This window comes from Lycium barbarum, chromosome 1, assembly GCF_019175385.1.
Source record: "Lycium barbarum isolate Lr01 chromosome 1, ASM1917538v2, whole genome shotgun sequence".
NCBI classification, from domain to species: domain Eukaryota; kingdom Viridiplantae; phylum Streptophyta; class Magnoliopsida; order Solanales; family Solanaceae; genus Lycium; species Lycium barbarum.
The window spans coordinates 167,733,579-167,875,887 of record NC_083337.1 but is presented as its reverse complement, the minus strand read 5'-3'; the positions used below and the strand labels follow the sequence as shown (position 1 = coordinate 167,875,887).

At 35.1% G+C, this 142,309-nt stretch overlaps 12 protein-coding genes, 2 long non-coding RNA genes and 2 other non-coding genes across 24 annotated transcripts in view; 3 read left to right on the top strand and 13 right to left on the bottom strand.

The window, feature by feature from the left end:
* Positions 1–6,165: 6,165 nt before the first annotated feature.
* Positions 6,166–10,114, bottom strand: LOC132626476 (basic leucine zipper 61-like). The gene is made up of 5 exons (XM_060341378.1): positions 10,023–10,114; positions 9,721–9,915; positions 9,009–9,099; positions 8,207–8,333; positions 6,166–6,541 (listed from the first exon to the last, which is right to left on the bottom strand). Exons 2-5 carry the CDS (start codon positions 9,885–9,887, stop codon positions 6,324–6,326), a joined length of 603 nt encoding a protein of 200 aa, XP_060197361.1. The 5' UTR covers positions 9,888–9,915; positions 10,023–10,114; the 3' UTR covers positions 6,166–6,323.
* A 3,511-nt stretch (positions 10,115–13,625) lies between these two features.
* LOC132606381 (SAGA-associated factor 11) lies at positions 13,626–16,278 on the top strand. Of its 2 annotated transcripts, none has more exons than XM_060319838.1 (4): positions 13,626–13,784; positions 14,544–14,649; positions 14,923–15,234; positions 15,676–16,278. In XM_060319838.1, exons 2-4 carry the CDS (start codon positions 14,611–14,613, stop codon positions 15,853–15,855), a joined length of 531 nt encoding a protein of 176 aa, XP_060175821.1. In that variant the 5' UTR covers positions 13,626–13,784; positions 14,544–14,610; the 3' UTR covers positions 15,856–16,278. The 2 variants fall into 2 exon arrangements, with proteins under 2 accessions (XP_060175821.1, XP_060175822.1); XM_060319839.1 differs by having other exon boundaries at positions 13,639–13,821.
* Positions 16,279–17,344: 1,066 nt separating this feature from the next.
* LOC132618463 (U5 spliceosomal RNA) lies at positions 17,345–17,460 on the bottom strand. Its single transcript, XR_009574110.1, has one exon. It is a non-coding gene; the product is annotated as a U5 spliceosomal RNA (small nuclear RNA).
* A 1,405-nt stretch (positions 17,461–18,865) lies between these two features.
* On the bottom strand, positions 18,866–21,163 carry LOC132626470 (uncharacterized). The gene is made up of 3 exons (XR_009577324.1): positions 20,783–21,163; positions 20,178–20,223; positions 18,866–19,248 (listed from the first exon to the last, which is right to left on the bottom strand). It is a non-coding gene; the product is annotated as an uncharacterized LOC132626470 (long non-coding RNA).
* Positions 21,164–36,045: 14,882 nt separating this feature from the next.
* Positions 36,046–38,834, bottom strand: LOC132626469 (basic leucine zipper 34-like). Its single transcript, XM_060341358.1, has 4 exons — positions 38,527–38,834; positions 37,821–37,911; positions 37,049–37,175; positions 36,046–36,337 (listed from the first exon to the last, which is right to left on the bottom strand). The coding sequence occupies exons 1-4, from the start codon at positions 38,688–38,690 to the stop codon at positions 36,120–36,122; spliced, it is 600 nt and encodes a 199-aa protein (XP_060197341.1). The 5' UTR covers positions 38,691–38,834; the 3' UTR covers positions 36,046–36,119.
* Positions 38,835–46,914: 8,080 nt separating this feature from the next.
* LOC132606366 (SAGA-associated factor 11-like) lies at positions 46,915–50,507 on the top strand. Of its 2 annotated transcripts, XM_060319828.1 has the most exons (5): positions 46,915–47,067; positions 48,525–48,637; positions 48,790–48,849; positions 49,076–49,387; positions 49,845–50,507. In XM_060319828.1, the coding sequence occupies exons 2-5, from the start codon at positions 48,599–48,601 to the stop codon at positions 50,022–50,024; spliced, it is 591 nt and encodes a 196-aa protein (XP_060175811.1). In that variant the 5' UTR covers positions 46,915–47,067; positions 48,525–48,598; the 3' UTR covers positions 50,025–50,507. The 2 variants fall into 2 exon arrangements, with proteins under 2 accessions (XP_060175811.1, XP_060175818.1); XM_060319835.1 differs by lacking the exon at positions 48,790–48,849.
* Positions 50,508–50,925: 418 nt separating this feature from the next.
* LOC132618434 (U5 spliceosomal RNA) lies at positions 50,926–51,042 on the bottom strand. The gene has a single exon (XR_009574099.1). It is a non-coding gene; the product is annotated as a U5 spliceosomal RNA (small nuclear RNA).
* A 13,331-nt stretch (positions 51,043–64,373) lies between these two features.
* On the bottom strand, positions 64,374–80,961 carry LOC132606356 (6-phosphofructo-2-kinase/fructose-2,6-bisphosphatase). 2 transcript variants are annotated; one of them, XM_060319817.1, is made up of 24 exons: positions 80,656–80,961; positions 80,299–80,488; positions 80,146–80,209; positions 79,114–79,409; positions 78,352–78,555; positions 77,615–77,815; positions 77,418–77,513; positions 77,157–77,255; positions 77,046–77,075; positions 76,730–76,783; positions 74,700–74,753; positions 74,547–74,624; positions 73,709–73,800; positions 73,573–73,630; positions 73,398–73,472; positions 72,242–72,289; positions 70,286–70,383; positions 68,533–68,608; positions 67,044–67,106; positions 66,862–66,953; positions 66,151–66,219; positions 65,979–66,042; positions 65,823–65,888; positions 64,374–64,913 (listed from the first exon to the last, which is right to left on the bottom strand). In XM_060319817.1, exons 1-24 carry the CDS (start codon positions 80,691–80,693, stop codon positions 64,839–64,841), a joined length of 2,280 nt encoding a protein of 759 aa, XP_060175800.1. In that variant the 5' UTR covers positions 80,694–80,961; the 3' UTR covers positions 64,374–64,838. The 2 variants fall into 2 exon arrangements, with proteins under 2 accessions (XP_060175800.1, XP_060175793.1); XM_060319810.1 differs by having other exon boundaries at positions 77,615–77,818; positions 80,656–80,960.
* An 800-nt stretch (positions 80,962–81,761) lies between these two features.
* On the top strand, positions 81,762–83,096 carry LOC132606349 (uncharacterized). Its single transcript, XR_009569699.1, has 2 exons — positions 81,762–82,431; positions 82,847–83,096. It is a non-coding gene; the product is annotated as an uncharacterized LOC132606349 (long non-coding RNA).
* A 1,216-nt stretch (positions 83,097–84,312) lies between these two features.
* On the bottom strand, positions 84,313–88,328 carry LOC132626460 (pyruvate decarboxylase 2). 2 transcript variants are annotated; one of them, XM_060341343.1, is made up of 6 exons: positions 87,496–88,324; positions 86,740–86,903; positions 85,462–86,112; positions 85,266–85,383; positions 84,966–85,154; positions 84,315–84,881 (listed from the first exon to the last, which is right to left on the bottom strand). In XM_060341343.1, the coding sequence occupies exons 1-6, from the start codon at positions 88,189–88,191 to the stop codon at positions 84,711–84,713; spliced, it is 1,989 nt and encodes a 662-aa protein (XP_060197326.1). In that variant the 5' UTR covers positions 88,192–88,324; the 3' UTR covers positions 84,315–84,710. The 2 variants fall into 2 exon arrangements, with proteins under 2 accessions (XP_060197320.1, XP_060197326.1); XM_060341337.1 differs by having other exon boundaries at positions 84,313–84,881; positions 85,266–86,112; positions 87,496–88,328.
* A 1,221-nt stretch (positions 88,329–89,549) lies between these two features.
* On the bottom strand, positions 89,550–94,487 carry LOC132606336 (ran-binding protein 1 homolog a-like). The gene is made up of 4 exons (XM_060319796.1): positions 94,244–94,487; positions 93,324–93,475; positions 92,940–93,065; positions 89,550–90,158 (listed from the first exon to the last, which is right to left on the bottom strand). The coding sequence occupies exons 1-4, from the start codon at positions 94,399–94,401 to the stop codon at positions 89,926–89,928; spliced, it is 669 nt and encodes a 222-aa protein (XP_060175779.1). The 5' UTR covers positions 94,402–94,487; the 3' UTR covers positions 89,550–89,925.
* Positions 94,488–97,273: 2,786 nt separating this feature from the next.
* Positions 97,274–105,969, bottom strand: LOC132606320 (DExH-box ATP-dependent RNA helicase DExH12-like). Its single transcript, XM_060319763.1, has 4 exons — positions 105,734–105,969; positions 102,133–105,110; positions 100,756–101,145; positions 97,274–100,644 (listed from the first exon to the last, which is right to left on the bottom strand). Exons 2-4 carry the CDS (start codon positions 105,085–105,087, stop codon positions 97,456–97,458), a joined length of 6,534 nt encoding a protein of 2,177 aa, XP_060175746.1. The 5' UTR covers positions 105,088–105,110; positions 105,734–105,969; the 3' UTR covers positions 97,274–97,455.
* Positions 105,970–106,981: 1,012 nt separating this feature from the next.
* LOC132606324 (ERBB-3 BINDING PROTEIN 1) lies at positions 106,982–111,233 on the bottom strand. Of its 2 annotated transcripts, none has more exons than XM_060319778.1 (10): positions 111,083–111,233; positions 110,873–111,002; positions 110,263–110,347; positions 110,008–110,157; positions 109,671–109,824; positions 108,201–108,416; positions 107,955–108,091; positions 107,738–107,829; positions 107,413–107,595; positions 106,982–107,304 (listed from the first exon to the last, which is right to left on the bottom strand). In XM_060319778.1, exons 2-10 carry the CDS (start codon positions 110,961–110,963, stop codon positions 107,249–107,251), a joined length of 1,164 nt encoding a protein of 387 aa, XP_060175761.1. In that variant the 5' UTR covers positions 110,964–111,002; positions 111,083–111,233; the 3' UTR covers positions 106,982–107,248. The 2 variants fall into 2 exon arrangements, with proteins under 2 accessions (XP_060175761.1, XP_060175770.1); XM_060319787.1 differs by having other exon boundaries at positions 110,873–110,999; positions 111,083–111,222.
* A 5,588-nt stretch (positions 111,234–116,821) lies between these two features.
* LOC132606309 (probable protein phosphatase 2C 25) lies at positions 116,822–119,386 on the bottom strand. The gene is made up of 3 exons (XM_060319753.1): positions 118,907–119,386; positions 117,703–118,044; positions 116,822–117,417 (listed from the first exon to the last, which is right to left on the bottom strand). Exons 1-3 carry the CDS (start codon positions 119,297–119,299, stop codon positions 117,076–117,078), a joined length of 1,077 nt encoding a protein of 358 aa, XP_060175736.1. The 5' UTR covers positions 119,300–119,386; the 3' UTR covers positions 116,822–117,075.
* A 5,781-nt stretch (positions 119,387–125,167) lies between these two features.
* Positions 125,168–129,124, bottom strand: LOC132606299 (protein PMR5-like). The gene is made up of 5 exons (XM_060319744.1): positions 128,690–129,124; positions 128,190–128,361; positions 127,292–127,470; positions 126,590–126,748; positions 125,168–125,712 (listed from the first exon to the last, which is right to left on the bottom strand). The coding sequence occupies exons 1-5, from the start codon at positions 129,013–129,015 to the stop codon at positions 125,379–125,381; spliced, it is 1,170 nt and encodes a 389-aa protein (XP_060175727.1). The 5' UTR covers positions 129,016–129,124; the 3' UTR covers positions 125,168–125,378.
* A 9,019-nt stretch (positions 129,125–138,143) lies between these two features.
* Positions 138,144–142,309, bottom strand: part of LOC132606277 (uncharacterized) — an 8,513-nt gene continuing 4,347 nt past the window's right edge. Inside the window, exons 2-10 of one of the 4 annotated variants that reach the window (XM_060319702.1) lie at positions 141,629–142,309; positions 141,413–141,542; positions 141,167–141,255; positions 140,742–140,986; positions 140,542–140,628; positions 140,310–140,409; positions 139,550–139,763; positions 139,377–139,482; positions 138,144–138,570 (exon numbers count right to left, since the gene is read on the bottom strand). The exon at positions 141,629–142,309 is cut by the window's right edge and continues 2,001 nt beyond it. In XM_060319702.1, the coding sequence (XP_060175685.1) occupies positions 138,564–138,570; positions 139,377–139,482; positions 139,550–139,763; positions 140,310–140,409; positions 140,542–140,628; positions 140,742–140,986; positions 141,167–141,255; positions 141,413–141,542; positions 141,629–142,309 (1,659 nt within the window). In that variant the 3' untranslated portion in view covers positions 138,144–138,563. The remainder of the gene's footprint in view (positions 138,571–139,376; positions 139,483–139,549; positions 139,764–140,309; positions 140,410–140,541; positions 140,629–140,741; positions 140,987–141,166; positions 141,256–141,412; positions 141,543–141,628) is intronic. The other 3 variants (XM_060319713.1, XM_060319718.1, XM_060319723.1) reach the window with 3 other exon arrangements.

The following is a 142,309-nucleotide window of genomic DNA, read 5'->3' as shown; positions in this document are numbered from 1 at the left end:
AAAAAATAATTATATATAACCTTCTGAGCTTCTTCAAATCCACGTTGGGGTCAACATTTCCATGCTTCAATTCAAAATCAACTGCTTCATCAAGGGTTAGAACCTTATTGCTTGGTTCCTCTTGATCTGCTGGACTTTTAAGGGACAAATCCAAATCACGCACCAATCGTTTTCCTTTTTCATCCATTTTCTTGAATCACCTAAGAAACAAATCAAAACCCACGAGGAAAGGAAAATAATTGGCAGAAAAAGAAAGAAGATTGATAAAGAAAATGAATTAAATATGAATTGCGTGAACTAATAATAATACCTCTAATTAAAGTGATGTTTCTTTAGATTGTGTCTGAGGTTACAAAGATATAGAGCAGTCTTTATATAGAGAATTTTCACTTGGGCAACCTGTCATGCGGTAAAATTAGATTTCATATAAATTGTAGGCTTAAGTCATCTGCGGCCCCTTAAAGTTGTCCAGAGACTCCACTTAGACACCTCAACTCAGACGTGTATCTATTGAACACCTCTACTACTCCGAATTTGAATCATTTAGACACTTTTTGTTGACATGTCTAAGTGGGTATTTTCAACTCTTCTTGAACTCATCCAGTAACTCAAAAATGGTTAATCCATATTCTTTTTTCCTTTCTCTTTCTCTTTCTCTTTCTCTTTCTCTTTTTTCATTTTTATTTCCTCTTCTTTTGCTTGATAATAATATTTACTCGAAAATTAGTTTAGAAAAGTTTCAAAAAAAAAAAAAAATTGATTGGAGAAGTGCATGCCCTGTGGTATTATAAAAAAAAAAAAGAAATTTCTTTTTACCTATGTATTCCAAACATATATTTGGGGTAATTTTCAGGAATGATTCGTCAATTTTTTTTTGTTATGTCAAAAGTTACTAAATTATTTGTAACGAGAAGTCAATCCACATTGTCTAAGTATCACATAAAGTGGCCTAAGTAACATAGCAATTATATTATGTCCACTATCAACATGTCTTTTTTTATGTGATACTTAGATAAAATTTAGTGATTTTTTAAATTAAGTTTTTTTTCATGACGCATAAAATTACAAAAAGAAGAAGAGCAGAGGGGGAGGCTAGTCCCCAACCTCTCCCACACAAAGTGTGACAACATTCAGTTACCTACTAACGTTCTACCCTAATATTCAACCTTCATATTTTTCTATCAAGGTCATGTCCTTAGACAACTGAAGTTGCGTCATATCGTTTCTAATCACTTGCCCCTAGTTTTTTTTTGTCTAGCCCCACCTCTCTTAGTTCCTGCCACAACCAACATGTCACACCTCCTCAGTGATGCTTCTAACATGTTACGTTTTGCAATAATGTTACTCACAAAGTCACAAGGATTTCAATTTCTACTACGTCTTATAAATGATTTAAATCATTGATCGCAAGTACTAATTCTAGTTACTTTTACTAGGGAAAATAAGACTCTTTATTACAAAATATATAGATAGTTTTCCTTATTTACAAAACATTACGATATTTTACGAAACATGACGAATTATCATATATTTTTTTTCTTCAGAAAATATATTTTTTTTAAAAATATTTTAAACTTTTTAAAAATATTTATTTTTTAAAAAAAATAATTATTTTTTGCTCAAAAGCTTAAAAAATTAATTATTTTTTGCTCAAAAGCTTAAAAAATTACCTCAAATTTTTGTGTATGAAAGCCGTATGAAAAATGTATGAAATGTGTATATGTGAGCCAAATTTTTAATATAGTTTTCATACACAAAATTGTGAGCTGAAACTTTAAGCCTTGAATATTGTATGAAAGTTGTTACAATGTTGTTATAGTTGTATTAATTTTCTAGAAACCTAATATGAACTTTATATACGAAAATTGTGAATGAAATTCCAAGTCTTGAGCGAGCTTTAAACATTTCATACGTTTTTCATACACAAAATTTGAGCGAACTTTTTAAGCCTTGAGCAAGATATACACATTTCATACACAAAACTTTGAGCAATTATTTTAAGTCTTGAATGTTGTATCAAAGTTGTATACAATGTTGTTGTTGTTGTATTAATTTTATAGAAATCTAACATGAACTTTATACACGAAAATGTGAGCTAAATTCTAAGCCTTGACAAAGATACAAATTTCATACTATTTTCATACACACAATTTTGAGCGGATTTTTTAAGCTTTGAACGAGATATACACATTTCATACATTTTGCATACCGTTTTTATACACTAAATTTTGACCGAACTTTTTATGCCTTGAGCAAGATATACATATTTCATACATAAATTTTTGAGCGGAAAAAATATTTTTTAAAAAAATAAAAAAAGTAATTTTTTTATAAAATAAAAAATAATTTTAAAAAATAAATCTTTTTAATAAATAAAATATAATTTTTAATTTTTTTTTTTAAAGAAATAATTCTTTTTAAAAAATAATGTTTTGAAAAAAAAATGTTTTGTATAGGGTTTGTAATGTTATGTTTTGTAAATAGAAAACTATCGTCACGATTCGTAAATATTTCTCCTTAATATGTATATATACGTACTTTTCACTTTTACTTATGAAGCTAAAGCGCTTAAGGTCTCTTTGGGACCCAATTAGGCAAGCTGGATCACCTTCATGTGGACTGGTCTTTAATTTTTGTCTCTCAAATTGATGGTCTTTAATTTTTATCCATATTTCTCATTTAATGAAAATTTGTGGGTCAAAGTACCCGTATACGCTGGTCTATCAAACTAGAGATTCTGGGTTCGAACACTAGCAGAGTTAAAAAAAAAAAAAAATCGCAAGACCAAATTTTCATAGAAATTATGCCTATCGGGGTAACGTTATGCCTTAAGGCATAGTTTTATAGTATCCTATAGAATTATGCCGGACAAGAGATATTTCTATGTAGTTACATAGAAATTATGCCTTAAGGCATAGTTCTGTAGAAATTAAGTTTGTATACGGGCAAAACCGAGGACAAGATATCCTCGGTTTCCCGACAAGAAAATTAAGATCATGATGATCATTGCTGGATCGGACGAATCCCAATCGGGGTCAAGGTCAAGCGTTGGATCGTAGCAAGACCGAGCATATCTGGTCCCGGGTCGTTGAGTTCGGTTGGAACTGAATACCGAGATAGGACGAGAAGGCGGCTAACCATGATAAATGAGGGTCCGAAATATCCGCCATCAGTCAGATATGGCGGCGCCGATCTCGCTCATCAGTTACTGAAGATTTTGTATCTTATTTAGACTTGTACTAGGGTTAGGACTCCTCTACTATATAAAGAGGAGGACCCCCTTTTACTTTTGGCCAGTTCTTTCATACGCACAAAACATATTAAGCAATATAATCTGATTCCAAGTGTTTATCAATCTCTCTAAGAATTCTGTAATTGTTCATTCATTGACCATTGTAACGCGAGCTCGGTTCCGAGGACTCGAGCCAGCCGATCGGTTGTTCCCTAGGACCAATCATTGTTTTATCGTGGTTTGATTGTTCCAACTCCCTTTTGCACTTATTTATTGCTCTATAATCTTTCGTATTAAATTAAACCGCATATCCTTTGAACTGCGTATAAATTTAATTGTTATCCATTTTAAGAGGTAAACAAAGTTATCCTACAGAACTATGGCGGATAAGACATAGTTTATATGTAGTTACATAGAAACTATGGCGATAAGGAATAGTTTCTATGTAGTTACATAGAAACTATTCCTTGTTTGGCATAGTTCTATAGGATAACTTAGTTTCTACAGAATTATGCCGGACAAAGCGTACTTTACATAGAAACCACAAGGCATAGTTCTGTAGGATAACTTAATTTCTACATAATTATGCCGGACAAGACATACTTTCTATGTAGCTTTGCTCGGATAGATATAGTTTGCTATGAAATCTTATCTTGCGATTTTTTTTTTACTCTACTGGGTTCGAACCCAGAATTTCAAGGGTATTTTCGGTCACTATTTTATTACTTAAAGTGCCGAAGGGCAAAAATTTAAGACCGCCCCAAGATAGGGGCAATCGTGCAAATTGCCCAAAAATATATTTACTGGTTAGTGGTGCGCATTCAAGGGTATGACTTAGCGCTCAATGAAACGGGTGGTGAACTATTCCCTTTGTTTCAATTTGCGTGTTTGGTTTTGACTTAACGCGAAATTTAAGAAAGTAAAGAAGACTTTTGAATCTTGAGATTATGTTTTTTAATCTTATGGTCTTAAACAAGTTATGTGAAAAAATAGAATTAAAAAGTTGCCAAAAAAAGAAAGGGGCATTATTTCTTAAACGTGTTAAAAAGGAAAGTATGAGATTTTAGGTTTATTTTTCAGCACAAGAAGGTACTGAGTGATTTCTTCCCAAGATGTTCAAGCCATGATGGACAGAGAGTAACTTGATACCTACATTATATTGATTAGAGATATTTTGAGAAATTAATCGAGGTGCATATAAAAATTCAGACAAAACGATTATTAAAAAAAAAAAAAAGTGATCGGTGGTGCACGTCGGATTTGAAGAAAAGAAAAGCAAAAACAATAAAAAAAAAATGCTCTCATCATGGTCATGTGCCTGACCAAACTTCAGCTTTTGTTTTGTTTCACTATGGTATCTATGTTTTTTTAATTCTGAAAATTCGATGGTCCAAAAGGAACTCCTAATGCCTATAGTCATAATCAGAATCAATATTCATTTTTCTTATCCTATCAACAAGTTGACGAATCAGTTGAAGGGAGCAGAACCTGAAATAGCAGCTGTTACAAGTAGAATTAAATATTCCAACATATATGAAACTATTTATGTGCCACATTTCTAAAAAGTAGATCAGAAACAAGGATTGCCAATTGTCTTATTGCATTCAATTCTTACGTACCAACAGATTTCTTCTCCATTTAATTTCTCCTTCAAGATAAAATACGCAATACTGAATTAAGATTTAATTGGTATGTACAAATTGTGTGCTACCATGAGAAATGAATATCGCGCGCCTAGTTTTCTTCTTGGTTACTATGTGTCTATGTGGAGGTTCCATCAACAAGCTATTCCTATAATGGCGCCGACTCGGTTATTTCGAATGGCTCATGTTCGCTGATAATTGTTGCAGTCGTGCTACTTTTTATGTTAAGTACCACAGCTCTGAGGGAAATCTTGCATTGTGTTTTATGACACAACACGAGATTTCCCTTCGAGTCCGCATAAGCTGCGGCCTCGCGTTTGGCTTCGAAAGGACTGGACAAAGATGAGTTGAGGAATATTCGAGTTATGGTTTATGAACCAGGAGAATTGAAGATGGTTAGCGTCATTAATGAGTGTCTAACATGCCTCAGAGAATTTCAACAAGGAGAAAAATTGAGGATTTTGCCAAAATGTAGTGTTGGTTTTCATGTTAAGTGTATCGACGAATGGTTTTTTATCACATTCATCTTGTCCAACTTGCAGGAAGACGTTGCTTCTACAGCCTACAACGTAACCACAAAGCTCTCCAATGAGAGAAAGGCGCTTTTTTACTTATCAAAAACAGATTCAGAATTTAAAGACACAATGTATAATAGATCGATGTGATTTATTGTAAGTAATGGATACAGATTTATTATAAGTAATGAATACAGCATTTAATTACTTGTTGGTTCCGCTCTAAATGCGTCTCTTACTGATCAGGTTGCCTTACTCGTCTTCTTTTGTTTTATCTAGAAACAGTCTTGAATACCAATACCTAGCTTTTCAAATGCATTTTTCTATATATAAACAGTTATATAAATAATGCTTAAATACTTTGAAAATTAATTTTCTGAAAAATAAAAAATATAAACAAATCTCAAGCTGTTAACATCGGAGCTCTCGATCACCTTTAGGTTATTGGATCATGCAGGATGCCCCTTACTATAATTCTGCTGTAAAAAAGCATATTAATATACTGCTAACTATCAGAGATAGTCTCAAAAGATATTAAGTTAATACAGTAAATTGATAGTCTATAAAGAATTTATGTACTTGTTATTAAATTAATTTAATCAATTATAGTAAGTTATTATTTAATTTTATAAGTTATTATTTAATTTTATTGATACCTTCTCAGGTTTACTATGAAAATTATATCAGGAATTATATAGTAAGTCATTTTCAAAAATATATCAGGAATTAAAAGATCCAAAAACATCAAGTAGATAACATTTTCAAACACTAGGAATGAAAATTTGACCCTTCTAAATTGCACGACGAAAATACATAACTTCAACACGCCCCCACCCAAACAAACAAACAACAACAACCCATCACATAAAAGAAAAAGAAAAGGAACACTCCCAGAAAGCACATAATATTATTTGTTCATAAATGGTTCACATCTCAATCGTAATTGGGCGGGTAAAAGTTCATGGCATCCAAGTTGAGATACTGGTCTATGCCTTGCTCCAGGTCTATCACTCCACCTGATTCTGACTCATAAGAATTGGAAACTTGTCCCTCAATATCCAACAAATGAATAGCACTATGCTTTTCTTTCCGAGCCTTTTCATGAAGTTCCTTGAGCCTGCTCAATTCAAGTTTCATCGCTTCCGTATACGCTGCAATCAAAAAGTGATTAGAGACGAAATCAGGATTCAAAGTTTATGAGTTTCGAATTTTACTCTTCTTAAGTTATTGGGTATAAATTTATCTTCTGTCTATATTATAATGACACTACAAGAAAAAAAAAAATTGGCAACAAAAAAATATATTTTGTTGCATGAACTTTTCCCAACGGCTGTTATTGCAACAACGTGCAACAACTTTTTTTTTTTTATGCCAAAAGTACTTTTTGCAACAACAATCAATACTATGGCAACAAAATTAAGAGCCCGTTTGGATTGGCTTATAAGTTGCTTATAAGCTGTTTTCAGTTTTTTTGAGTGTTTGGCTGGCCAGCTTAAAGTCATTTTGTGCTTAAAATAAGCTCACAAAAATAATTGGGCCCATTTGACTTAGCTTATCTAAAGTAGCTTATAAGCTGAAAACAACTTATAAGCCAAAAAAAAATAAGTTAGAGCCCGTTTGGATTGGCTTACAGCTTAAAGCTGTTTGCAGCTTATAAGCTGAAAAAAATAAGTTGGGGTAGTCCAACTTATTTTTTTTGGCTTATAAGCTGTTTTCAGCTTATAAGCTGCTTTAGATAAACTAAGTCAAATGGGTTCAATTATTTTTTTGAGCTTATTTTAAGCATAAAATGACTTTAAGCTGGCCAGCCAAACACTCAAAAAAGCTGAAAACAGCTTATAAGCCAACTTATAAGCCAATCCAAACGGGCTCTTAGACTACCCTAACTTTTTTTTTTTAGCTTATAAGCTGCAAACAACTTATAGGCATAAGCCCATCCAAACAGGCTCTAAATTCTTTGGCAACAAAAAAATCATTTGCCAACAATAAAACTAAGTTGTTGCCAAATATAAAAATTTTTGTTGCGATTTCTATACTTTCTTGTAGTGTGGATTTTTAATTAAAACAAATACAGAATTTGGACCAAAACTACTAGGGTCGGCTCAACTCGTAACAAACATGCTAGCTTTGCCCCGACAAGAACCCTTCTTGTCATTTTGTGTGCATAGGTCGTTCGGTTGATTATATAAATATAATTAATCCCAACATAGAATTCCACATAAATAATGCAATATTTAATTAGCACATAAAAATAGAATTTAAGATTTATATACTATTAATATAACTAATTTTTTATATCATTGGGTTGCTCAAATGATATTTATAAAGACTACAAGAAAAGCTTCTTCTAATGTTAGATTAGATTGTTTGAAAATAAGATATATTATTTGTTACAACAGATAAAGATGACCTAATGATATAAAAATTATTTATTCTTATGCTATATATAACTCTAAAAAAATTAAAGATGATCATTACATAATTAATTCAATACTATTTGATATGTAAGCCATAAAAGAACAAAATAATTTCAACATAATTAATGCAACAACTCGTTTACGATACGAAGATTTTTCTGTATTAAGGTTATGTGGGAATTTGTAGATTTTCTATGGGATAGCTAGAAAGTAAAAAAAGCTTTTATAGTAAGTAATCTCTGCTTAACAATCTCAACATTATTAATTACATCGCATATAATTTTTTTCATTTTTAATTACTGTACATTCTATTATTATTATTATTATTATTTAATTACCATGTGAATAATTTATCTATCATAATTTCTGCATAAATAGGAGATATATATATTTATATACCAGTGCGTAATTTGGATCTTTCATTGGCTATCTCCAACTGTTCTCGCAACATTTTTCCCTCCAACATCAACATGTTATTTTTGTCTCTCTCATTTTCAATTTTTGGTGGCATGATTGCTAACTTATCCTGCATCAATACATATAGGGGAAACAAATTAGCGCTATCTTTGTCAATTTCTTTATTTATTTGTGACACGTAAGAAAGAAAAAAGGATTATAGATTACAATTAGGTACGCTTAATCTGGAAGTTAATTTAAATTTAACTCCAAGCAAAATCACATGTTCGAAATTTGTGCACTGAATTTCTCATTTAACAAATGAGCTCTGAAACGACATCGTTTAAATACTCTTTCTTTTTAAATAATTATAATCCTAGAATTGTGAATTTGAACACATAACCTCGAACTAACCATTAAATCTATGTGATAACTTACACTAAAAGGTGTATGTAATTAACTTGTATGATCATTAATGATTTTATTTATCCCCATAGTAATATTAGCATACCAGATTAGAAAATTTGGTTTAAAAAAAAAAAATCATCAAGAACAATTATATATTGATGTATTTGAGTAGCAAATTATATGATTCTTCGATCTGTTATTGTGATTTATTTATTTATCTACTTCATTAAATTTTAGAAACGTCTAAAAAAATTGGGCACATCGATGAGTTCTAACATGCCTCATAAACTTTTATTCCGGTAGTTAAAATTTGAATTTTAATTGTTTTCAAACCAATCAAGAAAAAAAGAAAAGAAATGAAAAATCATTCGAATAAAAATAATCATCTAGGTATTACCTCGAGATCTTTCACCATCTTTTCCAATTCAGCTATGTATTCAGTCCTCTTATTCCTGGCTCTTTGTGCAGACAATCGATTTGATATAGTTCTAATAAAAGTCACATTAACAAAAAATTAGTCTCAACACATAGTACAACCTTATAAAGAAACAAATGAGGATATTATTTACCACACAACTAGAAAAAAAAACAGTAATTTTTGATGGAATATAATTTTCCGGCGTAATCCGTTGTAAATTGGCTTGTTGAAAACTTTTCCGATCCGATGAAATGTCAGGCAGAAATTCATATTTTTCTTAAGTAGTGTCAATGAAAAAAGAATTATCTAGTCTTAACATATATACAACCTGATAAAAACAAAGGAAAATACAACTAGAAAAAATACGAATGTCTGATGGAATCCGTTGAAAATTGGCTTTTTGAAGACATTTTTGACGGACTTGTCATAGGAAATTCCAAACATTAGTCAAAAGTTCAAATTTTTCTTAAGTAGTGTCAATGAAAAAAGAAGTATATCTAGTCATAACATATATACAACCTTATAAAAACAAAGGAAAATACAACTAGAAAAAACATGAATTTCTAATGGAATATGTTGAAAATTGGGTTGTTGAAAACATTTTTGACAGACTCATCATCAGAAATTCCAAATGTCAGTAAGAAATTCGCATTTTTTAAGTAGCGACAATGAAAAAAGAATTATATATAACCTTCTAAGCTTCTTCAAATCCACACTGGGGTCAACATTACCCTGCTTCAGTTCAAAATCAATTGCTTCATCAAGGGTTAGAACCTTATTATTTGGTTCCTCTTGATCAACTGAACTTTTAAGGGACAAATTCAAATCAGGCTCAGGTCTTTTTCTTTTTTCATCCATTTTCCTTACATAAATTTTCTTGAATCACCTAAGTAAAAATGAACAAAAACCCCAAAAAAGGAAAAAATAATTAGCAGAAAAAGAAAGAAAAATGATTAAGAAAGTGAATTATGAAGTGCATGAACTAGTATATACCTCTCTAATTAAAAAAATGTATCTTTAGATTTTGTGTGAGGTTACAAAGCTATAGAGCTGTCTTTATATAGAGAAATTTTCATTTGACAGCCTGTCATGCAGTAAAATTAAATTTCTTATAAATTGCATCTTTTGAATAGAAAGGTAAACAAATTAATTTTTCTTCTATTTTTTACTCTTTATAATTATCTAAAAAATTAAGTGAGGACATGATCTTAAGTTCAAAAACTAACTATTGGATGGGGTTATAAAATAAGTTGATTTTTATAGAAATATAGTTCATCAAATCATTTGAGAGAAGTACTTTAAAAAAAAAAATTAATAAGGTGAATGGCAATATATATTTACTCTAAAAATTTTGAAAAGTTTCAAAAAGATATTTCAATGGAGAAGTAGTGCATGCCTCGTAGGACTTTAAAAAAAATCAAATTTCTTTTTACCTAAGTATTCCAAACATATATTTGGGGTAATTTTATAGATGGTCGCTCAACTTTTATTTTGCAAAAGTCACTAAATTTTTTGTATTGAGAAGTCGATCGATATTGTCTAAATATAACAGAAAGTTGTCTAAATAACATATAAATTATATTATGTCCACTATCAACATGCCTCTTTTATGTTATATTTAGAAAAAGGCGAGTGATTTTTTAGTTAAAATACTCAGATAATAACTTTGGTGTAATAAAATAAAATTTGAGTGATTATCCACAATGTAGTTGCACACGTTTCTCCTAGTAACAACATTTTGCCTTTCAATCACACCTTAACCTCGTTAAAAAGCGGTGCTGACTCGTTAAAAAGGCGGCGCTGACTCGTAAAAAAGCAGTGCTGACTATTTATCGACATATCTTTTATATCATTCGCCATGTCATCCACATCATTTCAATGCATCACATTTGGCAGGGCTGAATCCACTTTCACGAGCGATCGCCTTTCGCTCGCAGATAGGATGTCAACGCTGATCGACAATAGTAAGTTAATGAAATTAATATTCCCTCTGTTCACCTTTATTTTTTCATAATGGACTTTGCACACCTTTTAATTAAGAAATAATAAATGAAGTATATATTTAATCATAATATACATATAAATTGATGTAATAAGTCTCGGGAAATAATTTTGGGAAAAAGTAATTAATGTTAAGAGTAAAACATGAAGAAAAAATGGTTCTGTTAAAGTAGACAAGTAAAAGTAAAATATATTTTTAATATCAGGGACAAATAAAAGTAAACGAAGGGAGTAATAAAGATTACATGGATGGATTACTTATGCCCGTAAATAGATTTGCTCAGATTACATACATTTTTGTTGACTAAAAGTAATTTGAGAAGTTTATTAGTATCATTTTGAATATTATTCTCACTTGTTTGGAAAATTAATTAAAGAACAAGCAAAGACCACGAGTGCCAACGGTATTGATCCAAAGAGCTTATCTCGAAAGAAGTAAAAACAACATTTTATTGGAATTTAGTGCACTTCCTCGCACAAAAAAACAGTAAAACGCAAATTAAAGCTGTCACAAACGAGAAACACACAGGTCAATCTACAAAAAGAGCATTTAAAGCAAGTAATTAAGGAAGCCTAATCATGATGAGTCAGTCAAATGACGTAGTGAATTGTAGTGAACTCCATAGATTTAGATCAAATCTATAGACGCCCCCGTTAAAGCTAGACAATATTTTTTATTTTAATATTTATGTAATGTATGTATCTATTGAACACTCTAATTTATCGGACACACGATTATCACAATGTATGACTCGTTAATAAGTTTTCACTACCTATAGCAGAAGAGTACCGCATGATCGTCTTCAATTTACATTAAGACATTAAACATTATCTTACATCAAAGTAAAAATTATCTCATGCCAAAATCAGTTCAATTGGATCGAGAGAATCTGGATCAATCAATGCTCATTTTATCAAATGTTTAAAAAATTTTAACACCTATATAGGTCTTCTGTGTGTCATTAATAGCTCATCGAGTTGGACAAAACGTGGTAAAAATGATGCGAGCTTACCACTTATGTCCATTATTTAATTTTTGCCAGCGTTTGTAATATCGTTGAATAATAGCAAGTTTTAAATTAATAAGACCTTTTTGCTTTTATCTTCTTCATTTGAAAGTGACAAAAACCAATTTCAAACATCAATATTTTGTTCTAAAGATTGAATTGTCACAGTTCAAACTCCGTAATTCTTTGATGGAGTTTTGAATTTACACGGTTCAAACTCCAAAAAAAAAAAAAAAAAAAAAAAAAAACTGGTTCTACGAACAAATAATTTTGCTCATTTCAAGATAAGACACATTTAGCTATATGATTTGCATAAAGTCAGTACATGTGAATTGTAAGTTAATGACGAAAGAGCTATAAATTAAATAAAAAAAGAAGATACTTAATGAAAATAACATCGATATCATATTTATATTACGATAATCTCCACAAAATTAAACATATTTTTTTATACATTGAACTACTATAGATTAGATGAATTGATTTTTGTCATTGCCGTACTAAGCGATATTAGTTCGAATAGAATGAACTTCTCGCCCTTTTATCATGAAGCTATATATTCTCCAACAGAGTGTGGTGTAGTTTCACTGGTAGTAATTTGAATACTAAGATAGTAGCATGGACGTCAAATTTATAAGAGTAAATATTTAGGTATTTTGAAACTCGAACTTATAAAAATACAGGACAACAGGTAAATGCTGCATGATTTACTCAAACTTAAAAAAGTTTTCAAATGCTCAACTGATAAAGGCTCAAACTCTAGGATTTTCACATGTGTTGAGTTTTCAAACTCTAGGACAGTGTCCATTTTTTAGCTTGTTCTTTAGCTTCGAACTAAAGGCTCAAACTCTAGGAGTTTCACAAGTATTGAGTTTTCAAACTCTAGGACAGTGTCCCTTTTTAGTTATTTTTTTGACCTCGAACGCCAGGATAAAGGCTCACACTCTGGGAATTTCACATGTATTGAGTTTTCGAACTCTAGGACTGTGTTCCTTTTTAGTTATTTTTTTGGCCTTGAACTGCAGGATAAAGGCTTACACTCTAGGAATTTCACTTGTATTGAGTTTTCAAACTCTAGGACGGCCCTTTTTAGTATGTTCTTTAGCTTCAAACTCTAGACAAGTAGTTTTGGCCACAAATCCCAGCAATCTATATGGATTATTATGATCAAGTTCTGGCGATCCGACATGACTTGACTAAAAACAATGAATGGTTATAAGGAAGGTTTTACCCATCAATTTAAAATTGTAACGATCATCTGAATGTCATTACCCAATATCAATCGTGAATTTATTCTTACAAAACTTTTTCAAACGAGGTAAAAAAATAAACATTGCACTAAAAAAAATCTCATTTGTACAAATCTCCCACTCAATATTTCTAGTAAGTAGTATTCCTTCGGTCCCAATATATGTAACACTATTTTCTTTAATAAGTCTTAAAAAGATTGATGTCTTTCTATACACAGCAATAAGTTAACTTTAAACTTTCATTTTATCCTTAATGAGATAATTTATAATCATTTAACTATTAATAGCCCGCGTTGAACATCAAATTTCAAAACTTTTTTTTTTTTTCTTAAATTCCGTGCTCAATCACATAAATTGAGACGGAGGGGCTTGATGGACAAAATTGGCAATATCATGGCCAAACGTGGCATTTCACTGAGGGGACACAGTAACCGCCCGTAGAGCTCGATACACCAGATCTTCGAAACCCATCTTCCAAACCATTTTTCTTTTGATCTGTAAGTTTACGAAACACAGTAATTCTTTCTCTTATCTGTAAGTCCTTTTTTTTTTTTTTAATCGTTTTGATGGGTGTTCATTATCCTCTGTCTAATCAGTGATTAACCGCTAATTTGATGAAAAGATTTTAATCAGAATATTGGAATGAAAGGGTTAGTTGATTGATTGGTGCTTGATCATGGTTGAGATGCACTTTTAAGTATTAAATTGACCAAATGAAATTCAGCTTAGGGCGATTGTAATTTTCAAATAGCTAGAATTTCTTGTAGCTCTATAGAGCTGTCTGCCCTTTATATTTCTGATTGATACTTAGGATTGGTATCTTAAATTTCTTGAAGATTTTAGTTGAAATGTAACTTGTGTTGATGGATGAGTATAATTGATTTTGTTTGTACAGTCATAAAATAATGATGATGACCTCAGCATGTAACTTGAGAAAGTCACGAATCCATTTGTTCGTTAACATTGTATTTTCATTTCTCATATAGTATACAACAACAACATACCCAGTTTTACCTTTGTGAGGCTGTTTTTGATAGGCTCTCGGCTCAGATTAAAGCAATAACAAAGCAGGTCAAGTAGAACAGAATTTCTCATATAGTATGTATATAAAATCAAGAAGATGACATAGCCAACTCAATTTGGAAAAGTGTTTTCCCTTTAACATGTTAATCTACGTATTCTATTTCTTCGCTTTGTTATTTGTTTATATTTTTCTCTGCTCAATCATGTTCTGTTGTGGTCTATCTGGGTTGCAGATTTTGTTCCTCTGCTGAACTTTTTGGTGTGGGTTTTACTGCTCATTGGATTTCTGAGGCAAGACTTATGTCTGCTCCAAATGAGGATAACATCTCTCAACCGCAGGTAATCCACATTTAAAATGAAACCAGAAACTTATGTTCACTGATTATCTTGCTTAATTGCTATAGAGAATTGTATGCTTCAGTTGTTTGTGGAGGCAATTAGGAGAATCTTGCCTAATATATGGACGCTATTTTTTCTTCTTCGTGTGGGCAAGCATGATTGTGTACTTCTTGTCTTTTTCCCATTGGTACTCCTTATTTAAGATTATTTCTTGTATGCTGTCAGGATGTTGTTGATATGTAACTTTTAGTCTACTTTGTGATCTATGTGCAGTTGTCGTCACACGTTTTTGATGAGCTTCTTGATTCCATCATTATTGATGTTGCATCTGAGTGTCACCGCGTAGCGAAACTAGGCCTTGATCGTAATTTAGAAGAAGGGGAGGAAGAACTTCGGTTGTCTGCTCAAGCTCGGGCAAGTGTAGCCGATCCTAGCAATAGTAGTGAAACAAATGGCAAATACATTGTAGATATATTTGGGCAAACCCATCCTCCTGTTGCAAATGAAATATTTGAATGTATGAATTGTGGCCGATCTATCATGGCTGGGCGGTTTGCTCCTCACTTAGAGAAATGCATGGGAAAGGTATATTCTTTCCTATTTCAGTGCCTAGTCCCAGATTAGCCCATATCAGTATATCCAAATTATTGACTGTTAATACTGCTATGCACTCTGCTCTCTCTTCCCCTTACCAATATTATTATTATTATTATTATCAATATTCTAGCATTATCTTATTCTTCAAGTTTAACAATAGTATTACTATTGTTGTTTCTGTTACTTTGGCTCTCTTTACTATGTTTGTTGTCAGTACTTTTCTTTTCTTCGATACTTCCATCATAGATTTTTACTCGTGTATTTTACAAACCTGTTTTGGAAAACGCTTTTCTTGAGCCGAGGGTCTATCGGGAACAACCTCTCTACCAACGAAGGTAGGGGTAAGGTTTGCGTACACCTCACCCTCCTCGGACCTCACTTGTGGGATCACACTGGTGTTGCTTAATACTTTTGTGCACTTGACTGCAGGGGAGAAAGGCCCGTCTTAAGGCAACAAGAAGTAGCACTGCTCAGAATCGGTATCCACGAGCCAGTTCTGCTTCAACTAACTCCCCTTATTCAAATCCCACCAGCACGAGTCGACAGCCAAATGGAAGTTCCGGAGTTGCGGGTCATGAATACTCAAATGGCTCCTTAGATGAGTTGTGAGGCCTTGGAGGCAATCCAGGAAGCTGATTCATCTTCAGGTGAAGGATTGAACTGAGAAGACAACTTGGGACTTTACTCTGATGTTTCATCCACCCCTTAGTAGTCGTGCTGTAGCTGAGCTTGCGGAAGAGGCTATGCTGGTTCGTCGGATAAAGCAGATGTTGATCACAGTATGGTTTTGATAATAACTAATATGCAAACATGTCTTCCGATACAAATGGTTTAGTACGCATTGGCTTCACAAGCCAGAGTTTAGCACTGTAAAGGAGACTTCACTGTCTCAACATTCTAGTTCAAAGTAATAACTTGATTATCAGTTCTTTGGTCCTGTTCTTCCAAGGGATTATAAGCAAGTATAGAGTGAAAGAATATGTAAATTTTGCACTATTAACAATTGAACCGATTAAGACGGTATGTTTTCTAGATTGTCATATAGTCTTTGATATTGAGAGAGTTATATGTTGTTGTAGTTAAGGAAAAAGAGAACATAAATCTAGTAATACGCTTTGAGAGCTACCTCATTAAAAAACCTTATCAGAAAAAATTTAATGGGACAAAACTGTGGTTAAGGAAAAAACAGTACAACACGTATTTTACTCCTCTTGATGAAGATCAAAATTCAGATGTCGAAGTCTTCGCATTCCAATCTTGAATAACATCTTCTCAAAAGTTGAAGTTGGCAAAGGTTTGGTGAACAAATCTGCAGAATTGTCACTTAAACAAATTTGTTACACATCAAGATCACCATTTGTCTAGAGATCATGTGTGAAGCATAATTTTGGTGAAATGTGTTTCGTTCTATCTCCTTTTATGAAACCCTCCTTTTAATTAAGCTATGCATGCACGCACGCAAAATTTCTACTAAAGACTACTCGACCTCGTAAACCAAGTGACCTCTTTTACCCTTTTGCATCAATTATACTCTCTTTCCTCAAACTTTTTACAGGAAGGATATAACAAAAGAGCAAACCTAAGACTCTTATATTAAAAGAACACTTACACAAAATACGTAGTCAGGCGGTGAAAATACGTAAAGATTGTTCTGGTCATCAAATGACACAATATCATCTAGTCAGGCGGTAAAGAACACTCACATCAACTGTGTGTCACAAATTGTTTTGAGACTGACTATTGACTTTCATAAGGAATTAAACATAGATAGGCCCCAAAGAAATATTAATTTCCACATAGCTCAGGATTAGACCAGTTTAAGCACAACCTATCAATATTCTAGCATTCTTAAACTTCGGAGGAAAGAAAAAACTCTTTTAATCACCCAACTTTTCACAAATATTTTAAACTTTGATAAGGAATTAAATAGATAGGCACCAAAAGAAATATTAATTTCCACATAGCTCAGGATTAGACCAATCTAAGCAGACAACCAATCAATATTCTAGCATTCTTAAACCTCGGAGGAAAGAAAAAACTCTTTTAAACTTCCAGTGAACAATTCTTCACAAAAAATTTTAAGCTAGAATTGTAGGGGATCCTCAGTAAAGAGAACCCCTCCAAAAATTGGCGTATGCCACTATTTGCAACGCACACACGGTATTCTTTAGTAAAAGGCGAAAGAATAGTTCGCTATGTGTTCATTGCGTGGCTGCGTGAGTTGCTCTGTGTTGAACAAGCTCTTTATATAGTCCTTCAAGAAGCTCTCTTCTTCACTCAACTCGATGTGGGAATTTCTTCTAACCAGGTTTACCACTATGGGCCCTGTTGATATGGGCTCATATTGGGAAGATTGAGGACAATAATATTTGGGCCATGAACATGAGCTCATTGACTGAAACTTACTCACAGATCCAGATAGTTTCTTATTCTTTCATTAAACAATAGTATATTTTTTCTAGGCAAAAAACATATATGTACATAGTAAGTGGTATATTTACAAAACATGACGATACTTTTCAGTTTGCAAAATATATCAATAGATTTTTTATAAAATCTATACGAATCAGATAAATTAAAAAGAAGTAAATAAAACACATTAAATAAATTATTTTCCTTATTTTATCCACTTTTCTCTCTCCATTCAAAATTAAGAGATATTGTTCCCTGATTTTCTCCAACTATTACTCTTTTATTTCATCCACTTTACTCTCCTCATTCAAAATTAAGAGATATTGTTCCCTAATTTTCTCCAACTTTTACTCAAAAAGTCCATTCTAATAGGTAATTTTTATGTACAAAGTTCATACACCAGAAAACATATATGTATAATTTTTTTATGCAATATGTATAACTGTATAAATTTGTTATAATTTTATATATGAAACATGTATAAAAATCGTATGTGTATTTTGATTATGATAAAGTACATTTAAATTGTATAAAATATAATCAAAGTATGCATAAATTTTGAGAAAATATGTATAATAATGGCGATGCAGTACAATGATTCCATTGTACAAGAACAAGGGCGACATTCAAAGTTGCAACAACTATAGAGGGATCAAGCTGCTAAGCCACACTATGAAAGTGTGGGAAAGGGTGGTAGAGATGAGGGTGAGGAGAGGCGTGTCTATCTCAGAGAACCAGTTCGGATTCATGCCGGGGCGCTCAACTACAGAAGCTATTCATCTTGTACGGAGACTAGTGGAGCAGTATAGGGAGAGGAAGAGGGACTTGCACATGGTATTCATCGACCTAGAAAAGGCATACGACAAAGTGCCGAGAGAGGTTCTATGGAGATGCTTGGAGGCTAGAGGTGTACCTGTGGCGTACATTAGGGCGATCAAGGACATGTATGATAGGGCCAAGACCAGGGTAAGGAATATGAGAGGAGACTCAGAGCACTTCTGTCACGACCCAGCCCCGTAGGCCGTGACTGGCGCCCTACTTGGGCACCCTGACATACCTATCCATAACTGATCACATCCAAATAGCATATACGGCCATAAACACTATATGCCGTCTCAAACTATGTCAAACTGTATCGGACACATTTCAGCGCAAACATATACATATACTTATACTTATATCGAAAAGCCGGCAAGGCTATCAAATGTATCAAAAGCCGACAAGGATATCAAAAGTATCAAAAGCCGACAAGGCTAACAGATGTATCAAAAGCCGACAAGGCTAACAGATGGCGCAACGGCCCAAAACATATACAAAGTGCACGCCGACAAGGCTGCCATAACGAACAGGGTCATACAAACACATTTGTACAGAAGTAGGCACACACACCCACAAATACGTCTACAGACCTCTAAACAGACCAAACGGATCATATGGCGAAACAGGGCCCCGCCGTACCCCTGAACAAATATATACATATGCATCAAACAAGTATATATACCAAAATGTAGGCTCCGGAATAAGAGGAGCACTCCAAACAGCAGAAGAGGGTGTCCTAAACTGCTGGATCACCAAACTGTGCATCTGTACCTGCGGGCATGAAACGCAGCCCCCCGAAGAAAGGGGGGTCAGTACGAAATATGTACTGAGTATGCAAAGCAGAAAATACAGAAACAAATCTGAGACATAAACGAAATAGTAGTACAGAACATAAATATAAATCCAACATATCAAAATTTGTTTACTTTCAAAAATATGTAAGTCATGCGTAGGGTACAGAAGAATATGGTCGCCCGCCCGTCGATGGCGCCATAACACAGCATAACACCAGAATGTTTCAAATCTCCGTATCCCCGTCACATATCACATCACAACATAACGCCATACACAGCATAACACCAAATATATGTGGAACCCGACCCTCTTTTGCGAGTAGCTCGGTGAACCATAAACACAGCATAACTCCGGAGTATATCAAAGCGCGCACGATAACAGAACCGGCCCGGGAACCGGCGAAAGATGTAACAGAACGCACGAGCAGAGTCATGAGTAACCATATGCATAAAATCATTATCATAGACTCAAATATAAGTAAGTGACCATACTTGAAATGATAATCATACCAAATTCTTTCAAAAGTCATCAGAATTACATAAAGGAAAGTCGCGGGACCCACGGACGGGTATTGACCCGAGTCGGGCCCGCCTATGGAAATCATACTCATTATACATCATGCAAACTTCTATAAAAGTATTGGAACAATCCGAGCCTTCATGTGAAAGGTATGGCATTCAAAAATTACGAAGTTCTTTAAAGTGAAACCTTTTTGCGCAAAGTTCGGAAAGCGAATATTTCAAATACATAAAGGTTCATATTTCATCAAATCATACATAAGAGTGCCAAGGAACATATACGGATCATAACATGCTCGGATTTCGGATTTAGAATTCCCTTAAGGCTCTAATCTAGCCTATGTAAAACTAAGACATGCCAAAAAGAAAGGAGGTTGCTTTACATACCTGTTAGCGGCTATTCGTAACCCGTTCGTCTCGTCGCTCTTTTAGCCTATTTATATAAAAGTGACGTTATCGTTAGTAACTATATTTTCTAGTCCACAATTCTATAACCCATTTCTTATTGAACCTATATTTTAGTTTATATATCATCGTTTAGGGTTTTCTATTATCTAAAAATCTAGCGAAAATCCGGCAGCACTTCCCCTATACATTCGCCTATTCCAAATTTCCAATTGCTCTCCTGTTGACACAGACATACCAACAACAACATATGGATACAATCATATCTTCAATTCTTTCAATTCAACGAAAACAACAACATATTCATATCAACAAAATTTCAACTTTAACTTTCTAATCCTTTCGCCATATAATCCATGATAACAACAACCATACCACTAATTAAACTTAATTTACCATAGCTAGTTTAAATTGGCCTCATACGGCTCAAACTCCACTTCCATATCAACATACACAACTCTTGCAATCTCTTTCACATCCACTAATTCATACAAAGACTAATCATCTTCTAAAATATGTAGAAAAATATTAAACCTTACCTTAATAAATTTGACAAAAAAATATACCGAGGAGAGAATAGTTCTTACCTAATATGGCAAAAAAATAATCTTCTTCCACCTTACTTTGCTTTGAAGAAATTTCTGATTTGCTATTACCCGGAGAAAACCGACGCGGGGTAACCTTTATGTCGTTCTTCGCATTTTTGCTTCAGCGTAATTTTTTTTTCCTCAAACGTTACTGCCAATTTCCTTGTATGGAATTTCTCCAATTAGGATGATTACCAATACGTGTATGGCCTTCCCACAATTAAATAGTTGATGTAAAGTCTTCATCTAATAAATGCCTTAGAAAGAATATATATAGCCTCCATAAAGGGCTGCTATATAAATTATGGTATACTAAAATTATGGGGGATATTGCAAAACGTGAGTTATAGGGGATATTGCAAAACGTGAGTTGCTGCTCATGTTTCATCAAATGGATTGTCAAAGAAGTGACCAACAAATATATATTTGTACCTTGCCATTTTACACATGGCATTCACTTGGCCCATCTCTTTTGATACTTATCAGATTAGCTACCACATCATTTATGTATAACATATTTAAATAGCCTTCTTCCAAGTGTCCAGGACATGTGTCCATGTAATAATTATCCAAAAATCTTAATTTCTTATCATTTTCCACAATTCCCGATCTAACCAATTAAACACAAAATTAATTTCTTGATCTCAATTCATTTAAAAAGTAATCATTTTTAATACACTCCATATTCATTGTCATGATCATGTGACATAGCAGTAGTCCACAGTCCCTTTTTGTACACACAAAATATTATTTTCAATCACTGTCATTCACTTTCGAGTCTTAAATAATTTCGGGACTTCATTCCTTTTACACATTGATTTCTTGATTCCCATACTTGAATATGACTAAATCCTCCGTGCTTGGATAAATTTACTTACGTTGGACGGTCCAATTTTCCTAATACAAAAATGCGGGATGCTATGGAGTCAGATGGAAACTCATCAGAAAAAAAATTATTGCTGGCCAAATTTCTTAATTATAAAGAATGAATAGGTAATGATAATGTCTAATACATGTCCAAAATCCATGTGGTAACGTGGATAATATGCCACCCCTCCAATTATTTTAATATAAAAAGTAAAATCATAAGATATAATCTCATACACTAATATTTTAATATTTCTTTGAAATACATAAGCTTCCAAAACTTTTGTTATTGAAATATCATATCAACTTAAGACATACACGTATTTCACAAAAACTAATACATCTAGAAATCATGTTCATCAAATTATAATCTTTCCTCAACCTAACATCAAGAGTACAAATTATTGTACTATCAATTCTCATAATGGAAAAAGATAGCTTTTCATAAGAGAAAATAATTTATGTACCCATAACAAATAAAATCTCATTTTCTAAATGTCCTCATACCGCACACATAATTAAAAATGTATCCCAGAAGTAGTAACAATAATAACTATAGAAAATCATGCTTATCAAATATCTACTAAAAGGGGTTTACTTAAAAGAAAATACCATATCAAGACCATATATAACAGTTTCAAAATTCATCAAACTTATTCCGTTACTAATGTCATTGAACTCGTACGCTTTCCAACTTGTGAAAACGCGGGATGTAACAACTTCCCAGTGGTGATGGGGTTGCACCAAGGATCAGCTCTTAGCCCATTTTTATTCTCCTTGGTGATGGATGGATTGACACGGAAAATTCAAGGTGAGGTGCCATGGTGTATGTTATTTGCGGATGACATAGTCCTGATTGACGAGTCTCGCAGCGGGGTTAACGCTAAGCTGGAGGTTTGGAGACAAACTCTGGAGTCTAAAGGGTTCAAGTTGAGTAGGACCAAGACAGAGTACTTGGAGTGCAAGTTCAGTGATATAGTGCATGAGGCTGACGTGGAAGTAAAGCTTGGCACCCAGGTCATACAGAAGAAAGATAGTTTCAAGTATCTTGGGTCTATTATATAAGGAAATGGGGAGATTGATGATGACATCACACACCGTATTGGTGCAGGGTGGATGAAATGGAGGCTTGCCTCCGGAGTGTTGTGTGACAAGAAGGTGCCACCAAAACTTAAAGGCGAGTTCTACAAAGTGGTGGTTAGACCAACTATGTTGTATGGGGCGGAGTGTTGGCCAGTCAAGAAATCTCATGTTCAGAAGATGAAAGTGGCGGAAATGAGAATGCTGCGATGGATGTGTGGGCACACTAGGAGCGATAGGATTAGGAATGGAGTCATCCGAGACAAGGTTGGAGTAGCCTCAAGTGGAAGACAAGATGCGAGAAGCGAGGCTAAAATGGTTTGGGCATGTGATGCGGAGAGATGCAAATGCCCCAGTGCGGAGGTGCGAGAGGCTGGCTAGCGACAGTTTCAGAAGGGGTAGAGGTAGGCCGAAGAAGTATTGGGGGGAAGTGATTAGACAGGACATGGCGCATTTCCTGCTTACCGAGGACATGACCTTAGATAGGAGGGTATGGAGGACTCATATTAGGGTAAAAGGCTAGTAGGTAGTCGCGTTTATCCTTTCTTACGAGTAGTTATATTGCTATATAGTTTCTTGTCTCTTGATTTCTGCGAGTATCTGTTGGTTTATAATGGCTTATTTACTTTCATTGTTTTCATTTTCATAATTGCTTTGATTTATTTGCCCGAATCTGACCTTTCTTATGCTTTTTCTTGAGCCGAGGGTCTTCCGGAAACAACCTCCCTACCTAAGGTGGGGGTAAGGTCTGCGTACACTCTACCCTCCCCAGACTCCACGCTGTGGGATTCACTGGGTATGTTGTTGTTGTTATGTATAATAAATTTGTAATTGATACAAACCAGATTCCACACAAAGTTCATACACCAGAAAATAAATATGTATAAATTTTTGTATGCAATATGTATAACTGTATAAACTGTATAAATTCGTTATAATTTTTATGTATGAAATATGTGTAAAATTTGTATGTATATTTTGATTATGATAAAGTACATATAAATTGTATAAAATCTTATCAAAGTATGTATAGATTATGAGAAAAAAAAAATATATATATATATATATATATATATAATAAGTTTTCTGATTGATACAAACCAGATTCCATACACATTTCATACACTAATTCATATCGAATTTATTCGCATTTCATACACATTGTACCGCATATATCTAAATGATATATAGCAAATTTCATACTCATTTCATACATATATTAGTTTTCAACATTTTTGAAAACTACCGTTTATATAATAATAAAGATTTCAAACACACAATGATCACACATATCTCAAAACGATACAAACCAATTTTTATATACAATTAATACACAGGTTAGTAATAAAAAAATACTTTGTAATACTGGTTTGACAATTTATTCTAGGAGAGAAGATGAATTTTAGGTCTGGAAATGGTGTCTATCATAGTAGAAGGAGAATGAGAGGGAGAGAGAGAAATATTTTTAAAAAGTAAAAGAAGTTGATTGGTAACTATCCTAAAATTAAGCCCACATTTAAAATCAAATTATTTTCCTTAAAAAAAACGTAAAATCATGGATCCCATTAAACCAAAATTTAGTATACTTTGTAATTTTGTTGGTATGTTTTGTAAATAAGAAAAAGTATCCTTATATTTTGTAATGTAGAATCTTAAGTAGTATTATTAGGTCATTTTCTCTTTTTTTCTATTCAATTTATAAGACAGTAATTTTTTTGTTTAGAAAAAGCTCATTCTTGTGATGTTATGTACTTTTGGACACTTCTAACACGTTTTACAATAATGTTTTACAAGCATTCCAATTTTCGTTACTTTTGCTGAAGGTTGTCGATCATAAGAACCAACTCTGATTACTTTTACTAGGAAACTATTTGTTTCATTTTAAATTAACTTTCTTTTTCCATATTAACTTTTTTGACCATGCGTTTGAAGCTAGTCATTTTATGTTTTGAAAAATAAATCTAGTGATTCAAAATTAAGTGAACGTGAAATTTTACATTTGGAAAGATACATATTTTTCCCTAGTCTTTTTGGTATTCGATCGGTTCACTTCCAAGTAAAAGAAACTACAATCCATATCAATATTTATATAAAAGCTAGCAATAGTTAAGGTGATGTGGCACCGCCACCATTCCTATTTTTTTTTTTTTTTGACATTTGTTGGGGTTTCTCCTCATTCTTATGCAATTATTCAATTATTAAATGACTAATACTTTTAGTTGTTGAAAGAAGATGGCATATTAATCGAGGTATTCTGTTTCTTCCGTTTGTTATTTGTTTATATTTTTCTTCTATTTGCTGCTCGATCATGTTGTGTTATTGTCCATCTAGGTTGCATATTTTTTAGCACAAATTTTCACGGTCTGTCAATGGAAAAATCCTCTATCTCTAGCTAATAGTGCCTTTGGGTTATTAGATCATGCAGGATGCCCCTTACTATAATTATTCTGCAAGAAAGTATATTGATAAACTGCTTGAATGTCAAAGACATGCTCAAAAGATATTACATAATTTCTGCTTAACAATCTCATTATAATTAATGTTTAATTAAAAAAATACAGAATTTAGACTAAAGGTACTAGGTTCAGCTCAACCAGTAACAAACATGCTAGTTTTGCCCCGACAAGAACCCTTCTTGTCACTCTGTGCATAAAAAATGTGTTTTTGGGTCGTTCGGTTGATTATATAGATATAATTTATCCCAAACATAGAATTCCACATAAATAAAACAACATTTAATTAACACACAAAAAGGAATTTAAGATTTATACATCATTAATATAGCTAATTTTGTATATCATTTGACTGTTCAAATGATACTTATAAAACTACAAGAAAATCTTCTTAGAATGTGAGATTAGATTGTTTGAAAATAAGATATATTATTTGTTACAACAAGTAAAGATGACCTAATGATATAAAAATTATTTATACTTATGACATATATTACTTAAACTCTAAAAAAATTAAAGATGATCACTGCATAATTAATTCAATACTATTTGCTATGTAAGCCATAAAAGAATAATTTCAACATAACTAATGCACCAACCCGTTTACAATACGAAGCAATTTCTTCATTAAGGTTATGTGGGAATCTGCGTATTTTAAATGGAATAACTAGAAAGTAAAATGAGAATACATATGGTAACAATATGATAATAAACCAATTAAAGAAGAAGAAAAAAGCTTTTTTAAGTAAGTAACATTCGCATTATTATTAATTACATCGCATATAAGTTTTTTCATTTTTAATTAATGTATAATAATTCTATCATTATTATTATTTAATTACCATGTGAATTATTTCTCTATCATTATTTCAGTCTTTTCGCAGGAGAGGAGATATATGTTTATATACCAGTGAGTAATTTGGATCTGTCGTTGGCTATCTCCAACAGTTCTCGCAACATTTTTCCCTCCAACGTGTGTGTGTTTTTTTTTTCTCTCTAATTTTCAATTTTTGGTGGCATGATAGCTAACTTATCCTGCATCAACACATATAGGAACAGAAAATTAGCGCTAATTGAGAAAAATGCACCCAAGGGAAATGTGTCATTCGTCATCCCTTTGTCAATTTCTTTATCTATTTGTGAAACATATGAAAGAAAAAACATTATAGTATATAATTAGGTATGCTTAATCTAGCAGTTAATTTAATTTATGTGCAAGCAAGATCACATGTTCGAAACTTGTGCACTGAATTTCTCATTTAATAAATGAGTTTTGAAACAACATCATTTAAATAATTCTCTTTCTTTTTAAATAATTATAATCATAGAATTGTGAATTCGAACCCATAACCTCGAATTAGCCGTTAAATCTGTGTGATCACTTACACTAGAAGGTGTATGTAATTAACTTGTATGATCATAAATGATTTAATTTATGCCCAAAGTACTATTAGCTACCAGATTAGAAAATTTGGTTTGAAAAAATTCATCAAGAACAATTATATAGTGATGTATGTGAGTAACAACTTATATGATTGTGATTTATTTTTTGTCTACTTCATTAAATGTTAGAATCGTCTAAAAAAAATTGGGCACGCCATTGAGTTCTAACATGCCGCATAAACTTTCTATTTCAGCATTTAAAACTTGAATATTTACTGTTCCCAAACCAACCAAGAAAAAAAGAAGTGAATCGAAAAATCATTCGAATGAAAAAATCATCTAGGTATTACCTCGAGATCTTGCACCTTCTTTTCAAATTCGGTTGTGTATTCTGTCCTCTTATTCCTGGCTATGCGCAGACAATCGATTTGATATATTTCTAATGAATGTCACATTAAAGAAAATCTAACAATGATCCTCTAACTTCTGTTGAAATACTTATATTTGTGCTTACCCGTAATTTCGGACTATGGTGGTTGTGAAGGAAGTTATGCTAGTGACCACTAGAGCATTTATGGTATAAGAGAGAAATAAAAATTGAAGGCCCGGAAAATGGAGAATAGTCGTGTGGTATAGTGGAGGGAAAAAGGAATATGCAAGAGAAAGCCAGCGAAAAGAGTCCCTTCACCCTGTCGGGATATGTGTAAAAGATAAATCGTGTCATATCAACAATTGGTGTTCAATAAACACATATTAATTAAGGTTAAAGTGTCTAATAGGTACATACCTTAGTTGAAGTGTCTAAATGAAAAATAGTAACAATAAAATAATTACTTTTTTTTTGCTTTTGAAAAAAAAGCTGAATATATAATGTTTACAAACCAACTAAGAAAAAATATAAATGAATCGAAAAATCATTCGAACAAAAAGAATCATCTAGGTATTACCTTGAGATCTTTCACCTTCTTTACCAATTCAGCAATTTATTCAATTCTCTTAATACTAGCTCTTTGCGCAGATAATCAATTCGATATTGTCCTAATAAAAGTGACAACTCAAAAAAAGAAAAAACTAGCTTTAACACATACAACCTTATAAAAACAAAGGAAAATATTATTTATTACACAACTAAAAAAAATAGAAATTTTTGATGGAATTTTCTGGCGACTCTGTTGTAACTTTCATTGTTGAAAACGTTTTCGATCTGACAGAGTTCTCATTGGAAATTCCAAATGCCAAGCCAAAAATCTCATTTTTCTTTAGCAGTGTCAATGAAAAAATAATTATCTAGTCTTAACATATACAACCTTATAAAAACAAAATATTTCTTATCACGTAACTTAAAAAATAGGAATTTTGATGGAACCCGTTTAAAATTGGCTTGTTGAATACGTTTCCGATACGATAGATTTTTCATCGGGAATTCCAAACATCAGCTAGAAATTCACATTTTTTTTTTAATTAGTGTCACTGGAAAAAAAATTCTAGTCTTAACATATACAACCTTATAAAAACAAAATATTATTTTCCACACAATCAGAAAAAGCATGAATTTTGATGGAATCCGTTGAAAAGTGGCTTGTTGAAAACATTTTGGGTAGACTTTTAATCGGAGATATCAAGCGTCAGTCAAAAATGCACATTTATTTAAGTAGCGACAACGAAAAAGGAATTGTATATCTAATCTTAACATATAAAACTTTATAAAAACAAAGGAAGATAAGTATTATTTACCATACAACTAGAAAAAGATGAATTTCTGATCGAATCTGTTGAAAAATAGCTTGTTGAAAATGATTTCGACGAACTTTTTATTGAAAATTTCAACTGTCAATCAGAAATTCACATTTTTTAAAGTTGAATTAATGAAAAAAAATTATATATATAACCTTCTGAGCTTCTTCAGATCCATGTTGGGGTCAACATTACCATGCTTGAATTCAAAATCAATTGCTTCATCAAGGGTTAGAACCTTATTACTTGGTTCCTCTTGATCTGCCGGACTGTTAAGGGACAAATCCAGATCAGACTCCAATCTTTTTCCTTTTTCATCTATTTTCTTGAATCACCTAAGAAACAAATCAAAACCCACAAGGAAAGAAAAATAATTAGCAGAAAAAGAAAGAAGATTGATAAAGAAAGTGAATTACATATGAAGTGCGTGAACTAATAATAATACCTCTAATTAAAGAGATGTTTCTTTAGATTGTGTGTGAGGTTACAAAGATATAGAACTGTCTTTAGATAGAGAATATTCACTTGGACAGCCTGTCATGCGGTAAAATCAGATTTCATATAAATTGTAGGCTTAAGTAATCTGCGACCCCTTAAAGTTGTCCAAAGGCTATACTTAGACACCTCAACTCAGACGTGTACCTATTGAACAACTCTACTCAGAATTTGAACCATTTAGACACTATTTGCTGACATGGCTAAGTAACATAAAAATTATATTATGTCCACTATTAACATGTCTTTTTTATGTGATACTTGGATAAAATTTTGTGATTTTTTAAGTTAAAATTTTTTAGTGACTTTCATGACACATAAAATTACAAAAAGAAGAAGAGCAGAGGAAGAGGCTAGTCCACAATCTCTCCCACACAAAGTGTGACAACACTCAGTTACCTACTAAAGCTTTACCCTAACATTCAACCTCCGTAATTTTCTATCTAAGGTCATGTCCTCAACCAACTGAAGCTATGTCATGTCGTGTTTAATCACATGTCCCTAGTTCTTCTTCTGTCTAGCCCTACCTCTCTTAGTTCCTGCCACGGCCAACCTCTGACACCTCCTCACTGATACATCTAACATGTTAAGTTTCTTATAAATGTATTTAAATTATTTATAAGCTGAATGTTGCCGATCGCAAGTACTAATTCTAGTTATTTTTACTAGGAAACTTGAATACATTTTGCTTATGAAGCTAAAGCGCTTAAGGTCAGAATTGGGCAAGCTGGGTTGGGTTAAATAAATATCATTTTTTTGCGCGGATTGTCCATCATTTGGGGTGGCCTTTAATTGTTGGCCTTCGAATTGGTGGTCTTTTAAGTTTTGCCCTTCGCCTAATACTCTGAGGTTGTGGGTTCGAACCCCAGCTCAGTATAAAAAAATTAAAAAAAAATCGCTAGGCAGATGTTTGGATTCGCAAGGCAAAATTTTGCAAAATAATGGCCATGCAAATTCTACCTTAATTCAAAACTCTACCTTACGATTTTTTTATTTTTTTTATTTTTTTACTAAGCAGGGTTCGAACCTGAAACCAAGAGATTTTTAACGAAGGGCAAAAGTTAAAGACCACCAATTTGAGGAACAAAAATTAAAGACCACCCCAGGGAAGGCAATCCTGCAAATTGCCCAATAAATATAATGTCAGAATATTGATTGCGGGCCTGAACTAATTGTTAGCTGGCCCATTTCTCCTACCATTGCATCATTGACAATTTGAATTAGGTGATAGGTATGAAGTACTATATAAAGAACATTTATCTCTGGGCTGATTTAGTTCCAGACCCTTCGCTTAAAACTTAAAAGTGGAAAGAACGTATATACCCCTGAAAATAAAATAATTATCCGCCCATATTCCCTTACTTTAATGCCCCGAGAACTTATTAGCCGAAATGCCCCCAAAATTATGATACAAACTTGGTATCATCCTATCTCTTATATACCATGATGGTATCACAAAGGACTTCTTTCATTTGTTCAAGCGGGTAAATAATTGCATTTTAGGGGTATTTTGTGTTGTTTTTCCGAACTTTAATTCCAACTTCCTGCTTTGGGCTGGCCCGTAAGCCTACAAAAGGCCCATGATCCAGCAAGTTACTATTGGATTCTATATTGACTGCTACACCTCTACATGACTCCATCATACTGTTACCTTCTAAAGGCTGAGAAACGCCCATCTTTATCAGCAAATATATCTAATAGCCAAAATGTAAAAAGTCGACAAAAAAGGAAAATTTGAACTGCTATATTATACCTTTTTTTGGGTGCCTGGACTCCCAAAATCTAAGAACAAACGGGCCGGTACCAATTAGTTTAAATGCACAGGTAAAATTATACATTTTTTTGTGCGGATCGCCCTTCATATGGACTGGTCTTTAATTTTTTCCCCTCAAATAGCTGGTCTTTAATTTTACCCATTCTTCTCATTTAATGAAAATTTGTGGGCCAAAGTACCCTTATACGCTAGTCTATGAAATCAGAGATTCTGTGTTCGAACACCACCACCAACAACAACCCAGTGAAATCCCACAACGTGGGGTCTGGGGAGGGTAGAGTGTACGCAGACCTTACTCCTACCAAGGTAGGATGGCTGTTTCCGAGAGACCCTCGACTCAATAAAAACATAAAAAGAGGTCAGATACGGCTAAGAGATGTGTTCGAACACCAGCAAAGTTAAAAAAAAAAAAAAAAAAAATCTCGCAAGGCCAAGTTTTCATAGAAACTATGCCTATTCGGGGTAATGTTACGCCTTAAGGTATATACACTTCTATAGTATCGTACAGAATTATGCCGGACAAGGCATATTTCTATGTGTAGTTAGATAGAAACTATGGCGACAAGGAATAGTTTCTATGTAACTACATAGAAACTATACCTTTTCCGGCAGAATTTTGTAGGATAACTTAATTTCTACAGAATTATGCCGGACAAAGCATACTTTACTAGAAACTATGCCTTGTGGTATAGTTCTATAGGATAACTTAATTTCTACAGAATTATGCCGGACAAAACATACTTTACATAGAAACTATGCCTTGTGGCATAGTTCTGTAGGATAACTTAATTTCTACAGAACTATGTTGGACAAGACATACTTTCTATGTATGTAACTTTGCCCGAATAGACATAGTTTGCCATGAAATCTTGCGTTGCGATTTTTTTGACTTTGCTGGGATTCGAACCCATAATGTCAAGGGTATTTTCGGCCACTATTTTATTACTTAAAGTGCCGAAGGAAAAAAAATTAAATACTAACAATTTGAGGGATAAAAATTAAAGACCACCTCAATATACACCTCGTACCTTTAACCTAAGCTTTGACCATGATCCTAGACTTAGAAAATCAGATAAAGAATATGAGAATTGGAATTTCCTTGTTCAGTTGTAGATGGGGGTTTACGCCCATGAACAGTGGACGTATTTCAGTATACGGGTCGTATTTCAAAACGTAAACTGGTACCAAAGATTTCTGAGCATTCTGGAAATTGGACATTTGGATGTTACATTGTTAAATACGGATCGTATTTCAAAATATGGCCCGTATTTCAAACCATATTTGGAATTTGGGAAAACTTCCTTGATGAAAGTTGTAGAGATTTGAAATACCTTTTCAACGGTATATTATGGGGGTCAAACGGACATCTGTACAAAGAGTTATGACCATTTTACTGAAGAGACGCAGTGCAGTCCATACGGAATACGACCCGTATTTCAAAATACGACCAGTATTTAACTGAGTGTAAAATTTATTTTTTCAGAACAGTATATATTCGTCCATATCAGTTCAAATCATTATTTTTCATTCCTTCAAGCTCTAGAACGACCTCCTACCCTCCTCCATCATCAAGAACACCAAGGTAAGCCTACTCTAATTATTCCAAGTCAATTCTAATACATATTCTTGTAATCTAAACAAGAAATCATCATTCCTAAACTAGGGTTTTCAAGAAAACCCATCTCAAGGTTCAAGAATTCAAGATTTTGGAAATCCTCTTCAAAGTTAGAGTCTTTAATTCAAGTTTGGAGCATTACCAGGTATGTAGAGTTACTATCTACGTGTGGGAACATCATTGTTTCTTCCCCACGCCTCATAATCCATAAATTATGATTCTCTACGAAAACTAGGGTTTCTATACCATGCTCATGATAACCCTAGGTCCATGTCCATTATTATATTATGTATGAATTGTTATAATTCCATCATTGAGTTCTTAATATTTCTTTATGATTATTGAGAATCCGTCCGTAATCCATGAAAACCCATATCTTGTATTCCATGGGTTCTTGCATGCATGTTTTTAAATAAAAATGCTTATTTCATGAATATCCTACATGTCTACAAGTTTTCATGCAATTGTATTATATAACTATGTTCATGCCATGACTCAAGATACATACATGCTAAATACAAGTTATTTCATTAAACCATGTTTACAAGTTATTTCATGAAACCATATTTACAAGTTATTTCGTGAAATCATGATTACAAGACAAGTACAAGTTAATTCACGAAAATCATGAGCTTCTTAACCAATTACATCATGTTCATATTTTTGGGAGTTGCACGAATTACCGAGAAGGCTCAGATAGCCTGAAACTACGTAGCCACCGTAGGACAAGGATCGCTCCGCCCAGTTAGGAAGATTCCTTAATTTCACACTGAATGGATCCATCAGGCACGTTACCACCTTATACCCTGGCAAGGTATGGGGACTCTGCTGGTCCGGCGAGGTACCAGACTCCACGTATCTACGTGGTGATATCATGTTGTCGGTTTATGAAATGCTCTCCCTACTTATCATGTTTTACTTATGTTATATATATATGCTCATGCTCATGCTCATGCTCATGCTCATGTCCAGGTTTTCAGTTTCAGTTCTTATCATGTTATTCCATGTCCCGTGTTATTTCTTTCAATTGCTTTACATACCAGTACATTCAATGTGCTGACAACCCTTTTTATTGCTCGGGGGCCTGCATTTCACGATGCGGGTATGGATTTACAGGACGACGCCTCTGCTCATTAGGATCTGTACGTACCAGCTTATTGGTGAGCCCCATCTCATTCGGGGTTTAGACATTGTCTTTCTTTAATTAGTTTTGCATCTAAAGGTATGCTGGGGGCCTTGTCCCAGCAAGTATGTTACGTTTTCAGACTCATGTTAGAGGTTTCACAGACAAGACATGTGTCATGTTAGACTTCCAGAGTTGGTAAGCCGGTTTGGCTCATTTATGATATTGTCCGCATTCATGACTTAACCAAGTACTTATGTTTAATATTATGACTTACTATGTTTTATAAAAGCTCATCATGCACTTCACGTTATATTTCCGCTCATGTATGCCTCATGATGATTCAGCAAGCCATGTGGTTCGCTCGGTCACATGCAGTCAGGCACCGAGTATCGTGTTACGCCTAGGCCATGGTTCGGGGAGTGACAGGGGCAATCGTGTGAATTGCCCAAAATTATATTTACTGATTAGAGGTGCGCATTTAGGGGTAGGACTTAGTGGTCAATTAAATGGGTGGTGACCTATTCCCTCCGCTTCAATTTGTATGTTTGGTTTTGACTTAACACATAATTTAAGAAAGTAAAGAAGATTTTTGAATCTTGTGATTATCTCTTTTAATCTTATGGTCTTAAACATGTCATGTGAAAAATTAGAATTAAAGAGTTGCCAAAAAACGAAAGAGGCATTATTTCTTAAACGTGTTAAAAAGGAAAGTAAGACGAACACATTGAAACAGAGGGAGTATGAGGTTTTAGGTTTATTTTTTCAGCAGAGGTTTTAGGTTTATTTTTCAACACAAGAAGGTACTGAGTGATTTCTTCCCAAGATGTTCAAGCCATGATGGAGAGAGAGTAACTTGATACCTGCATTTATTAGATTTATCTCGAGGTGCTTATAAAAAATTCAGATAAAACTATTATAAAAAAGAAAAGGTGATATATATGTGGTGCACGGCAGATTTGAAGAAAACAAAAGCAAAAAAAAAAAAAAAAAACTCTCATCATGATCATGTGCCCGACCAAACTTCAGCTTTTGTTTTGTTTCACTATGGTATCTATGTTTTTTCAATTCTGAAAATTCAATGATCCAAAAGGAATATAATCAGAGTCAATATTCATTTAACTTTCTTATCCTATCAACAAGTTGACGAATTAGTTGAAGGGAGCAGAACCAGAAATAGTAGCTGTTACAAGTAGAATAAAATATTCCAACATATATCAAACTATTTATGTGCCACATATTCTAAAAAGTAGATCAGAAACAAGGATTGCCCATTGTCTTATTGCATTCAATTCTTACGTACCAACAGATTTCTGTTTCACACCATATTATTAATCTTCTCCATTTAATTTCTCCTTCAAGATGAAATAATACGCAATACTGAATTGAGATTTTATTGGCATGTACAAAATTTGTGCCACCATGAGAAATGAATATATCGCGCCTAGTTTTCTTCTTGGTTACTATGTGGAGGTTCCATCAACAAGCCAGTCCTATAACGGCGACGACTCGATTATTTCGAATAGTTCATGTTTGCTGATAATTGTTGCAGTCGTGCTACTTTTTATGTTATGTACCACAGCTCTGAGGGAAATCTTGTGTTGTGTTTTACGACACAATGCGTGATTTCCCTTCGTGTCCGTAGATGCTGCGGCCTCGCGTTTGGCTTCGAAAGGACCGGACAAAGATGAGTTGAGGAAAATTCGAGTTACGGTTTATGAACCAGGAGAATTGAAGTTGGTTAGCGTCATTAATGAGTGTCCAATATGCCTTGGAGAATTGCAACAAAGAGAAAAATTGAGGATTTTGCCAAAATGTAATAAATGTAATCATGGTTTTCATGTTAAGATGTATCGACGAATGGGTTTTATCATATTCGTCTTGTCCAACTTGCAGGAAGACGTTGCTTCTACAGCCTACAACGTAACCACAAAGCTCTCCAATGGGAAAAAGATGTTTTTTTACTTATCAAAGACAGATTCAGAATTTAAAGACATAATATATAATAGATCAATGTGATTTATTGTAAGTAATGGATACAGTATTTAATTACTCGCTGGTTCCGCTCTAAATCCATCTCTTACTGATCAGGTTTCCTCGCTTGTCTTCTTTTGTTTTATCTAGAAACAGTCTTGAATACCAATACCTAGCTTTTCAAATGCTTTTTCTATATATAAACAGTTATATAAATAATCCATAAATACTTTGAAAATTAATGTTCTGAAACAAAAAAAAATAAAATAGAAACACATATCAAGCTGTTAACATCGGAGCTCTCGGTCACCTTTAGGTTATTGGATCATGCAGGATGCCCCTTACTATAATTCTTCTGTAAGGAAGCATATTGATATACTGCTGACTATCAGAGATATTCTCAAAAGATATTAAGTTAATACAGTACATTGATAGTCTATAAAGAATTTTTGTACTTGTTAAATTAATTTAATCGACTATAGTAAGTTATTATTTAATTTTTATTGATACCTTCTCAGGTTTACTATGAAAAATTACAAGTTATTGTAAACTTAATCAGATGAGAAAAAAAAAATCTTGACATTGACAATATACATAACCTAAACTCATTTTCAAATACCAGGAATTAAAAGATCAAGAAACACCAAGTACATAACATTTTCAAACAATAGGAATGAAAATTTGACCCTTCTAAATTGCACGACGAATATACATAACTTCAACTCCCCCACAACCCCACCCCAAAACCCAAACAACAAACAACAACCCATCACATAAAAGAAAAAGAAGAGGACCACTCCCACAAAGCACATATTATTTGTTAATAAATGGTTCGCATCTTAATCATAATTGGGTGGGTAAAAATTCATGGCATCCAAGTTGAGATACTGGTCTATGTCTTGCTCCACGTCTATCACTCCACCTGATTCTGACTCATAAGAATTGGAACCTTGTCCCTCAATATCCAACAAATGAATAGCACTATGCTTTTCTTTCAGAGCCTTTTCATGAAGTTCCTTAAGCCTCCTCAATTCAAGTTTCATCTCTTCCGTATACGCTGCAACCAAGAAGTGATTAGAGACAAAATCAAGATTCGTCAAGATTCAAAGTTTATGAGTCTTGGATTCTACTCTCCTTAAAATAATATAAGATTATACGCCATTAATATAACTAATTTGTTATATCATTAGGTTGTTCAAATGATATTATAAAACTACAAGAAAATCTTTTTAGACAGTGAGATTAGATTGTTTTTGAAAATAAGATATATTATTTGGTATAACAAGTAAAGATGACCTAATGATATAAATATTATTTAATCTTATGATATCTATTCCTTAAACTTTAAAATAAATTAAAGATGATCATTGCATAATGATTTCAATACTGCTTGACATGTAAGCCATAAAAGAACAAAATAATTTCAACATAACTAATGCAGCAACTCGTTTACGATATAAAGAAATTTCTGTATTAAGGTTATGTGGGAATCTGTATATTTTATATGGCATAACTAGAAAGTAAAATGACAATACATATGGTAACAATATGATAATAAAAAAAGCTTTTAAAGTAAGTAATTAACAATCTAAATATTATTAATTACATCGCATATAATTTTTTTCATTTTAATTACTGTATATTCTATTATTATTATTTAATTGCCATGTGAATAATATATATATCATAATTTCCGCATAAGTAGAAAGTGAAAAGTGAAAAAGAAAAAAACTTAGTTTTGTAGGAGAGGAGATATATGTTTATATACCAGTGCGTAATTTGGATCTGTCATTGGCTATCTCCAACTGTTCTCGCAACATTTTTCCCTCCAACATCAACATGTTATTTTTGTCTCTCTCATTTTCAATTTCTGGTGGCATGATAGCTAACTTATCCTGTATCAACACATATAGGAACAAAAATTAGCGGTAATTGAGAAAAATGCACCCCAAGGGAAACGTGTCATTCGACATCGATTCGTCAATTTCTTTATTTATTTGTGAAACATAAGAAAGAAGATAGACTATAGTATATAATTAGGTACGCTTAATCTAGCAGTTAATTTACATTTATGTCCAAGCAAGATCACATGTTCGAAACTTGTGCACTGAATTTCTCATTTAACAATTGAGTTCTTAAATAATTATAATACTTGAATTGTGAATTCGAACCCATAACGTATGTGTGATCACTTACACTAAAAGGTGTATGTAATTAACTTGTGTTATCATAAATGATTTAATTTATGTCCAAAGTACTATTAGCATACCAGATTAGAAAATTTGATTTAAAAAAATCATCAAGAACAATTATATATTGATGTATTTGAGTAGCAATTTATATGATTCTTCGATCCGTTGTTGTGATTTATTTATTTGTCTACTTCATTAAATGTTAGAATCGTCTAAAAGAAATTGGGCACACCATTGAGTTCTAACATGCCTCATAAATTTTTTATTTCAGTATTTAAAACTTGAATATTTACTGTTTCCAAACCAATCAAGAAATCATTTGAATAAAAACAATCATCAAAGTATTACCTCGAGATCTTTCACCTTCTTTTCCAATTGAGTGGTGTATTCAGCCCTCTTATTCCTGGCTCTTTGCGCAGACAATCGATTTGATAAAGTTCTAATAAAAGTCACATTAAAAAAAAAAATTAGTCTCAACACATAGTACAACCTTATTTAAAAAACAAAGGAAAATATTATTTACCACACAACTAGAAAAAAACAGGAGTTTCTGGTGGAATTTTCCTGGAAATCCGTTGTAAATTGGCTTGTTGAAAACGTTCCGATCCGTTGAATTTTTTATCAGAAATTCTAAATGTCATACAGAAATACACATTTTTTTAAGTAGTGTCAATGAAAAAAGAATTATCTAGTCTTAACATATATACAACCTGATAAAAACAAAGGAAAATACAACTAGAAATAATATGAATGTCTCATAGTATCCATTCAAAATTGGCTCGTTGAAGACATTTTTAACGGACTTTTCATAGGAAATTCCAAACATTAGTCTAATGTTCAATTTTTTCTTAAGTAGTCTCAATGAAAAAAGAAGTATATCTAGTCTTAACATATATACAATCTTATAAAAACAAAGGAAAATACAACTAGAAAAAACACGAATTTCTGATGGAATCTGTTCAAAATTGACTTGTTGAAAACGTTTTCGACAGATTTTTTGTCAGAAATTTGCATTTTTTTAAGTAGTGACAATGAAAAATGAATTGTATAGAACCTTCTGAGCTTCTTCAAATCCACATTGGGGTCAACATTACCATGCTTCAGTTCAATATCAGTTGCTTCATCAAGGGTTAGAAACGTATTACTTGTTTCCTCTTGATCAAGTGAACTTTGGGACAAACTCAAATCAGGCCCGAATCTTTTTCTTTTTTCATCCATTTTCCCTTCAATAAATTTTATTGAATCACCTAAGTAACAATGAACAAAAACCCCCCAAAAAAGAAAAATAATTAGCAGAAAAAGAAAGAAGAATGATTAAGAAAGTCAATTATGAAGTGCATGAACTAGTATATACTTCTCTAATTAAAGAAATGCTTCTTTAGATTTTGTGAGTGGTTATAAGGCTATGGAGTTGTCTTTATATAGAGAAATTTTCACTTGACAGCCTGTCATGCAGTAAAATTAGATTTCTTATAAATTGCATATTTTGAATAGAAAGGTAAACAAATTATTTTTTCTTCTATTTTTTACTCTTTATAATTATGTAAAAATTTAAGTGAGGACATGATCTTGAGTTCAAAAACTAACTATTTGATGGGGTTATAAAAATAGTTGGTTTTTATAGATATATAGGTCATGAAATCATTGGACAGAAGTACTTTAAAAATTTAAATAAGGTGAATAGTAATATGTATTTACTCTAAAAGTTTTGAAAAGTTTCAAAAAGATATTCGAATGGAGAAGTAGTGCATGCCTCGTGGTACTTTAAAAAAAAAACAAATTTCTTTTTACCTAAATATTCCAAACATATATTTGGGGTAATTCTCTAGATGGTTGCTCAATTTTGATTTTGCAAATCACTAAACTATTTTGTAATGAGAAGTCGATCGATATTTGTCTAAATATCACAGAAAGTTGTCTAAGTAACATATAAATTATATTATGTTCACTATCAACATGCCTCTTTGAGTGAGTTTTTAGTTAAAACACTTAGAAAATAACTTTGTTGTAATAAAATAAAATTTGAGTGATTATCCACAATATAAATGCACACGTTTCTCCTAGTAACATCATTTTCTCTTTTACTCACGCTTACCCTCGTTAAAAAGTGGCGTTGACTCGTTAAAAAGCGGCGCTGACTATTTATCAACATTTCTTTTGTATCATCCACTACGTCATCCATATCGTTTCAATGCATCACATTTTTGGCGGGGCTAAATCCACTTTCACAAGCGATCGGCCTCCGCTCGCAGATATAATGCCAACGCTGATTGACATTGATAACTTAATGAAATTAATACTCCCTCCCTTCACATTTACTTTTCCACAATGGACTTTGCACCCCCTTTAGTTAAGAAATAATAAATGAAGTATATATTTTACCATAATACACATATTAATTGATGTATTAAGTCTCGGGAAATAATTTTGGGAATAAGTAATTAATGTTAAGAGTAAAACATGAAGAAAAATAAGTTTTGTTAAAGTAAACAAGTAAAATTAAAATATATTTTTAAAATGTGGACAAGTAAAAATAAACGGAGGGAGTAATAAAGATTACATGGATGGATTACCTATGCCCATAAATAGATTTTCTCAGATTACCTACATTTTTGTTGACTAAAAGTGATTTGAGAAGTTTGTTAGTATCATTTTGAAATATTATTCTCATTTGTTTGGAAAATTAATTAGACAACAGGCAAAGACCAGAGTGCCAATGGTATTGATCCTGAGTCCTAACAGCTTATCTCTAAAGAAGTAAAAACAGCATTTTATTGGAATTTAGCACACAAAAAACAGTAAAAAGCAAGTTAAAGCTGTCACAAACAAGAAACACGCAGGTCAATCTGCAAAAAGAGCATTTAAAGCGAGTAACTAAGAAAGCCTGATCATGATGAGTTAGTCAAATGATCCAGTGAATTGTAGTGAACTCCATTTAGATCAAATATATAGACTGCCCCGTAAAAGTTAGACATTAATTTTTATTTTAATATTTATGTAACGGATTACGTATGTATCTATTGAACACTCTAATTTATCGGACATACAATTAGAACAAACGATGATCCGTTAATTAGTTTTTACTAACTATAGTAGAAGAGTAGCAAGTGTGCGTCTTCAATTTATGTTAAGACATTAAACATTATGTTACATCGAAGTAAAAATTATCTTATGTCGAAATCAATTCAATTGGATCGAGAGAATCTGGATCAATCATGCTCATTATATGAAACGTCGAAAACTTTTAACACCTATATAGATCTTCTGCTTGTCATTAATATCTCATCGAGTTGGACAAAACGTGGTAAAAGTGACGCGAGGTGACACTTTTTGTCCATCATTTAACCTATTGTCTAGCGTTTGTAATATAGTTGAATAATAGCAAGTTTTCAATTGATAAGACCAAAAAGGTTTTATCTTCATTTGAAAGTGCCAAAACCCAGTTTCAAACATCAATATTCTTTTCTGAAAATCGAATTGTCACATTTCAAACTCCAAAAAAATTTCATGAAATTTTGAACAGACATAGTTCAAACTCCAAAAGTGTTTTCCTGTTTCTACAGACAAATAATTTTGCCAACTTCAAGATAAGACATAGTTAGCTATATGAATATCATCCGCATAAATTCAGCACCTGTAAATTATAAGTTAGTGATGAAAGAGCTATAAATTAAATAAAAAGTAAGATACTTAATGAAAATAGTGTCTGTTTACCCCGAATTTGGATAATCAATTAAATTTGTGAGTGGGTATAGGATATGTGGTTAAGTCTCAACCTACTTGATAAAAGAAAGATATAAATGTAGATACAACACAACGAGAGCAATGATAACCAAAGGTTTGCTATATACTTGTATGTTCGCTAATCGTGTGAGTGTTATTCGATTGAAGTAATGCAAGAAGTGAACATAATAAATGTGACCGAAATCAGGTGTTTGAGAGAGAGATTTTGTATATATATTGCTATTGCAAAGTGTTCTTGATGTAAGGAAGCCAACCCCCATAAAGGAGAGGGATGAGCTCTATTTATAGTGTTGCCTCCATGGGCTTCATACAATGCTAACCATTAAAAAATAAGGGAAAGGACAACTCTGAGTGGGTTAGGTTGGTCGTACCGTCTGACACACGCATGGTGGGTGGTTGACCATGGCAGGACGGTACCGACGCGTGGCTCACGCGCAACGGCTCTTCCGGACCAACGACCACGGATAATCGGACTAATGGCCTCGACCGTGTCACACCCCGACTTTGCTAGGGTGTGATGGGCACCCGACCCCATACTCGGAGCCGAGCGAACCCGCTGACTTTTATTACATACTTAACCTCTTTAGACTCTTACATCAATAAGGAGTGGAAAACATAGTAAAGCTTTCAAAATTTTTTTTCATCGTACTCAAATCAAATATAATCTGTTATCATATGGACTTTATAACATAACATAAAATGACATTCACAATACCGACATCCTATACCCACGACTCTGTCTGCAAAGTCTCTAACATTTATCAGACATCGTAGCACATGTACTCTGACTCGGTAGCACTCCAGGAACAAGTGGAGCTTGCCAACTCTGCTGGAATATCTTCTATATTAGCTTCAACTCATCTGGGTGTACCTGCGCGGCATGAAACGCAGCCCCCCGAAGAAAGAGGGGTCAGTACGAGCAATGTACTGAGTATGTAAGGCAGGAATAGTAACATAGTAAGAAATGAGCGTATGAACAATAACTGCATGGAAACATAGAACATGTCATAGGATAAAAGAGTAACCTGTACATATGAGTGCCCCTGGGGGCGAATGCCATGCATGCTTGTCTGGTCGTATCATATCATGTCATGTCGTATCATATCATGTCATATCATATCATGTCATGTCATGTCATATCATATCATGTCATGTCATATCATAGCGCCGAACAACGTCGGCTCGCCCACATAGCGCCGAAATACGTCGGCTCGCCCATATATCCCGCTTCCGGGCATCCCGCGTCCGGGATGATAACGCCAGCTGACCAGGTGGCAATGCAACATATGTCCCTTCCCCTTCCCCATATATTCCTTCCCCCACCCCATGTACATATACATATCTCATATACATATGTCATATAAGCATGCAGGAGAGCCCAAAGAAAATCATGTGTCCATCGGAGTGACGTGAGGTCGGTAACCTCCGATTATATTATGGAATATCCATGGACGTCGTGTCTCACCTTGAAGGGACAATTAATATAAGGCGAGACTATCAATGGAGAGTGTCATCATGAGAAAACATAGAACCGGGTCATAAGGCATCGTTTCACATACTTGGAACCTTTAAAATAGTCCTTATCCATAATAGAATTGAGAAATCAAGAAATAACTTAACATTTTCATATTGTCATATTCATGGTAGGAACATATCGTCAACATATCTATCATAGACATTTTCTCATATTTGACTTCATCGTTGTCATTATAAGATCATATTCATCATCTTAGTCATAAGAGCTTCCTATCTCTTAAAACTTGGTTTTCGAAAAAAATATGGGCATTTTGAAGAAAAACAATTATGAACTTTTAGGAAAAGACTTATACCTTGGAGTCATAGACTTATAGCTTTTGCAAGTAAAGAAGATATATAAAAAAGACATTTGAGACATTACGACTTGGGGATCATGCCTTTGAAAGAAAAGGGACGAGCCTTAACATACTTGTTCCACGTCCTATTAGCTACGCTTATGTGTCCGAGCTTGTAAGTCTACATTTAAGATAATTCACACTAATGTTAGCTTTTTCATCGTACACTTGTACCATAATTCAAATTATACTATTTTATATTTTGCCGAAAATCGGGCAGTATCTCCCCTGTTTATATGCCTAGCCCAAATTTTTAATTCAGCAGCCAACAACAACAACAACAATACCAACATCAATTATAATGTTTTCAACTCCAAAATATCTCATAAAACAGCCCACACGCTGTTTTCCAACTTTCATAACTAATTAACTCAGTATACAATTATTTAATCGCGTATTCTTCGTAAATAAACTAGTATTAGCACAAATAGAAAGAGATTCATACCTTTCTCCCTTTAATATTTCTTAATCTCCACTTTTTCATGCTAAATTTAGGCCACCACACGCCTGCCATATGATTCTGCAGTGAAAACTATACGCTATCCGGACTGGAATTGGGAAATTATACCTGGTTTGGGAAAAAATTTGGCTTGGGGAGTTGGGGAGAACTCTCCAGATTTTTGGAGAGTTTTTGGGGGTGTTTTTCGTGTTTACAACTGAAAATGAGGGGGGGTTTCCCCCTTTTGATAACGTTTAGAAGCTGCCAGAAACTACTGGAAAAATGCTCAGCGCGATCGCGCTGCCTTCTGGCGCGATCGCGTAGAGTTAAATAATTTCCTTCTGCGCGTTCGCGCCCTCTTTGGGCGCTTTCGCGCAGGGTTAAAATTTCTGACTGGATGTTCGTTCAGTAAAACGGTCATAACTCTTGATCCCGATATCGTATGAGGGCCCACGACCTATGGTTAGAAATCTCTTTCAATTATCTACAACTTTTATTTCTGGGGGTTTTCCCAAATTCCAAACTTATAATTCCCTTTTTGCCCTTTCAAATCAGATCATCCGAAAACGTTTCCTTAAATCGTCCTTTTGGAGGGCTTATGCCCATTTTTAGCTTATGGGTCCTTCTTAGGACTTACTCAACTTTTCATATATTACCCACATGTCCCTTCTCACGTCTTTCATAAAACTCCGACATGTGAGCCCCACTTAGCTTGCAGCAATGAGGCTTTTCGTCAAATAACATATAAACTAATTTACACCATATGGTCTCTAAATGTCATATATATGTTATTATTACCTTCTTATAACACAACCTTCATTCTGAAATTGATTTTCAGATTTTTGTTCAGCGCGTTCGCGCTGTATTGTCCCTTTGGCCCATTCTAAGCCGTCTACAGTTTTTGGTAACGCAAAAATTTTTCCGGGGTGTAACAGACCGACCCGGTGATGAAGAAACCGGACCAAATGGTGTCTCTGCTTAGCCCCGGTCATAGCGCTCCTCCGGTTCAGAACGGAAGTCTTCATGTATGCCCTTGTCCTCTTCTTCCTTCGGATCCTTGTCTCACCGGTTTACACTTATCCGGTTTTTACCGTATACAGTGTCAATATCATAGTTATATTACGATACTCTCCACGTAATTAAACATATTTTTCTAAAGTAAGATACTTAATGAAAATAGTGTCAATATCATAGTTATATTAAGATACTCTCCACGTAATTAAACCTATTTTTCTATATATTGAACTAAGATGGATTAGATGAATTGATTTTTTCCATTGCCATACTAAGCGAGACTAGTTAAAAAAGAATGAACTTCTCGCCCCTTTATCATGAAGCTTGACCAAAATATATATTCTTCAATAGAGTGTGTTGTAGGTTCACTTAGTAGTTTGAATTCTAAGATTGTAGCTAGAGGTGTACAAAGTAAACCAATAAATGACACCTAACTGATAAATCGAGTTAAACAGACAAAAAAAATCTGATTAGTGGTTTGGTTTGGTGTTGGAAAAAAAATAAAAAATAAAAGAACCATAGTTGGTTTGACTTGGTTTTAGCTAAAATAAGTTAAACTGAACCAAGCCAACCTGACATTACATGTATTTAATTTTTAAAATATTTTATACGTAAAAATATTTATTTGTAATGTAATTTATAAATTTTTCGCATTTATTTTTGTCTTTTATCATATTATTTCAAGCTTGAACTTAGAATTTTGAATGTCAATAAGTTTTATATCCCATGGATGTTAGTAATTCAAATAAAGTCCAAACCAAAACCAACTCAATACTAATGCTAACAAAAGAAATTCAATTCTACCAATAGGAATGACAATAATGTTGAATGTATATTCTTTAGTTTTGCATAATTCGTTTAGAGAGTGAAAATGCATAACTTATTTTTTTTCTTTGTCATGTAATTAATACTTATTAGCCGTACTTATTTTAGCATGACTGACAAGAGAGGGTTGCTCAGATGGTAAGCGCCCTCCACTTTCAACCCGAAGGTTGCAAGGAGGGAGCTCCTGGGGGGAGGGGTTAAAAAAAAAAAGCAAAAATAAAAAAAAAAATTAGCATGACTTAGTATTTTTAGACTATGGTCATTTTCTTTATGGCTTATTAATTAGCAATATTTATTTTAACCGATTTTTTTTTGTTGAATATTTTAATACAATGTCATCACTCATCTCACATTTTGTGTTATTTTCTTAAGAAACACCTTAATTAAATAGTTGTATCTTACTAGAACTAAAGAAATATTTGAAGTAAAAGTTATATGTTTTGTATGAAGACTTTTGCGGAAAAAAACCCGAGAAAACCTGAGATTGAAAAACCCGAATTTTATTGGTTGGTTTGGTGTATAAATTTAAAAACCCGATGCAATTGGTTTGGTTGGGTATTTAAAAAATCCGAACCAACCCGGTCCATGTACACCCCTAATAGTAGCATAGACGTCGAATTCATAAAAATAAATCTCTAGGATAATATTTTGAAATTTCAACTTATAACAATCCAGGACAGTATTTTGAGCTAGTAAATGCTGCATGATTTATTTACACTCAAAAAAGTTTTCGAATTGATAAACGCTCAAACTTTAGGAGTTTCACATGTATTGAGTTTCGAACTCTAGGACAGTGTCCCTTTTTAGTTTGTTCCTTAGCTTTGAACTTTAGGATAAAGGCTCAAACTCCAGGAGTTTCACATGTATTGAGGTTTCGATCTCCAGGATGATATCCCTTTTTAGTTTGTTCTTTAGCTTCAAACTCTAGGAGAGTAGCTTTGGCCACAAATCTTGGCTATATATAAGGATTTATGGCCAAATTTTGGCGATCCGACATGATTCGACTTCAAACAATGATAATCCGTACTAAGGTAATTTGTACCCATCAATTTAAAATCGTGACGATTCGTCTGAATTTCACTACCTATATTCAATTGTGAATTTATTTCACAAAACTTTGTCAAATGAGGTAAAAAAACATTGTACTAAAAAATCATGTTTGTACAAATTTCCCTCAAATATTACTAGTAAGTAGTATTCCTTACTTCCCTTGTTATGTAACACGCTTTCCTTCTAATCGGTTTAAAAAAGAATGATACTAATTTATATTTAATAACAATTTTATTTTAAATTTCCTTTTTATCCTTAATGAAATGATTTAGAGTCATACAAATATTATAACTTGTTCTAGAGAGCAAATTTCAAAACTTTTAGTCCCTCTGTTGCTATTTAATTGTCTTACTTTCCTTTTTGGTATGTAAGAGTGACTCTTTTTCTATTAAGTTCTTCAATTCCAAGGCAAGTTTTAGAACCACAAGATTTAAAAGATTACACACATCTTTTATTTAATACCATAAGTTTTATTTTTATTTTTTATTTCTTAAACTACGTTAAGTCAAATACTTGAGATAGGCCCATACATTATCATTGCCAAACGTGGCATTTCAGTGGGGGAACACAGTAGCCGCCGGTGGAGCTCCAAACACCAGATCTTTCCACGAACACATCGTTCCAAAGAGAAGAGAACATAGAAACAAATCAGGTACACGAAACCCTTTTTCTTTTGAAGGTTTTACGAAACACAGTAATTCTTTCTCCATCTCTAAGTTTTTTTTTAACCGTTTTAATGGGTGTTCATTTCTATTGCATATATAAATTCATTACCTGCTCTCTAATCAGTGATTAGTCGCTATTTTGATGAAACTTTTGAATCAAAAAGATTTTAATCAAGGATACTGGAATTAAATGGGCCTGAATGGAGCAGAATGAATGTGAAACACTCTGAATAAATTAGTTTGAAATTAAGGCGTAATTGATTGATGATTGATCATGGTTGCGATTCACTTTAAACTTTTAAATTGACCCAAATGGAGTTCAGCTGATGGATTAAGTTTGTATCTGTAGCCCTGCAGTTTCAGGACTCACCCCTGTGATCACGTTCGGGGCTTAGTTCCTATGAGGCTTACGCCCTAAACACGTCTAACGCCCAACATTTGGGGCTCATCTAGCCGTTCTTACCCAAATTATATGTTAAATTCCTTAATTAAAATCGTTGACCCTTATAATTCTTTAACAAATAAATGATACTTAATAGTTTTTCATCTATAGAAATAAGAAGATTGAGTGCAATTCAAATACCAAATCGTCGTATTGAATATTTACTATTTGAGAACATCGTGAGGGTGATTTTTAAAAATACATAGCCGAATTGTACATTTTCACTTGTCATTGGTCTTTTGTCCTATCTATCAAAATTATCATATTTTATTATTTCGCTATTTGCAAGTAATTTTATTTTTATTCGTGAAGGAGTTACGTTTTAATTATAATACTGATAAAGTTTATTGATTATTTGCTTATAGGGAGATAAAATGAATAGTATGATAGTAATATTATTTTAAGAATTTAAGATGTTAGAGTTGATTTGCATTTCATAATAGCTTTTATTTCATTGTATTGTTTATACTTGTTAAATTATGTTATATATACTTACAAGTTGTAAGTGGCGTATGGATTGCTTTGATTATGTTATATATACTTACAAGCTGATTGATCGATCGATGCTTGATCGTGGTTGACATCCGCTTTAAAGTTCTAAATTGACCCAAATGAAATTCGGCTTATTGAAATTCGGCCTATTTCTTGTAGCTTTTTGCTTGTAGCTTCACAGAGCTGGACGAAAAGGGTGTCTGCTCTTCTTTTATTATTTTGATTGATACTTGGATTGGTATCTTTAAATTTCTTGCAGATTTTAGTTGAAATGTAACTTGTGTTGTTTGGCGAGTGCAATTGATTTTGTTTGTACAGTCATATGATATTGAGAAAGTCACGAATCCATTTGTTCATTGAATTTCTCATATGGTATGTATATAAAATCAAGAAAATGACATAGCCAGCTCAATTTGGAAAAATGTTTTCCCTTTCACATATTAATCTGCGTACTCTATTTCTTCCATTTGTTATTTGTTTATATATATTTTTCTTCTATTCTTCATCTAGGTTGCAGGTTTTTTTTCCTCTGCCGAACCTTTTGGTGGATTTTTTACTGCACATTGGATTTGTGAGGCAAGATCATGTCTGCACCAAATGAGGATAACGTTTCTCAACCGCAGGTAATCCACATTTAAAATGAAACCAGAAACTTTTATTTACTGGTTATATTGCTTAATTGCTATAAAGAAGTGTGTGCTTCAGTTGTTTGTGAAGGCAATTAGGAGAATCTTGCTAATATTTTGACTCTATTGTTCTTCCTCGTGTGGGCAAGCACGATGAGGTCTGCATACATCCTACTTTCGCCAAACCCCCACTTGTGAGATTACACTGGGTATGTTGTTGGTTGTTGTGGGCAAGCACAATTTCTCGTCTTTCCCAAGCTTTTCCTATTGTTGTAAGCTGGGTGTGTGTGGTGTGGCACTCCTTATTTAAGCTAATTCCCATATGTTGTATGCTCACAATCAGGATACCTTGTATATGGGTGATTTTACTGTATTCGACTTCAGCCTTATCTTGTTGATACATAACTTTTAGTCTGCTTTGTCATCCGTGAGCAGTTGTCCTTGCACGTTTTTGACGAGCTTCTTGATTCCATCATTATTGATGTCGCATCTGAGTGTCACCGCGTGGCGAAACTAGGCCTTGATCGTAATTTAGAAGAAGAGGAGGAAGAACTTCGGTTGTCTGCACAAGCTCGGGCAAGTGTAGCCGATCCTAGCAATAGTAGTGAAACAAATGGCAAATACATTGTAGATATATTTGGGCAAACCCATCCTCCTGTTGCAACTGAAATATTTGAATGTATGAATTGTGGCCGATCTATCATGGCTGGGCGGTTTGCTCCTCACTTAGAGAAATGCATGGGAAAGGTTGTTCTTTCCTATTTCAGTGCCCAGTCCCAGATTACCCCATATCAGTATATCCAAATTATTGACTGTTAATACTGCTATGCACTCTGCTCCCTCTTCCCGTTACCAATATTATTATTATTATTATTATTATTATTATTATTATTAATACTCTAGCATTATCTTATTCTTCAAGTTTAACAATAGTATTACTATTGTTGTTTCTTTTACTTTGGCTCTCTTTACTATGTTTGTTGTCAATACTTTTCTTTTCTTCAATACTTCCATCATTGCTTTTTACTCGTGTATTTTTCAAACCTATTTTGGAAAACGCTTTTCTTGAGCCGAGGATCTATCGGGAACAACCTCTCTACCCACAAAGGTAGGGGTAAGGTCCGCGTACGCCCCACCCTCCCCAGACCCCACTTGTGGGATCACACTGGTATGTTGCTTAATACTTCTATGCACTTAACTGCAGGGGAGAAAGGCCCGTCTTAAGGCAACAAGAAGTAGCACTGCTCAGAATCGGTATACACGAGCCAGTTCTGCTTCAACTAACTCCCCTTATTCAAATCCCACCAGCACGAGTCGACAGCCAAATGGAAGTTCTGGAGTTGCTGGTCATGAATACTCAAATGGCTCCTTAGAAGAGTTGTGAGGCCTTGGAGGCAATCAAGGAAGCTGATTCATCTTAGAAGAGGTGAAGGATTGAACTGAGAAGACAACTTTGGACTTTACTATGATGTTTCATCCTCCCCCTTAGTGGTCGTGCTGTAGCTGAGCTGGCGGAAGCAGTTATGCTGGCTTGTCAGACAAAGCAGATATTGCTCACAGTATGGTTTTGATAATAACTAATATGCAAACATTGTTCCCATACAAATATTTTAGTGCGCATTGGCTTCACAAGCCAGAGTTTAGCATTGTAAAGGAGACTTCACTGTCTCAACATTCTAGTTCAAAGTCATAACTTGATTATCAGTTCTTTGGTCCTGTTCTTCCAAGGGATTATAAGCAATATAGAGTGAAAGAATATGTAAATTTTGCACTATTAACAATTGAACCGATCAAGACGGTATGTTTTCTAGATGGTCATATAGGCTTTGATATTGAGAGAGTTATACGTTGTTCTAGGTCAACTTAATTCTGTTTGTCAATTCAAAGAGCAAAATTACCACTAAAGACTACTCGACCTTGTAAACCAAGTGACCTCTTGGCATCAATTATAGTCTCTTTCCTCAAACTTTTTACATGGAGGATATAACAAAAGCAAATCTAAGAGACTCTTTCACATCAAAAGAACACTTAACCCAGAGTAAAAGGTGGTGAAAATGGATGAAGCAAATACATAAGATTGTTCTGGTCATCAAATGACACAATATTCTCTAGTCATGCGGTGAAGAACGATCATATTTAGACCAGTTTAAATAAAAAATGACAGCACAACCCTCTCAAACTTCTTGTAATTCTAGATCTATGGGAAAAGAAAATACTGTAGAAAACATTTACGTGAGCAATTCCTCACCTAACTTTTATCTCAAACTTTTTAACTAGAATTGTAGGGATCCTCAGTAAAGAGAACCCTCCAAAAATTGGCGTATGCCACTATTTGCAATGCACACACGGTATTCTTTAGTAAAAGGCGAAAGAATAGTTCGCTATGTGTTCATTGCGTGGCTGCGTGTGTTGCTCTGTGGTGAACGAGCTCTTTATATAGTCCTTCAATAAGCTCTCTTCTTCACGATGTGAGACTTTCTTCTAACCATGTTTACCACTTGGGCCCTGCTGATATGGCTCCATTGGGCCCATTTTGGAAAATTGAGGATAATAATATTTGGGCCATGAACATGAGCTCTCTGACTGAAACTTAATCACAGATCCAGATATAGTTTCTTATTCTTCATTAAACAATATACTCCTTCTGTTTCAATTTATGTAAACTTATTTCCTTATTAGCTTGTGCAACAAATAATGATACCTTTCTATATTTGGAAATAATTTATCTTTATGCAATGACTTACAACAAACAAAACTTTGTGACTCATTGAACACAACAAGTTTAAAAGTTTTTCTTCTTTCTTAAACTCCGTGCTCAGTCAACTAGGTTCACATAAATTGAATCCGAGGGAATAATATAATTTTTTTTTCTATTTGTTATGAATACACTGAACTAAAGTGTATGTCCATTTAATTCTTACACATCACATACATGAATTACTTGAATTCATATGTATCTATTTATTATGTAACTTCATTCTTGCCTCTAACGATGTACTTTGTAGCTACAAATAGAGCACTTCTGGCTCATGGATTAGATACTTGAAATAAGAAAGAAAGTCTTCTCCTCCTCTTTACTTCTTTGTCTATATTTCTTGTCTTATATTGCTCTAATTTTATAACACGTTATCAACACGAAGCTCTAATCAACTGAGAAGGTTTCGATATGATATTCATTTTTTTGGTGTTACAATCAAGCAAGGTATGTTTTACAAAAGATTGACTTTACTTTGGTTCTTGGAATACATAATTATCATTATTATTACATTCAAATATGTTAGCCTTGAACTTAATTATATCTTGAATTCTCAAGACATAAGCACGAAATAATGTTAACGACAGTGGTTGCTATAGAAGCTTAAATGAATTTGATATAGGTTAGTTGCCTTTAGTCTTATAATTACAACCACATGCCTATCATTTAATAATCTTACCTTGATCACTATTATGGATTTGAATATATGTGGTACGATATAAGGAAATTACCGCTCACATTTGGTGTTATTTTACTATTCATAAAATGTCAAAGTTATTTGTTACAAGTAAACTACGACAGTTTAAGATATGAGATTGCATATGTATTATTTTATTCGGTAGCTAAACAGCCCGTGAATTAGTTGCTTAATTAATGATCACATGAAATCTTTGTGTGAAAAATAGTTTTCTCTATGATAAAAGACTCTACACATGCATGACTAAAATTTTCATTAACATGTGAATGTAAATGTCGGCAATTAATTGCATCTTGTTCGTCATTCATATTAAGGGAGTGATGATCATTACATTTATTTGAATATCAATATCAGATGTATATTCATTAAATATCAAAAGCAATAATATGAAATACATGTCCGTTTCATTAGCAAATGTTACTTACAGAATTATAAGAAATATATGACTATTAGACCGATAATAAATATTCATTAAGTCTTATTAATTAGGACTAAGCATTTAACTTTATAACTATAAAATTAAGTGACAATAGTTCAAGGTATTATTAATTATGGTTGGTTCTTATGATCACTTAAAGTGAAAATATTTTCAAATGCTTGCTATGTTTTATTATTGATGAACTACTCTACTGTTCATAAAAATGTTGTAGTGATGCAGGTAAGTCTCTGTATTATTTGAAATTCATTTTGGAAGGCTTGTTATGGCTTATGATAAATATGGTCTCACAAGGAGTATATATGGCTATCACGAGTTTGCTACTAATTGTACAACTTGTTGGGTTCTTTTGATCCATGGGAACCTAATTAGTTCTGGATTATTTATGCCTTAAATTTGTTTCTGGAGAAAAATAAAGAGTCATTATGATGTTAATTTTATATCCCTTAATGGCTAAATGAGAGTTTGCAAGAAATATATGATCATCAGAAGTGACAATATTTCCTATGCATTGTTGTGGTTACAATTGAAGATGTGTTAGAGGAAAATTCTCTCCATCATATGTATGCCTCGATTTGCTCCTTAAGTAGCAATATCTTAAAAGAGGTTCTAAGCTATAACGATTTGATATGCTAAAGGCACGTTCAAATGAGTGTGTTCTATTCCTGAAGAATGAGAACTTTTGATAAAAGCTAAAAACATAGATCCATTCCCTGAAGTGAATGTGATAATATTTAGTAAAGCTTATAATTACGGACGTGCGTTTGGTTTTGAAGTTATCACGACTCATCTCCAGAAGAGGTAGAATAATTGAGAAGAAATATTCTGAATATTCTATCTTTACTCCCGAAGTAGTAAAACTTTGAAATTTACTCCCTGAGTAGTAGAACTTTGAAATATACTCTCGAAGTAGTAAAATATTACTTTACTCTCGAAATGGTAAGACTTTAAACTTTACTCCTAAAGTAGTAAAACTCAAAAACTTTACTCCTGAAGCAAAAAGAAAACAACAACAACAACAACAACAACATACCCAGTGAAATCCCACAATGTGGGGTTTGGGGAGGGTAAAGTGTACGCAGACCTTACCCCTATCTCGGAAGATAGGGAGGTTGTTTCCAAAAGACCCTCGGCTCAAGAGAAAACACAACGAGAAAGGTTAGATAAGCACAAGCAGGTCAAAGCAAAAAAGAAAATATTTGAGAAATATATTGAAGCAATGTTTCTTGTGTTTGAGAAAAATAATGAACTATAGATGAACGTTGCATGTCAAGCACATTCGAATAATCAGGTTTCATTTCCCGAAGAGAATGAAGTTATACCACAGGTTACCTCCTGGAAAGATAAAATAGCAAAGAAAATACATGTGGTATAAACATCATTGCAACACGTACCCGTCGTACGTAGGAACATCTCGAATAATTATATTAAAGTATCACCTTAAGACAAAAGAAAGCAAAATAGAATGTTTCTACTATAACCACATTGATACATTATGGTTAGTTTTTATTGGTTTCCTTGAAGGAAATAACAATTAATGTGATTATTATGTGGTTGACGCTTAGATACAAAATATTCGGATGTTAATGATGAATCTCCCTGAAGGAGATGTTTGAAATATTGAAGTTTAGAATTCAATGTTTATTTCGTGACACTAGTAGTGTCTAAATTTGCTTTCATGGTACCAGAAGTATTTAAGAAATATTTGGTAATAGAAATTAATGATCAAAGGCTCCAGAAGAGCTAATTTTTTATTTACAAATATCATGACACCAGCAGTGTCCAAATAATATATGATTATGATAAATAAATTGAAGTCTCTTGAAGATGTTATATATGATAATACCATTCATCGTAGATCGTAATTGGTACGATCGAAACATAATACTAAACCTGAAGTTTATTTGCAATAAAGAAGGTTATCATATTGACACTATAAATGATTGGAAGATTGAATATCTCCAAGTTAATACGGGTAAGAAAGACATATGTGAAAAGTTACCCGAGTATGAGGGTATCACATGCCATAATAAAACCAGAAGGCTCTTGACATAAAATCTCATGCAATAGTAAATCAAAAGTTTACTAAAACAAATAGCACTAGTCATGGACTTGAAGTTTACTAGTACAGATAATTATTTTATCAGTCGATATGACCGTTTTGGCCATCCTGATTTAAATTTGATGTGTTGATTATTCCGGAATATATTGAAGAGCTAGAAGATTCTTCAACAATTGTTTGCATTGCTTGTTCTTATGATAAGTTGATTACACCAGCTAATGTTAGGACTGAATCCCCTAAATTCTGAAAAATATATAAGGTGAATGTGGGCCCCTTCACCTACGATGTGATGTCTTAAATAGATGTATTTATGAGATGGTCACATGTATGTTTTGTTGTCAACTGGTAGTTTGACATTTACGAAGTTGCTTGCTCAAAATATTTGAGTTGGAAGCACAATTTTCAGAATATGTAATCAAGACAACAGATCTTGATAATGCTGGTTTATATCTAAGTTGTTTTGGCACTTGATGCCTCCATAATATAGCTAAACCATTGCTTATGAGAACAGAGCTTCAGATGTTGATCTGAGATATGATATATTGCATACAACGACACTTGTATGCTTCAGACTAATAAATTATGATAAATTCTCCCTTCATAATTAGTTCAGGATCAGGAACTAGATATTTCCATCTTATAGCTTTTGATGTGCGATATATGATTAATGGATATACCATGATGCACAGAGATGAATTTCTCAAAGAAAATGGGGGATATGTATTAGTTTTTCTAACATAAGGGGGAGAGATTATGCAGCTAAGAAATATGTTGTAAATTATCATCAATATGATCCTCAGATAATTCACGTCAGATGTTGGAAGCATTTACTGACCCAACTATTTCATATTTCATTTGCAAAATGCTCCTAATGTCCCTGAAGGACAAACTCTACAGCATGCATGGTGCATGGTAGACCAATCGGTTCCAAATGTAATAATCCTTGAAAAAAGAAAGGAGCAAATTATCATAATAAGGAGGCAATGTGCTCTTGAAGAGCATACGACATAACACTTAATGAAACCTTACGAGAGGTTCAGATACCTGAAAATAATGAAGCAATGAGATCTCAGTAAGTTATGTCGAATTGCGAACCGATACAATATGATAACTTGTCGACGATATTTTGATACAATATAGTGCACAATATTGTATAAGGTTGTGAGGATCTGAATTCTACGTCTCTTAAAGCATGTTGACGTAGAAATAATTACCAAGTAATATGATGCATCTTGATAAGAAAATTTCACATTATTTACATTGATGGATGTTGTCACAGCCTATATGGCTTACTTGATGAAATTTATATGAAAATTCCTGAAGGATTTAAAATGCCTGAAGCAATTAGTTAAAAGTTTCGGGAACTGTATTCAATCAGATTACAAAGATCATTATATGATCTACAATAATCAGGGCGCATATGGTACAATCGCCTTAGTGAGTACTTGGTAAATGAAGGTTATACAAATGATGCCATTTGTCCATGTGTGCTTATTAAGAAAACAAAATCAGAGTTTGTTATACTTGCTATTTTGCTATTTATGTTGATGACATAAATCTCATTGGAACTCCAGAAGAGCTCCAAAAGGCAATTGAATAATTAAAGAAAGAATTTGAAATGAAAGATCATGGAAAGACAAAACTTTGTCTTGTTCTGCAAATAGAGCATTTAGCAAACGAGATCTTTATCCATCAATCTGCCTATACCGAAAAAGTTTTAAAATGATTTTACATGGACAATGCGCATCCTTTGAGTACTCCAATGGTTGTTCGCTCACTTGAAGTAAGTAAAGATCCGTTCCGACCTCAAGAAGAAAATGAAGAGCTTCTTGGTCTTGAAGTACCATATCTTAGTGCCATTGGTGCACTTATGTATCTTGCTAATGCTACAAGACCTGACATAGCATTCTCTGTTAAATTGCTAGCAAGACATATCTCTTCTCCTATACGGAGACATTGGAACGGAATTAAGCATATACTGCGATATCTAAAAGAGGACTATTGGTATGAGTCTGTTTTATGCTAACAATGGTAGTACAGCTATGCTAACAATGGTAGTACAAATCTTGTGGTTATACGGATGCAAGTTATTTATCTGATCCACATAAAACTCGATCTCAAACAGGCTATTTGTTTACATGCGGAGGATTGCTATATCATGGATATCTATAAAGCAGTCCATTGTTGCTACTTCTTCGAATCATGCTGAGATAGCTATTCATGAAGCTAGTAGAGAATGTGTGTGGTTGAGATCAATGATACATTTCATCAGAGAAAGATGTGGCTTGAAGTGTGAGACAAAAATACCCACAGTATTATATGAAGACAATGCTGCATGCATAGCTCAATTAAAGGGAGGCTTCATAAAAGGAGATAGAATGAAGCACATTTCACCAAAGTTATTTGTCACACGTGATCTCCAGAAGAATGGTGATATTGATGTGCAACAAATCTGTTCAAGTGACAATCCTGTAGATTTGTTCACCAAATCTTCGCCAACTTCAACTATTGAGAAGATGATATTCAAGATTGGAATGCGCAGACTCCGACATCTGAATTTTGGTCTTAGTCAAGGGGAGTAAATACGCGTTGTACTCTTTTTCCCTTAACCATGGTTTTGTCCCATTGGGCTTTCCCGGTAAGGTTTTTGATGAGGCAGCACTCAATGCGTATTACAAGACATGTGTACTCTTTTTCCTTCACTAAGGATTTTTCCCACTTGATTTTTCTCAGTAAGGTTTTAACGAGGCACACTATCTATGGGCATCTAAGGGGGAGTGTTATGAATACACTGAACTAAAGTGTCTGTCCATTTAATTCTTACACATCACATACATGAATTACTTGAATTCATATGTATCTATTTATTATGTAACTTCATTCTTGCCTCTGACGATGTACTTTGTAGCTATAAATAGAGCACTTTTGGCTCATGGATTAGATACTTGAAATAAGTCTTCTCCTCCTCTTTACTTCTTTTTCTATATTTCTTGTCTTATATGATCTAATTTTATAACACTAGTCAATTTATACGACAATAATTTTTTTGCTTAAAAAAGCTCACTCTTGTGATGTTATGTACTTTTGGAGACTTCTAGCACGTTTTACAATAATGTTTTACAAGCATTCCAATTTTCGTTATTTTGCTGAAGGTTGTCGATCATAAGAACCAACTCTGATTACTTTTACTAGGAAACTATTTATTTCATTTTAAATTAACTTTCTTTTTCAATATTAACTTTTTGACCATGTGTTGGAAGCTATTCATTTTATCTTTTGAAAAATAAATCTAGTGATTCAAAAATAAGTGAACGTAAAAATTTACATTTGGAAAGATAAATATTTTTCTCGAGTTTTTTGGCAGTCGATCGGTTCACTTCCAAGTAAAAGGAACTACAATTATTACCAATAAGTATCAGCAGGATCAATGAATGTAGCAATGCTTATGAACGAGTAGTTGGCAGCAATTCAAAAATACGAAAGCTTCTAACTCGGTGCAAAAATCAGAAGTACTTAACCAGCTTAATATTCAGTAAATTTAATCCTTTATACTCCGTAGTAGCTTAATTACTATTTCCACTAGGTTATCAATTCCATTTATCATAAAATTTATCGGTAAGTATTCTATAAGTGATCTGATTGTATAAATATTTTTTATACAATTAGTGGATAGTTAAGCCCTATTTGAAAATCCATATATATCCTCCAATTATCTATTACTCCCTCTGTCCCAATTTATGTTATACATTTTACTCTTTAGTCCGTCCTAAAAAGAATGATACATTTCCTCATTTGACAACAGTTTAACTTTAAATTTTACCTCTTACGTTTAACGAGATGATCTATATAACCACACAAATATCTTTGACTTATTTTAGACCACAAGATTCAAAGTCTTCCTTCCTTATTTAAACTCCGTGTCGAGTCAAACTATATCACATAAATTGAGACAGAGGGAGTAATAAGTTGCGTTTGCAATAGAAACTAGACCCGCTCCAAGTTGTTCCGGTGAAAAGAGATAAAATTACATAAAACAAACAAACAAGATGACTATTACCTGAGCTGTCGCTTTGTCTTCATTCCTGAAAAAGGAAAGGAAAGAAAAAGGCCAAGCAATCGTTTTCTTATGTGATGAATAGATGATATCTTTCTGTGACAAATCACAACAAAAGCTCAAATATATATTAACTCTGTTTATAATTATTTTTTGCACATGCATATAAAATTCAAAGCTGAAACACTGAGTTTTGCCAACTCGCGAACCGATCACTATAAATAAAGAGAGTGAATTCTAAAATATATATCTAACTCTATCCTGATACGGAGCTACCTTTGTCGGAGGGTCAATTGACACCCCTTCGTTAAAAATTACACTGTATAGATTGGTTAAAATTTATTTTAAGCATATATACGGTATGTTGAATCCTTTTGACTTTTTTGAGTGTTTACTTCGTTATATTTTGAATTCTCTTGGTGAAATGTCTGATTTCGCCATCGACTCTATCTTGTTTTTTGCGCGAGTAATTTCATGAGGGGTCATCGAGCTTTGTTTTCATTACACAAACGTCATTCTTCCTTCTTTTGTTACATAAAAATCATTTTACTTTGCTCTAATTATCACAAAAATCACTTTAGCCGAAGTTTTATAAAACTTCTACCTGAAAATTAAAGTGATGTGGCTACATTAATTAGTGCTCGATTTTGATTTAACCCATCTCTTGATACAAAGCAGAAGTAAAATATCTTGTTTTTGGTACACACGTGTAAAATATCTTGTCTTTAGCAGATATGTATAAAGTTCAACCCTGAAACACTGTGTTATACCGAACTCACGAACCCATTAGAAGTACAATACTTTATATTCAGAAAGTGAGATGCGGATTCAGGATTTTCATACAGGGTGTTCGAAAACCGCTGAGCTAGCCTTTTCCATGTTGTTGAGGGTGTTCAAAACATATATATCTACATAAACTCAGAAAATTCACCCTATATATACAATGAAATTTTTTGCCGAGGGTGTTAGGGTGAACACCCTGGACTACCTTTAAATCCGCCCGTGAGACCCTTCACCAATACTCAATTTTCACTTTCATCATCCATTTAGAGTCTTGTCTAGCTCCAACTTACTTTTCAATACTATGGGGTCATTGACAGGGTACTCTGAAAACTTCCATTGGTACTTCAGCAAAGCAAGTTTTCATATTCTTCTTCTTTCCATCATCTTTTCTTTGGCCATATTTTTCCTACTTACGTTTTTCTTATTTCGTTTTATTCATAAAAGAAGTTGTCAAGTGGTTGATGATGAAGAATCTAGAGGCCAAATTAGACAAGGAGGTGTTGAATTTGTAATAAGCCCAAAAGAACATCTTGGTCTTGATGCCAAGACAATTAGTGATTTGCCTATTTTCATGTTCAAGTTATCTTCTTTAACAAATAACGTGAAGAAGCTGGATAATTACATGGAAAGTGAGTGTTCAATATGTTTGGGATGTTATGAAGATGAAGAGATTGCCAAGATGATGCCTAAATGTCACCATGGCTTTCATTCACCTTGTCTTGATAAGTGGCTTGGTAATTGTTCAACTTGTCCCCTTTGTAGATCCTCTGTTGATTCTTCCGCAGCTCTACTGGTTGATTGTGTTGCACTAATTACATGAGCAGTGAAGGTTTTTTGGACATCGTCATGTTGAAGATATAGTAGTAAATCAAAGTGTATTCTCTTTAACAACTTCAGCTTTTAGAAGAGATGATCACACAATTTAATATAGTATCTAAGTAGGCAGAGGTCAACGGTTCGAGTCTCACCATCACCCTTTGTCAAAAAGAATTTCCATGTGTACTTGGCCAAGGAAAATGAATTAGGCCTGCACGTGAGAAGGTGGTGTGTTGAAGACATAATTATTAAGTAAATAAATATGTGTTGAAGACATAATTATTAAGTAAATAAATATGCACTCTCGAGCGGTTTAACTTTTAGATGAGAAGGACAATTGATCAACATGTCATGACAATAAGGGTACCCCAAGACAAAGGCCAATTTTCTTTCGGGATATCTTTATGACTTCTCGGATGTACTGTACTTAAGGATTTACACTAATAATATGACACTTTATATTATTAGTGAATTTTAACCTATGATAGAAAATTTGTACGGAGTATATAACTTAAGTTGTTCTTTTAAACAGTTTAATTTTAATTCAACGGGTTTTTTGAGTGTCTGAATTGGACAAGTTATTCATCCACATACCTTTTGCCACAACAAAATGGTGGAGGAGATGAGTAACATACATACATTAGGGACTTCTTTTATTTTTATTTTTAATCTCGGCTTTTTCCTTTACACTGAATCTGTCTCTGATGGATTCGTACATTGAAACTCTGAGCAAACCTTGTACTCCATTTGGTCGAGCTAGTGCACCTGCACTAGACCGCGGCTTGGCTGATCATATTTTATGAGCTGATTTTGTCATTTTTAATTATTTTTATAATTTGAATGATCATTTAAGTAATTAGCTTTGGGTCTGAATATATATAGGCAAAAGTTAGCATGCAATACGTTAAATATTATATGATCTTTTTATTTTCCTTAATAAATAAGCAGGCCAATTTGGGTTTATGTGCAATCCAACTATAGCCGTTTCAAGATTGTGACTAAAGAAAATCTTTGTAGCACAAGGAATTTCTTTTCCTAGTAATTTATAATTCTTCATCTCAAATATTAAATCCAAAAGGATGCATGTAACACCATTCACACTTATTCATTTTGAATCTTTCACGTATGGGCAATGGGCCTAATTAGCACTATGGGAATTAAATGAAACAGTTGAAGCATGATGGAACTGATAGCTAAAGGCTGAAAGAGTGTGAGTTAGCCGTAGGAGTTATTGCTCTACTGTAACAAATGAAAAGAAGAAAGAATTAAATTTATATACATGTTTTAAAAAAATTATGTTATCAATGTAATTTAACCTATTATATGAGATTGTGTTGTCTGTTTTGCTTTTTAGGTCATTAGTTTCACTTATTACCAGGTGGTTACATGTACTTATTTTTAGATGATTTGATGATATAAATTATTTCGGGGGCCGCATATGCATTAAACCATATTTTAGTTATCAATGTATAGAAGTTATAATAATAATAATAATAATAATAATAATAATAATAATAATAAACATTTTGGTATGTATAATGGATAACACTGTAGCCTGATAAAGGAAACTCTGGGATTTAAATACGATGAGTTTGACTATAATATTCTTACGGATAAACCTATTATATTTTTGTTCGAAATTTAAGATTCCGTCAAAATTTAATTAAATTTTCACATGTCTTATCCATACTTCATGTTGAAAATGCTCAATTTTATTGAACCTAGTAATTATACTCTCCAATCTCCATCCGTCACAGTGGCATCCTCTTGTAATAAGTAATAAGTAGGCACCAGAACAGAAAGTCCATACTTTTTTTCCCACAACTTCCATTTCAGTTCCCCATTGTTCAATTCGTCATGTCTTTGCAAGATTCTCAAACTTCAAACTGGTACTTCAGCGACCTCAAATTAATCACCTTACACCTCCACAACCATGGTCTTTCAATCATCTTTTTCTTCTTCTTAATACTACTCGTTGCATTCTTTTTCTTCTATTTTGTTTGTAAATTTAGCTGCTTTTCCAGTGAAACAGTATTATCAAGTTCTGCATCTGGGGATGCAGTTTTGGTCCAAATAAACAAGGGGCTTGATGAAGAATCTATTCAAAAGCTGCCAGTTTTCTTATTTGGCGAGACATGTAAAGGTACTGTTAAAGAAAGTGAGTGCCCAATTTGTTTGGGGTTATTTAGAGATGATGAAATGGTTAAGTTATTGCCAGATTGTCACCATACATATCATGCTGAATGTATCGATAAATGGCTCTCGTGTCACTCGAATTGTCCTCTGTGTCGAGCTTCTCTGCAACTCAACTCTACTGCAATTTCAGCGGTCACTGCTTGAATTGCACCAACAATGAAGCGGTACATGGATCCAGGAATTGAAATTTATGAGTTCTGAAGTTTATTAAATGTACATATCAGTGGATATATCTCAACAAATATATAAGATTTGAACCAAAAATATTTCACCCGTACTTTTCATGCTAGCTCCGCTCATAGTGATCAGCGAATGGAGTCTATTTTATTTCGTGTTCTTTGGTTTGCCAGCTAGCGGCAATATGCCAATTTGTAAAATCAGCTTATTGATTTGATAATATAGCAAGTTGTCACTCTATTCTTATTGTATCTTGTTTGATATTTAGAGTAACATCATGTTATACTTCAACTGAACTTGATAAGTATAAAAGTTTTTTTAGTAGGCGTTTAGACATGCGATTTCATCTCAAATCATCCAAAAATGCATGATTTGAGATTCCAAATCATGATTTTAAATTTTTTAAATGGAAAAGCTGACCCATAAATTTATATTTTGTAAAAATAAATCCATAAGTTGATAGATATATTTACCAATCATTTTTACCAACCATTTATATCAAATATTAAAAGATCTACAAGTTGGTAGTATATTTATAACAAATTTACTTTTACCAACCATGTGGGAGAATTATATTAAAGAGTAGTTACACTACAACTCATTTTTAATTTTCCATTTTATTGAACTAAAGTTTGATCAATTGATGTTGTATTTTTTTAAAAAGTCTTCTAGTAGAGTATCAATTTTGTTATGAACTATGACTTGCTCATTTGGTAAGATTATAAGAAAGTTTTGATGGTTTTAACAACTTGTGGAGTTTTTATGTCTATAAGAAAAAATACAACTTAAAAAATTCAAATTGCATGTCCAAACAAAACTTCAACTTCAAATCATCATGATTCCATCTCATGATTTCAAATCATGTCCGACTCCTTATACTGTCAATGCATATAAACATAAAACTCTTAGATGTATGGTCAGTTGGTTCATAACATGTGCACGTATCATTAGCGTTTTCACCATTAAGCATAGATACTTCTTTCTTTTTCTCTTGCTAAGAAGCATAGATCATTGCACGATTCAAATAGTAGGTTTATAGGCAAGTTGAAGATAAATCGAAGCTTGTAACTTAAGATTCTTTAATTGCACAAAGTAAAGCGAAAAAAACCTTGATTAAAGTTTAAGTTAAGCATACATCACAAAGTAAAAGCCGTAGAAGCTAAACAAGGTAGCTTGATTTGTTATACTAACACCAAAATTATAATTTTTAACCAACAGTTATGGAACTGTTTTTCTTTTGGGTGCTCTTTGTCCTATTTTATACAGCTAATAACGTTTCTACAGTCTGCACGGAATGCATGGTAATATACTTGGTTAACTTCTGCACACGCCTTCGTCTTCCAACAAATTCACAAGTCACAAATGATATACATTCCAATGCGTTCCTCTGTATACGAACAGAGGAATTGAAGAACTCACCATTTTTAAGAGACCCTTTGTCGGATAACTCATATAGATCGTACTCCCTCCAATCGGTTTATGTGATACTATTTTCTTGTTAAACATTTAAAAAAGAATAACACATTATTATATTAGAACAAATTAACTTTGAACTTCACACTTTACCCTTAATGACATACTATTATAGCCACAGAAATGTCATAGCACATTCAAAAGACCACACGTTTCAAAAGTTTCTTTTTTTTCCTTAAGCTCCATGTCTAGCCAGATTAGACCACATATATAGCAACAGGAGTATCACTTAACAATGCAGAAAGCTAAATGATGAAAAATAATAAAGCAAGTACTGAAAGATGAGGCATGGAAACAGAGGATCGATTCGTATGGCGACCTTGCACCAAAATCCAAGAACCAATGCATGTACTGAAATAAAACAAGAATTACCAGAAACAGTGATATTAATACATTTTAATGGGAATAGCATGTCTAGGCTCTGGTAGTTGCCATTGAGTTGGTTCTCTCAGGGGTCCCATATGAATTTGGACGGGGAAAATAGAATTTACACCATATTAAGGATCAGAGTCCATATTTTGTGGGTAACTAAACTACACTCTTTTCCTGAATATTTTGGGTAAAGCCGGATATTTCCACAACTTTGGAGAGATTATTTGCTCGTACAATCACAAAAAAAAAAAAAAGCCCTTCAAAATAATACACTTTAATTCAAAGTCTCATCAATATACAGCTTTTTGGTGTCAATTACAACTTAAAGAATGAGAGAATTGCTGCATTTATGAATTAGCAAGTCAAGTTGCAATGACCTACATCAGTTTGTATCTCTTCTCCTGCACTCCTGTAACTCCCATTTGTATCTCTATGATTGTATGAAGTGGCATCTGGATGTTTAAGAAAGAAAAGGGTAAAATACGGTTTTATTTCTGTACTAGACCAGGAAAGAATATAGCATAGGTTTCTGTTTTAGTTTCTTCGTTGAAATGATTAATTCTTCCGTCAAGTTCAAAGTTCACTAAGTAAAAATGCACAATGCATAAATGAAGAAAATCAACACCTACAGCCACTACAAGACTTTGGCCCTTGTCTCCCAGCCACCAGAATATATATAATCAGTAGAAGAATTCAACTTCAAGGCCATTTTCCTGGTTAAATGATGAGTAATGGGTGTCTTTGGTGAAGGAAAATATTTCCCAGTGGAAATCATTTTCCAGAAGAAACCGTCTCACTATCCAACACACTCTAAAATTTTAAAATTATTTCAAATGAACTATCGGAGACATACATAAGCGAAGAAAGTTGTTTTCTCCCTCTTTAATGAAAAATATTTTTCATTGGTGTCTGGTTGCCAGAAAATGACTTATTTTTTAGAATACATTTTCCAAAAAGTATTTTTCTTCATACTAAACACACCAAAAATCTCAACTAGCATTTAGCACCAACCATCTCTACAACCTTGAAAAGATAACACCCTAATACAGGTTTTATGCTCAGCATCTTATTTAGAATCATGTCAGTGTCTTATCTACCCATACTTCAAACCAGGGTGCATATTTTTCCTAGAGGAACCTTAATGAACTTGGTTTCATTCAGCAACTTAATTAACCAATCAAGCATGACAGATGGAATGGAAAGAATGAAAAAGTAGCCCGCAGCTCGCCCAGAAGAAGATAAATATCATTTTCATGTCTAGAAGATATGTTCAATACGCTTTAACTACCAAATCAGCACGAATGGACATGCAACTCCGTTCATTCTGGAATATAATATAACGATCCTCGTCAAGTAATTACCTCTATGTGTGGAATTTCACTCAAAGGCCTATCAGCAAAATAAGCATACAAAGCCCTCAATACTGCCTACAAGAGATTTAGAAAGGAAAAAAAACCAATGTCATGCACATTCACATGGAAGCGAGGTAATTTCATGTTTCAGCAACATTTACCAACCTGGTGAGATACCACCACCACTGGTGCTCTTTGTCTTTCAAGCTCGATAATCACCGGCTCCAACCTGCAGCATGTTGAACGTTAATTAGAACGTAACGAGAAAATTGCAGAATTCTAGATTTAATTTATTGACGGCAACAAACTTTACAGTTTAAAGGGTTAAATAACAAACCTTTGTATGACATCAAGATAAGACTCGCCTCTAGGGTATCTATACCTCAGCTTGTCCTTTTTGCGTGACCTATATGTACATATAAATAAGTAACAAGCAATATTTGACACTAATTGATATTTAAGACAAAGAATAGTGTTGTTTATTAGTGCATCAGTACAGGAGAATGGTGGAGACCAGCTTCATTTCTTCGGACATATCAACAAAACACTATTATAATAGCATGCAAAAAGAAAGAGTAAAACACACAGCCAGTTAGTAAATAATGAAGCAGAAAAGTCTTTTGATTCCATGGAGATGTTTTTACTCAAAACGGACTCTATCATCAGTTGTTCAACGGATTACTCACAATCTAGGAAAGGTGATGTTCTTGCCATCACGGAAACCTTTTCCAACTCTAACTACATTTCAGGCCAGTTCAATGCAGTTGATTGCCTATACATATAATGAAAAAATAAAGAACTATGCCACTGGAGCAATCAATATGAAATTAAGTTCATTCAGTAGAGACCAAACTCTATGGCCAATTCCCGTCATAGCAATATCACTTTTCTGTAGCTGCAGAGGCATATTTGCCCTGCAGTATGTGTTCATAGTTTGCTGACTGTTCCTATAAACACCACAGAAAATCTACTTGGGACAAAATCCTACTATGTCACAAACAAATGGACAAGCGTGCATCGTGAAAGGTAAAGAAGAGTTATAGCATACTCATATTCTTCGGGCATATTTTTCTTTATTTCTTCATATGTCATCCCGTCACATATGCCAGAATTTATTTCATCAAGGGCTCGCCATTGTATCTGAAAAGGGAGTGAGGAAAAGGAAGAACCCTACTAAGTCAAAGACAGGATTTAAAAACAAACAAACAAACGATGGTTCAACAAGCTAACCTTGGGAAACCCAGCAATTGGATTAGCCGTCAAAATTGTTCTTTGCAATGTGCTGGTCCATATCTAAGTAAAAAAATATATAATAGAGAATTTTATACAGCATTCTCTAGCATATATCTAACAATTTGTGCAGAGTAAGCACTACTAGCTACCTACTGAAAGCCTAACAAACAATTAAGGAACTTAAAAATGCATTTTTCAAGGTTCATGGAGAAATATAAGAAAAATAGAAACTTTTGAGCTTAATAACTACTAGAGACCATAAACTCTTTATATGCTCAAACTTTATTAAAAAAGAACTGTTTATATGCTTATGCCGATTTTTTCTTCATGCACATTGTGTTCTTCAGAAAAAGCAAGCTTTTAATTCTGAAAAAGCAAGAAATTTGAGAAATTATCACATTGCACATTTCCAAAGAGCTGCAAGACCGCAAATCCAGTCTTTTAATTCACCTCCTCCCAACCCCCACAAAAAAGTGAAATATACCTGAATTTATTTTAATTTTCTTGACTTCTTTTTGGAGGAGAAAGTGGGGTTTTTTTTTTTTTTTGGTGCAAACAGCTGTATTAAACTGCTAGGAAACCACATTTTCCATATAGAACTGGGTTCCTTATATCTTAAGATCAGTGTAGAAGTTTGGAACTGTCCTACCAATTAGGAGTTGTGTAGTTACCGCTGGTACTAATTTTTTATATTCTGGAAGCGATATAAAATGGTGCTTCCCGTATGAGCCGAAAAAGTTGGCTGCTAATGTTTCATGCACTTTGCTTCGTGATTTTTAGCAACCATTAATCCTGCTTCAAGTTTGTGTAAGAAATGATAGAAGTTTAAGTACTGCTTTGGGATTCTTTTACTTCAAAACTATATCTGACATGTGTGACCATGCTTCTTCAAGAAAGCTAATTTTCCAGTTGAAAATATCAAGCCAAAAAAGAAAAAAGAAATGCTTGCTCGCCTTGGGGTAAAAGATCAAAGGTTCCTGCTCCTGGCACAGATTACAATTCAAAGCAGGGGAACTACACTTTTTTTTCTTTTATTTATTGAGATGTGGGGTTATTTCAGGAAAAAGGAAGTGTTTTCATCAACGATTAGAGGAAGCTTTCTCCTTTAGCCAGAGAAAAAAATAATAATTCACAATGGGTTTCAAAATGAAGAATTAGCTTTTCTTAATACGTTAATGGTAACACAATAAAAGGCCAAAAATAGACAGCTAAGCACCCTAGGTTGCACCCATCTGATTCAGCGGCTTCTAATGCTTTTCCAACGTTAGTGCTTTCTCCTAAATGTACAAGTCACTCCTAATGCTATCTCTACTGCTTTAAGGCCAATCTTTCTCCCAGCCCTCCCCAACCCACCCAGTGATAACCCAACCAGAGGCGGTAGGTCAGTTCCCATTTTTATCAATTTCAATAAAAGCACAAGTTAAAGTCAGAAAGGAAGGGGAAAAGAAAACATTATACAATTGAATCATCAATAGGTGGAACTTACAGAAGCAGCCTTTTCATTTTTCAGCCGTTTTTCAACAAAATTTGCAAGTTTCTTCGCATAGAGCTCCCCAGTTTCACTGTTAGAGAAGTTTGTCAGTCATAAAGGAAAAGAAAATTTTGAGCTAGTCTAAATTGCAAATACATCGAGAAAATAGAGTAAAGATTTCATTACTTGATTAACAGTAACCAAATCACAGCATATACAAACAAAGTGAATATTTCATCAGAATTTATCATCCAATCCTTACAGATAGCAGAAGACAATCTCAAACGAGTAACTTTTATGACCTGGAGGCAAATTCTACATTTTATGACTTTAAACTACACAAGTAAATAGTACTTCTACAAGACCAGTAAAATCTGAAGAACCCATGAAGGCTCCATGTCCTATGATAGTTTTTGTATCACTAAATAATGTGAAGAAGCCATGAAAACTCCATGCCCTATGGTAAATTTTTGCATCTTCCAAACAAAAAATTTGTCTATGGTCCATCACAATCATAGGTAAACTCGCGGGACACATGCAGCAAATTCAAAGAAAGTTATCAATTGCTTTCAGCATGCAGGGCCATAGAGTACATCTCTCTGTGCAGATTTAACTTCTCGTACCAGCAGGATTTCTTAGGCTTTTCATAATTCTAAAAATCACAGGTGTAACATATTATGGTTCCTGGAAATGGAGACACACAAGCTTTTGCAGAAGCGAGAGATGTATTTATTCAACTATTCTTTAAAATACCCCTTTATGTAATCTATATTCTTTTCTTGTTGCGCCAGCACATAGAATATGTAATGATGAAATGGAGATAAGTCTCTAACTCTATATCTTTATCTGCTTTGTTACATGTTAAATTAAAGGGCACCTTGCTTATAACCTTTAAGTAATTAGGCAGGAGGCCTCCTTGAAGAAAGAAAGTTTGCGGCATAGATGATAACCGGCTTATACAAAGGTTTGTTTGTTGGAATCTTCTTCTGTCAAAATTTTTGGAAGGCCTTCGAATATTTCCTTGAAGCCTAAATATGCAATGCAAGGATATTTACAACTTTTTAGAAAAATCCCCAGACCAGATGTTTAGAATCAAACAAGCTACTTATTAAGCTACAGTTTCAGCAATAACATTCTAGAAATTTGAAATCCATAATATTCTCGAATTTGTACTTGCACAAGTGTCCCATTTGATTTATCTATAATCCAGCCATTACGTGCCATATAGATCTACCAATCTAGCCAACTGAAGTAAGCTAAAATACAAGTTAAGCCTTATAAGTTAAAAATCTGAAGCTCCGTCGATGTTCAAAAAATTGTTGTCTTACAGAGTAATTTGGATGGATTATAGAGTGTTCACATTTTTCTTGTGAAATTCAGTATTCCAACAGCCATAACCCTCCCCAAAAATAAAATCTTCAAGCAGAGAGATTATTAGGTTTTGTTCTCTCATTGAACAAGATCAAATGCAAAACCAGGCTTTTGGCTGTGAGAGGAGAAGTCCATTGGATGAAGGCAACTTAAATCACAGTGGAATGCACTAATTGAAAGAACAACGATAGTCCCAGTGAAAATTGAACATTGCTGGCAATTTAAAATGTAAAAGAGAGAGGCTCATTACACATGTTATCTCAAAAGAATAGGACAAACATAAAAACAATTAAAAATAGCAACTCCAATCAGTTATTACTCAATAATTAAACAAATAAATAAATAAATATATATATAAAGAGAGAGCACATCTTCAAGGTGTTTAGAGGATAGAAACCTTATGGCGGTGTCACCACCAATTCTGCCTCTAACATTGTATAGACTCTCTCCATGCCTTGTTAGCAAAATTGGACGTGGTGTGAGATGTGTATTGACCTGCATATCATATCAATCTGTTGGGCACTTTCAACAAAAATTAAGAGCACATGAGAGGAGCAAATTAAACAAAAAGATGTCTAGATCAGGCAAATTGCCATCTTGCACTGACTTGCTTGTGTGCGTGACCCATTCTCTTTCTTTCCTTACTTTTCTGGGATAAGTGGAGGGCCATGACATATATGAAAATCACTCTTAGGGAAAATATGAAGCCCCATCACAAGAATGTGCCAGATTTTAGTTATACATTCAAATGATAGAAAGAACACCAGTAAAGAGGATATGTTTTGTACAGCATGGGATTTTTCCATTTACCAGTGTGTACCAGTAGTGATATCATCCAGTAGCAAGAATACTGACTCTACTACCAAAATCTGAATTTTAATCTCTCTTTTTCTTGAAACCATAAGAACAGATCCTAAGTCTTGAAGACTAGGCTAAGGTAAGTCTTGAAGACTAGACTAACGTGGTAACCTTTAAGAGTCACACATTGGTTGAGAGAACGGGTTGTTGTCTCTTTATGGTCTAGGGAAATTTTCACCCCATGAGCTAGCCTTTTTTTTTTTTTTTGGGATAAAGTTAGGTTAAATTTTATTAATAAAGTACCAAGCTGGTACAGAAAGAAGAACTCAGACCAATCAACCATTACATGCTTCTCCCTAATAACTCTAGGAAATCAAGATATTGATCCATATCCTCTAACAAGCCCTCCTTACACCAATAGTACAGATACTGGATACACTTGTTTTTGACCACTGAAGTGTGACTCTTTTTGCCTTCAAAGCAACTCTTATTTCTCTCCAACCATAGAGTCCATAAAGTATAGAGTGGGATTGTTTTCCAAATCTGCTTCAGCCTTTTCGTTGTCATCTGATTCTGCCAGCATACCAACAGGCTCTTAACATTGTGCGGCATGCAAAGAAGCAATCCAACCAAAGCATGCAACCTTGGTTGGAGCCTTTGTCTTCCAGAGCATTTTCCATGGCCACATTACATCCCATTGCCCCTCTTGCTTCTGCAGATTTTTAGAACTACTTTTAACAGAAAATTCCTTGTCCTTGCTAGCATCCAAATCAGAGTATCTGCTCTATCGTCCACCAAAACAGTACTCCCTCCGGATCAAAAAGAGTGTCCACTTAGCCACTTGCGCACCCCTTAAGAAAATACTAACTCGTAGAAAAAAATAATTTGACTAAACTACCCCTAATTAAATAGGTATTGGGATTTGATCACATAGCACTTAATAAGGGCAAATTTGGAAAAATAGGGTTAATTCTTTCTTGATTTGATAAGTGGAAACTCTTTTTGACCCAAGAAAAAAAGGGCTAAGTGGACACTCTTTTTGATCCGGAGAGAGTAGTATTTAACTGCTGTAACAATTGACAGAACTCCTCTATCTCCCAGTCATTTAATCCTCTCCTAGAATTGATCTGCCATCCTGAATTTGCTTTTAGGGTTGAGTTAGGCCCAAAGGTCATTTACTTAACAGTAACCATATGTGGAGCCGAGGGTCTATTGGAAACAGCCTCCCCCTACCTTCCAAGGTAGGGTAAGGTCTGCGTACACTCTACCCTCCCCAGACCCCACTTGTGGGATTACACTTGGTATGTTGTTGTTGCTGCTGTTGTTGTAACCACCTGTGGATGTGTGTTTAATCCAGTCTTTGCTTCTTCTGTTTTTCTTTTCATGTATTCCATGGAAAGTGAGGTTACCAAAGAGGACATAGACATTACGAGAAATAGAAGTGTTTCCTTCATTGCTAGCAACATCATTCAACATAATTCCAGAGATGCCTCAAAGACACAGTAGTCTGTTGGAAGAGAAAAGAGACCACTTAGTAGGATGAACAGTAACTTACCAAGAAGAAGACAATCCTCCCAGGAAGATAGCCACTAATATTATTCACCTGCACAAATAGAACTGATTCTGTAAAGAGTCTATAATTTCAAGAGACTGATCTGGTAGGATCCATTTCCTCTCTTGGAATGTGAATTGAATTGCACAGAAACTTAGTCTATAGTTGCAGCAAAGTCTAGCCACCTATCAAATTATAAGAAAGTAAGATGATAAATAATTGCATGGATGTCTCCGGCATTATAGTAAAGCATCTGTTGATAAAACTAGAAGAATCTTGACAGTCGCACAAACTCCCATCAATTTTGGGAAGACAGTCATTAATCCACTTATATAAGCCTATCTTCATACTCAACAGGATATGCTACCAACTATTAACTCAAACACGGCCAGACTAAAAGACTGACAAGTTAGAAAACTGCTGCACAGGCATATTAAGAAAGAAAGAGAAGGTCTTGTAGCCAGTTCTGAATTGCTCCCACCTCTCTTTCCTCTTTAATTAACCGAATAATCCACTGTCAATAGCTTACTGAAGCCAATCTAAACATCCCATAGATTGCATCTTTTCTCCAACTCCTAAAATTCGACCCATATGAAAATGAAATTGGTATTCAAAATTCTATGTCAGCCTATAAAAAGCATCTAAAACAATTTTATACAGAGTCCTTATGCTCACTATCAAAATGTTTACCGGTCTCCAGACCGCCAAAAGATATAAAGCTCTCACTGAAGTTAAATGCAATGAAGTCCCAAAGAAATCAGAAGAAATCCATCTTCATATTCCTTCAGAAGATTGAGCATATAGGATATTTCAAGGTGATAAACCACCTTATAGGAAGAGTTAGAGGTAAAAGGTTATTAAAAATCAAACTGCTAATCACAAAGTTAGCCTGATGTGGAAAAAGAAGTAACCCCTTGTTAAAAGAATCAAACCTAAGACCTAAAAACCCTTCAGAGGCACAGCCTACCACTTGAGCCAAGCCTCATAGGTGGCCCACTGTCAGTGCAATAAATCAAAATCATCATGAAGAAATCAAGAAATAATTTGTTTAAATAAAGACCACCTTGGAATTAATTCCTTGGAAATAAAATACATCGACCTTTTGAAGTGTCCTCTAATAAACAACACATGAAGAAACAAATGAAATGAGGTCACTTACTTGTATTTGTCCTCCATGACCACTGACCATATCAATCATTTTGATATAAGAACCTTCCTCTACTGGCTCATAAACCTTGGAGAAAAAATAGGACAAGCATTACATAATATGATGCCAAGCATTCATAAATAAATATGTCAAAAATAACCATAATAACTATGATAAATAATATTACTTTTTCATAATTATCAAGGCGACTCTTGAAGTCCCTGTATCCAGCTTCAAAATCTGGCCTGAATAACAAAGCCAACCATGTAAGTTTTTTTCCAATTAATATGAGAAACACCAAAAGATACAGCAAGCTATCATACTCTTCAGCATAGTCTGGGCTTTGTTGAACTTTGAGGCGTATGTTTCTTTCAATTATTTTAGGATCATTACAGATTGTTTCCAAGAAAATTATCTGCAAGCAAAGCATTACAGACATCAAGAATGAGAACTAAGATCAGATATACAACTTAAGCTTCTGCAAATTGGTCCATAAAATCCAACCAGTATCATCATAAAAAGTACATTCTACAACCAGTAGTAAATAAACATAAGAATGAAATAAAAAAGAAAGAAAGAACTACTGTGTTAAAAGAAAGTACTTAGAAGCATAAAAGCACTGAGATACATAAGCACCGTGGCCAACAAACTTCACTGATGCTGCAACTTTCGAAGTGCTAAGAAACTAAAAACACAGCCTAGAAGTTTGATACATATGTAATAATTCTCTATGAATTTTTTAACCAACAAATGCAGAAACATGCAACAGCCTCTCTAAAAAGAGCGATAAATGCATGTTGACTTCATCGCTATAAGAACTTCTATGTTATCCCCCCCCCCCCCCCCCCCCCCCAACTCGAATGAATGGAAACAAGATAAGGTATGGTATTAGCTGAAAGCAATATTTGTGAATATCATTTATTGTTAAAGAACTTAGCTCAAATCCTGCAATTGCACTTACATTGATGTGAATTAAACACATTTTACATTTTTTTATTGTGATAACCGAGGCATCTCCGAGGGTCATGGCGCATGGTTCAAAATTCACACGCTCACTCTTACCACTGGACCAAAGCCTTGGGAGAAACATCTTACAGTTATATTAAAGGAAACTAAAAGCAGTAACACACTAACACCAGATGTCCATAAATAAGAATTCACCTTGCAGTTCCCCGCAGACATTTTCATAAGCATATTCCTTCTTCGGCTCGAGCTGTTTGTGGCATCAAAAATCCCTACCTGCATTCAGCAATGGATATAGTTATTGGAAACTCAGAAACCGGTATTGTTCCATGAAAATAACAGAAGACTTACCTGACCACCCTCTTGCATCCAAGCGATCATGTCTTCCATTGCAAGGGCTGCTACCTAGTAGCATGTGATGTATTAAAACTATGCGAAAAGAAGAAAGTCAATTCAACGAATAAATTAAGTGTAATGTAACTACAAGAGAGATTGATATTGCACTACAACTCAAAGTTTTATACACATTAGTCCTTGGGACAATGCAATAATGAAACTCTTATCATGGCTACAACAACAACAATAGAAATTTCATAAAATATTACCAGTCATATTGTTAATATATGCAGCCTCTCTATTTTCTCGAGGTAGGGGTAAGGCACCCTACCCTCCCAAGACCCCACTTGTGGGAATATACTGGGTATGTTGTTGTACTGTCAATATATGGGCCTATGGCCATCCATATCTAAACCACAAAATCCTAGAATGTCACTTCTACAGCAAGATGTGAAAGCAACCTGTTCCTTTCTACAACTCGTACGAAGTAGATATAATATAAATCACTTTTTTCCTAAAAGTGAATGGTCAAATGTCCAATTAATGGGTGTTGGATTGGCAATGGAGAATATTGATACAAATTGCATAATTCCCATGCATGTTATATGACAGAAGCCCTATCCATAAGTTCTTTTCTCAGGGAGGCCAGGACGGGTTACTAAGATTAGGGATGTTGAGGCAGAGCAATCAAGGACCTTTTCATAATCGGATTGAGATCATAGATCTAAATGGGGAATGGGCAGTGAGAGGGAGACAATTTCCCCTGCACTATGGGGATCAGGGATAGGTTATGCAAGTCATGATAGTTCATCTGGGGTTTTGATTCAAGTGAGCTAGTGCACCAGAACTTAGGTTTCACACCCTTACCTCTCCAAACAGACCCTTACTCTTCCTTCATCGTTTTCCTCATTTCTCTTAAAACAGATCACAAACACCAGAGGACAACCCTCCACTCTCTTTCCTTGTTCTCTCTGGTCTCTCAAGATACAGAAGAATAAGTCTAACACTCCTAGTTTTATTTCAAAAAAAAAAAAAAAAAAACGGTCTGACACTCCTTATGGTTCTTTTCAGGACATAGAACAAATAATAGAGAGAACATAGGAGAACCCTAATCTCCGTACAGAACATCGCTATCGCTACAGGTGAAGACTGAACCTCTCGATCTACACTTTTTCTCTCTATCTTCCACCATACCTCTCTTTCCCAATCGTAAACTGATAATTATAACCTCCGTCTTAATACATGCTGAACAATAGACAAGGAAAGGACAGACACAGACCTCCTCTGACTACATTACGTGGATCCTACATCTCCATTTCAACAGCTCTGTCCATCATGTTTGACATGCAACCTTGCTCGTCAACTTCCAATTAGAAAGCCGTAAACCCACCTGTATGCATATTAGCAGAATACACAAACACACCTCTTTCCTCTAAATCCCCATTGCTTCAAGTGGTGTCATCCGACACTGCTAACTAATGTATGTGTACACAATATTTACAACTACACACAGAGACACACAATAGAATGACACTGTTTGAAAAATAATGTAAAGTAATTATCAGTTTAGGATAAAAGTAAAGCCTTGTTGAACCCCACAGCCTCCAATCCAAACATGCGTACTAGCTGAGTTATAATAATAGGTAGGTGTCAAAATCCTATGTATGCCACTGCCAATTTTATAAACGTGGAAAGGATAGAGGCTGGGGGCCAAAATGGGGCAAGGCGGGGCAAAGGTAAGAGATTTGAGGGGCAAGGGTGAGGGAAGGAACACTATGGTGAGTCGATACAGGGATATATTTAGTATCCCCGCCCAAACCCTGCCTCATTGTCAATTCTCATTAAGATGATTTCAGGCCTCTAGAATTTCGATATGATAGTGGGTTGCCCAGATTCGAATCCGGAACTAGTCGGATGGAGTAGATAAGTTCCTTGTTAAATAAAATAAATGTTCAACTAAAATTATATAAACAAGTAAAGACCCCTCCCATCGTCATCATTTTCTCAAACACACAATAAACAACTCCTATTTTGACAGAGATTACCTCATTGCGAGCCTCTAAGCCTTCTGGATTGTCAGCTCGGAAGAAATCGGCAGTCTGCGTCAACAAGATAGACAAGAAAATGAAGTCTCACAAGTCATCTGCAAAATAAAATAATACCATCTAATCCAAAAGGCCATCAAATAATGAACCTTAAATGACATATTGGCAAGTGACTTATCCGTTTAACATAGTTATCTATACAAGAAAGATGGCAGTTCTTTTTATCTGTTTTTTTTTTTTTTGTTGTAAGTGAGACGGCAGTTCTATTTGACTGGAGAAATTTAGAAAAACAGTTCAATTCAGGCATTTAAACTACCTGATTACTTCCGTGCTTGAGTCGGCGGTACTGTCACAAAAAAAAGATTGGTTAGTTTCCTTATGTTTGCAAATTTAAGAAGACATTGAAGAAACAAGAGCCACAATTTACCTTCCCAACATTGAAGTGCTTGGTGTCATGACCTAACCAACGAAGATACCTAGTAAGCTTAGCAGCAGTAAAAGTTTTGCCACGAGCTGGCAAGCCAACCTGCAAGAAGCATATGCAAGTCCTAAGATCATTCATTGCATAAGATACCATTCCAAGAACATAGGAAAGCCAATCCGAAAGCAAAGCATCAGCATCAAAGTTGACAAGCTTTCACCAAAACTAATTAGTGCTTATCAGTTCTTCATCAGAAAATAAAAATACCAGAACGATTGCTAGATGTCTGTCTTCCTTTGGCCCAAGCATATGATCAGCTACAGCTCCAGCTGCGACGGCTCCTGCAGCAGCTGGCATCATATTCTGAACAATTAAAAAGAATGATACATCAGATGCGTAAACCAAGTCACAACAGAGATTTATTACAGTATTCATCAAAATGGACACAATACATTTCTACACACCTTAGCATCAGAATCAGGCTTGAGATCAAGAGTTAAACTGGTTGTACAGGGTGATTTGACTAGTCTTGGAGATCCCACACCCCTATCTACAAGGAGTCCCCTGTAACTATCTTGCTTTTGCAAAGATGAGACCGTTCCCACGGACTTGGACTCAACCATGCCAGACCCTGAGGGGACTCTAGTTGGATCCGGTACTTCCATCTGCTGGATGATAAAAAGACCGCATAATGTGAATCAACCGTGGCTCTTAACCAATGAGGTACAATTTGAAAGAAAATGGTAATGCATGTAGAAAGAATAAGAGCAAGGGAGAACATTAGTCACATAACATGCATGTTTCTAGCGAATGCAATAACTTCCGTGCATAACATCGAATAAAAATTTAAATAGCATATATTGGTCATATGAGTGTCATATAGAGATGCGTACTATACAAGATTTTTAGTTGGAGGATGAGGAAGATTAGTATAAGTACCAGAGTTGAATAGCTTTTTCATTTTACTGAGTAAAATGATGATCATTATCATGCATTAAAAATATGCTAATGCCTACTTCTCTTAAATTACGGAAATGCATTACACTGAAACACTTATCCCAAAAAAATAGTCAGGAGTATTAGTAAAACTCTGAGTCTCAGCGCCAAGGCTGTTTTGATCAGAATGGGATAAAAATAGACAAAATATCAAGTCCTACAGTCAAACTAGATCTCAAGTCAGAAACAAAAGCAGCACGAGAACCTTTATTGTAGACCGATCATTTGAAGTGTGACCCTCTTTTGAGGAAGGCCTTGGAATGATAGTACCATCAGTCCCAGAAAATACCCCTGTACGTTTTAGTGACCTAGGAGTTTCTGTCAAGTTAGCTGCGTAAACTGCAGATGTTGCCGGAGCGGGGATAACATAATGTTCAAGATCAAGCTCTAGACTTGCTGAAGAGCCATGCTGTCGAGAAAAAATGTTTGAAATGTAATTAATATATAATTAAGGCATATATGAAAAACATATCCAACTGCCAAAATCTATAGAAACAACCCTGGTAAGCAATATTCATCCACAAACATCTGAAGAAGCTAAAAAGATGAATAATTTTGACCAATTGACTGGAGCAGAAAAACTAGGAGCACTGATGAGAAACACTAAGATCAATAGTTTCCTCAAAATTACACATATGGTAACAAAAATGCATAAGCTAAGTATCCTTATTCAAATTTAAACCTCTTGAATATCAAAATCTGCAACCCCATTATGCTCCTAAAGAAGAGGAACTTATCTCCCTTTAGTTGTACGATATCTCTTGATGCAATAGCATGTAATAGTACAGTTTATCACATTTACTCCAAACGTAAGCACAACGCGTCTGAGTTCCAAAATGTTAAAACAAACACTCATTTACATGGAGAGATCATCCAACAATATAGTAAGATAGTAATCACAGGAATCTAGCACTATGGTTTATAAAGCGGCATTTATGATTATAGTCAAACAATGGCAACGTCTTACCTCTGCACCTGCCGTTGGTGACGAATTTATGCTAACATCCGGTACGTCTCGAACACTGGAAAGCCTGCGATTTTCCTGAAAGGCTCTCCAACTAGCCGCAAGGTCAAATGGTGAAACTCTGTCTGCTTTAACAAACACTCTATATTCAATAATCTCTCCGTTGTCCAGCTTAAAAGAGGCTGAACGCCCGTCCCCTTGTAATGTTCCAGCAATTAGTACACGGTTTGGACCTTCCTCCACTATACACGGCTCAGGGTTGTTTTTTGGCTTCAAAAGGAACTTAAAGTCCAATGTCTCTATACAAAATAAAAGTCAATCAATCAACTACTTCTCAATCCTAGCTAGTCCAGTCAGCTATATTAATCAGGGGCGAAGCTAGAGAGTCGGCTCCAGGTTCGGCTGAACCCAGTAGCTTTGGTTCAAATTCCGCCTCCGATATTAATCCTCCTATAACTCCATTCAGGAAATGAAATGAACGTGGATTTTCAAAGAAGAAAAAAAGGGTCATTCCATGAATTAAACAAATTTAAGAAAATCACAGCAGTAACAACTTGTTTGGATGTTTGTTACACATAGTTTAATAATGTATCATATTGTATTATATTGTATTATACTATATTGTTTTGATGAATATAAGGTTTGGACAAATTATATAGTTTCGCGCCGTAACATAATCCCACACATCAACAATCTGCAGAATAAACTTACAATATTACAAAGAAAAGTAGGATACGAGGTGGAGTTATTATAAAAAAAGATAGGGTAAAAGATAAAATATGATTATTAAAAAATCAGCAAAGTAAAATCCACTGGATATGTTGTTGTTGTTAAGCAAGGTAAAATGAGGAAGCAAAAAAAACAAAGGTGACGACGCGACCACACCAAATTGGCCGTTACATAGAATGGGAATTTTTATTGCTACATAACAATGGAGTTAACGATATTATTATAATAATCAAAACAAACATTATATTTAAACTAACAACACAATACAATAGTTGACAGCCATCCTGTAAGAACAAAGGAGCTAACCGTGATTAGGAGGAACAACGAAACTGAGTTCCCACATAGAAGTGGATTCGCGTTCCATTGGAAGCTGATCATGACAAAACAGAATTGCATTAGTTAGTAATATATACAAAAATAGAAACTCAGTACAAAGGAATAAGTTGAGTGATCAATTACAGCTTTGGATGAATCACATGACCCAATTAATGGCACTGAACCATAAACATGAGGAAAAAGTTCGTCTTTGAGTTTATAATTTTCCATTTTGAGAGAAACGTAAAGTTGTCCACCTCCATGATCTTCGCTGCCATGTGAACTACTGTCTGGATTCTTCGATGAGCCAGTACCCATTTTGCTTAACCTTCTCCTTAAAAAAAAAAAAATGCTTCTATACGCTTTTGTAACTGAATATAATAATACTCCAAGAATAATAAAATAATAGAAGTATAGTGAGTTGTGGATAAGACGGAGATTGCAAGATGTGGGAACTGGGGAAAAAGAACAAAAAAAAAGAAATGGTTGGTTGAATTTTACCTGTTTCGATAAGAATAGAGTTTTTGGGGAAAATGCATAGCACGAGTGAGAGTGACGTTAAACAGAGAGATTTGACTTTTATTAGAGTAATGTGTATTGGAAAATGCAGATTGAAATCTGTCAAGGGTTTCAAATTTTCAATGTAATTTCAAATTTGGGTCATAAAACGAGTGGCACTAACATATTTAATTAATCATGAATTGGAGTTGCAGGCTGATAATTGCAACTCCAATCTGGATTAATGCAGGCTCAAATAATCAAATCTATGGAGGTTTTTCTCTAATTATTGTTGTTTTCCTCTTTATTCACAGGTTAAACGTCTCTATGAGAATAGAATATTAGTACCTGTCTGTTAAAAACGAGAATGACGGAATTCCGAATATAACGGCCAAACTGTATCATTTTTTGACAATTCATTAATTTATATACTCGTCGAAATTAAATAAAAGATAATATTTCAACAAGAAAAACTTGCTAGAAGTCATCAAAATTGGGTTGGAAGAGTAAATTCTTCCAATTTATGTGACATTAATATGGACCAGAGTGAGCTGCCCAAAATAAGCGCCACCGCCACGGCCTATGGCGCACCCACCTATATGCTCCAGACAATCCGTGATAAAAAAATTATCATAATTTCTTATAAGAATGTCGTAATGATAAATGATTTAAGACATTGAAAAGTAGACTCGAAGTGCTTTAACTCGATATATAGAGTAAACCATAACTTTTTATTATAGATCATGAGTTATATTATTTAAAGTTAGGCCTTATGTGCACTCATTTGAAAGGTTTAGTCCACTGCAACAATGATTTTTAAACGTGTTATTAAAAATATATTTTAAATTATTAATTATTATGAATTATAGAATTTTTTTAATGTAATTTTCAAATATCTAATTTTTATTTCAAGAACATTGAAAAATCTATATTGGAACGCAAACATAAATTTAATATCTAGCTGCCTCATAATCAACTTCAGACTTATTGAATTGAAGTGAAAATTTCAAGTTCAAGTTTATAAACTTTAACATGCGGATCTCAAGTTTGAGTTTGACAAGCTTAACTTCAAACTAAAATGTCTAAAATTGAAGTTAGGTCTGGCAATCCTCAATTGAAAACTTCCAACCCCAAAGGCCTCATTTTGCTATTTACCAATTCACTAAGAAGAGAACGAACAACAATGAATGTCTAAAGTTTGCCAATATTCCCTAAATATTAAAGGGAAATTTGCAGGATTAGCCTTCGCTAGGGGTGGTCTTTAATTTTTACCCCTTAAAATGGTGGTCTTTAAATTTTGACCTCGGGCAGAAATTCTATCTTAATAGCAGAATTCTGCCTGAAATTCTGCCTTGAGGCAAATTTTCCCTTACGATTTTTTTTTAAAATTGAGCTGGGATTTGAACCCATAACCTCGGGGTATTAAGAGAAGAGCAAAACGTAAAGGCCACCAATTTGAAGGGTAAAAATTAAAGACCACCCCAGATGAAGGCCAATCCTCGCAAAAAAAAAAAAAGGAATATTAAACACAACTCAAATACTATTATTAATAAAAAAGGGCTACTAGGTGCAAATCCTACATATAAAAACCTGCCGGTTGGGCCCATTTCTCGAATAGTGATTTGCCGAAAGCCCATGAATGATAAGTTCTAGGGTTTCCTTTTATATTCCACCAGCCCTCTGTTGCCTTGTTATTGTGCCGCATCTCTTCTTCGATCAATAGGTCAACAAGTAAAGAGAGTCTCCTTCCGTCCTAGCTGATTCACCATGAGAGCCAAGGTAAGCAGATAACCTCTGATTTCTTTTTCTTTTTTTTTTAAAAAAAAATACATCTAGAGTTGTAAGTCGAACAATGCAGAATAAAGCTGCTACTATTACTGATTTTTGAAAATGCGTGTGAAATTAGCATATGACAGGTATTTGTGTAGTATTTTCAACTACATGTACATATTCAATGTCGAAAATTGCATTTTTATACATACGGATCTAGAATTTTAAGTCGATCGATGCAGAATAACACTGCAACTATTACTGATATGTGGAAATGCATGCGAAATTAGCGTATGTGACTTATTTTGTGTGTGTTTTTCAATTACATACTTTTTCTTGGCGCATGGCCATTTTGCTTAGTGATTGTTAATATTGAGTGATGTGTTGATGCTAACTAGGCAGTTTTTTTCATTATTATTTGCAGTGGAAGAAGAAGCGTATGAGGAGATTGAAGAGGAAGCGCCGAAAGATGAGACAGAGATCTAAGTAGAAGAAGCTTATTTGGCCTTAGGTTATTGCAGTTTTTTGTGTTTCCTTTTCAGAACTTTGCAGTTATATTCTCTAGTGTTTTAGTGCTGATGGCACCTAATCAAATTCTGCTTCTGTGCTCTTTTGAAACTCTGTTAGCAGTTTTCTGGTTATAAATCTTATGATATTTACCCCTTTTCACTCGATTTATCTTATTTTATTTTTTCTTAATCCCTTTTTAGTTTGACTGAATCAAGTGTTGGGTATTTGCGTGCTAATTTTGTGTTAATGAATATGTTACAATGTCTACAACTTTGTGGATGAAAAGTTCAACTTCTCTACTATTGCGGCATCTCTAGTTTGGATTTCAGCTATCCAAGTAATTATCAGCTCGTCATATATACACACACACACACTAGAAGTTGGTAGTCTTAACTTATTTTTTTTGGCTTAAGCTAAGTCAAATGGGCCCAATTATTTTTTTGAGCTTATTTTAAGCACAAAATGACTTTAAACTGGCCAGTGAAACATTTAAAAAAGTTGAAAACAGCTTATAAGCAAATTATAAGCAACTTATAAGCCAATCCAAACGGGCTCTAAGTAAGTTGTCCTACAGGCAATTAAATTGCGGTTGCCATTTATTTGGCTATTTACGCTTATCTAATTGTATGCCAGCATAAAGCCCATGAAAAAATTGTATGGCAATTGCCAACTTATATCTTGGATTTTTGGGAATTTTTTATGGAAGCAATGATTGAGAGATTGTGTTTAACTCAAAAAGTAATGCACTGGTTCTGAGTCCAGCAAAATGTTGTTTGGTTCGGGAATTTGGGTTCTGATTACAAAATTAAAGTGAATCATACTTAATCCTCGCAGTCAATATTTTGAGCGATGAAAGTTCTTTTCGTGGTCACTTATTTACTGGTGTTTATGCTAAACTAACTAAATTAATCGTATACATGTGATTATTTTTATATTTTATCTCAATTTATTATTATAACACTTTAAAATAAGGGCCGTTTGTGACTTTGTGTAAATACTGGATCTAGCTATCTGTCCTGATGTGATCCATTTTGTTCATGCTTAGTCAATTTCACGCCTTATATCAAACAGTTGAACCACTTCATAAGCAAATGTCTGTAATACTCTAAAATGGTGGTTTGGTTTGTGTCTGCACTGCATCAATCAGTAATTTAGGCTCCAAAATTTCTTAGGCTGTAACAGTACATGGTGTAAGAGGTCATGAACAAAGATACTTGATTATGAACAAGTGATCAAAAGAGAAATTTGCTAAGATGTTTTCTAATTGGTATATATTATTTCTGCCATTTAGAATAAGCTAATATCAAATGGTTGTTGATTCTCAACCTTTACAGGCAATCCGGCAACTGCGTAGTTACAAAGCAGCTCGGGTAACTTACATAAATAACTTCATTTTTAACCTTCAATAACTGCGAAAAGCTTCATTTTTAACCTCGACAAGTCCAATTTCCAAAGATCTCGTCTGATATTTGAAGGGTCCTGTTAATCATTATTGTTTGTTAGCTAGAGTAGATCCTTAAACATGATCAGGTTCAACGAGTTAGAATGCTAAATCAACCGATCAAAGCTGTAGCAAATAGATCCATGTAGTTAATTCCAAAAATCCATTTTATTAAATGGTAAACAACTTTCTAATTACTCGAAGTTTAGAGGTGTGTATGCACGGCCAGGACACCAGTGTTACCGAAAAACGGAAAAAAAAAAAAAAAGTGCTACCTCATCTAGAGAAGATAAAACCAGACTGTTAACATTGCTAAAAAAGATTAAATCAATCTGACTCATTGAGGGTTTGGTGGACGTCCATTGGCAGAACAGACCCTGGATCCCCATTCAAGCAGCTCTTTGCTAGTATCATCCTTGTGAACAATAACTTCAATGAAGCATAAACAATCCTTCTTCTCTCCAGTTGCAGTTGCAATTGCTTCTGTCAGCTCCTCTTCAGTCCTTACCTGCAATCCCAGTAGTAAAATAATTTGAAAACAATGGCATTTTTATTAGAGTGCCGATGAGCATTTCTATACATTAACACTCACCTTCATGGTCCAGCAATTGCCTTCACCATTGTGAATAGCATCAACAAAAGCAGTATAGTTCCAGTTCTTGATGACATTGTATGGCCCATCGTGTATTTCAACCTCAATGGTGTAGCCACCATTATTAATCAAGAAAATGATGCTCTTTTGGTCATTACGAATCATTGTTGACACATCTTGTGCAGTAACCTGTGATCCAAAATATCACTTAACATTTAGTATTGTAGTATATTAGGTGTGTCTGGTAGGATGGAAGTCATTTTCCAGGAAAACGTTTGTTGCCTAATGAAGAAAAAATACCTGAAAACTTCCATCACCGATGCAAGAAATGACACGTTTTTTGGGTACAGATTGCGCATAGCCCAAGGTAGCACCAACTGACCAACCAATGGAGCCATATTGCATCTGGAATTGATACCTGCAACACGAACTTTTTTCGTCTAATGTCTGAAAATAAAATGGATACCACTCTGATAAGCTGTTATTAGTCACATACCCACATCCTTCTGGTAACTTAAGCTTCTGGCAATTGAACCAAGAATCCCCTGTCTCAGCAATCACAGCTGTTTCACTTGAAATCATCTTCTGTATATGCTGGAATAAAACATTGACCCGTAGAGGTTCGTTAGGCTCTGATTTCAAAGGAGTTCCTTCAGGCACAAATATCCGACGATAGTTTTCATAAGCAGTTTCGTTTTTCTTTATTTTCTTTGCTAGTTCAGAGAGGAAATCTTTCATTAGGACACAACCAAAAGCTGGTCCATTGCCAATTACAACTCTATCAGGCTGAACGATTAACGCCTTTTCTCTCTTGATCAAAAGCGAGTACCCAACAGAGCTGTAGTCATTAAATATCGGACCAGCAAATAAGTAAGCGTCAGCTGATTCAACAATTTCTGCGCAATAGGACGTGCCTACTGCACCCCAATAAGTGCCAATGAAGTGAGGGTGTTGTTCTGCCACTAGCCCTTTTGCTGATGGCATCACAGCCATGGCATAGCCAGAAGAATCAGCCAATTCAACAAAAGCATCACAAGCTTTGGCTACTCTTAGCTTTGGTCCTCCAATCATGACCGGTTTCACTGCCTTGCTTAGAAAGGCCACTGCTGCATCTACTGCAGCTTCTAAGCCCCTCTTGTTACTTAGCCTGTGTAAGTAAGTTGTAATCGTAAGTTAAAAAGAACATTTCACATGCAGCGGCGGATCCAGAATTTAGAGTCAGTAAGTTACATTCTTCATATATATGCCATTTTTTCCCCACAAAACACATATGTAGTCAAACTCACTGCATCTAGTCTTGATCCGCCACTGTAGAACAGTTCTCATGCAGCAACGACAAGTCAAAAATTTAGAGTCAGTGCGTTCTGCTCCTTATATATGTGCCCATTTCTTTTCACATACACATATAATCGAACTCACCGTGTCTAGTCTTGATCCGCCATTGTCAATAAGTTCTAATGGTAAGTTAAAGAACAATTCTCATGCAGCAGTGGCAAATTCAAAATTTAGAGTCAAGTGTGTTATGCTCTTCATAAATGTGCCAATGTTTTTTCACATATACATATATTAGAACTCACTATGTCTCCGCCATCGCTAGTAAGTTCTAATTGTAAGTTAAAGAACAATTCTTATGCAACAGTGGCTAGTCCAGAATTTGGAGTCAGTGAGTTCTGCTCTTTATACTCCGAGCTAGACACACTGCATCTAATCTAGATCTACCATTGTCATACAAGGTCTTTATGAAGCTAAGAATAGATAATCAAGTACTACTTACTTAGGTGATAGAGAAAATGGGATGGGATCCCTGGTGAAAGTTGGATGAGGGATGGCTGGCAAATTGCAACTTATGCTAATGTATACTGGCTTGCTTTCTTTTAGAGCAGTGGAAATGGCTCTATCAATTTGTTCATGTCCATCCTCCAAATTATTTACCACAGCCTAGCACAAGCAAACATAGAGACATAAAATTAGTTGGATATGTAGGAAACTTTTATCATGGTATTTGTGCTAGAAAGAAACGGAAATTTTTATGCATATTGCCTTTCTCGTACTTATTTGGCATAGTTCATAGTACAGGAGTTAAAGTACTTAATTTTCGAATGTGAATTCAGATATAGATTCTTCAAGGTTTTGGAAAGAAAATTTGCAATTTTGAAAACTACTAATCGAATATTCAATAGCTCAAACTACTAAAAAATATTTAAGAAAACTGTGGTTGAAGAAGAACCTCCTTGACTCTCCAAATAGTAAATAAAGTATCCATTTTTTTTTTCTTATGCAGATTAGTTTATCTTAATTTTTTTTTGGTACATTGTCGACTCTCAAAAAGTACTCGGTATTTGCAAACCTTCACGATTGTGACCTTCATTTGCCAAAAAGTCTTGCACATTTATTTGCCTATCTCCAGATGTAAATATTGTCTTATACGTCCAACCAAACACTATATTATTTTACGTGAGATTTTACGCTAGGATTAATTATACTACGAAATCTCTTTAAGAAAGAACAAGAACTAGGACTTAAATGTTACCTGATAACATGTAACAGTCTGAAAGCATCTAAGTTCTTGGCTAAAATCAGGCAATCCAATAGTATGATGCAAAATTCTATTAGTTCCATAGTCATTAGTATTGGGACCTCCCACAATGCAAATAACAGGAAGGTTCTCACTATAAGCACCAGCAATTGCATTCAACACACTTAGCCCACCCACAGTGAACGTGACAACACACGCACCAACACCCCGAGCCCTCGCATAACCATCAGCAGCATATCCAGCATTAAGCTCATTGCAACAGCCAATATTTTTAAGCCTTGGCTCAGCAATAAGGTGATCAAGAAGTGTGAGGTTGAAATCACCAGGCACTGAGAAAACATCCTCAACGCCAATTTCAACTAGCCTTCGGGCTAAATGGCGCCCCAGGGTCGCGTCAGGGCTCGCGATAACAGAAGAAGAATGTGAATCTTGGATACAGGAAGTGGTGCCATTGGCTACTGAATTGTCCATTATTATTATTTTTGGGTACTGAGAAAATGTTACAGGGAGAAATGGTAATAGAAAATGAAAGACATGAGGAATATATACGTGTAAGAATAAAAGGAGTCGGTTTGTTAAGATTCGAAAAGGTAGGAAAAATTGATTGAAGATCAAGGCAGGGGTTTCTCGTATTGTTTTCTTGGGGAGGCGGTAAGTTTTTTTCTTTCCTTTTACTGCTTCAAAATTCATGGAACCCAACACAGGGCGAATGTCTTGGCTCAATGATCGGAGTTACGGTGTAATTGTTGTACAATTTATGTTGTATCCATTTTGGTGTAATATTTCTTCAGTCGGTCATTGCATTTAACGACATACTACAGTACTTTAGTTTGTACCTTTGTCTGTTTAATTATTCACTTTAAAATAAATAATAAAAAATTGTAAATAATCAACTTGAGATTTTAGTTCTTAGTCGTTTGGTAGGAGGGATAAGTTATCCCATGTAGATGGGATTGGGTGGGATAAGTAATCTCATACTTATCCCACCTTTTATCCCATATATAGATGGGATTGGGTGGGATAACAAAGGAGTTATCCCACCAACCAAGCATGGGATAATTCCAATCTCATGAGACTAATAATCTCATCCCATCCCATCCCTCCTACCAAACGACGTTTGCTTCGCCTGTATTGGACTGAGATGAACTTAAATGGAATGCATGGTAGTGAGAATTCAACAGCCTATTTCACCTTACAACTCTGGTTACTTTGGTAAAGTACAAAAGATCGCTATAGAATAGAGGGGACTCAAAATTCTATAACATGGATGGAATAAATATTGATTACAATTATGACATAGGTAGTAACTAGGTAGAATCTCAAGAACCACAACCGCGAAGAACGAATTGATAGAGGAGATCTCAAAAGTAAAGAGGTTCAGCTTTAAATTTAGAAATCATTCTAGAACCTCATAGTTATGTCTTAAAAATTAAATATCCCTCACCAATCTGTCGTATAGAACTCGACGGCCTCTCATACTTAACAAGGTAATGGAGTTTTCTTAACAAATCATAAATAACTACTGAGATTCATAAGACCATCACTATTCTATGAACGAAGTCACCAAGAAAATAAATCGTATAGGACCAATTACTATATGCAACCAATTAACATTTCGTGTAACTAAAAAGATAGCAACCGACAGAGAAGGTTGCATAATTCAGTAATGACAACACAAATCCTTCACTTTTTCTTTTAAATCAGAAGATGTAGCTCTGCTATCCAAAGAAAGATACTCACAAATATGTAGGTGTATACGTATGCACATTTAAAAGTAAAACCCGAAATCTAGATAACTCTTCAAATCAAAGCTCCCAAGAGACCCAATGCCGACAGCACTCTTCAAGTCACAGTTCTAAGACCAGCAAAATGTGTTCCATATATCATACATCAAGTTGTGTGTTTTCCTTTATGAGACAGCTGATGAGCAAGAGAACTTGTTTCTTTTACCGCGCCAATTTTGAAATTAAAAAAGGCACATTCATAGAAACAAAATTTAATCACATAAAAACATCAGATGCAGCAGCAAACCTAAAAGTAGCTTCAACTTCCCCAAATAAGTAATGAATTGAATTATATGAAACCATAGACACTGATAAAAGAACAGCCTCATAAAGAGGACTTGCATAAGCAACGTACAGTTGGGTATATAAATAATAATACCAAGACTTGCAGTAGACGAATACAATACCTCAAACCAGAGAACAAGACCCGACCTTAACATGAGTTTCCCCAAGACATTGAAGCACCTCAGAGATGGACAAACAAATAACAACCCCTTCCCCCCAAACTGACCCCGACCCAAAGCAACACCAAGAAGTAAACACCCCTTGCACCTGACCAGACAATACCCAAATTTGGTTGGCAAAAATGGAGGTATTACGAACCTCACCAATTACATTTGGCATACATGACATACATCTCTCAGGCTGAAGCAGTCTCATCCTTTTTCTCTGCATTATCAGAAGGCTTCTCTTCTTTGACGTCATCTTCCTTTGTTTTCTCTTCAGCTTTTTCCTCGCTCTTTTCTTCTGCCTTCTTATCTTCGACACTCAACTTCTCAAGTAGGCCAGCAGCATTAGATGCATCCTCATTTTCCTCTTTCTTCTTTTGTGATTCAGCAACCTCTTGAAACTTCTCCATGAACGTCTTGCAATCTAAGAAAAATACATTAGACTAAGACATTATTTTTGCTGAGAGAGAAAAAAAAGCAAAAAGAAACAGAGGCAGCAACATAAAAGAATCAGGGATATATTCATGGATACTATTAATCTTCCTCAGAATCACCTCTAGGACCCCTCTCATCCAGTGTTTTACATATCCCCAATCATGGGCAATTTTCTAATCCCTTAAAAGTAATTAACTCCAATGTGTGGAGTGGAACTGCAATGATGATCCAGTTGAGGTAAAAGACCTGGTAGTCAAAAGATCATGTTTTGCACCCGGTTAGAGGTTCATCCCATGCCTTATAATCCAATAATCCTATTTGCTTATGAAGCGCCAGTCCTCAAGTCCCTAAAGAGCAATCGTTCTCAAGTAGGTAACCAAGCATGCAGTATTAACCATGATCCTTTTACCAGAATCATAGGGATTCTGGAGAGAGATCCAAAATCAGTTCACTCTCAACACCAACACAGATCTCGATCAAGAGAATATGATGTAAAGGCTCTCAACAACCTCACCAAGAAAAGATCAAATGCTTTGGTCATTGGCGGTTCCGGCAGTTCAGAGGAAGGATCATAAATGGTAGACTTTTTTTACTGAGTTCCCGTAGAACTGATATTTTGCCTTCTAACAGTGCATCTGATTTCCAGTCTAATGTTTTAGATTCAAAACCAACGACATTGTTTCTGGAATTTGGAGTTTCGGAACAATGACAAGAGGGCTGAAACACAGGGGTCTACTAATACATACAGTAGTTCCAATAATTCCCCTCTCGCCTTATCCCAATGGATCCAACCTTGGCTTCAATCTTAGAACTTTATAATATTAATACTATTATAATGAGAGTTTTACCAATTCAATATAACGAGAATCAAAACACAACAAAACAATTGAACAGAAAACAAAGGTATAAGATAATATGCATGTTGCCATTTAAAAGAATAATATATGTTATTCCCTTGCAGAGAAGTCTAATTTATCCCTTTCAGTTTAAAGTCTGGTTTGCTTTTCCCACATCAGTAAAGTCGTGGATCTACTGTTTAGGAGGGCCTAAGGCATGGGAGTGATCAGATTGGTAACGAACCCCAAGTCACAAGAGAGATAATCTTTATCATAGCCACAATGTTGAGCGGTAAAATTTGTACATCTATAATTTTAAGTCAGCACTTCAGTCTAGAATTGAAAAGAATTTAGGGACTCATCAACTCCATAGTTCTGCAATCAACCTTCATAAGCATTTTACTCTTCCAAATTCTATTCATGCTTCAACCATTGTTTCAATTTTCAAAAGGAAGGGCATAGGGTGTCTTAGCTTCCTTGATCACTCCTGCTTGCTATTATATTATTTATTATATTCAAGGAATCTACGCCATTAAAGCCACAGCCAACTTCTCATGTTGAGAATGGGAACAAAGGTGGAAAAGGCGGTAAGGCACCTGGAATATGAAATAACCTCCATTAAACATCAACATCTGAAAGGTTTATGTCATTGATTCAATTGAGAATAAGTTATAAAGTTCTGAAGAGGGGCCTCTCCATCTATGCCATTGATTCAATAAACCCTTGTTTGTCCTTTTAGGAAGATTGAAATGGATTATTTAGGAGTAAAATCTCATCTCCACAAATATAAATGTATTCTAACCTTCACCCCATCCCAGGCACCAGCTATCACCCCCTTGTTTGGCCAACCAGTACCTACTCCTCTCTTACCTGGGATGATGCAAATTTTATCCTTCACCTTCATTTGATATTCTTCCACTTCTGTATTACTATTATTACTAATATTTTTTTTCAAGTACAGTTTTGTTGTTGTCCTGTCTTGGTTTATCCATTACCTAATTTATGCACGAGAGGAACAAGGGTCAAACTACTGTCAACACACAATCCCACTACAATCTTGCCTTGATCCATCACCAATCCAAACGACGATCATAGCCTCATTAGGTTTGCATCCCCCAATTACGCTCTAGTATCTGAATTGCACAACTTCACAAATGTAGTAGTTAATGGTAGGGTTACCATTATCCTTTTTGAAGAAACGAATCTTGTGTTCCTAAGAAAAGGAAGCTGTCCATTTTTCGGGGTCTCAAAGGGGCGTTGTTCGAGCTCTCTGGCTGTAAATACCTTTAAATTTCTTCCATTTGAAATTCGATGTAAACCAAAGATGGAAGATTTTGAGAGTTATCAAATGATACATAGTGTGATACAATTAAAACAAAGTATTCTTGTAAGAATAGATACCATGAATACAGGTAGCAGCACCTAAAAAAGTTTATTCCTACCCTTTACCCTTCTTTCAATGATTACACTCAAGTAGCTGAATTGAACATTCAACATTCAATCTTCTAGATTGGGGTCTATTGTAGCAGTTTCAACTAAACTAAGAGTTTATGAAAAATCAAAACGAATTAAATCAAGTACAAACACAACAGAAGTATAGGCTTTTGATGATAGCGAAAAGCTTGAGTTGGTGAAAATGAGAAATTATAAATCCCACCCGAAAGTGCAGTCATTAACTGGAACTTCCGTACTCAATTGATCAATCTACAACCACAATAGGCATCCACCAAAACATTCCATAAAGTAAATGAAATTTTTTCCAAACAAAATCTTATTTTGTAACAAATACGTACCAAGCAAGCTATCATGACTAGCAATCGAGGGGCAAAGGCAATCACAATGAAAGGAAATTCCGGATTTTGGCTAATCGAAAACTACAAACAATACGGTAAAATCTAGTAAAAAATGACAGTATAAGAGTCAGAAATTCTTACTCTCGATCGATGCAAATCTAATACAAAAGAATTCATCCTTCAATTCGCCATCAGCAAAATCTGCTGCATGCCACACACAGGACTTCTCGTTTCCAGCATGTTCCTGAACTGTCATCGTCGGAATCACTGGATCCCAACGAAACTAATTAGATCAGAGTCCACATTACAGATCGCACAACCAAATGGAACACATAATTGAATAAATTGATTTTAATCATGTAAGCAAAAGTCATATCTTGAACAATAAACAAACCTAGATGATTGGCACAGATCTTAAGAGCCTAAGATTGGCGCATAACAAGGAGAACTCTTCCAGTAACACATAATTGAATAAATCAATTTTAATAATGTAAGAAAAAGTCATAAGTTGAACAATAAACAAACCTAGATGATTGGCACAGATCTTAAGAGTCTTAGATTGGCGCATAACAAGGCGAACTTTTCCAGTTTCCTTATGCTTTAACAGCTTAACAGTACCAGCACCTCTCTCTTTCCACTGATTTCCATCTCTATCAAATCGATAAAGCTTAGCTTTCCTGTCACGATATATTTACAAGAATTAAGACAAATTGAAGCAGATCGAAAAGCAGTAAACATGATATTAGAGAAATCAATTATTCTGTGACTAATTAAATAATCTGGTAGAACGTAATACGGTAATAGAGCTACTATTAGTGAATTCAAATTAAACTATAAATTTCAGTTAAATTGTAGAAATATTTACATATATTTTCAAATTTGTAGATTGAAATTTTGATCTAGAATTATACTACTATTATTAACACAATCAACAAAACGTCCATCAAACTTGCAAGGAGCAAAGTTGAAGATCCAGAACCTGAATACTTTAAATCTCCAAGAATCAAGTTAAATTGAAGCAGATCGAAAGGCAATAAATAAGATATTAGAGAAATTAATTACACGAATTAAAATAGTTATCAACCCTAGAAATTGGAGCGAGCAGATCGAAAAGCAATAAACACGAAAATAGAGAAATCAATTCACTAATAGGAGCTCTATTTACTGTCACGATAAATTTACACTAATTAAACTATATATCAATCCTAGAAATTGGAGCAAGCAGATCGAAAAGCAATAAACAATAAATCAATTACAAATCGATAAAACTTAGCTTTCCTGTCACGACAAAAGTAAACCTAAAAACTGAAGGGAGCAGATCGAAAAGCATTACGATATTATTAGAGAAATCAATTAAATATCGATAAAGCTTAGCTTTCCTGTTACGATAAATTAACAATAATTAAGCTAAAATTGAAGCAGATCGGAAATCAACTAGTACTTACAAATCAAGGATAGCATCTTCGTTCTCTTCGCCAGTAGTTACGGCTACTTCCTCGAGCCGTACAATCGGCGCAACCTGAGCTCCGGTATCTTCGTCATCGGCTCCGGTGGCTTCTTCTTCTTCTTCTCTGTGCTCGTGCTCAGGCTCCTTGCTTGCCATTGTTAAAGGTTTAGATTGCTGTGTAGGTTTTTGTAGAGAGTGAAAGGAACAGAGACAAGTTGGAAGAAAGGTTTATATAAGAGTTTTGGAGGGGATTTGTATAGTGTGTTGGCGACAGCGCATAAAGCGTTAGGCTTACGCACCGAGCAGCCTGCAAATAATCTTTTTTTTTTCTTTTTTCTTTTTTGAGTCGGTAACCCTAATTTAGGTGCCGTTTGGCCGTATAAATAATCGGAATACAACTTCAAGTAGTTGTATTTCGAAATATCAAAAATTTAAAAAATTTATTTTTAAAAAAGAAATCACTTTTTTACAATTACATTTCACCAAAAACTACAATTTCAAAAACTATGGTCAAACACAACTCCAACTTCAAAAAATGTGAATTTGTTTTTGGTATCTATGGCCAAACGCCTACTTAGAAAAACTAAGTGGTCGTTTGGTTTGCGGATTAAAATATTTTGAATTTATGGTCCAGAGATTATAACCGCTATTTCACTTGGGAGGGGATAAAATATTTTCAAGTTTGATGGAATAAAGTGAGATCCAAGATTAAGCTTGGATAAAATCTGTACTGTGTATGATTGACGGTTAACCAAACATCGTATAAATTTTATCTCAAGCTTAATCCTGAGATCTCCCCTTATCCACGTACCAAGCGACCCCTAATAGTTTCCTTTCTTTTCCGGTTGTTCAATTTTTTCTCCTAGCAATTTGATGGACATTTTTTTGGTTGTGTTATTAGTAGTAGTAAAATTTTAGAAATGCAGAGTAAGACTGCCTATAATGCACTCTTTTGATTCGGTCCTTCCCCGAAATTCGCTCATAGCGAGAGCTTAGTATATCGGGTTGTCTTTTTTTTTGTTAATAGTAGTAGTAAAATTCTAGATGAAGTAAATTTTGTAATTTAAATTTGAAGTCAGTAATTTATTAAGTATACGCTCCTTCGTTTGTGGCTAGTATATGATTAACGCTGAGGATTAGGTGCCTTTATGGATAGACGACCAACCAAGAGCGAACTATGGCAAATCAACTATGGAATATGACACACGTAATTATTATTTACTAGTGTTTGATGTTCACAACAACTAAACCAATTTAACATTAGCAATTAATTTAAAACATAAAAGTGCGAATAATGAATGTAAGAAAAAACATATATCTTGCATCTATTAGTTTGATATAAACACTGGGTGCCAACAAATTTTTACTGCAATAAAGGAGACCCAATTTGAACACAAACGTTTTTTCTTTTTGCTTTTTTATACATAAATTAGATCCTCCAAAATGCAAATGTAAATAGTGGTATCGCCTTCGAATTACTAGAGTATATAAAATATACTCTTCATGGCAGAAGATGAACAAGGAAAGAACAAAAACAAGGATAAAGAACGAGAAATAAAGAAAATAGCTTTATTGCAAATTAGGGTTTATGTTAAAAACGTGAATTCTATATTTAAGTCATGAAAACCCTTTATAAAGGCCTAGGTCTCTTATTTTATGACTACAAATCCCTATTCTACTTTAGAAGGGAAATAGCTAAAAACAAGAAAAGTAAAATACCTATTCAACAAGGAAAAGAATAAAGAAAACAAGAATTCTATTAGAACTAGGATAAAGATCCTACAAATGATAGGAAATTAAATCCTTACTATAATATAAATCAAGAAACAAGAAACCTATTTAGAAAAGTATTCAAGAAATAAGAATTCCCATTCTTTGAAGAAATTAATCTAGAAACTTGAGCTTCTTGGACTTTCTTGTTCTTGAATTTCAATCTTGTGGTTTTCTTGAATTTCTTAATCTTCTTCATCTTGATGAAAATATATATATATATATATATATATATATATATATATATATATATATATATATATATATATATATATAATACCATCTTCATGGCAGAAGATGAACAACTACAAAATGCATCAAATGCTGGTAATATTTCAGCAGCTCATCTTCACATTGACAACATTCCAAGAGACAGATAATAACAAGTTAAAACACCTATGCTAAATCCACTTCCTGGAAAGAGATGGATTTTGAATTGGAATGATATGAACATCAATTGAACAGTATTGATATTAGTAGAAGATTCACATAACCAACTCCAACTATATTCTGCAAAACCAGAGGGCCTTATTTCTGCAACCGTCAGCCATGATTGGCATTTGCCAAAGCATTAAACTCAATTTCCAGTTTCGGTGCTAGGGCAAAAGCTAGGAAGTTCTGTAAACGCAACAAGAAAACATTAAAGCGGTGGGACACTTTAGTGCAGAATCAACCAAATACAAAGCAATTGTCTCTTCCAACTTGTACTACGAATCAGAAACTGCTCGAAAAGTGAAAAAAAATAACTAAAGTGCATAGATAAATAACTCAAAGGTATCCTACTTCACCAATCAACCTTCCCCTGTCTGTATGCAATAATTTGTAGCAAATACAGATTAAGACACACCACTGGACTATAGAACTCGATTATTTGTTCGTATTCATACAAAACAGGTCCAAAAAGAATCAAAGTCTAAAAAACGAAAATTAATTAAGAATTACTGTATTCAACCTAGGCACGACCGACATTTGCCGAGTAAGCAAAGGAAAACCTGGATGAATAATGCTTGCAGCGATTGAACCTTATTCCCACTCTTACAAAAAGCACTACAATTTCAGTGAGTCCACAAATGCCCAATCATCTTCGTAAGTGTAAAATCTACAGTTCAAGTAGGCCCTAACATACATCAGACAGCAGGATTTATTCAGGGATCAAAGATCAAATCAACATACCTGCCCAGTGATTGGGGAATGAAATATTTTTGATGATACGAATCGGATCAAGAAGCGGGGAGGGGAGAAAGGAGAAACCTCCAACTGAGAAAAACAATAATAATAATCAAATAAACATGTCATACCATTTCACCAGAATTTCAAACCACTTACTGAAGCTATAAAGCAGCAGAATTGCCATTAAAGTCTAGCTTATCAAAAGAAGAAAGGATGTAGCACAACAGAAAGCCACATAGGCAAAGTTCTCAAAAAAGAAAAGCTACAACATCATTCTCTTCCACTGTCATCTTCAGCCATTGCCCCTTTAACATCAAGTGTAAAGCTATATTCCTGGTCACAACCCAAATAAGAATCGCACATGAAATAGAGTGTGTAGTTCCTCTTTCCAGCTTCAGCAGGGGCAGCAAAATCCAGCTTGACCCTAGACTTCCTTTGGAGGGCAACTCTCTTAATGGCCAGTAATTGGTTGCTCTTTGTATCGCCAACAACAAGCCACCATCCTTCTTCCTTGGCTTTGGGATATCTAGGTGCAAAAACAGGTCCAACTTCCGTTCTACCCTCAAGATCTCGCTCAAGGGTTACCTGCACACTTACGTCGTCTCCAGCACTCACATTATCACTGTCCAGCACATCATATGTCAAATCAATGTTTGGAAACCGATTACAGAACCGGGCAATATCCAGAAGCTGCAAGTCCGACATTTGCAAGAGCTCACGCCTCTCGTCATCTTCCAACTCCACCAAATCAAACACTGTCTCTACACTCTTTCCTGGATTTTCTTGGCACTTCTTAGCCAATTCCTTTGTGAAGTGTGGAAGCTGGAGAAGCATCGAGTCACGTTCCCACATTCCCTGTGTCACCATCTGGCTCACCTCCATTGTTAGAAGTGCTAGACTAAGCCAACCATTACTGGAAATAACATCAACCATAGCTTGAAGCAGCCTAGTAGCAGAAAGAAGCACCTCTTGCTGATCAGAAGCAAGATTTCCACCCAACACTTGCCTAGAGAAATGGGCTTGTAAAAGAGCATTAGCCTTGACATGAGGATCTGTGTATTTCGGATTCTCAAAAGAGAAACGCAGGTGATGAATCAACCTTCTTATCAACTCCTCTTCACCTGGTCGTATCGGCAGCTGTTCAAACTCCGATGCTGAAGCCAATATTTCCAGCAATCCCTTCAACTTCGTTTTGGAGGTCACAGAAGAGCTAAAACGTTCTATTGTAGTGTAACTGATATAATAATATGACGCTATCATGCCGAGATTCAGAGGTGAAAGCAAATATTCATCCTCAACAGTGACACACTTGCTTGCCTCCAAGTCACTGATGGTATTCTCCACTAGCTCTGAGAGGTGGTCAGACAGATGCCTATGACTCACACCCTGCAGATTGTAGTAATTCGGATTCTGTGTCAGCCTTCTGTACATGAAGGTCCATGTAAGGTAATCAACAGCATCCTGCTTGTTCTGAATAACTCCAACGACAACCTCAGCATTCAAATTATCATGGAGATAGTGTTGCAGATGGCTTTCCACTGGGAATGCTTCATACAAGAACTTCTTGTAGTAATCCTTGCGTGGTGCATGGCAGAGGATAACACACTTCCCAGAGTTATCTACAAGAGGTCTACTGGCATGGCCCATCATCTGCAACAAATCAGTAACAGGATAATCAGTGTGCGCATTTTCCCTACCATCATAGTACTGTGTTCCCATGACCACCACCAAATGTGCAGATAGCGGTACACCCCAACACATTGTACCATTCATCACACACACTTGGATCCATCCAGTTTCAAACAATGTCTTCACTATATCCTGATCAGTGGCACTCAACCCCTCATGCAAGTAGCCCACACCATACTTGAGTGTCTCTTGCAGCATAGGCTCATTGATCCTGTCCACAAAAGGCCCCAGCTCTTCTGCAGATCGTAGCAGAAATATAGGTGTGTCTTCGCTGTCCAAGCTTGAATAAGTCATCAGATCTACAGCAGTCAAGCGAGCATGCTTCCTTGTGGGAACATACACAATTGCAGGCTTTCCCTTCCTTGCATGTTGGACTATTGCAGTATATGTGGGTTTTGTCATGGCTTGCATCCTAGCTTCAAAGTTAGCAATATCAACACCTTGAATGTGTATTTCCAGTGGCACAGGCCTTACACCAGGCGGAAAGTTGAAGAGCCCATGAGAAGTAGCCCCAATCCATTCTCCCAAATCCTTGGCATTAGCTAAGGAAGTTGACAAAGCAACGATGCGGATCTTGTTCTCAACCTGGCTTGAGATATATCTCATCCGAGAGACGATCACCTCCAGGATTGGGCCACCTTGACCACCAATCAGGTGCAATTCATCAACAATGAAAAGACTGACTTGCTGAACATGCTTACGTTGTTTCCAGCGACGAGATAAAGCATCCCATTTCTCAGGTGTGCTGATAATCAGTTGACCCTTCTCCAACAGCTTCAGATCACTTGCTGTCTCCCCAGTTAATTCAACAACTCTCATTCCCAGATAGTCCCCAAATTTCTTTTTCCAATCACTGAACCGCTCTTTGGCAAGAGCCTCTAGTGGAGCTATATACACAGCACGAATGGTGCTATCAGGTCCTTTCTGATGATTCCTCAATATGGCAAATTCGGCGCAAATGGTCTTCCCACTACCAGTTGGAGCTGCAACCAAGACATTGTCATCTGAATTGTACAACACTGTGAAAACCTGAGTCTGAACTGGATTGAAATGCTTGAAATCTTGATAAAGTGCTTCATATGCCGGATTCCTCAATGCAGTAACTGGCAGAGGTTGTAAGTCTAGTAACTCGGTGGGAGGAGGATATTTCTCCGGCAAAATCAGGTGTCGGAAAGAGACAGGCAAAACAGTCTGGGACCCTAGCCATTTGTCAGAGACGACGCGAATGAAATACTGAGGGGGCAATGGCTCATATATTGGGACCGTGAAATTCAAAGTATGGTCTTCATCAATATACTGCTTCTTCAGCATGAAATATTCATGATGAAGAATATACTCCCCATCATTATCTTCAACAATTATCCAGAAAGGTTCTACATAACCATGAACCTTGTCTTCCCATTGAAAATCTGGTGTAATAGTCAATTCAACCCTCAAGACTGACCGGGTAATTGGTTGAACATGTGCTGCGAGGTTAAGCTTTGGGAACTGATGAATAAACTTGTGTAACGTCCTCCCCATCTTTGGGAACCGGATAAGCTCTCCCAACTCTTGTGACGAAAGATCATAATAACGCTCCCAAGCCAAGTCTTTCTTCTCCAACTTCATCAAGATCTCATTTGGTATGCCATGGAATTGGCGAAGTGGTGTCTGTACACTCCACATCCTCTTGCCTATCATTTTGCACCATTTTAAGGCCTTCTCAGCTAACTGAGCCCATCCCCTCTTCAGAACAATCTCAAAAAGGGCTCGCATCAGACGTGCAGCACTCTGCAAAAGCAAATAACTAAGTTAGATAATTTGCTATCAGATAACACTAAATCAACGAATGAAAAAAGAAATAATAACTAAGTAAGAGGTTGTAACTACAACGCAGCATACCTGAGTTATATAAACCATGTCGGATGACAAAGACAGCCCTTCAAGCTTCAGCCGTGAAATATATGCCTGCAATAGAACATTGATCTTGGCACTAGGCTCCTCAAGACTCTCTTTTATAGGAATAGGAACACGATCTAGAAGCTTCGCCAATTCCATTTTCTCATCTTGTCTGACTGTTACATATTTGAATTCCTCACTAAGAGAGAAAAGCCTACAAAGTTCAATATCACCCATCGTAGGCTTCAAATGCTCATTGTACGTGGAAATTGTCCCATGAGTTATATAATAATAACTAGCGATGCGACCCAAGTCAGTCACCTGGAAATATCCACTTTTCCTGTCATACTTGACCAAGTTATTCTTGTCCAGCAATATAGCAGCAGAATGAACCTGCAAGCAAGTAAGTATTTCAACCTCTGAAGAAATCATAGATGCTCTTCAGCCTTAAGATAGAAAATACAATTTGTGTCAAAACATCATACAAGACACTACAAGATAGAACAGCAATTTTAACGTTACCTTTACCAAAAAAAAAAAAGATAGAACTACAATTTCAAAGTGAATTAGATGTTACTGCCATTGATTATCATAGAAACAATTCTACTGAAGGTTAGTCTCTGCTCTGTTCTATTCAAACTAATTGAAACTAGCTCTCCATTAGCATCAACTCACCAACAAGGACAGCTACCAACGATTTAACTATTATTAAACTATGCATTTAACAGAAATTCTCATTTGAAGCAAAAGCCACAATTATAAAGTAACGCATACTGAAAACCACCGACAGAAACTCTCCTCTAAAGCAAAGCCCATTAGGGCGCATAATTACAACCTGGAACCACCACATTGCTATGAATTTATGTCAAGACATCAGACTTTTTTAAAGAGAAAAAAAAAAAAGAATGAGCAGTGAGAGTTGACAAATGAAGGGACCAGATCTGGAAAACCAATCTTTTGTGTATCACGTGGACAATCTGGTATGAGGGGAATAAGACATGCTTTGAAGGCCCAAAAAAACTCAGCAGTGAGAGTTGACAAATGAAGGGACCAGATCTGGAAAACCAATCCGTTGTGTATCACGTGGACAATCTGGTATGAGGGGAATAAGAGATGCTTTGAAGGCCCAAAAAAACTCATACCTTTTGTTAAAAGTAAATGTCTTCATAATTTATATTTCTGGTTCAAAACAACAAGATAGAAAATTTGTCACAGTATGTTGACTTTTTGGGGTTTCTGGGGATGAAATAGTGATAGTACCTTTGTAAATCTTTCTCTTTGTATTTTGCAGTGCATTCTTGGCACTTCATTAATGAAACTTTTATCAAAAAGAAAAGTAAAGAAAAAAAGATCAGCAAGCGGTATATACACAAGACTTACCAAGTCAGCACGCCTTTCCTCCAAAGCATAATCAGTTTTAAGAGCATCAGCAGCTAGACCATAAAGTGTGGGATTCCGTACCATGCGAACATAGAGGTAAGTGTATAGGAGCCACTTGCAGGCCTCTTTTGCATTCAGGACTGTCCCAAGGACAATCTCTGCATTTAGTTGATCTGCCAACTTCGAAATGAACTGACTTTCGATCGGGAGCTGCTGATTCATGAGGGATAGATAGTACTGTAATTCACTATGGCCAGTCAAGATAATTCCTTCACCATAAGTGTCATATTGAGGCCTTCCAGCACGACCAAGCATTTGCATAACATCAAGAGGACTGAGTTCAGTCCATGCTCCTTTTTCAGGATTGTATATCTGGGTACCTTTTATAATGACAGTATGTGCAGGCAAATTGACACCCCATGCTAAAGTTGCAGTTGAAACCAACACTTGCACATGGCCATCAGCAAAAAGATCCTCCACAAGTTGCCGATCGGTTCTAACCATCCCAGCATGATGGATGGCAAAACCATATGGTAAAAGATCTTTCAGATCATTGCTCTTGACAAGTTCAGTTTGAGACTGTAGAATTTCCCGGGTTACACCTTCCTCCTTCATGAACTTACCAAGGGTGTCATTAGCAAGTGCAGTATCCCGTATAGCGCGAGCTGTTTTAAATGTTTCCTTCCTTGAATGGACAAAAATAAGCACCTGATGCTTTCCTGCAACACCAATCACTTTCTCATAGCAAACGTCATTCATCAACTGGAATCTCTGCAGTGGCTTCTTGACAGTAATTCCAATATACTGTTGAGCCAACGGTACAGGCCTATAGCTATTGTCAAAATGGAAGAGTCCTTTCTTCAGATCAACTCGCAAAAACACAGCCACATCCTCATAATTTGGAAGAGTTGCTGACAATCCAACAAGCCGAATATGCTCTTTTGTGGTTTCAATCTGTCTAATAGTTCTCGCAATGATACTCTCCAAGACGGGGCCTCGGTTGTCATGCAGGAGATGTATCTCATCAATAATAAGAAGTTTAACAAGCTGTGTATATGTGCGATCGCCTGACTTTCTGGTTATAATATCCCACTTCTCTGGGGTAGTCACAATAATTTGAGTCTCTTCAATCTGTTGACGAGTTAATGTTTGATCACCACTCAACTCTTTCACCGTAACACCATAATGTTCCAAACGCCTGGAGAGATTACCAACCACTTCAGCAACAAGGGCTTTCATGGGTGCCACATATACAATCTTATAGTTGTTGTGGTTGAATGTTCCATCATCTTCGTTGCGGTTTAGCGCAATTTGCTGAAGTATAGTAAGCACAGCCACATTGGTCTTCCCAGCACCAGTTGGAGCACAGAGCAAAATGTTCTCTGGGGAAAAGAGGGCAGTCTCATATACTTTACTCTGCACCCTGTTCAATTGGGTCATCCCACTGAACGCTGGTTGAGCCCACTCTGGAATGGAGGATATCTTCACAAGCTCTTCGCCAGGGGCGAGTGGCTTTGGCTTCAATGCTGGCACGTGAACTTCCTCATACCCCTTCTTATGATTCCTGTAAGACCCCACTGGAAGCTCACATTTCTTATTTGCCATCAACAAACCGCCTTGTTGAAATGCAAGACTGTCAAGATCAAGAAACTGGCGCTGCCCCGTTAACCAACCATTATCAAGATCTCTATCTACAAGTGCCTTCCTTTCTCCATCACCATCAACACCAGACTCATCTTTAAGACGCCGAGCCTCTTCCCTAATGCTTTTTTCCAGATTCTTCTGCCTCTCTTTTGCAGTAGCCCTAGTAGCATGCAACTGCTCTAATATCGCCACGTGATCTGGCCCCAACCCCAACATCTCTTCTTCAATTTTCTTCCTATTCTCTTGATCTTCAGCCCTTGCAAGACGGGTACACCATACTACCTTTAGCCGATTGCGCAAAAGATATTTGATGAGGCTGAACTTATCAAATTGGAGATGCACCAGCAGCTTTGTTTCTACTTCACGATCATCGCCTTCAGCAAGAATTTTTAGAACCTCTTCAGCAAGCTTTTGGCTTTGTTGCGGATCGATCTGTTGCTCGTAAGCTTGAGAGATCTTTCTTTGAAGCCAATAAGCATCTATGTCCTGAACATTCAAGGCCATTCCCTCATCCGCCTCCCGCATCTCATCATCATCAATGCCACTGCCCATCTGCATAGCCCCAGAACCACTGGCTTCCATCACATCATCGTCCTCCTCTTCATCATCAGGTACCACATCAAGGTCACTCTCTTCTTCTTCTTCTTCATTCTCCTCAAACTCAACTGCTACACCGACATCATCATCAAGAGCTTCATCGCCATCAGCTGCAGCAGACGCCGATGCATCGCCGCCATCTTGATAGTCAGTAATGAGTCGCCCAATAGACACCAACTGATCAAACATCTGGCTCGAGATGGAATTTAACAGCTTTTCAATTTCCTTTTTCTTCTCAGGGTTCTTTAAGTTGTCATTTTTTAACACTGCCAACATCTCATCAGCTGCCCCACTCACAATGTTGAGGGGCTGTCCACCAAGTTGCTGCTGAATCAAGCTGAGCATGGCCTCATAAGCAGCCCTAGTTTCCTTTGTTTTAGGCTGGTAAACACCTTCCTCGCTCGAAGTAAGAACACTTTCTTCCTGAAGTCGTCTCTTCTTGCTTTGCCTAGTGGGCTCAGAGACAAGTGGTTCCCGCTCCTTCTTCTTCCTAGCTTTCTGAAGTTTCTCATCCAACTCCGGAGGTCTACCCTTGTAAGCTCGATCACCAAATGATTTGGGATCTATTTTTCCATAAAGAGACTCAGGTTCACCAGACGGTTCATGAGTATCACGGGGACGAGAATCAGTAGTTAGGACAAGACTCGAGTTTGCTCTGTATTCATACTGTTTGAAACGTGCATGTGCTTCTGCACCACCGCCCAAATTCGACATCTTTCAATCACTAATCAGAAAACCTACAATTTCACAACAAATATGAAGGTATTCAATTAGTCAGCTCAAACAGCTAAACCCTAAGTGGATATACAAATTCAAAAATTGATCATACAAATATCAGGTAGCCTAGCCGGAGAGATTCAGCAACTACAGTTCGAAAACACAGATACAAATTCAAAATAAAAGCACACATAGATGTATTCATTAGTCCTCTCAAACAGCTAAACCTAAGTGAATATACAAATTCAAAAAATGACAATGTGAATATCAGGTTGCTAACAAGAGAGATTTCGGAATTACAGTTCTTTCAATCAAATATCAGAAAACCTAAATTTCACAACAAATGTGGACTTACGGCTCAAACAGTTAAAACCCTAAGTTTGATAATGCAAATATCAGTTTGCCTAGCCAGAGAGATTCAGCAACTCCAGTTGTAAAACACAGATACAAATTCAAAAAAAAAAAAAATTAGTGTCAGCTCAAAAAGCTAAACCCTAAGTACAACTTCAAATCCAAAAGTTGACAATATGAATATCAGGTTGCCTAGCCGGAGAGATGTACGAACTACAGTTATAAAACACAGATACAAATTCAAACGAAAAAACAACAAAGACGAATATGAAAAATAAAAAATTGAACTTACCCCAAGCGTGTCCGACTAGGCAACAAGGGAGAAAGTAGAGTTAATACTAAAAACTGATTAATATATATAAATAGGAGTAGTTGACAACCGCCTCAAACAACCGCCATAGATTTGGACAGTAATAAGTGCAGCCCTACTGTGAGCTTTTCGGACTAAAATGAAGTCAATTGTAGATATACAACTTTCTTTTCTTTAGGGTTGAGATAGATGACATGTGTGATTTATGTTAAAGGGGCAAGGAGAAGTAATAACATCTAGTATTTTGTTTTTCCCATTACAAAACCAAACTAAAATACGATAATTAAAATTAACCATGTCGTAATTTATGTCCTCTTTTGATGAAGGCTTTTTATATCTGTGACTAAAAATGTTGATGATTTTTTTAACCTTTCGAAAAATAGAGTTACAATTAATTAAAAAATTATCATGTATCAACAAGACGATGCTTTAGATCTTATGATAGTTTTTCTAAAATTTTAATTTTAATTCTTTATTCATGATTAAATATATATTTTTATTTGAAAACGGCAAAATTTTCCACAATTTTTTCTAAATATCCAAGTAATTTAATAAAATTTGTGGATAAGACACAAATGGTTATTATGTTTATGGCTTTTATTCTCAGCATAACATTCCTGAAATTTGAATGGAGGATAGAAGTGATAACAATTCCTAAAAGATACTATACATGTATATTCCGTGAGAGTTCACAGATGTTTATTTTCTACTTCTATTATTTGTAACACAATTTTTGTGAGTTTTGTTTTATGTAGCGCAGACGTCAGGGAATTTAATTCAGTGAAACTGCTCTCGAAGATCACAATGCTATACATCCATTGATATAATGTCGTAAAAGTGAGTACTAATTGTTGAGACTTGAGAGAACGTGAAGCTGATGAACTCCGTAAGTGCAATTTTTGTTAATTTTGTGGGGCACAGTCTGCTTCGCTTGGAGATATAACATCTAAAGAAAAAAAAAATCATACCAAAATCTTGGTACAATACTCTTATTCCATATAGAAGGTGATAGCACTCTTTGATGAAGTGAAATTTTCCTATAGGTGTGCTTGGTATGTTGTTCTTTCAATTTTCTCACGTTTAATTGATTAAAATGATCTGGTCCTTCTGGAAATTATTTCTCTAAAAAAACATGTTCCTTAAATATCTTTCTTAGCTCATGTTAGATTTTAGTAGAGGGACCGACCATATTTCTATCAGAAACAAAACTGTCATCTTTCTAACTTCAAATTGAGAAGGACACAATACGGACTTATTGAAGGTCTAAAATGATAAGAGCATTTTGAATAGCATTGGAAAACCCTAAAGGAGAATAACTTAACATGACAGTACAAGACGAGGACAACAACCGTCTTTCCCATGTATAGCATAGTGCTATAAGGATGAACAGAAGCAAAGGTAACGAGTCGACCAACACTGGACCAATAGTTTCATCAGTGAAGTTGATCGATCAAGCACCCCAAAATTGCAAAGTATCAAGATTTGGAGCCACTTTCGTTATCCTTCCATAGGCTCAGCTTGAGATGACTCTTCTGTCTTGTCGCCTTTCTTTCCTGCTCAAGCAAGGGTAAGATATTAGAATTAAAGAAGTTAACTGGTTAGACTGCCAAATATTGTTCTACAATTTCAAGAACACTATTTGCAAATGCATTTTGAATTACCTTTCTTTTTCTTCCCACCACCTTTCTTCTTGGTCTTAACGGGAAGGGCTAGCCAGGCCTTGATTTCAGGTTCATCCTCTGTCGTCTTTGTAGGGTTCAGCTCCTGGAGAGCATGAGATGTAACCCTATCCGACCCATTAGGCATTAAAAGCACTGTGAATTTGATGTGAGCAACCAAATCACCTGCATAGCAACAAAAGATGATATCAAACAAACAAAGGGACATTATGACAAAACTTCCATTTAAATTCGAATACTGGCGAATTTGATCCTGCTTCAGCATAGGAATATATCACGACGCTGACACAGCTAAAATGGTACTAACCAGGTTTCTCATGTAGAACAGGATATGGCTGCAAAAGCTCATGGTTAACACATTCAACTAGGCCCAAACGAGCCCTCTTCTCCTCCAAATCCCTGTTCAAGTAAAATAAAGAGTAACTAAACAGCATTCTCTTTCATAAGTGAAACCAGACATCATTATGATCATGAAACGTCTAAATTACTACAGCAGAATATGGAAATTAGGAAAATCATCGGACCTTGCCGTAAAAGGCATGATAGGGAACTTCTGACTGATTTCGCTGAAGATAAACCTTGAGGCTTTCATCTTCAGGTTATAGCTTTTGTCTACGGCTCTCTTGTAGATAGTGGTTTGTTTCTCGTCCAATAACTTTGGCTGCAAATTTTTAAAAAAGGCCCGTGAAAGTAAACAACTGTGAGATTCATAAAGAAAAATCATTGCATCTTTAATTTTCACATGTCAAAGGTGCAACACACGTCCATACCTTTCCATCACCAGTGCTCGTCACAATATCAATGGAGTAGACCTCATTCTCCTCAAATTCTGCTTCATCTACTCTTGTATCAGGATTGGACACGCTCAATACGACTTTGTTTCCATCAATAACAAACTGCTTCATTTGATGACTCAATACACCTTCAACAATCTTGCAGTCATAGGCAGCAGCAACTTTCTGAATAGCTTCTGTTACATCTGAATTCTGCAATATCCAAGGAATTTAGCAACAAAAATAATACACAAGGAAATCAAACAGTTATTTGCTTTGAAGGATGGCATATACAGCAGCTATACAAAACACCTACTCTACCTCGTCTACATATTCATAACATTTGAATGAGACCAAAGGAAGATATGAAGTCTCACCTCACAGTAGTCTGAGGATTAAGAACCTTCCTTGTTATTTAACATTACCTAAGATGATCTACAACTCGGACATTACATAAATTTACAAAATATCTGCTTCCCAACATCAAATTGAGATAAGTTGATCTCATGTAAGTCAAAGACTAGTGACTGAAGTACATACCAAGAATTTTTTTCAATACATAATGTTACTGATTTCTTGGAACCATAACATATGTTTATATTCAAAATATCAAATCCACCTAGCACTAAGAGAAGGAAATATAACTGTCAAAAAGAAAAAAGCGGCACTAAGAGACTGGATATGCTAGACCACTGAAGATCAACAGGATCATATGGTGGAGAAAAAGGAATACATTGCAAGTTACTAAGCAACAAAAACGTGTTCACACCCATCAATAGTGACTCCAACTTTATTGGTTTGAGGTTCCTCTCAATTTAAAAAGTCCTTTCCCAAAAGGACCCACTAAGCTAAGGATGTAACAAGCAGTCACACGGAAAGGACTTGTAATTTTTTGAAAGGACTTATAGTTTCTTTTCAAATAGGCAAAGACCAGAATCATGCATTAGCTGAACAAGATCCAGCAGAGCACGTTCATCAAGCAAGAGAAAATGTTGTTGCAGAGAGCAAAGAGCAGCAAAGATTGAAGAAAAACGAGCACATCATCACCAGATCACTACCACCGTTTAGAAACTTGAATGACACTATCCACTTAGCAAATTGCTTGAGCAAACTTAAGTACTCAATGAGCCAATGGGAAAAAAAGAAAAAACTACAGTGGTAACTTACTGAATAAACAAGCTATTACTGATATGATCTCGCAACCCTACCATGCTTTACTGATATAATCAATAAAGCTGGTTCAACATCATTATTGACCAACCCTACCATGTACATAATTTGACATGTGGAAGGAGTTTCCAGACAGAACTCTTTTTTTTTGTAATTATATAAGAAATACATATAAGTTAATTTCAGATAGAAATCTCTTACTATATATAAGCAAGAAACAGAAAGAAATATCTCTCAAATAAATAACATGTAATCAGTTAGTGCATCAGAATAAACAAATATCTAGAATAACATTACCTTCTTTCCTGGTCTCACAAGCCTCAAAGCAACTTCAGCTGCTGTATTAGCAGCTGCAATGACATCAGCAGCTCTACCGGTAACTGGTCCTTCGTGAAGAACATGTGTATGTCCAACTACTGCAATAAAACCATCAATGTGACATCCCATATCACTGCATCAAAAAAGAACTACATGTTACTCACACAAACGTAAATTTCCTGCTATAAGCACTCGATGACACAATCCAAGTTTAGCTCCGTGCTGAAAGAATTGTTCTTTTTTTATTTCTAAACTAGCAATTGGTATCATGATAAACAATGAAAATCACCTCAGGGTGATGTAAATTATTACTTACATCTTCAATATATCACCTTCTTCCAGTACTGTCTCATCACTAGACAATGGAGAGAAATGGCACACAGTGTTATTAACTGAAATACACGTTGGAAACGCAACACCTCTCTCAATCTTCTTCTTCACATTCTTGTACATGTTCCCAGTTTGCCTACAACGCGTTTTAGTCATCAATAAGTACACTTAGCAGATAACATTATTCCTGAGATACGAGGAAATTAAAGGTTTTGAAAGTATAGAAAACCCAAGTGCATACTCTTTGATGTAGGCATCCCCCTTTTCACAGAGATCAACTATCTTTGCTTTTGGCCTGCATGCTGACAACACCAACTGCAGAGCCTCTGCAAAATCATAACCGAAATAACAAAACTTAGTCCTTCATAACATGGACCCTATAACTATTTTCAAATACCCTTTCCGAATAATTGCGATTTTTTCCACATGTATTAGGGTAGAAAGTTAGTAGATAGTCTACCTTTTTTGGTAGTCTCGTATTTTCTTATTCTTAGATTTATATTACTATCTTTCGTTTCTGTAGCCTCGGTTACCTTATTATCTCGCTGTTTTAATTAATATTTTTTTCTTTTCTTTTATGCTTGTTGCTGCTGCCTATTTCGTTGGAAACAGTCTCTCAACAAGATAGGGATAAAGTCTGCGTACACTCTGCCTCCCAAGACCCCACTTGTGGGATTACACCGGTTTTTTTGTTGTTGTGTAACTTTGTAAGGAATTGATGCTGGTATGTACAACCAAAAAATGAGATGGTTAATGGACTTTCAGATATCAGACAAAAGATTAAACTGTCAATCGGAAAATAAATATCAAATTAAAAGGCCAATAAAAGTATAGGGAGAAAGGAGAATAACTGTTAACAATTTCGGCGGCGCTCTTGTATTTGGTGACAACCTCAGGACTGGTGAGATCCAATTCTTTCTCTTCTCTTTCGTCGTCCGACATACTGACCAAACACCTATAAATACACTTACACAAATTCTACTGAAAACAAAAAGGGAGAAGAATGAAGTTAGAAGAGAGAAGAGAAGGAATGAGGAAGAATAGAAGAGCAGCAAACTTACCGAATGGAAGTGGAGGCAACAAGGGTTTGAAGCTAGGGTTTTTAGCGTGTTCAAAGGTGTGTGTGAGGTGATAAAAAGGAGACAGCGTGGGTGATTACTTGGCTATAAAGTGGGGTCCTTTTCTCTTTTCCTTATGCCTTGTTTGGCAATTGTTTATGTTGCTACTTGTTACTACTATCATTTTTGGAAGGTTAGCTTTATTAAAAATGAGGAAAGAAAAAGAAGTTCAAAGGGAGATAGATAATTGAGGAGAATTATGGTTTAAATTAGGTAAAAAAGGGTATTCGATTTTATTTATTTATTTTTTTTAAAAAAAGGGTTGTTGTGTTTGGATATCATTTTTAAAGAGAAAAAAAAAAGTAAAATTTTGTGAATAAAACTCATATTGAACTTGAAATACACTTCAAAAAAGATTTCCAATATCAATATGGAATAATGAATCGAACTGTGAAAACAAGCATTGATTTGTAAATACTATTTTAAGTCGAAGTTGAAATAATGCAATTATTCTCCTGACCAAACACGTCAATCATAATGCATCATGCCCATATATTAAATTAGGGATAAGGCATCATTACCCCCCTCACCTAGTAGTTTTTTTCCTACGATACACCTTACCTAATTTTTTGTCCTATTACCCCCTAAACTTATTTAAAACGGAATAATTACCCCCCTAAACGCTGATGCCCACTCTCATGCCACTCTCCTTGCCACATGTGCATTTATTTATTTTCTTTTAAAAAAAATTCAGCTTACGTGTCAATTGTTAAGAATAAAAAAATTAAAAAATGATTTTTCTTTTAAAAAAATTATTTTTAAAACCCGTTTTTAAAAAAAAAAAAAACTGAAAACGGGAATTAAAAAACTGAATTTTCTTAAAAATAAATAAATTTAAAACTCTTTTTAAAAAAAATGAAAATTTGATTTTTTTTAAAACCCATATGTTTTAAAAAAAAAAAACTGAAAACATGATTTTTTTTTAAAATATGGAAAAATGGATTTGTTAAAAATATGGAAAACTTGATTATTTTTTTTTTAAATGTCTTAAAAGATCTTGATTTTCATGATTTCATTTTCTTAGGACACTTTTATTTTTCAAATAAAATCCGGAAAAAATGTTTTTCTTGTCAAAATTTGAAAAAAAAAAAAGACTGATCTTTTATAAAATCTTGAAAAAATTAATTATTTTTATAAAATGTGGAAAACTAGATTTATATTCATATTTTAAGAAAATACAGATTTTTAAGGAAAAAAAATTAAGTTTTCCCGTTTTTTATGTTTCTCACTCTCTCAAAGAGAGTGAAACACACTCTCCTTGCCACGTCAACCTTAAAGGGGTAAAATATTACGGTTTTAAATAGTTTAGGGGGTGATAGGACCAAAAATTAGGTAAGGTGTCTCGTAGCAAAAACGCTACTAGGTGAGGGGGGTAATGATGTCTTATCCCTATTAAATTATATTGAACACGTATGTAATATAACTCAATTGATGATGCACCCGTAATAAATCCATAACAAATCTTACAACAACTTGTTGGAAATCTTACAAAAAATACTTCATCACGAACATGTGTAGGGACTTTTCTTTTTTCACGAACACTTGTAGGGACTTCCCTTCATCACGAATACTTGTAGGAACTTCTTCTAAGCTTGAAGAAAATACTTGATCACGAACAATTGTAGAGAATTCTTCGTAGCTTGAGGCATGCCAATGGCACTGTCCTTAAGGATATTTCACCCCGTATGGGTGTATCCCCCAGGATTCAACAAGCTCTTCTAGTACAAAACTAGGAACCAGAATCTAACAAAGATTTATCTCATAAAAACCCAACAATACAAAATGAGAAGAAGTAGTTTTCCCTATGTTTTTCCCCCGTTTAAAGATGAACTCACAAGGTAATATATATATCAACCATATGGTCTCTTCCAGATTCTAAAAATTGAAGGTTCAAAACGGATAGTCAAAAATGTCTTTAATGGTTATTGAAATGATTAACGTTAGAATGCCATTAAATGTGATGGCAAATAACAGTTTTATCATCAAGATCACTTAGTCAATTCAAGATATTTAATTCTTTAAAACCACCCAATAACTATACAAAGTATCTGTTACTAATGTATAAAATAGATTGTTAGAAATAGTCCTTTTATTTTTGAGATATTAAATAGAAAATAATATTTTTCTAACACAACTTGTTCACTTGGAACAAGTAATTGCCCTTCTATTTTTTGGCATATTTGGTTAACCAAGAATAACAACCCATTCAACAACAAAAAGGACCCATCTCTTTCTTTGATACATGAACGAATATGTGAATTTAACCAGATTGTTAACAAGGAAACTTCAAGACATGGATCATTGTTAATTTTTGAATGTAGATTTTTGATATAATTACAAGAAAATCCAGGAATTAATCACAATTATAGAGAGACAACCTTTTGAACTGCTGCTGAATTCATGGGCAGGCAAGAGACAATCTAGCGAACTGAAACATCTTAGACGTGCTCAATTGGGTGAAATTTTGAATAAGATCGTGCTATTTTGAAATCCAATGATGCTTTTCATAGCGGTCCAAAATCAATTGTGCCTGATCTTCTAGCAAAGGAGATTACACGGAAGAAGTACTTGATAGGCTTAACATTTTCGATAGTTCTTTACGTGTTTAGCAATGAAGCTGTTTGAACAGATATGTTAGAAACTACTATTGTTAGGTACATTTCGATTTGTAGTGTTAATGTTGTTAATGTGATAGATACACTTATTGAACTACCAAGGAGCAATGCTCCCTCTACTGTGTCATTCTACGTACTATTATCCAATTATGGAAATTCAGGTACGAAAAGGTGAAAACACCAAATCATCTTAATAGATTTGGATCTTGATTGATTGTTTAATTACACAAGTATTTTACTTTTGACATGGAACATTAGACCAATAGCGAGTGAAGAACTTGTTAGATTAAAACAACCAACAAAATTTGAGTGTAAAAATGACTTATAATATTAGTGTATAAAATTAAACTTGTTCAAAAACACAATAATTCCAAAAGGACAATCAAAGCCGATTTAGCACCCCATTTTTAGTTCTTCCACTATTTCTCATTCCGTCGTTTCTTTGTTTACATACGAATCTAACTCTATAAAAAATGCCTAACATAAGAGATAATGATTAGGTCAAATTAATTAAAGAAACAGATTTACTTACATGCAGGGCACATCTACTTACATGGGATCAACTTTTTGTTTTATGTTATATATTAAATGTTCAACCACCTTAACACAAATCAAAAGTGTAGCTTAGTGGTAAAGGGGATTTAAATTTACCTAGAGCATGTAGGTTTGAGTCTCACCGACAACAATTTCTTTAATTTTTGAACTCCTTGGCAAAAATCCCACCTCCATCACTGGTTACATGGAATGTTTATATCATATCAATAAATAGATGACATATTTTACATACGCTTTAATCATTGAATCACAATCAATTTGTGTGTGTATTTTACCTCAACATGTTACTTACCCGTAAATTAATTCTTCTATAGTTTAGCGTAAATACTATTTATGAGTAAAAAAAGAGAGAGAGAGAGAGAAATTTTCACAAAGGACTATAGTTTGGACATTGTTTGCAAGGCCTAGCTATAGTTTCGTTAATTATCATTCGTGGCTACAAAGTGTTTGTCATTAGGTGTATTTGTTTGTATTCAATTTACTCTAATCAATTCAGTTGTATTCAATTCACTGTATCCATTTGTAGCTATTTTTACATTATGTTCAATTTGGCTGTATTCAAACAACAAAAATTCAAAAAATACATGGATATTCGGTTGTATTCAATTCATTATATTTATTCGTAGCTACTTTTATACTGTATTCAATTTACTGGATTCAATTTGGTTGTATACAAAGTACAAACAACAAAAATTCAAAAAATACAGGGATTTGCCAGAAAAAATCTCATTCGGAATACATAACTACTGGCAAAAATAAAAAATATATATTGTATTTACATTTAAAAATACAGAATACACTCAAATCTGGCTAGATCAGAGAAATACAAGAAACGAAATACAACGACGAAGGTCTAGTTGACACCATCGGTACTCCCTCAAATGTGGCGGTGGAGTTGATGACGACAGCCAGATATGGAGCTCGAAATCGTTGGAAAAAATGCATACAATACATCACACGCGCAGTCGGTGATCTAAGAAATACAAATATAGCGACCACGCCAATGATCTTAGAAATACTCATAAAACAACCACACTGTTGATTTTAGAAATACCAATACAACGACCACTCCGGTGATCTGAGAAATAAAAATATAGAGAGACGCTGACACCGACAGCATCACAACGACCAAATTTGGAACCATTAGGTCGTTGGCGTTGCACCGTCCGGTGGCAAAATCTGAAACAGAAGAAACAAAAGGTCGCTAGAGTTGCTCTTTCCGGCGAAGCAGCGGCGATTGGGGGTTCTAACGGCTTTGGAGAAATGAGGGAGAGAGGAGAAATGAGGTTTAATGTGAATTTTCTATGAAATACAAAGTATAGCTATGCATAGTAATTGATTTAAAGTATAATTACAATAAGTTAAATCCTTTTATATGTTATCTATCCCATGTAAATTTCCAAAATAAAAGAACCGTAGTTAAGAACATAAATGCACCAACATACAAATTGGGGATGTCTTGGAATTACACATGTTGATTTGATCCAATTGAGGATATGAGTTCACATAATAGGACCAAAGAGTTGAATTGTTGACAGTTGACTGCATTTGGGCATCTTCACTATATTACCAAACCTAACTTAACCTGCCAAATCTCTTTCTTATGCTATAAGATTATTTAATCAAAATCACATTCTCCAATTATTACTTTATTTTCGTTTAACTTAATGCCTTGGTCTATCATACTACAACATTGACATCCTTGAAGCAAAAAAATGATCTTGATGACGCTAATGAGTCGAAAATATAGATCAAGAATCTGTTAACATATTTATATAAATCTCAATCCTGAAAATATAGTATCTCGCTAGAACTTCAACATACTACGTAGGCGTTTGGCCATGAAAATCAAACATTTTTCTCTTTATTTGGAATTTTGAGATTGCAGTTGAAGATAGAGTTGTTTTTTGTTATAGTTTTTGCAAACAATATTTGGTTATTTGAATGTATTGAAAGTGAAAACAAGGTTTTAGATGTTTATTGAAGTTGTATTTGGAATTTTCAAGGCCAAACGTTGATTTCCAAATAAAGTGAAATAGTTATCCGGAAAAAAGTGAAAATTTCTCATGGCCAAACAAGTCCGTATAAACTCTTTAATATTAGGATTTCACACTTGTACAGGTCTCAAACCATGTAAGAGATGCTCCTTAACCTAGGCCAGGGGTGTAACATTTATATTAATTCGTAAGTGATACAATTATACAGACAATCTTAGGTTGTTTAAAGATCAAAAAACGATTGCTAACAGAATTTCTCCATGGCGTTTGTTTTGGTTGGAAAATTGCTTGAACTTACATGAAAGAATACCCATGTGAATTGTCAATTTTCTGGAAAAAAAAGTGCCTACTTACTTACATATTTGAAGAAGACTCAAACATTGGACCACCATTAGAATAGATGTTAAAACACCATTATAGCTAATTCCAAGAAAAAATGCTAACCTTTGAAACACAAAAAAATCGCCACGATAATAATATCAGAATAATATTGTAAACATTGTCTAATGAGCAAATGGATAAAAAGGGGTTTTGCCCATCATTGCACCTGACCTGAAGTCTCATGACAAGTGAATTATATACCCGAATCAAGGGGGAAATAAAGAATCTGAGAGCAATTCGATTTACAGGGTTAAAACCTCATACTATTAAACTGATCTAACTGTTATTCTAGTTATAATCTCTAGCTAGCAACTCGCATGCGAGTTAGTGAGAAAGAATCCTGTGGCAGTAAGCAGTTGTTATTTTCCTAACCTAAAATGAGGAACCGTCAACAGAATTGTCCCAGTTGAATTATCATCACACTTATATCATCAAGTGAACCTCGAGAAACAGAGAGGTCAATGAGCTCTCTACATGCTGACAAGGGCTGCTGCGTACTGACACCAGTGCACAAAGGCCGAGCAATATCTACTGCTTCTTGATTGCTAACCGTATCCCACAAACCATCAGATGCAAGGACTAGGAATTCCAATTCAGGATTAAGTTCAAGAATCCTCGTCTCAGGTTCTGCCATTACCCATTGTTTAAGGTACTGATCCCCGATAGCTCTTGATACAGCGAGAGATCCCTGAATTCTCCAAACACCATGACAACAATCTACATAGCCACCCTAAAAAACACAAAGCACAAAAAGATCAGCCACAGGTCAAATTTAAACATGGGCTTTTTTCATTTTTGGTCAATCAACCAAACTTAATTACGGTCGCTAGCCAAAATATACAAAACCTATACACTGCCAATGTATATTATATGAATATATACTTAATATACATAACCTATACATTTGCTGGCTGTTTTGTAAATTAGATCACCGAAAGGCATTGGATTATAATTATCTCTTTAAACAAGTAGGGTAAGACAAAGCTAAGCATAATTTCAACGTCAAGGTGCTTACCGATGCCTCAATTCTATCTTTCTCATCTTGCCTTGAAGGCTTATGATCAGAGGTCAATGCCTCAGCAATCCCTCCTCTGCTCACAACAGCACGACAATCACCAGCATTAGATACAACTAGATTGCCTTTTTCGATCAATGCAGTTACACAACACGATCCACCCCGAGCTTCCTGGTTGAGAAATTCAGAATCTGTTTTAAGATAACCATTTTTCACTGCCGTCTCAACTTCGTCATCTGTTGTCTTTCCTTCTAGTTCATTTATAATGTTTTTATTCAAGTTCTCTGCTGCAAACTCCGCAGCTTTTACTCCTCCATGACCATCAAATATACCAAAAACACCCTGTTACAAATAAGCCCTTTGTCAGTGTTTACAGCTTTAAACAATTTAGAATCAATCAATCAATCAAAAATGCCTTAATCCCAAAATAGTTGGAATCTAAGGTAAATATCCGCTATATCCATGCCACTATAGTCAGACCGTTTTCATTCTAATACAGGTAACTAATTCATCCTCTAAGACAAACTTGGTACTTACACATTTTCAGTGAAGTTTTTATTTCTATGAAGAACTAAATTTGGAAAAACACAAGTTAATTTTTCACGATGTACTTTAGGAAACAACCTCTCTCCCTTCACGAGATTAGGGGTAAGGTCTGGGTCCACTCAACCCTCCCCAGACCCCACTTGTGGGATTATATTGGATATGTTGTTGACTTCTTCTTGTTGTTTATTGTTAATTTTCAAAGACTAGACATAAAATAACAATTTGAAAGTTTCCTTCCAACTACATACTCTATGACCCTAGGCAAAGTTACTCAATTTGATGCTAAAAGTCCATATCAATTCACGAAAACGCAGTTGAGTAAACATGCGAGCTTCAAAACATAGCAAAATAAGTTTCACAAACTGAAAAGAATCATAAGATACTACTCCCTCTGGCGCAATTTATGTGGAAGTCCTAAAAAAGAATGTCAGATTTCTATATTTAGAAATAACTTAACTTTAAAATTACCTTTTAAGCATAATAAGATGATTTATAGCCGCACAAATGTCTAACGAGCCTCTAAAGTTTGTTTTAGACCACAAATTTCAAAAGCTCTTAAACTTTGTATCTAGCCAAACGGTACCACATAAATTGTGATGAAAGAAGTATTTACTTACAAACAAATTAAAACTGAGTAGTAATTAACAGGGAAAGATACCTGTTTGGAATCTCCTTGGAAATGAACCAAAGCAGAGTGACGATCTTCCATAGCACCTTTTCTCCCTCTTTTACAACAAACACTATACCCCTCTCCTTCAACCTCAACCAAATCCTCAACCCGACCCGGATTAGTATCCACCTTAAAATTGCCAAAACTCATGGAACCCACAACAGAAAGATCCAACCTAGTCGGTCTCTTCCTCTTCAAAACCGTATTAGTGGAACAATCAGTATTAGAAGCTCTAATAAGGTTACTTAACGGCGCCTTCTGTATACGAAGAATCCTTAACGGTGATGATGACGGAGAAGAAGGTGAAGGAGAAGATGACGGTGACGGAACCCTAGACGGTGAGAATACCGGCGAATTTGAAAGAGCGACAGTGCAAGACATGTTTGTCGTTTTCTTTAACGTTCGAATTCTTTTTCTTTTTCCCGTTAGTTGTTTTTTGTTTTTTGTTTTGTGAGGAGGATTGTGGAAGGGGAAAGTTGGAGGCATTTATAGTGTGTTGGAATTAGTGGGCAGACTGGCAGTCAAAGTATTGGGGCCAGATTGGAAAATGGAATGTGTGGCCCATAAAAGCCCATCCCCGTGTTTTTAGAGCGGTGATTTTATTACTATACGATACACTTTATTTTAACTTTATGTTGACTATTCACTTTGTGCACTATTGCACGATATCTCCTTTTCTAATCTCAAATTTACCCCCGGAAAAAATTTGAGTATTCATCTTGCAGGATAAAAGTCACTTTGCATGAAATAACATTTCGGAAAAGATATACTCCGTCCGTTTAATTTTATGTGAACCTATTTGACTAGACATAAAGTTTAAGAAAAAAAAAAAATTGTGGTAAAATGAGGTACATATATTTTATATGGTTATAAATTTAAATGTAGATTGTTTTTAAATATGGAAATGAGTCATTCTTTTTTACACGAACTAAAAAGAAAATAGATTCGCATAAATTAGAACATAGGAAGTATATTGCGCTAAAAATTAATACTCCCTCCGGATAAAAAAAGTGTCCACTTAGTATTTTTTTTCTTGGGTCAAAAAGAATGTCTACTTATCCAATCAAGAAAGAATTAATCTTATTTTTTCAAATTTGTCCCCATTAAGTGTTATGTGATCAAATCCCAATACATATTTAATTAGGGACAGTTTAGTCAAATTACTTATTTTTGTCTGAGAGTTAGTATTTTTTTAAGGAGTGTGCAAATGGCTAAGTGGATACTCTTTTTAATTCGGAAGGAGTAGTAATATTAACAAAATTAGAGTGCCTTGAATGAAATTTTTGAGTAGAAAAGATGAATAATAATAATATTCATATATTGATTGAAACAATTAATATAGAGTTGAATTCTTATCCTTTTTTTTTTTTGAAAATAAAAGTAAGCGCCAAGTGTGATTTGCTCAGTTCTTTGAGTTTGTCAAAATTCTGTAATTTGAAGTGCCACTGTTACAAAATTATTTGTTTCATTCTATCCTGAGAGAAATTAATATCAAACATTTAAAATCAGTGAAAGGATTAAATTGGTTAAGGACAGGTAATACATTCTGGGCTCGGAATTAATTTAACAATACTATTTTACATACCTATTCTACTTCAATAAAACTGGTTAATGATACATAAAGGTAACATCTATCATGCAGAATATTTTTAAGAAACAATACTTATGGTATCAATTGCATTTATTCTGAAACCTACTATTCTTTTCTGACTAGGGTCGTCGTACCAACTGTATGAAGTTGAATAATCAATTTATTTACTCCCTCCATTTTAATTTCTTCTTCGCTTTTATTTTTTGTCTGTTTTAATAAAGAATGTTTTTTTCTTTTTTTTCTTTTTTTAGCAATTCTTTAATTTTAATTTTCACTTAACATGTTTAAGAACTCAAGATTAAAAGAAATTTTGGTACATTTCACATATCTTTAGTTTAAGACCATAGGATTGAAAAATCTTCTTCCTTTCCTAAACTCCGTGCTAAGTCAAATTCATACAAACAAATTAAAACGGAGGGAGTACTTTTTTCTGGTAATAAATTGAATAGTAACCGATGCGATTAGAGTGTGAAAACTCATGAGGATAGGTACATAGTATTTCATTCCCTCTTCGTTGTCATATGTTAAGCTAGACTAGATTAACACTCACGTACACGCAAAAACGTAAATTATCAATCAGTTTTGTTAATTTTTTCATGTAACGCGTTATCTTTTAGTACACTACATTAGAATGTTATCGTTACTAATAGCAAGTTTTATAAAACGAAACAACAATCTCGTTGAAGAAGAAGTAGGCAGATGTGGACAATCAAAATTTGGAAGTTAAGGTCAAACACGTAAATGAAATAACTGCTTGTCTTCCACCTTACTTACAGCAGTTGGTTTTGACTAAGCCACTTTGCACATGTCATTTTCCTTATTATCATTGCAAATTATTACCCTCCTCTATTAATATCAAAAGAATTGATTTTTTTTATTAAAAGAATTTACAATATATAAAATAAAAAATGTATAGAAAAGCTCAGAATATCCAAAATTTAAGTACTATATACTATATACATAAAAAAAAACTATCTTCATAATGTAATTTGTTTAGCAACCGAGTATTAAATTGACACCCTTAATCAAGGGTAGCACTGCCACTACTCTCAACACGTGGTCCATTTTGTTGGGTTATTTTACCTTATAAATCCCAATTTATTAGGTTATATTGCTTCTGATTAAATTTATATGATACTTTTTTCTATCAGAATACTTTTGAATGTTTGTAAAAATTTCCATACCTCACATGCTAGAAAAATTGAAATTGGTGTATGTTTGACAAATTTCAAGCAAAACTTGCAAAAGATTTTTTCCAGGTTCAATTTTTTGAAGTTGTGATTCGAACATATATTTCAAGTAAAGGTTTTCAAATCAATATCTACTCAAGATCTCCAATATTTGCAACTTTTTTCTCTTTAACCAGAAAGATACCCCAATGTTTGTTTATGGCAATTTTTGTCAATAAAGTGTGGCATCAAAGACCTTATAAGGTTCCCCTTTCTCAATTTAAAAATATTTATTTATCATAGGCCAGGCTTATGTCATACTTACCCTTTTGATTCTTGATATTCTTATTTTGACAAGACTCTTGAGAAGCTTAAATAGGACTAATTTTCGACGCAACATTCCGTCAGCATTAATGCCGCTGAAATATTAAGAGCCACAAAAAAACACTGGACTAAGAATTTGAAATTACGTGTTGATTGGTTTTTCTTGTTTCTAAATGCTTTTACGTTTCTGACTTATTATTTTGCCACACAACGAATGAAAAATGTTATAAAAAACGTGTTTTAAAAACTTTGATGAACAAAAACTTGTATTTTTTTTTTTTTGGCATTGAGAATTTATAAAACTTTCAAGTAGCTTAGAATTGAGACGTAGTAATTGTTATTATTGAGATTGCAGAACCACATATTAAAGACAAATAAAAAGCTACTTAGATGACAATTAACTTGTCCAAAATTATCTTGGGGCAAAGACAAGAAATTGCTCGACTTGTTGTTCAATTAGGCTGGTGTTTAATTTCTGCCGTTCAAATGGAACTTATGCCTAGCGGGGTATAAATTCTTTAAGGAATCATGCACAGTATAAGTTCCATTTGAGGGACAAAAATTAAGGACCAGTGCAAAGTAGGGCCAATAGTGCAAATGATCCGGTCAAAGAAGCTAAGTACCCAATTTTCTCTACTCGGACCACTTCGTAAAACTTTTGGTGAAACTCACAAATAATCATTTTTCAATATCTTTATGGAGTTTTAAATTTTATGTGTGAAGTTCTAAGATATTGCCATGGATTTTTACATGTGAAATTTCATGATAATAATTATTTTTTATAGATATAACCGAAAAGTAGCCAACATGTGTTAATTTTTCAAAAATTTCCCGGAGATAAAGGCCCTACCTACCAAGTGTGGGCTGGGCTTATAGTCAACCTGTGTGGGCTGCAACATATGGACTATTAGAAGCCCCACACAACATGTAATCCAAAACGGGCAATTTGCAGGATTGGCCTTCGCTGGGGTGGTCTTTAATTTTTAGCCCTCAAAATGGTGGTCTTTAAATTTTGGCCTTCAGGCAGAATTTGCACGGGCAGAAATTCTGCCTGTGTGGCCTAAATTCTGCCTTAAGGCAGAATTTCACTGGATAGATTTGCAAAATTTCAGGCAGAATTTAAGAGGCAAAATTTTGCAAAGTCTGTCTTGCGATTTTTTATTTTTTTTACTGAGCTGGGGTTCGAATCCAGAACCTCGGGGTGTTAGGCAAGGGATAAAACTTAAAGACCACCCCAAATGAAGGGCAATCCACGCAAAAAAAAGATCCAAATTTTTTGTCTTTCCCATACATTTTTTTTGTGCGGATTGTCATTCTCCTTCTTTTGGGGTGGGCTTTAATTTTTGGCCTTCGCTTAAAAAAGTGGCTGAAAATAACCCGAAGTTTTGGGTTCGAACCCCGCTCATTAAACCAAAAAAAAAAAAAAAATTGTAAGGCAAGGTTTTGGGAAAAGTCTGCTTTCATAGGTTGCCTTAGGGAATACTTAAAGCTATGCCAGATGTCGGCCTTATAAGGCAACCTTTGCCAGATCGGGCAGAACTTTAGTTATGCCTTAAAGCAACCTATGCTGCATAAGGCAGACTTTTCCAAAAGTCTTGCCTTGCGATTTTTATTTTTATTTTTATGCTTGAGCCCGGGTTCGAATCCAGAACTTCAGGGTATTCTAGGCGACGGGCAAAAATTAAAGACCACCCCGAATAAGGGGCATTCCTGCGAATTGCCCTTTCCCATAGCATAGTACTGGACTGAGATCTCAGTCGAGGACTTCTGTTAGGTGTATCTATAGTATGCCGGATTCGGCATAACTTTAATTATGTCTTAAGGTAACCTATGCCGCATAAGGCAGACTTTTCCCAAAACCTTGTCTTGCGAATTTTTTATTTTATTTTTATGCTTGAGTCGGGATTCAAACCTAGAACCTCAAGATATTTTAGGCGAAGGACGAAAATTAAAGACCAACAATTTGAGGGGGACAATAATTAAAGACCACCACGAATAAGGGGCATTCAGCGAATTGCCCTTTCCCGTAGCATATTACTAGAGTGAGATCTCAGGCGAGGAATTCTGTTAAGTATCTCTAGTAGGCCAATATGTTAACTGTGCAAACAAATGCAGAATGACTTTGAGGGTCTGCAATTAAAATCAATGCCTATTAGATTTTTTTTGGTTGGATTGTGTAATTTACAATAATGGCCTTTGAGGTGCGTCATTTTGAGCTTTTGACCCCACTTCCCTGTGGTCATGCACATTTGTCCATGAGGCAAGCAGTGAAAAAAAGTCAAGACTACTCGTGTCCAAGGTCATTAGTTATGACTTTCCGGTGGATCAAGTGTTTCTTTTTCGTGAAATCTTCGGCGATGGTCCTTTTTGAGATAGTTGTTAAGTAAGTCATAATTTTCTTATTTCTCTTCCAAATTATGAACCTTTAAATTACGGTCTAAAATTTTCTTTTGAGAAAATTTAAAATCTTATAACGAAACATTATATCACTGTCTAAGTTTTTATAAGTTATTACAAGATTATAAGTTATTACAAACGTTAGACAACATCTAATCTATAAAGTTGAACAATATATATGTAAACATTCAAAAACTATATTTGCACTACTTTTAAAACATAGGGACTATAAAGTAACGTTAAAAGGGACATTTTTATAAACGGGGTTGATAGGTAGACAAGGAATAGGGGTAGGTCACTGTGAAGTGGGGATAAGAGTCTATGAGCCCGTTTGGATTGACTTATAAGTTGCCTATAAGCTTTTTTCGATTTTTTTGAGTGTTTGGCGCCAGCTTAAAGTCATTTTATGCTTAAAATAAGCCCAAAAAATTAATTGAGCCCGTTTGACTTAGCTTATCTAAAGCAGCTTATAAGCTAAAAAATATAAGTTGGACTATCCAACTTATTTTTTTTGACTTATAAACTGCTTTTTTTAAACCCATCCAAACAGGCTCTATATATGAAAGTTTTTTTTTTTCTTTCCATCTAGTGTTTAATATTTGTATTGGGTCTAATTAAATTTAGATAAACTTCGGAAAGTCACATATTTGGGGTAAAGCGCTCCGCTATTCCTCAACCAGCAGGACACAAATATTAACAGTAATTACAACTATGTGGCTATTCTCCAGAAAAATAGAAAAAAAAAAAAGATTTTGCTAGTACAAGAAATGAACTAGCCATTAGGCAATAATCTTTCATTAGCAGCACAAATCTACAATGCCGATTCAGTTTCACTGTTAATCATGCTAAGTTACTACATAAAGTCACTTAACAATCATCTTAATTAGCTGCACTAGTGTGAACATTTTGTCTCCTACAATGAATTTGCATCAATAGGCTAGCAAAAACTAAAAATACTACTACTACTAGTACTATAAGTTTAGTAGAAAAGGGCAGTGTAAAATAATTGGTTCCATGTATCAGGTAGTCCAGGGAGACACCAATGGCTACAATCAGGTTTGTTAGAGTTAATTCTTTGCTGAGAATTGAGATCACCACTGTAGATAGATGGATGTGCATCTTTTCTCATAACTGATAACAATGTTATGTCCAGCAAGAAAGGGGGGTTGTTCATTTCTCTTATTACTGTCTGAATCACATTCGTTTGATCGGAGTCCGAACGCTGGTACGTGCCCGTCATCGGGGTGGTTGTTACGGGGCTAGTCTCCCCGTAACAACTCCCTGTTGATGCACCCGAGTTCCATTCATTCGGGCTGCCAACAAAGAAAATTGACAATAAGTTATAGCAGTATTACCCACACATAGTAGTAAGTGTTGTGGTAGTGCATAATTGTTTTAGTAAATCAGTAGTAGCAAGTGGCATCGCACATGTGGAGGGAGTTTTTCAATTATCTGCTGCCGACAGACAAGGGACGCGGAATAATGCAACTCCCATTATCCCATGTAAGTATAATAAGGAGAAAAAGATCATGTTTGCAGTAAAATAATTAATAATACATGATGGAGTGTGTTTTTACTTAAAGTTTTAACACTTAGTAATGATCAATTACTTTAATTTATAGTCCAAATATAGTACTCCATTAACTAATGTTGTGTAGACATCAAAGATAAATAAGATTTCTCCTCTCATCTAGTCCAACATCTCTCTAGTACTATCTATTCTTCCATAGAATATTTCCTATTCTGTTATAGATTTTTATCTTAATAAAATTAAAAATAAATAGATGGAAATGTCACCCACATTTCTAAATTTTCATGCAAGACATTAAGGCAAAAACTCAGAAATTCAATGTTATTAAGTCCAAGGTGGGGTACTAAAGTAGTAAAAAATACGATGAGTCGATGACAGCTATAGTGGGGGAAAGGCCAGCATAGTTCCAAAAGAGAAATTCAAAGAACGCGACTGCTTCTACTAATAATGCTTTTTAACCCTGACAAGTGACAACCCACAAGGCCAGTAATTTTTGGAGGAATAGAAATTTAAAAAATCTAAGATATTATAAAAATCTTCTTACACAGTTACACTACCAGTATATTTTAACTTGTCCATTTTAAGATAAAAAATTAATGTTTTAATAAAAAATATAATTGCAGAAGAACTTATACTCAATAAAAAAAGAGTTAACGTACTCGTAGTGGGTAGGGGAAATGCCCTGAAAGAAGAGTCTGGTTGTGCTTCTGTCAATATTGGTATCAACCCATCTTGCCCACGTTCTTAACCCTTTCTCCATTGCCTCTAGTGGGTCCATGTCTTCATACATTCTCCCTCCTGCTTCTACGGCGTCCCACCTGCATTTTGCCTCATGTCAATAAGAATCCGAGCCAGAAGTTTATGTATTTTGAATACTGCTCGTTTTAGTTACTGGATTCACAATTAAATATTTATGACATATCTAATAAAATTTTCAATACAAATAGTATAACATCTAAGCAAAAGCTAATGGGATTCGCATTTATTCATATTTAATGGATATACTAATATAACTATTATAAGGTCGCCAAGCAGAAATTACAAAGTTCATCTGCACTCGTACTTAATATTGTTTGATGTCAACAATCTCATCCAACAAGAAAACACAACAAAGCACATACGTTGGTATATGAATCTTGATAAGTTGATTTATACTGTAATTTAACTTGTTTTAAGTAAATTGCCAGTCTTATTTCAAATAACTACTTTCACTTATCATTATGGTTAGTTATAGTAATTTTTTAGGTGATTTGATACTGCACTCTTTTCAAATTTGTGGAAGTGTTTTACAATGTTAATTAGTTCAAAGTCCAAAGTGAACAGAAAAATATGAAAGAAGAGAGGTGGGAAGGAAAGTATACCCTTGGAGAGGGCCTTTGTGAGTCCACCAATGACCAGTATTAAATATCAATACATCCACACCAATCCAAGCATTAGCATTTCCTCTAACATCATCCAATTTTAGCACTCTCTTGCCTTGCACTGTGTCTATGTCCACCAGATATGGTGCTTTGTAATACGAAACAGACACTCCATAATCCTGCATCACACCAGGTTTAATTTAAGGACCAAATCACATAAAAAAATACTAATGCAAATCTCGTTAACAACAATAACAATTACGCCTCAATTCTAAATTACTTCAGACCGCACTTATGAAAATACATTGAGTATGTTGTTGATGTTGCCTCAATCCTAAATTAATTAGAACCCCAATATAAATCCTTTTAGTAATAACTCTCCCGATATTAGTGTAAGCTTACTCATATTCCCAATCCTAAATTCGGATAAAAGAGAAAGATTGTTGTCAAATATAAAATTAATCAATTTATGATGAACCTACAATCAGGGCCGGAGCTAAAGTATAACTTACAACTTACACGTTCGGCTGAACCAAATAGTTTTGGTCCAAGTACTATGCTTGTTTTAAGAAAATACATTGAATATGTACAAATTATTAATTTAGAGTTCAATAACTTAAAAGAACTGGGTAGAATTCAGAATCCTGCAGTCACAAACTTTCAACCCAATTCCAACAAGGCATTTCTCTGAGCTAGAAAGAGGAATAGCTTACCGTTGCATATTAGAACTCATTAAAGCTCTATTATCATCATCATCATTATGTTCAATAAAAGCAATGAGTGAAGCTTCAATAAAAAATACTTGGCAACTGAACATGTTCCCATATGATTTAAATCCTATTACCATTGGGGAAAATATTGGTGAAATTGACATTAAAATGAAGAGTGAAGCCAATACCAGGAACTTGAAAGTAGACATAGGGTAACTCCTTGACATTTGTGTTTGAGCTTTTGGTACATCTGCTGAAATCATACAAATCAACGACTCCCATTGATCCCTCCCTAATGAATCTCCCACAAACATCACTGTTTTCCCTTTCATTTTCAACAGAAACTCAACCCCATTAAACCTACATTCAGCACCAACAAAAAAAAAATAAAAAAAAAATCAAAACTTAGGACCCATTTGCCCATAAATATTTATTCACTTTTTTTCCGAATAATTTTCCGCTTTATTTGAAAATCAGTGTTTGGCCATGAAAAATCTCAAATCCAACTTAACGTTGGAAAACAGCTTATAACCTGTTTTCCAACTCACTTAAGTAAGTTCAAGCACAAACATTGATCTAAATATTCATTGTCAAAAGTATAACCAAGCACAACTCTATCTTCAAGTTTTTGAATCTATGGCCAAATGCCTACTTATTTGGAATAAAAAAAAAATGGAGTTTCAGGTACCTGGGAAGCTCACAATTCGCAGGTTTCCATCGATATTTAAGGTATTCAGTGTCCGGTCGACCGTACAGCTGGCAGTTGAATTGTACATCAACGACTGGGCAAGAAGAAGATTGGTATAATGGGTAAGTTTCGTCGTATACCCATGTACCAATAAACAGAGCACATGGAGTTTGATTTCCTTGAAGAATTGGACTTCTATTGTGATTTGGGTTGTTATTATTGTTGTGGTGGCGTCTTAATAATATTACTGATGAAGCTACATAAAACTGTAATATAACAAGGCATAATGTAGAAGAAGAAGAAGAAGAAGAAGAGAGATGTTTCATTATTGGAGAAATTAAAAAGGGGAGAAAAAAGGTACTTACAAAGTGAAAAAGATAGAGAGAGAAAGCATAGAGAAAAGAGAGAGAGAAAAAGAATGTTGCTTTGTGAATGTATTGTATTACTCATGGGCCTATGGGCGATGGGGAAATGAAGATTTTTGTTGTTGCAGTGTGCATGTGACGATGGCTGACTTGGTTACCGTGTTGAGCTCGTATATTCGAGACCGATTTAAGATTTGAATATTATAAGTTTGAGTTTTAATTTTTATTTATTTGTTTTTATAAAAAAAGTTAACACTTATGTTGATTTCGAGTTGAAATTATTGAATATCGCTAAGCTATATTAGGTCGGTGATAATTAAAATTCAAGATTTTAAGTTAATGTGTTCAAAATCAGAAAGCGCTCTTAGTTAGCTTAGAAGTGGATGTATAATATAAGACTAAAAGGGGAGTTTTTCTCTATTAAGTAATTTTCGCTAGACCTTTAGTTAGTAGTTTAGTTGTTCTCGGAGGAATTCAATCTTCAATCTACGCAATTCGAATAGGAGAGGGACGGTATGTACAAGGCGCCGGAAGAAATTCACCGCCCTATGGTCAAACAACTATTACTTAGCGATTCAAGCTTGTGCAAGTAAGTTGTAGCCTAAAATTCAAATCGTGGAAAAAAAAAATTAAGTTAGTTCACGCTAGCAGCGAAATTGAATCAGACAGCAAGATCGAATAGGCTTATTCCAATTTTATGTTAATAGATTCAATTCTTTATGATAATACATACAAGTTTAATAGGTTGAATTTTTAATTTATTTATTTATAAAATTTGAGCTGAAGATGAACCTTCTGTGGCTGCCTGGTTTTTGGCGGGAAATTGATTTCCCAGTTTTTGATGCTTCATTTAACGACACATATTTAATCACTAAAGATGTTTGCACAAACCTTTGTCATCGGGCAGGCTTGCAGCTTTGATGAGATCTAGCTTCTCAAAAATATAAACAATGTACTTGTGTTTATTCTTAATTAAAAATTCGGAAAAGAGCCAAAGATACCCTTGTACTGTTAGAAAAGGGTTAAATATACCCTTCGTTATATTTTGGATCCAAATATAATCCTGCCGTTATACTATTGATTCAAATATACTCTCCTTCGTTAAAGTTGTCCAAAGTGGACATCTAATCTTTCGTGGCACTAACATTTGATAAGGTGCCACGTGGCATGTCACCTCAACACCCCTAACTCATTTTATCCTCCCCTCTATTTGTTATTCCACCACTAAAATTTATTTTCTCCTCCACGACCATTGCCACTATTAAGAGAAAAAGAACAAATAACGAGGGGAGACATATGAATTTGAGGTAGTGGCGGATCCTCCTTGCTGATGATTCATCGAAATTAGCGCATTTTTTCATATTTTGATGAATTATCTGGGTATTAATTTTTATTTCCTTTTTTTTTTTTTGAGAAATAAGGTTGAGCATTAATCTCTGAACCTGAGTATAATCGTTTCTGGCTGGTTGCTAGGTTCACAGTTTAGTTGGCGCGACTAATGACCCTTAGCTATGAATTATGCTACATAATATAGTTCAGTTTGCTGCCAATGGGAACATCATTTTAAGACTAAAGACAAATTGTCAAATTCTGCAGTTGTAACTTTGAGTGCTATCCCCTTCCTGCAACACGATCTGCTATCTGTTTGATGACCCTTATTAGGTTTGTTAATCTTGAAAATGGAACAGAATAAATGTGAATTTCTTTAGTTGAAACTGAACGTGTGGCTATTAATCAAACTGCATTTTGGTTGATCAATTTCTTTTTAATTCGTAAAAAGACTATCTTTAACATATTTTGAAATTGTCATTAGTGAGAGTTGTAGGTTTTTATGTATCTACCGAAATATAACGGCAGTAATGGTGGCAGTGATGGTGGAGGAGAAGGAAATTTTAGTGATGGAATAACAAATAGAGGGGAGGAGTAAAATGGATTAGGGGTATTGAGGTGACATGCCACGTGAGCCATGTAGGATTGAATGTCCACTATAAATAACTTTAACGGAGGAGGAGTATATTTGATTCTTTCTCAATAGTACCGGGATATATTTGGCCATTTTCCGTTAAAAATTCTTGTATTGACATAGAACAAAATTGTTTGCACATGTGGACCAAATTTATTTTGTCTCTAGGATAAGGTGTGTGAACCACGCGAAGAAAATTTGTTAACTAAAAATGAATTCTCTGAATACGAATTCCCATATTAAAATAGTCTCTATCATGTTAGGAACTTGTTCTTTTTTCTTTGCCGTTAATAGTCCATATTATAAAATTAGTCTGATTTCAATTTGCAATTACAAACACATAACCAAATTTTAAGTCATCCGCTAACACTTTGAGGCAGTGACCATGAACTACTAGTATATAAATATATAAATAAATAAATAAATAAATAAATAAATAGAAAGTTAAATACACACATGTTTGGTATAGAGGAAAATATTTTTAAATTTCTATGTTTGATTGGTTAAAAATATATTTTTCTTATAAAATAAGTTCATTAGCATCAGAAAAATGAGTTCCCGGATAGAAGTAGGAAAAATAAGTTTTTAAGTGTTATTTCATATAAATTTTCTTCTCCTCGCTACTCCCCAACCCCAACACCCGCGGCCATCACCCCCAACCCCAACCCCTTGCCCGCCATAGCCCATAACACATTTCCCGTCCCTACTCCTCCCCCGACCCCACCAACGCCTCACCCCCACCACTCATAGTAATTGCCTACATTATATAAATATCTTTGGGATAGTATTTTCTGTTTACATATTAAAACCAGAAAATAAATAAAAAGTTCAGAAAAACAGTTTCAGTGGATTTTTTTTTTTCTTTCACCTTAAAAATATGAAAAGAAAGCAAGGGTGGGGAGGGGTTCATCTCGTCTGTAAATTGGGGCATTGGCAATGGGGCCCTGAAATATTGGACACCTCTATCAAACTTCGTTAGAAGTAAAGGAATTCACGTTTCTTGCTACAATAAAACAAAACCAAGCATAAATCACACTTCCTATTCCAATAACGAAAAAAAAGGGGAAAAAAAAAATGAAAGACCAAACAAAAAGGATAACTTGTGAATGGTTAATGTTCTTTGCTTTGCTTCTGGAACAAACACAGAACTTCATACCTATTTTGACATGGGATGCATAACTCCATGTCGAATCTTTGAACTTATTTGAGTTAAGAGGTAACATACTGAAAGAGATTAATTCCGTGATTATTCTCATTGATGGAATTGGTAAATATATCATAGTTACAATGTCCTATTAGGATACAAAATATACTAACCTAAATTAGAAGATTTACAAAATATTCTATGACTACATATTTACATTATCTATCACACCCCCGCAGTCGAAACGGGAGGTTTACGAACGCTGAGACTGTCCCGAAAATCCTCAAATAAGACCTGTGGCAGTCCTTTAGTGAAAATATCGGCGAGCTGATATCGGGACGGAACATGAAGGACACGTACTTGGCCGCGCGCCACCTTCTCACGAACAAAATGGATATCCATCTCGATGTGCTTGGTGCGCTGATGTTGGACTGGATTCCCTGACAAGTAAATAGCACTGACATTATCGCAATACACCAAAGTAGCCTTAGGGACTGGACAATGTAGCTCCAAGAGTAGGTTACGTAGCCAGCATGATTCAGAGACAACATTAGCAACCCCCCTATATTCTGCTTCCGCACTGGAGCGGGAAAGAGTAGGTTGGCGTTTGGATGACCAAGATATCAAATTATCTCCCAAAAACACGCAATAACCTGACGTTGAACATCGTGTGTCGGGACATCCCTCCCCAGTCAGCATCAGTATATGAAACCAAATCAGTAACCGAAGATGGATAGAGATGCAAACCATGATCAAGAGTACCCTGAATATACCGAATAATCCGTTTAAGAGCAAGCATATGCGTATCTCGTGGAGCATGCATATGAAGACAAATCTGCTGCACGGCATAAGAAATATCCGGTCTGGTGAAGGTAAGATACTGAAGATCACCTGCAAGACTCCGGAAATGAGTGGGATCGTCACAAAGATCGCCAGAAGCGGTACTGACCTTCGGTTTAGTGTCAACCGGAGTGGAAGAAGGCTTACACGAGGACATGCCTGCACGCTCAATAATCTCCGTAGCATAACTACGTTGTGAAAGAAACATACCACCCTTGTGACGGGTCACCGCGATGCCAAGAAAATAATTCAAAGAACCTAGGTCCTTCATTGCAAATTCTGAGCCAAGAAGATCCATAATCGAACAGCGGAGAGTATCCGAAGAAGCAGTAAGAATAATATCATCCACATATAGTAAAAGGTAAGCCAAGTCGGGACCTTTGCTGTAGATGAACAATGAGTTGTCGGACCTGCTATTAACAAAACCAATGGAATAAACAAAGTCAGCAAATCTTTTATACCAAGCTCTCGGTGCTTGTTTAAGCCCGTATAAGGACTTGCGCAACAAGCACACATAATCGGGATGAGATGGGTCTCGAAAACCCATCGGCTGATGCATATATACTGTCTCCTTGAGCTCGCCATGAAGAAATGCATTTTTGACATCCAACTGATGAATGGGCCAATGCTTAGAGAGAGCTAGACTTAAAACAGTGCGAATCGTAGCTGGCTTTACGACCGGACTGAAAGTCTCACCACAATCAATGCCAACCTGCTGCGTTTTGCCATCACCTACAAGACGGGCTTTATGCCTCTCAAAATCACCATTAGACTTTTCTTTATGAGTAAAAATCCATATAGACCGAATAACATTCACATTAGGTGGACGGGGTACCAACTCCCACGTCTTATTTTTAATAAGAGCATTATATTCATCATTCATGGCCAATTTCCAATTCGGGTCACGTAGCGCATCTAACGGATTACGAGGTATGGGGGATCTGGTAACTGCCGTATGTAGATTAAATGGGTGCTTGGGCTTAAAGATCCCGCGCTGACTACGAGTGACCATGCGCGTTTGGGTAGGGGCTGCTGTATAGGAGGAGTAGTGGTGGAGTTTGGTGGGCTGTTGGCAAGCTGGTTGGGCATATGTGCGGGCTGGTCTAGCGTGGAGGACGGGAGACGCTGCTGCCCAGCCGAAGGTGGCGTGGGCAGCTGGCCTAGAGCAGGCGGAAAACCACTGGGCAGCGGGGGAGGGGGACACGGCTGCGGTGGAGAGGGACTGGTGGCGAGATGACGGATCAAGTAAGGTGAAAAACCATCATCAAGGAAGTTATACGAGGTGGGAGTGGAAGTGTGGATTTTAGAGAACGGAAATTGAGTCTCATCAAACAACACGTGACGACAAATAATGATTTTATTTGAGGATAAATCAAAGCATTTGTAGCCACGATGGCTTGGTGGATATCCCAAAAAGACACATGGAGTTGACCGAGGTTGCAACTTGTGAATATTAGTAGACGGAAAGAGGGGATAACATAAACACCCAAAGACCCGGAGATGAGAATAAGATGGTTTCCGTTGATAAAGGACTTCTAAAGGGGATTTGTGACCCAACAACTTGCTTGGTAGAATATTAAGGAGATAAGTTGCCATTTGCAATGCATGATGCCAAAACGATGGAGGAATTGAGGCATGAGCAAGAAGAGTGCGGATGACATTATTGATTGAACGAATTTTTCTTTCGGCTTTCCCATTTTGAGAGGACGTATGAGGACATGAAAGACGGAAAGACATCCCATTGGACGCACAAAATTTGCCGAATTGACCATTATCATATTCTTTCCCATTATCGCATTGGACATTTTTGATAGGACGTTCAAATTGAGTAAGGATATGGGACTTAAACTCTATGAATTTTGAGTAAACCTCAGATTTTCTAGCCAAAGGGAAAGTCCACAAAAAATTAGTAAAATCATCCAAGAACAAAACATAACAACGATGCCCCATAGAGCTCAAAATGGGAGACGTCCACAAATCACTATGAATAATGTCAAACGGAAATAAAGTCTCGGAAATAGAACTAGCAAAAGGCAACTTAACATGTTTACCAAGAACGCAAGAATGACAAATACTAGATGAACTAGAACTATTACATTCAATGCTTTTATTGTGCCTAAGAAAATCCAAAATAGAAGCTCCCGGGTGGCCCAAACGATCATGCCAACGCGTAGAAGACAAGGCAGCAAAAGTTGATGGTGAATGGAAGTGGTGTTTGAGGGTGGACAATGGATAAAGAGCACCCCTACTATTACATCTCATGATAGCCATCCCCGTTAGGAAATCCTTCACAGAAAACCCATAAGGATCAAATTCAACACTTACAGAGTTATCAGTAGTAAATTTACGAACCGATATTAAATTCTTTATGAGTTTTGGAGCAAGAAGGACATTATTTAATAACAATGGAGGGTTCGGGGGAGGCAATTTAGCACGACCACAACCTCGAATTGGAATTGACTTACCATCACCAACAACAATGCCAGTATTATGATCGCTCAAATTAAAATAAGACGAGAGAGTACCTTTTGTGGATGTCATATGGGATGTGGCGCCGGTATCCATATACCAATTTGGATCAGGTTGGCTCAACGTCATCGTGTGCATAGCAGATTCAATATCAGTCGGAGTCCACGGCGTCGTTGGGCCTGCTGCTGCAAACGCCTGTTGCTGTGGTCGCGAGCCCAATATTCCAGGTTGGGCCATCGACCTGCCACCGAAAGAAGGTGGTTGCGGCTGCCACTGCTGCTGTGGCCGAGCCCACTACTGGGTGGGATACGGGCAAGGGGGAGCCCATTGCGGCATCCACCCCCATGGCCACAGTGAAGAGGACTGCTGCCACTGCTGTAGTGGTGAAGAGGACTGCTGCCACTGCTGCTGCATGGGGGCCTGCTGCCGGTCACGACCACCATGGCGACGGTGTGCATTGCCGCCGCCAGAACCACGGCCACCGCCGTTATTTTTCCCGCCGCTAGAGCCACGATTTTTGTGTTTATTTTTGCCCCTATGATGGTGTGCACGACCAGAATGTTCCATAGGAGTGGAGTCATCAAACTCACGTTGGGAATTAGCCACCATAGCCGAGGGCGAGTCATCATGCATTTCAGCCAACGCCTTTTCCTCAAGGCACAGACTTGACCGAGCTTCGGAGAATGATGGAAGAGGCTTACTTTGTCGGATGTAGGTGCCCACATTCTTGTACGCTTCGGTGAGGCCAGCCACCATTTGAAGAACGAGGTGGTTGTCGGTCACCGGAGCCCCCACGCTCTTGAGTTGATCGGCCAAGGTCTTGAGTCGTTGACAATACGCCGAAGCGTTTGGAAAATCCCGCAACTTGACATGAGAGAAATCATGTTCAAATGCAACGACACGGGAGTTTTTGTTGTCTTGAAAAAGATTACGGAGGCGATCCCAAGCCTCCTTCGCCGATAGATCTTCTTCAATGATCGTATGCAATAAGTCCGTGGAGATGGTTGCATACACCCATTGAAGTACCATGGCATCCAAGGTGGACCACAACTCCTTTTCTTCGTTGGTGGAAGGAGCTTTCTCTTTTCCGGTCGGGAGAATATGGGAAAGGACACGATGAGACCGGGCATGAAGCTTGAATAATTCGGCCCAAGCCGAATAATGATCCGTTTCCATCTCAAGAACGATAGGAATGTGATTCTTGATGTTGGAGACAGCCATAGCAGGATGAAACTTGGTGTCTGCCATTGAAGGAGAGCAAGAAGGTGGACGGAAAAGGAGAAAAAAGAAGGAAGGGGACGACGGAAAAAAATTAGGGTAGCGGAAGAGGAAGAAAGAAAACCCTAGTATCTGATACCATGAAAGAGATTAATTCCGTGATTATTCTCATTGATGGAATTGGTAAATATACCATAGTTACAATGTCCTATTAGGATACAAAATATACTAACCTAAATTAGAAGATTTACAAAATATTCTATGACTACATATTTACATTATCTATCACATACTTTATCTTATTATTTAAATCAAGACCTAGTTTTTTATTTCTTAAACTAGCTCCTGGAACAATCTTTAATTTAAATTTAAATTTAAATTTAAATTTCAGGACGAATTGATTATCTCCAAGTTTCGGTATTCTGTTTATCTTTCTTTTGTATTGACTATTAAGTCACTAAATCATTTGATAATGACCTATCTGAACAGTATGCTTGCATTTTTAAGTAAAAAAATAGGTATCTTATGATAAGCACTTTACATAATCATCAGTTGGGACCCTAATCAAAAGAAAGAGAACCACGAAGTATAGTCAGAGGATTCATCATATTAGCTAATTAATACGCTGGTTGCGAGCCTGCCCATGATTGTATATGTAAATTGCTTATCATAAGACATCCAACATGCGTTTAGAAATTAAAAAAATATGTGAATTTGAAAAAAAGTTGAAACAAGGTGTTTGAAAGTTAAATTTATGTTTCGATATGTATTTAACTTGAGAAAAAATAGAAGCTTTGTGAGTGGATTTTTTTTTTAAAAATTCCGTGGATGACAGAGTGTCATGAGGGCAGATTTAATATATGGGTTCGGCCGAATTCTGATTCAAACTCTGTATATATTTTAAGAAACTCATTAATATGTACCTTTTTCCAAGTAGAGATTCAGGACCCCTCAGAGACCCTTGTCTATGGCTATCGGCTACCTCTCTTGGTTGCTAAGGCACTGACATTTTTTTGAGAGGAGAATCCAGAATCCAGAGTGAGTCAGATGATTTAGAATGAGGAAGAACGAAGGGGAGTGTACGCCATGCAAATTGCGTCCATGCATCTCAACAGAAAGTCCATAATTTAGAGTCAGAGGATTTAGAATGAGGAAGAAAGGAGGAGAGTGTAGGCCCCTACAAATTGCATCATGCATTAAAAAAAGGAAGAACAAAGTGAGAATCCAGAATCTAGAGTCAAAAGATTTAGAATGAGGGGAGTGTAGGCCCCGCAAATTGCTTCTCCTGGTCTCTCCATTCTAACAATTAATGGAGGAGAATAATTGACAAGGTTCGTGATACCTGACAATGCAAAACCTTTCAATAGAAGAACTTCTACTCTAGATTAATCACGATAATCTGAAATGAACTTGCTCTAGACAAAACCAAATATTTCCATTCTTGGAAGCTGAGAGTTTTGGCTTTATGCATTGTAATAACTAATATCAGGAACAAAAACGATACAAAATTTGCTGATGCCAATTCGAACTAATCATCTATACAGCATATATACCAGACTTGACGATTTTTTTTTATTTTTTTATTGGATCAAGTAAACGTAACCAGTCTTGACAAATTCCCTCCTACTCCTTTATAAAGGAGGAAACTAACGTTAAACCTGAGAACAAATTTTCAGGTCTTTTAAATAAGAATCCTGTAACAGATACTCACAGCTCCACTGCTGGTTCAACTTTTTTTCTTAAGAAATCACCAGCTTAATATTGAGTATTACCCCTTCTGATATTAGCTTTGTTTTTACAGGACGACTTATCCTTCTCAGCTTGTAGCATTTGATCAGGCTACTATCATGGCGATGCTAAGACAACGTTGTTGGTTCACCTGCTAAAAATAACAAAAGATGTTAATTATGACGAGGATCCAATAATTAAGAAATTTATAACAATGAAATGACATTTTCTGAGCAAAGGAAAAGTAGCAAAAGGAGCCCGAAAGTTGGTTTTATTGATATCAGATACTCCTGGTGTTCTGAGTGAAAAGCACAGTAGTAACTTTCCAAATGGCATGTATTAGGATGAAGGAAGAATTTCTGAACGCCTTGTACTACTGTTTGTTTTTTACAAATCACACCTTATAATTAGATATGAGATATACTATACAAAAATCATACATATGTATGAATGTAGTAAGCCCACATGTGGGACTCACTGGGTATGTTGTTGTTGTATGTATGAATTTAGTAAATGAGTGTTTGAGATACATCTACTGTGATAGCTCCTCCATTGATGGTTATGTAGTGCAGTTATTGGGTCTACTTGACTTCTTGTTCATATCATTAATTAATTCAACAAGTTACACATTTTGCCGGTCGGCTAAAAATAATTACATTCATTAGCCAAATATCCACTATTATGTATAGAATATGTCTATTTTATGTATATTATCATACAAGTGATACACAAAAAATATACATTTGCTGGTTATTATTTTGGTGGGTGGCTATTTATGTCAATTTCTCTTTTCCTCCACATGAGTCAGTTAGACTGCTGGTCCATATCATTAGTTTTAAAAAAAGAATCATATTTCTTGTTAAAGTAATTTCTATTCCTCATGGATGTGAAACTTATAGCGCTTTGATTAGTCTCTTCTTCAAACCTTTCAAAGCGGAACAAAAGAGAGAGGAAACATACTGCATAGATCCTTGGTCCACCTCGGAGACAGCAGTGTTGTCATCCAATTCAACATTGTCTTTGCTATTTGTATTGTCAAAGTGTGTTTGCTCGGCTTCTGCAGGGGCTATTAAATTTCAGCTGCAGATAAAAAGATACTCATCTCTTGTCACAACAGACAGAATATCATGTACCTGTTAATACACTCGATATCACAGAAGGAGAAGCAGTCTTTTGAAGGATCTTCTGGCACATGATAGTACCCTGGAAATCAAGGAAAGTGTAATCCAAGAAGTTTACTCTCTCTGATTCTTTCATCACTGAGAAACCAAATGAAGCGGTCCACGTGTTCAGGACAGCAGGGACAGCTGGTAAAACTAGCCTCTCAACTCCTAATTCCATGAGTTTCTGGAGAGAGAAACAAACTTGCAATGAGAAAAAAACAGAAACAGTTAATAAGTACACTTGGATTAAATGATTAAACACTCAAAATTATCATCTGCCTGCACGATATCACTAATTCTCTGGGTTATAGACTACTTGATCATTCTTCAAATCAAGCATTTAATTCAGCTGACTGCCCAGCAAACTAAGTCAAATTTATTAGGATCAATGCAAATCACATGACAAATATGCCTACTATGAGATAACAAACATTTCCAAATACCAGAAAATCTTTTCCTACAAAATGTACATCAGCAACCCCTCATTGGGATCGCTAACCATTGTCATTGTTACCAGCTTAAATACGTAGCCTAAAATTCTTGAATCCACAGCCCTGGTCGGGGAAAGAAACCCATAACTATTTTTTCCAAAAAACAACAAGACTTTTTATACTTTATATAGCTTTCATGAACGTCCCTGCATCAGAAAGAACATACTCGGGCCTCTTTTAGACCTGTTCCTTTGGTATACCACCACCCCGCAAAGCTGAACTGAAGAGGAGATGCATACCTTTTCGAGCTCCTTGATTAAAATGCGACACATTCCAAGTCGGCGGTGCTGAAATTGTGTTGCAACAAGAGGGATCTCTGCCACCTTTTCTCCATAAACTCTTTGAAATGACAGTAAAATTATATATATTTGTATCAAAATTTTGTTTATTACTTTTAGAATTATGGAAAAGTTTACAAGGAAGAGTACAGAACTAGTTTTAATTTGCGCAAAGAATATATATATAACATACCTTACAGTCGCTACTGTAATCAGTTCGTCATTTCTTTCCAACAGCACAGTGTAAAAACCTTGAAAATTTAAGCGGTTTAACTCTGACCTGCAGTTTTAGATTTTGTTTGTCGTTAGCTGAAATAATTAATGCCCGTTCATTTTTTTAATAAAGGCAATTAAAGCATATTACGTGTCTAGATGGTAAAATCTGAATCTTACCATCTACTAAAGATAACATCTTCTACAATATCTCTACTGGTGTGAGGTTCTTCGACTGGTTCAAAACATTCATGCATCACATTCAAAGCAACACTAAGTCTGCTATAATTCTCCATGCTGGACTCATAACCCACAATATCAGAACCAGAATCATCAGGTTCTATATATTTCAACAATGTCCAAGTTAGGTTATCATCACCCACTATAACTGGCTTTCCCAAAAGATGACGCATGCCCAAAAATATCTGCAAAAAAAAAAAAAAAAAATTGTCTCCAATAAAATTTCTCACATAGTTAAAATCCACTGAAAATGGAAAAAAAGCACTAGTTAAGCGTGTAATCACTATGTTTCTCAGGCATTAAATATTGCATTTTCTAAACTTCTTAGCAAAAAATGTTGTGTAAGGAAAGCATGCTTCAAATACCAGCTCACAACTCTTGTTGCAGAACCAATTTCCTTCAGGATAATTATCCAGCTTTCCAGGACCCTTGCTTCTCAAGCACCGAGCATGATCTACATCGAATCAAATCTTAATCAATAAAGAAGTACCTATACGGAGATATGTGCGCACACATATACACACAATTCTATATACCTGAGCACAAAAATGTCACTAGAAATATTACAATATGTTGTTGGAACATATGAGAAAGATCAAACAGCTACTCACACTTATGGTCACACTGGCAACAAATGAGAACGGAGTTATCTGTAAAGTGGTTTCTGTTTGTATCAAATCTGCTCTCACCACACACTTTACAACAGCATGATGGACAAAACCAGTCACCTTCTGGAACCTCCTGTTTAAGCAATTGGATGCAAGATTTTAGCTTTCTGATTGAGGATTAAGAAAACGAAGTACAATATAACAGTAAGAAAGTGATACCTTCATCCCAAGGCAATCACGGTGAAATGAAGAAGGGCATTCATCACAGAGAATTAATTCACCGCCATAATGACACACAGAACATATATAGTCATTTGTGCTAAAACGACTACCCTTTTCTACTGCACATGGTTCTTTCGTGGTGTTGTTTACACTCTGTTTGCGTTTCATCTGCATTTGACACTCAAGAAGAGACCTTCCATCCTCCAAAAATATATTTGCTGAAGGTCTGTGACAACTGCTCCCAGCATGAGCTTCAAAGTTACGAAGACCAAATATCTTTTGGCAGCAATTGCATTTGATTCCTTCACGAGTTATCCGCCCTTCTGCAATTGGATTACCATACTTCTTTCCGCAATATTGTACCTTAGCACGTGGCAGGACCACATTATTGTCTATCAACCAAGATAAAACTGTTCGAGGTGTTTGATTAGAGGAAGAAGGAGCCGCCTTCCGAGCTCTTTTACTTGATCGCATCACACAGGCTAAAGAATTAGATCCTATACCATCTCCTTTTTTGAGTGAAGGCCTGGATTTTTTCCCTGGCAAGCCACCAGTATGAATATCTCTTACATCGCCATGTTTTCTCTTCTTTCTTGGTTTGGTCATGTTATACAATCTGCTTTTACCATTTTGAAGGGGTTCTTTTTCTCTTAACAGGGGGTCATGCTCTGGTAATTG

Excerpts from the sequence above, each read along its gene's own strand:
- LOC132626476 (XM_060341378.1), bottom strand. The coding sequence starts at position 9,887 with ATGGATGAAAAAAGAAAAAGACCTGAGCCTGATTTGAATTTGTCCCTT. Across the intron at positions 9,100-9,720 it reads GATTTGAAGAAGCTTAGAAG|AACTATATCAAATCGATTGT; the intron begins GTTATATATAAT and ends GACTTTTATTAG. Across the intron at positions 8,334-9,008 it reads AGATGGTGAAAGATCTCGAG|GATAAGTTAGCAATCATGCC; the intron begins GTAATACCTAGA and ends GTATTGATGCAG.
- LOC132606381 (XM_060319838.1), top strand. The coding sequence starts at position 14,611 with ATGTCTGCTCCAAATGAGGATAACATCTCTCAACCGCAG. Across the intron at positions 14,650-14,922 it reads ATAACATCTCTCAACCGCAG|TTGTCGTCACACGTTTTTGA; the intron begins GTAATCCACATT and ends ATCTATGTGCAG. Across the intron at positions 15,235-15,675 it reads TAGAGAAATGCATGGGAAAG|GGGAGAAAGGCCCGTCTTAA; the intron begins GTATATTCTTTC and ends ACTTGACTGCAG.
- LOC132626469 (XM_060341358.1), bottom strand. The coding sequence starts at position 38,690 with ATGGATGAAAAAAGAAAAAGATTCGGGCCTGATTTGAGTTTGTCCCAA. Across the intron at positions 37,176-37,820 it reads AGAAGGTGAAAGATCTCGAG|GATAAGTTAGCTATCATGCC; the intron begins GTAATACTTTGA and ends GTGTTGATACAG. Across the intron at positions 36,338-37,048 it reads CAGATCCAAATTACGCACTG|CGTATACGGAAGAGATGAAA; the intron begins GTATATAAACAT and ends TCTTGGTTGCAG.
- LOC132606366 (XM_060319828.1), top strand. The coding sequence starts at position 48,599 with ATGTCTGCACCAAATGAGGATAACGTTTCTCAACCGCAG. Across the intron at positions 48,850-49,075 it reads CACTTGTGAGATTACACTGG|TTGTCCTTGCACGTTTTTGA; the intron begins GTATGTTGTTGG and ends ATCCGTGAGCAG. Across the intron at positions 49,388-49,844 it reads TAGAGAAATGCATGGGAAAG|GGGAGAAAGGCCCGTCTTAA; the intron begins GTTGTTCTTTCC and ends ACTTAACTGCAG.
- LOC132606356 (XM_060319810.1), bottom strand. The coding sequence starts at position 80,693 with ATGCATTTTCCCCAAAAACTCTATTCTTATCGAAACAG. Across the intron at positions 78,556-79,113 it reads CACCAACGGCAGGTGCAGAG|CATGGCTCTTCAGCAAGTCT; the intron begins GTAAGACGTTGC and ends TTTTCTCGACAG. Across the intron at positions 77,076-77,156 it reads AGCACTTCAATGTTGGGAAG|TACCGCCGACTCAAGCACGG; the intron begins GTAAATTGTGGC and ends TTTTTGTGACAG.
- LOC132626460 (XM_060341337.1), bottom strand. The coding sequence starts at position 88,191 with ATGAATTTTGAAGCAGTAAAAGGAAAGAAAAAAACTTACCGCCTCCCC. Across the intron at positions 86,904-87,495 it reads AGACTGTTACATGTTATCAG|GCTGTGGTAAATAATTTGGA; the intron begins GTAACATTTAAG and ends TGCTTGTGCTAG. Across the intron at positions 84,882-84,965 it reads GCAATTGCTGGACCATGAAG|GTAAGGACTGAAGAGGAGCT; the intron begins GTGAGTGTTAAT and ends CTGGGATTGCAG.
- LOC132606336 (XM_060319796.1), bottom strand. The coding sequence starts at position 94,401 with ATGGCAAGCAAGGAGCCTGAGCACGAGCACAGAGAAGAAGAAGAAGAA. Across the intron at positions 93,066-93,323 it reads GATCTGTGCCAATCATCTAG|TGATTCCGACGATGACAGTT; the intron begins GTTTGTTTATTG and ends GTTGGGATCCAG. Across the intron at positions 90,159-92,939 it reads TAGATTTGCATCGATCGAGA|ATTGCAAGACGTTCATGGAG; the intron begins GTAAGAATTTCT and ends TATTTTTCTTAG.
- LOC132606320 (XM_060319763.1), bottom strand. The coding sequence starts at position 105,087 with ATGTCGAATTTGGGCGGTGGTGCAGAAGCACATGCACGTTTCAAACAG. Across the intron at positions 101,146-102,132 it reads AGGAAAGGCGTGCTGACTTG|GTTCATTCTGCTGCTATATT; the intron begins GTAAGTCTTGTG and ends ACTTGCTTGCAG. Across the intron at positions 100,645-100,755 it reads ACATGGTTTATATAACTCAG|AGTGCTGCACGTCTGATGCG; the intron begins GTATGCTGCGTT and ends TTGCTTTTGCAG.
- LOC132606324 (XM_060319778.1), bottom strand. The coding sequence starts at position 110,963 with ATGTCGGACGACGAAAGAGAAGAGAAAGAATTGGATCTCACCAGTCCT. Across the intron at positions 108,417-109,670 it reads TTGTGAGACCAGGAAAGAAG|AATTCAGATGTAACAGAAGC; the intron begins GTAATGTTATTC and ends TGGATATTGCAG. Across the intron at positions 107,596-107,737 it reads TGTTCTACATGAGAAACCTG|GTGATTTGGTTGCTCACATC; the intron begins GTTAGTACCATT and ends GTTGCTATGCAG.
- LOC132606309 (XM_060319753.1), bottom strand. The coding sequence starts at position 119,299 with ATGTCTTGCACTGTCGCTCTTTCAAATTCGCCGGTATTCTCACCGTCT. Across the intron at positions 118,045-118,906 it reads TCCAAGGAGATTCCAAACAG|GGTGTTTTTGGTATATTTGA; the intron begins GTATCTTTCCCT and ends TATTTGTAACAG. Across the intron at positions 117,418-117,702 it reads AAGATAGAATTGAGGCATCG|GGTGGCTATGTAGATTGTTG; the intron begins GTAAGCACCTTG and ends TGTGTTTTTTAG.
- LOC132606299 (XM_060319744.1), bottom strand. The coding sequence starts at position 129,015 with ATGAAACATCTCTCTTCTTCTTCTTCTTCTTCTTCTACATTATGCCTT. Across the intron at positions 128,362-128,689 it reads GCGAATTGTGAGCTTCCCAG|GTTTAATGGGGTTGAGTTTC; the intron begins GTACCTGAAACT and ends TGCTGAATGTAG. Across the intron at positions 125,713-126,589 it reads ATTTCCCCTACCCACTACGA|CCCGAATGAATGGAACTCGG; the intron begins GTACGTTAACTC and ends CTTTGTTGGCAG.